The following is a 144,179-nucleotide window of genomic DNA, read 5'->3' on the forward strand; positions in this document are numbered from 1 at the left end:
GAGAACTCTGATATGAAAACTTACACTGTTGGATATAAGAGCAATGCTCCTTATGCCACAGCCATTCTGGTAACATACTGTAATCCATTTATTTTACAGTAATCCATTTATCTTACAGTAATTCATTTATCTTACAGTAATCTATTTATTTTACAGACAGCATTATGAGCAGAGTTTGGGAGTTGAAATGAAACGTCATATCTTCAGATTTGCCCACTGCAGTGATCTGAGGAAAACTGAAAGGTTCAGTCATTTCCACTTCAAGTATTATTTTCAATGACAAGTTGTTGAATTTACCATCTACAGTACATAGAGAACATTACTGAGAGGATAATACTGTACTATACATGGTACCAAAAAATATTTATCAGGGTTTATCTGGTGACTAATGACTAAGGAAATACCACATTTTAGGGGGATTGCATGCTTGAGAGAAAATCATAGTCATCCTGATGGAACCGTCGCCAAGAAGCCTCATGGCCAACTATTCAAACTATTCAGTTTTGATTTTGCTGGGCAGCAGAAGATATAAAAAGAGCTTTGAAAAAAGATGGCGCACTCCGCTGGAACGGATCATGGACCATACCAGGGCTTGACACAGCGGAGAGAAACACCTGCTTGAGTTTAACCAGGTTCAATAACTCATATTTATTGTAGTGGTTGCATTTTGCTTTTCACAATTTAGACAAAAATCAAATAAGGTCATAGATGACTTGTAAATGGACTAGTTTGCTTTGATGAGTCAATTCGTGTCCATGTAAAACTCTGTGAACTTGAAAACCAAAGTGGCACTTTATACAATCTCTATGTACTATCTGCTTGAAATTACAAACTGATGGAGTTTCTAAATGATTAGCATATTGTCACAAACACAAATAAAAAAAATTGAAGGTTACTTCATACAGTAATGCCATCTGTGAAAAGATGTATATCTGTTAGCTCTCGATTATGATATTTTATATCAACATTTCCAAATTGTTAATACATTTAGCATGTTTTAAGCCTATCAGCCCCAATAATCTGTAATATTCATGCTCCATTTTATCTCTCCAAAGTAAAATAAAGATCTGGTGTGTGTTCTTGGAAGGCTATGCTATATTCTGGTCTCCCATGCTGGTGTATAAAGAGCTGGAAGCTATTTCTGGCTGCTGTATATAGATAGCTAATTTAGAACACATGGTGACAGAAGGGGAGCAATCGTGAAAGACCCTACACAAAAGCATTCATCTTGGAGGATGTGTGAATTATGTTCTGCATTATGGGATTTTGTTTACAAAAACACTACCACTGTTTTCAGCCTAGAAACAAGGACAGAAACATGGCATGGAATACTTTGCTCTTCCCTGTAATTACTGAAGACACAAAATACACAAAATCACTATAGCCCTATCCAATTACTTATAAGTTATAAGATGCTGAACAACTCCAGGACCATCTCAATCAGAACAACCTATTTGAGAAGTTCAAGTCAGGTTTCCGTCTGGCCCACAGCACTGAAACAGCCCTACTCAGCCCTACTCAGGATCACCAATGAGTGGCTGATGCTGTCTCCTGATCCTGCTGGACTTGAGAGCAGTTTTTAACACTCTCAACCACCTTATCCTCCTGGAATGCCTCCGGGACACCATCGGACTGTCTGGACCAGCCCTTTGCTTGTTCAACTCCTACCTCTCATGAGTGAGTAGGTGTCGCTAGGTGGGTCCTGGTCCCAGACCCACCATGTCACCTGCGATGTCCCACAAGGATCTTTTCTTTGACCTATCATGGGTTTGTCCTGTGCATTCTCTCCTTCGGTCGTGTCATCAGCCGGCATTGAAATCTCATTCCACTGCTGTGTTGATGACATCCAGCTGTATGTAAAAACTGCCCCGAGTCCCTCTGATGCATGTGCCCATCTGAAAACCTGCCTTGAGGAGAGGGCATGGATGAAGCAACTCTTTTCAACTGAACAGCAGCAAAATCAAGGCCTTACTTGTTGGCACCCACTACCAGGTTCAGTACTAATAACACACCTCACCATTGTAGGACTGAACATCCCCCCCCCCCCCCCCCCAGTTTCCAATCTGGGTGTAAAGCTTGATTCCTCCCTGACCATTGAAGCCACATCAAAGAACGGTGTAAAGCGTAATTCTATCACCTCAAGAACATTGACAAACTCCGTCCCACTCACCCTTACTCAGTCTGAGCTGAGCTCCTTGGGGAGCTGTGCTCCTTAGGGTCCTTGTCCCGTGTAGCATCAGCTGGGTTCTTTGTGTCAGTTGGCCTGTATTTTATGCACTTTGATATTATTTTGTATAATGAAAAGCTGTCACGCCCTGACCTGAGAGAGCCGTTTTATTTCTCTATTTTGTTAGGTCAGGGTGTGGGGTGGGCATTCTATGTGATGTATTTCTTTGTTTTGGCCGAGTATGGTTCCTAATCAGAGGCAGCTGTCTATCGTCGTCTCTGATTGGGAATAGACTTCGGCAGCCTTTTCCCACCTGTGTTTGTGGGTAGTTGTTTTCTGTTTAGTGATCCTGTACCTGATGGAACTGTTTGGCTTTTCGTTTTTTGTTTCTTTTTGTTTGTATGTTTCATAGTAAATAAAATATGAACACTTACCACGCTGCGCTTTGGTCCACTCCATCAACTTCAGACGACAGCCATTACAAAAGCACTTTACAAATGTAATACATTATTATTAATTATTATTATTAAGTATTATTATTATTATTACTTTATAATAATATGAATTATTATTATTAGGAATAGTATTATTAATAATACGATTCATATGCATTTCTACGTTCACATAAATATTTTAACTTCAATTACATAAACTGTACAATCATCACACAACATTAAAATGTTTTTTACATGTGCCATTAACTTGTAATAATCAAAAGGTGAAAATCTATTATCCTCAATGTACTGTAATTAAAAGGAGAAAATCAATGTCCCTGGTTTTCTGCAGAGCAATAGACTTGAGATGGCATCTTCTGCCTCTGCTTGTGAAAGATCATGAAAGATGCAGTTGCAGCAGGGGACTCCAAAACTTTTTGAAGCCCCATATGGCAGGCACTCTGACAAACCATGAAGGACATACATTATTACCCCTGCTCCTCTCTAACACACACAGACACAATAATGCACACGTGCACTGAGAGAGAGAGGGGGGGGGGGGCAAGAGAGAGACATATACACCTGGCATGTCCTTCATGCTGGTGTCCTAGCACGTCTGAGAACAGTTTAATTAAGTGTCAGTCTGATCATGTTCACATTCAACTGTGTTGAACCTATTTTGGCATGTGAACAAAACCGTTTACCTCTCTGTATTGACGTGTTGAGGTGAATTCAATGTAGCTCTCCCATCACAACAAATAAAGCCTCAAAGAACATTATCTTCAAGTGCGTGTTTTGGTTGTTCACTATCACTATAATCACTCAGCTAACATCAACCATACTGTCCATCACCTGCACATAAAAGAATAAACATGTTAGAAATACCTCTGAAACAAAGTCTATATTTGTAGGTATGGTTATGTACAAATTAGAAAGTGAAACCATTTGGCTAATTCATGTGGTGGTTGTGGATGAGTCTGTAATGCATCATCAGTCAGTCTGCTGCTGCTCAATATCCAGGAGAAATTGGAAAGCACATTATCATATATACAGGTAGAGACCTCCGGAAATTATCGTGTGATGAACAATTCGGTGCAGCAATTTGTGGGCTGTGTCACAGTATTCCACACATGATGTGAATGTCCCAGATAAGCTGCTGATTTTTGTTCAAGCCGTCAAGGCACAAGGTTACAGATGAGAAAGTGTTAATGAATCCTGTTCAATGTGATATGCATTGTGAAATGATGTACTACAGTTGAATAAAATATACTGTAAGAAAGAAGGCTGTGAAAAACTGAAAGAATCTCACACTTATGATCATCCACACACACACACACACACACACACACACACACACACACACACACACACACACACACACACACACACACACACACACACACCTAATTCACAAGAAAGCAACTTTTCCTGCCCTGCAATTGGAGCTGTAAAAATGTCTGTTTTTTTCTTGGTCATTTTTTTGTTCTTTCTCCCCCATACATAATGTCTGCAAAGCTCCCTGACAGACGTTCTGGTTATTTGTCTTAAGCCAAGGCTATTTTGCTCCGGTCCAGAGTAGGAAGGCAATATTAAACCTGACATTCCAAAACATCCTCCCTCATCGCTTTGTGTGTGTGTGTGTGTGTGTGTGTGTGTGTGCATGAGTGTATGCATGAGTGTATGCGTGTGTGTGTGTGTGTGTGTGTGTGTGTGTGTGTGTGTGTGTGTGTGTGTCCGTGCGTGTGACAGAGGGAGAGATAAAAAGAAAGTGACAACCTACAAACCTCATAATACAATGGCTGTTAAGTAGCAGGCTGTTTGGGCGGCAGGTAGTGTTGGGTCAGTAAACAATAGGTTGCTGGTTTGAATCCCTGAGCCGACTATGTGAAAAATCTGTCGATGTGCCCTTGAGCAAGGCACTCATTTGTCCTCTAAGTCGCTCTAGATAAGAGCATCTGCTAAATGACTTAAATGTAAATACTAAGACAACAAATGGGACATTTTTCACACACTGGGACTTTTAACGATGTGTGTATGTGTTCAGTAAATGTGTCAAAGCTTGCTAATCGTAACAAGTTTCCAAGAGCCTCAGGCACCTTAGTGTTAGTGTTTCTGTGGGGAAAACTCCCATGAATAAGCTTTTTGAGGTTTGTTTTACTGCAAGGAGTAAGTGTGGGATATTTAGCTACTGTACATAATTCCTCTCAAACCAATGAGAAATATTTTAATTGATACCAAATGATAGTGTGCAGAGATGAATTGATTGAAATGGTGAGGCTTATTGAGCGGCTTGGCTATGGGGCCTGGGAATGTCAGAGGTTAAGTCTAATTGTCTGCAGATGTAGTCATGATGCAGGGTTCATAAGCTAAAACCAACTGAATGCCCTTGCTTTTTAGTTGCATTTCCATAATCTAACGCTGCAGGTTCTCTATCAGAGAGTTAGTTAGTTGTTTATGAGAATTCTAGAGGGAAACATCTGTGGTTTATTTAGGGTCATTCAAGGTGTATTATCTTCTCAAACACACACACACTCACACATATATCTGGAGGACTGTTTCTCACACATTAGCTAAAGGCTTGAGTAAACCACTACTGTCTTATTTCTCATTGTCTGGCTGACTCACAGAGGAAGCATACTGTTAGGAGTAAATTGCCATTTGTTTAAATATTCTGAATAACATGACAGTCAGCCCTCTTGGCAGCGTTGATTTGATTTCTCAGGATGTGTACTTTATTGTCAGGGGATTTATAATGAACCATTAACACTGTCATTCTACTGTCATCTGCAAAGGACCTCCCATCTGCAATAGCTTTAACACTAGTATTTAAGTTATGAATACAGTACATGGAGATTACTCAGAGCAGAGATGAATGGGATGTGGGACAGACTTGCTTTCTTTTTCCAACATGAATATTTACTTTATCTTCATTTTCAGGCGGAGTGGAGGGTTGCGTATGGCTACTGTTGCTTGATAGAAAACAAATGGTTTCACTGTACATGAAGTGAAAAGACACGTGAAAAAAATATGATATGAATTCCCTGTATACCTTTTTTAACAAACATATACTGTATACCAGTATACACTGAGTCACACTTCATTCAGATAGTCGGATAGATGTAGATGTTCTACAGATGGTCATATTATCAACAAGCTATCTGTTGATAAGCAACTGCTTGCTAGGGTTACGGTTTGGTTTAGAATAAAGGTTAGGGCAAGGGTTAAGCCTAGGCTTAGGGTAAGGGTTAAGTTTAGGGTTAAGGTTAGGGTTAGGGTTAGTAGATAGTTAGTTGAAATGTTACTGCAGGTCACAAACATATACTGTATGCTTTTCACATTGCTATGGTCTTTGATCAGATCGCACCATTATAGCTGTAGCTTTAGCTAGCTGTATTAAGAGTCGTGGAGGCCCCTTGCTCTGGCCCTGGGGTAGAGGCACCATTGAATGGGCAGTGTTCCAGGTCCTAAAGCCATGACTGTGCATGATATTCAAATTACCATTTCCCTCTGCTCTCTCTTAAGATTGTAGGATAACATTGCTTAGCCTTAAACAAATCAACCCGCCTCCCTTCACAAAAAATAACATGTACAACATCGCAGACTAAATGATTCCAGTTCTACTGTAGTTAGCATCCCAAAAGTAGATCCCAAATATAGATAATAACATATTAAAGCCAGAGAACGGATTATTTATCTTTCTGCACAGAGACACTCGAATCAGAAGCAATGATTCAAACCACACGAAAATAAACATCTGAAGTAGGATGGACATGTTTCCACTCATTGTCCAACATACTGTACCCATCTTCTATAGAAACCAAGAAAGAGCTGTGTTTCCTCTTCACTACATATTCCTAAATACAAAGGAAGGTGTCACAATAGACTAAATAGTGTACCTTTTCCATCTAGACTTGAGTGATGGCCATCAGATATGAAGATTGACGTTTATTGAGATGACTCATGTACTGGAGGCAGCTCTGCAGAGTGGTCACTAGCTGGAACAGCCACAAAGTCATAAAATCTGATTTTAAACCTAACTCTAACCTTAACCCTAACCTTAACCACATCGCTAACCCTAATGCCTATCCTTAACCTTAAAATAAATAAAAATACTTAAAAGCACATTTTTGTTTTAATACATTTTTACGATGCATCTGGCCCTTCTAGCGAAAACCGCTAAGTTCTGACTCAACCTGAATCAGATATGGGGGATGTTGCCTTTGTGACAGTGAGTGAGAGTGCTGAAGGTTGGTGGTGTGTTTAGATGGTATTACAGTCTCCTCCGCCCTACCTCTGCCCTTACACTGCCACCGTCTGCACATGGCTCCTAGACTTAGGTCATGACTCGACTCAGATACCGGGGCTGCCGCTTCGCACTTTTCACATGACACAATTGACAGTGATAGAACTGAACTGTACATTATGTATGAGGGTGAGCGGATTTCGGTAACAGTTATGCACTGCTCAGTCTATGAAGCGTTAGACAACCCCTTCAATGGTTGTTTAGGTGTTTGACGATCTTTACTTTACAGCTAAAAAAATAGTAGTTGACATTTTGCATTCAGAGAGTATTCACACCCCTTGACTTTTTATACATTTTGTTGTGATACAGCCTGAATTTAAAATGTATTAACTTGAGATTTTGTGTCACTGGCCTACACACAATACCTCATAATGTCAAAGTGGAATTATGTTTTTAGAAATGTTTACAAATGAATACAATACTAAAAGCTTAAATTTTGGAGTCAATAAGTATTCAACCCCTTTGTTATGGCAAGCCTAAATAGGAGTAGAAATGTGCTTAACAAGTCACATATTAAATTGCATGGACTCACTATGTTTCCAATAATAGTGTTTAACATGATTTTTGAATGACTACCTCATCTCTGTACCCCACACACAATTATCTTTAAGGTTCCTCAGTTGAGCAATGAATTTCAAACACAGATTCAACCACAAACACCAGGGAGGTTTTCCAATGCCTTGCAAAGAAGGGCACCTATTGGTAGATGGGTAAACATTATACAAATATTGACATTGAATATCCCTTTGAGCATGGTGAAGTTATTAATTACACGTTGGTGGTGTAGCAATACACCCAGTCAATACAAAGATACAAGCGTCCTTTGTAACTCAGTTGACGGGGAGGAAGGAAACCGCTCAGGGATTTCACCATGAGGCCAATGGTGAATTTAAAACAGTTACAGATTTGAATGGTTGTGATAGGAGAAAACTGAGGATGGACACAACAACATTGTAGTTACTCCACAATACTAACCTAAATCACAGAGTGAAAATAAGGAAGCCTGTACATAATACAAATACTACCAGAACATGCAACCTGTTTGCAATAAGACTCTAAAGTAAAACTGCAAGAAATGTGGCAAAGAAATTTACTTTATGCTTTGAAATAGAAAGTGTTATGTTTGAGACAAATCCAACACAACTTAGCACTGAGTACCATTCTTCATATTCTCAAGCATGGAGATAGTGGCATCATGGTCCTGTGTGGCTCAGTTGGTAGAGCATAGTGCTTGCAACGCCAGGGTTGTGGGTTCAATTCCCATGGGGGACCAGTGTATAAAAATGTAGGCACCCACTACTGTAAGCTACTCTAGATAAAAGTGTCTGCTAAATGACTAAAATGTCATGGGAGTATTTGTCATTGACAAGGACTGGAGAGTTTTCTTGGATAAAAACAACAGAATAAAGCTAAGCACAGGCAAAATCCTAGAGGAAAACCTGGCTCAGTCTCCTTTCCAACAGACTGTTAGACAAATTCACCTTTCAGCAGGACAATAACCTGAAACACAAGGCCAAATATACACTGGAGTTGCTTACCAAGATGACTTTGAGTGGCCTAGTTACAGTTTTGACTTAAATCGGCTTGAAAATCTATGGCAAGACTTGAAAATGGCTGTCTAGTAATGATTAACAACCAACTTGACAGAGCTTGAATAATTTCTAAAAGAATAATGCGGAAATACTGAACAATCCAGGTGTGCAAATTCCTTAGATACTTACTCAGGAAGACTAACAACTGCCAAAGGTGATTCTAACATGTATTGACTCAGGGGTTGCTGTATTTCTGTATTTAATTTTCAATAAATACATGTTTTTCCTTTCTCGTTATGGGGTATTGTGTGTAGATTGGGCCTTCCTGTGGCTCAGTTGGTAGAGCATGGTGTTTGCAACGCCAGCATGGTGTGTGCAACGCCAGGGTTGTGGGTTCGATTCCCACGAGGGGCCAGTACAAAAAAAAATGCATGAAATGTATGCATTCACTACTGTAAGTCGCTCTGGATAAGAGTGTCTGCTAAATGACAAAAATGTAGATTGGTGAGAAAGATATAGATTTAATCAATTTTGAATTCAGGTTGTAAGTGGAATCATTTAAGGGGTGTGAATACTTTCTGAAGGCACTGTAAACACATTTAGCCCCCCCCCCCCCAAAAAAAAAGATAGGCATATTTTACAACGATGTTACCATATGATTTGACTCACAGTAACAAAAATAATTCAATAAGTAGGCCAACAGTGAAACATGGAGAATCATGAAACTAGCACTTTGAATCATTTATCATGTGCAATTCGAGATGATGGGACAGGGATTGGAGCACATGTTTGTCCTCAAAAGCATGAAATATGTATTTTTAGAATGTCCCGTCATGATGTAAAGTAATCTAATAGACAAAACTATTAAACCATCAGAATGTTTTATTTCCTTTGCGTATTCAGTATCGGCTGTGTTTTGGCTTGTATTGATATGCTGTTGGAATTTCAGGGTTCCCATGTCCACCAACAAGGTAATAGTGTAAAACAAACCACAACCTGTCTTCATCTCCACACTTATAAAAACAATCCGATGGCTGTTCCAAAGACATATATCAGCCAGCCAGCCTGTCATGTACTGTACCCAGTTATCAGATGGCCGGAGGAGATGCGTGTAGCCAGCAAAGGTTTGAAACTGGCAGAAAAATGTAATGCTGTCAGTCATGAGGTACATGCGTTATCATTTCCAAGGTTATAGGAAAATGAGCTGACTCACCTTAATATATTTAGCAGTTTAATCTGCAACACCATGTGAATCTTTAACATGAGCATCTCCTGTGTTGGTTAGTATTCACCCCATGCAGTGACAGAGTGTGTGTTAGGATCCAGTCCAGTGCATTACCTAGAATGTGGATTGGTCTGTTGAGGCTTCCAGGGGAAGCAGTGGAGCCTCAGATTTGTTTGCAATTGTTTATCTCACCTGTAATGTGACTGGATTCACATTATTTCTCAGTAAATTACAGTAACTACACTCATTATGGCATCCTGAACCTGTGTATCTTGGATATCTGTATATCACAAGTATCCAGCACATTAAAAGGTTATATCAACACCTGCAATTTATTGATGTATTAAATTATTTAAATGTTGGTTAAACAGGAATTAAAGGACAGTAACGCTAAAATGGTTTATACATCTCAAAGTATAATATTCTGGGGGTAAATTAGACTCATTTCTTAGTGATAACGCCATCAGTAAATGTCATTATTTTATTAAACCAGAAATTATGAATCATTACTGCATCAAATCAAGCGTGGTTTATACAACACATTTCAGACATGGAATGCAATATGCTTTACAGGAAAAAACATTGAAAAAACTATTAAAATAAAAGCTGAAATATTAACTACACAACAAACATAAGATTGAAAACAAAAGAATGACACAAACTAAACAACTAAAAAGCACCCTAAGGAAAAGAAAAGCTAAAAATGTGTTTTAAGAGCTCTTTTAAATATGTCCACAGTTTCAGCCCCTCTCAGGTTTTCTGGCAGGCTACTCCAGAGGCTTGGGGTATAATAATTAAAGCCTGCCTCTCCATGCCTCTTGGTCCTAGGCTTTGGGATAGTTAAAAGGCCAGTGCCAGAGGATCTGAGGGACCTACTGGGTGCATAACTTAAAAGCATCTCTGACATGTATTGGGGTGCACAATCGTGGATTGATTCAAAAACCAATAGAAGAATCTTAAAATGAATTCTAAAACTCACAGGTATCCAGGGCAGAGACCTTACACACCGGTGTAATGTGTGCTCTCCGTCTGGTCTTGGTCAGTACGCGTGCTGCAACATTCTGTATGTTTTGCAGTTGACCAATGGTTTCTTGGTTAGACCAGACAGGAGAGCATTACAGTAGTCAAGCCTGCTTGTAATAAAAGCATGGATGAATCTCTCTGTATCAGCCTGAGAGAGAAATGGCCGCACCTTGGCAATGTTCCTGTTAAGGTCTGGGTGTAGCTGGTGCAGAGGAGTCAGGCGCAGGACAGCAGAGATGAGTAATAAAATGTCCAGAGGGGGCGGAGGAACCTCCCGCACCTCAGACTCCTGGAGTGGACCAGCCACCACCGGCCTGAGGAAAGACACATGGAACGAGGGGTTAATACGGTAATCTGGGGGAAGCTGTAACCTGTAGCAAACCTCGTTCAGTCTCCTCAGGACTTTGAATGGCCCCACAAACCATGGGCCCAGCTTCCGGCAGGGCAGGTTTTGGGTCGAGAGCCAGACCCGGTCACCCAGTGTGAACACCGGGTCCTCACTGCAGTGGCGATCGGCCCGTTGCAGGTGCACATGAGCGGCGTCCCAGGTCTCCTCTGAGCGCTTAAACCATTCATCCACCGCAGGAGCCTCGATCTGGCTCTGATGCCAAGGTGCCAGAACATTTACATTTACATTTACGTAATTAACAGACGCTTTTTTCCAGAGCGACTTACAAATTGGTGCATTCACCTTATGATATCCAGTGGAACAACCACTTTACAATAGTACATCTATATCTTTTTTTTGGGGGGGGGGGGTTAGAAGGATTACTTTATCTTATCCCAGGTATTCCTTAAAGAGGTGGGGTTTCAGGTGTCTCCGGAAGGTGGTGATTGACTCTGCTGTCCTGGCGTCGTGAGGGAGCTTGTTCCACCATTGGGGTGCCAGAGCAGCGAACAGTTTTGACTGGGCTGAGCGGGAACTGTGCTTCCGCAGAGGTAGGGGGGCCAGCAGGCCAGAGGTGGATGAACGCAGTGCCCTTGTTTGGGTGTATGGCCTGATCAGAACCTGAAGTTACGGAGGTACCGTTCCCCTCACAGCTCCGTAGGCAAGCACCATGGTCTTGTAGCAGATGCGAGCTTCAACTGGAAGCCAGTGGAGTGTGCGGAGGAGCGGGGTGACGTGAGAGAACTTGGGAAGGTTGAACACCAGACGGGCTGCGGCGTTCTGGATGAGTTGTAGGGGTTTAATGGCACAGGCAGGGAGCCCCGCCAACAGCGAGTTGCAGTAATCCAGACGGGAGATGACAAGTGCCTGGATTAGGACCTGTGCCGCTTCCTGTGTAAGGCAGGGTCGTACTCTGCGAATGTTGTAGAGCAAGAACCTACAGGATCGGGTCACCGCCTTGATGTTAGCGGAGAATGACAGGGTGTTGTCCAGGGTCACGCCAAGGCTCTTAGCACTCTGGGAGGAGGACACAATGGAGTTGTCAACCGTGATGGCGAGGTCATGGAACGGGCAGTCCTTCCCCGGGAGGAAGAGCAGCTCCGTCTTGCCGAGGTTCAGCTTGAGGTGGTGATCCGTCATCCACACTGATATGTCTGCCAGACATGCAGTGATGTGATTCACCACCTGGTTATCAGAAGGGGGAAAGGAGAAGATTAATTGTGTGTCGACAGCATAGCAATGATAGGAGAGACCATGTGAGGATATGACAGAGCCAAGTGACTTGGTGTATAGCGAGAATAGGAGAGGGCCTAGAACTGAGCCCTGGGCGACACCAGTGGTGAGAGCACGTGGTGCGGAGACGGATTCTCGCCACGCCACCTGGTAGGAGTGACCTGTCAGGTAGGACGCAATCCAAGAGTGAGCCGCGCTGGAGATGCCCAACTCGGAGAGGGTGGAGAGGAGGATCTGATGGTTCACAGTATCAAAGGCAGCAGATAGGTCTAGAAGGATGAGAGCAGAGGAGGGAGAGTTAGCTTTAGCAGTGCGGAGAGCCTCCGTGACACAGAGAAGAGCAGTCTCAGTTGAATGACCAGTCTTGAAACCTGACTGATTTGGATCAAGAAGGTCATTCTGAGAGAGATAGCAAGAGAGCTGGCCAAGGACGGCACGCTCAAGAGTTTTGTAGAGAAAAGAAAGAAGGGATACTGGTCTGTAGTTGTTGACATCGGAGGGATCGAGTGTCGGTTTTTTGAGAAGGGGTGCAACTCTCGCTCTCTTGAAGACGGAAGGAACGTAGCCAGCGGTCAAGGATGAGTTGATGAGCGAGGTGAGGTAAGGGAGAAGGTCTCTGGAAATGGTCTGGAGAAGAGAGGAGGGGATAGGGTCAAGCGGCCAGGTTGCTGGGCGGCCGGCCGTCACAAGATTTCATCTGGAGAGAGAGGGGAGAAAGAGGTCAAAGCATAGGGTAGGGCAATGTGAGCAGGACCAGCGGTGTCGTTTGACTTAACAAACGAGGATCGGATGTCGTCAACCTTCTTTTCAAAATGGTTGACGAAGTCATCCGCAGAGAGGGAGGAGGGGGGAGGAGGATTCAGGAGGGAGGAGAAGGTGGCAAAGAGCTTCCTAGGGTTAGAGGCAGATGCTTGGAATTTAGAGTGGTAGAAAGTGGCTTTAGCAGCAGAAACAGAGGAAGAAAATGTAGAGAGGAGGGAGTGAAAAGATGCCAGGTCCGCAGGGAGGCTAGTGTTCCTCCATTTCCGCTCGGCTGCCCGGAGCCCTGTTCTGTGAGCTCACAATGAGTCGTCAAGCCACGGAGCAGGAGGGGAGGACCGAGCCAGCCAGGAGGATAGGGGACATAGAGAGTCAAAGGATGCAGAAAGGGAGGAGAGGAGGGTTGAGGAGGCAGAATCAGGAGATTGGTTGGAGAAGGACTGAGCAGAGGGAAGAGATGATAGGATGGAAGAGGACAGAGTAGCAGGAGAGAGAGAGCGAAGGTTGCGACGGCTCAATACCATCTGAGTAGGGGCAGAGTGAGTAGTGTTGGAGGAGAGCGAGAGGGAAAAGGATACAAGGTAGTGTTCGGAGACTTGGAGGGGAGTTGCAGTGAGATTAGTAGAAGAACAGCATCTAGTAAAGATGAGGTCAAGCGTATTGCCTGCCTTGTGAGTAGGGGGGGACGGTGAGAGGGCGAGGTCAAAAGAGGAGAGGAGTGGAAAGAAGGAGGCAGAGAGAAATGAGTCAAAGATAGACGTAGGGAGGTTAACCTCTATGGGCTAGGTGGACGCGTCCCACCTACTCAACAGCCAGTTGAATCCTGTGGCGCGTTATTCAAATCCTTAGATATGCTATTACTTCAATTTTTCAAAAATATGACTATTTTACACCATTTTAAAGATAAGACTCTCGTTAATCTAACCACACTGTCCGATTTCAAAAAGGCTTTACAACGAAAGCAAAACATTAGATTATGTCAGCAGATTACCGAGCCAGAAATAATCAGACACCCATTTTTCAAGCTAGCATATAATGTCACATAAACCCAAACCACAGCTAAATGTAGCACTAACCTTCGATGATCTTCATCAGATGACAACCCTAGGACATTATGTTATACAATACATGCATGTTTTGTTCAATCAAGTTCATATTTATATCAAAAACCAGCTTTTTACATTAGCATGTGACTAGCATGTGACTAGCATTCCCACCGAACACTGCCGGTGAATTTACTAAATTACTCACGATAAACGTTCACAAAAAGCATAACAATTATTTTAAGAATTATAGATACAGAACTCCTCTATGCACTCGATATGTCCGATTTTAAAATAGCTTTTCGGTGAAAGCACATTTTGCAATATTCTCAGTAGATAGCCCGGCATCACAGGGCTAGCTATTTAGACACCCAGCAGGTTTAGCACTCATCAAAGTCAGATTTACTATAAGAAAAATGTTCTTACCTTTGTTGTCTTCGTCAGAATGCACTCCCAGGACTTCTACTTCAATAACAAATGTTGGTTTGGTCCAAAATAATCCATCGTTATATCCAAACAGCGGCGTTTTGTTCGTGCGTTCTAGACACTATCCTAAAGGCTAAATAAGGGTGACGAGCATGGCGCAATTCGTGACAAAAGAATTCTAAATATTCCATTACCGTACTTCGAAGCATGTCAACCGCTGTTTAAAATCCATTTTTATGCCATTTTTCTCATAAAAAATCGATAATATTCCGACCGGGAATCTGCGTTTAGATAAACAGACAAAGGAAAAGAAACCATTCGGTCGAAGCGGGCACGCGCCTAAGCCCATAGTACTCTGAGTGGCCACTTGCCAAAAGCGATAAAGTCTTTCAGCCAGAGCCTGCCTCGATATCGTTCAACGTTTTCCCGGGCTCTGTGACCCTATGGAAGACGTAGGAAGTGTCACGTTATTGCACAGATCCTGAGTCTTCAATAAAAAGAGCCAAGATGAAACACTACTTCTCAGACAGGCCACTTCCTGCTTGAAATCTTCTCAGGTTTTGGCCTGCCATAGGAGTTCTGTTATACTCACAGACACCATTCAAACAGTTTTAGAAACTTTAGGGTGTTTTCTATCCAAAGCCAATAATTATATGCATATTCTAGTTACTGGGCAGGAGTAGTAACCAGATTAAATCGGGTACGTTTTTTATCCAGCCGTGCAAATACTGCGCCCTATCCCCAACAGGTTAAAGTCACCCAGAACCGTGAGGGGTGAGCCATCCTCAGGAAAGGAACTTATCAAGGCGTCAAGCTCATTGATGAACTCTCCAAGGGAACCTGGAGGGCGATAAATGATAAGGATGTTAAGCTTGAATGGGCAGAACCGGCTGATACCCCAATACGCACTGGAAGGGAGAGAGGTTAGCGGAGGAGTGGCAGAGCGAGTTTTGGGGCCATCTCTGCCCAGGGGATGAACGCCGCCCACTCCCCCGGCCGGTCCTGGCAATAAGACTGCAGAAACCTACCCACATCCAGGTTTACTCTCTCCACCTGCCCGTTACTCTCGGGGTGAAAGCCCAAGGTAAGGCTAACCGAGACCCCCAGACGTTCCATGAACGCCCTCCATACCCTTGACGTGAGCTGGGGACCTCGATCAGACACTATATCCTCAGGCACTCCGTAGTGCCAGAAGACATGTGTAAACAGGGCCTCCGCAGTCTGTAGGGCCGTAGGGAGACCGGGCAAAGGAAGGAGACGGCAGGACTTAGAGAACCAATCCACAACAACCAGGATCGTGGTGTTACCCTGTGAGGGAGGAAGCTCCGTGAGGAAATCCACCGATAGGTGTGACCACGGCCGTTGTGGAACGGGTAAGGGCTGTAACTTCCCTCTGGGCAAGTGCCTAGGGGCCTTGCACTGGGTGCACACCGAGCAGGAGGAAACATAAACCCTCACGTCCTTGGCCAAGGTGGACCACCAGTACTTCCCACTAAGACAACGCACCGTCCGATCGATGCCAGGATGACCAGAGGAGGGTAACGTGTGGGCCAAATAGATAAAACGGTCGCGGACAGCAGACAGAACGTACAGACACCCAGCTGGACACTGGGGAGGAGTGGGCTCTGTACGTAACGCCCGCTCGATGTCCGCGTCCAGCTCCCACACCACCGGTGCCACCAGGCAAGAGGCCAGAAGTATGGGAGTGTGATCCATGGACCGCTCCTCTGTGTCATATATCCGGGACAGTGCGTCTGCCTTAGCATTCTGGGAACCTGGTCTGTAGGACAGGGTGAAAACAAAACGGGTAAAGAACATGGCACACCTTGCCTGGCGAGGGTTCAGTCTCCTCGCCGCCCGGATGTACTCCAGATTGCGGTGGTCAGTCCAGATGAGAAAAGGGTGTTTAGCCCCCTCAAGCCAATGTCTCCACACCTTCAAAGCCTTGACAACAACCAACAGCTCCCGGTCCCCCACATCATAGTTTCGCTCCGCCGGGCTGAGCTTCTTCGAAAAGAAAGCACAGGGGCGGAGATTGGTGGTGTACCCGAGCGCTGAGAGAGCTCGGCTCCTATCCCAGCCTCGGACACATCCACCTCCACTATGAACGCCAAAGAGGAATCCGGATGAGCCAGCACGGGAGCTGAGGTAAACAGAGCCTTCAGGTGACCAAAATCCCTGTCCGCCTCAGCCAACCACTGCAGTCACACCGGTCCCCCCTTCAGCAGTGAAGTAATGGGAGCCACTACCTGACTAAAGCCCCGGACAAACCTCCGGTAGTAGTTGGCAAACCCTAGAAACCGCTGCACTTCCTTTACCGTGGTGGGAGTCAGCCAATTACGCACGGCTGAAATGCAGTCACTCTCCATCGCCACCCCTGAAGTGGAAATGCGGTACCCTAGGAAGGAGACGGACTGTTGGAAGAACAGACATTTCTCAGCCTTGACGTACAGGTCATGCTCCAACAGTCGACCAAGCACCCTGCGCACCAGGGACACATGCTCGGCACGTGTAGCGGAGTATATCAGAATGTCGTCGTTATACACCACCACACCCTGCCCGTGCAGGTCCCGGAAAATCTCATCTACGAATGCCTGGAAGACTGATGGAGCATTCATCAACCCGTACGGCATGACGAGGTATTCATAGTGCCCTGAGGTGGTACTAAATGCCATCTTCCACTCGTCCCCCTCCCGGATACGCACCAGGTTGTAAGCGCTCCTGAGATCCAATTTTGTGAAGAAGCGCGCCCCGTGCATTGACTCTATCGCACTGGCTATGAGAGGCAGCAGGTAGCTGTACCTCACAGTGATTTGGTTGATACCTCGATAGTCATTGTACGGGTGCAGACCTCCATCCTTCTTCTTCACAAAAAAGAAACTCGAAGAGGCAGGTGAAGTGGAGGGCCAAATGTACCCCTGCCCCAGGGATTCGGAGACATATGTTTCCATAGCCGCCGTTTCCTCCTGTGACAGGGGATACACATGACTCCTGGGAAGTGCTGTGTCTACCAGGAGATTTATCGCACAATCCCCCCGTCGATGGGGTGGTAATTGAGTCCCCTTCTTCTTACAGAAGGCGAGAGCCAAATCGGCATATTCAGAGGGGATGCGCACGGTGGAGACCTGGTCTGGACTTTCCACCGTAGTAGCACCGACGGAAACCCCTAAACACCTCCCCGAGCACTTTCGTGACCACCCCTTGAGAGCCCTCTGTTGCCACGAAATAGTGGGGTCATGACAGGCCAACCAGGGTATGCCCAGGACCACAGGAAACGCAATCAATAGGGAAAAAACAAATTCTCTCCCTGTGACCCTCCTGCGTAACCATGCCCAGTGGAGCGGTGGCCTCCCTAATTAGCCCTGACCCTAATGGTCGACTATCTAGGGCGTGCACAGGTAAGGGCATATCCACAGGAACAATGGGGATCCCTAAACTATGGGCAAATGCTCTGTCAATAAATTTCCCAGCTGCGCCTGAATCTACGAGCGCCTTATGCTGGGAATGCGGGGAAAACTCAGGAAAATGTATAAACAAAAACATCTGAGCAACAGGGGGCTCTGAGTGAGCTTGGTGCCGATTCACCTGGGATGACACGAGAGTGCCCTGCCTGCTGTCTCGACTTCCAGAGGAACCTCCCCAGCACCAACCAGCAGTGTGCCCTCTGTGGCCACAGATGGTACAGGGAACGGCCCCTCCTCCAGTCGCCCTAAGCGTAGCATCTCCCAGCTCCATGGGCGTCGGAGTGGTGGTGCTGGGGGATGGAACTGACAGCTCCCAATCCAGACGTCCGCGGGTAGCCAGCAGGTTATCCAGCCGGATGGACAGGTCCACCAGCTGATCAAACGTCAGAGTGGTATCCCTGCAGACCAACTCCCGACGGACGTCCTTGCGCAGACTGCACTGGTAGTGATCGATCAGGGCCCTGTCTTTCCATCCCGCGCTGGTGGCCAGGGTCCGGAAGTCCAAGGCGAACTCCTGTGCGCTCCTCGTCCCCTGCCTCAAGTGGAACACACGATCACCCGCCTGAGGGTGGTCGAAAACTGCCCGAAAGCGACGGGTGAACTCCGCGTAATGGTCCAACACCGCTTCTCCTTCCCACCATACGGCGTTGGCCCACTCCAGGGCTTTCCCTAAGAGACAGGAGACGAGGGCGGACACGCTGTCACGTCCCGAAGGAGCCGGGTGTTCGGTCGCCAGGTAGAGTTCCAGCTGGAGTAGGAACCCCTGGCATCCGGCAGCTGTCCCATCATACTCCGTCGGGAGCACGAGCCGAATCCCACTGTGACCGGGTGAAGGAGGGGTGAACGGTGGTGGCTGCTGGACGCGCTCCTCGACCGCCAAAGGGGGGTTGTCTGCTCCTGCTGACTCCATTTTGTGGTGCGTGTTTCTGTTAAGGTCTGGGTGTGGCTGGTGCAGAGGAGTAAGGCGCAGGACATCAGAGATTAGTAATTAAAGTAACTTTACTCAAAATTACCAAATACATGTAGTAATACCAAGCCCACACAAAAGGACCGAAATACATAAAACAAACACGCACAAAAACCATGGGGAAAACAGAGGGTTACATTATGAACATGTAATTGGGGAATTGAAACCAGGTGTTTAAAACAAAGACAAAACAAATGGAAAATGAAAGTGGATCGGCGATGGCTAGAAGGCCAGTGACGTCGACCGCCGAACGCTGCCTGAACAAGGAGAGGGACCGTCTTCGGCGGAAGTCGTGACAGTTTCTCAGGTGGTAAAAAAACTATTTTGTTCACATTCCTAAAGTGTGATTCGAAATTTAGTTCAGAATTTAAAATAACACCTAGGTTTTTTACCTGGTGTTTTGTTTTTATTGCCCATTAATTAAATGTGCGGCTAGATTCTCTCACTGTGCTTTGGCTCCAACAATAAGTCTTGTCTTGATTTAGCTGGAGGAAGTTGTGAGCCATTGTCACAACTCATACCGAAGGTGGCTCCCCTTCCTGCTCAGGTGGCGCTCGGCGGTCGTCGTCACCGGCCTACTAGCTGCCACTGATTCCCTTTTCCCCCTTTCCGTTTATTGTGGGCACATGTTTTTGATTGGGCTGATTAGCTGGGCTATTTTAGCCAGTAGGCCCGCCTGCTCTGTGTGCGGGATTATTATTCTGTGTGTTGCTTATTGTACACGATCATTTGTGTTTTTGGTGCTAGTGCGTGTTTGCGCCAACTATTTTCTGTCCCCTGTGTTTGGGGCACTTTGGTTTTGTGTGCGCTCTGGATCGCTGTTGGGGTGGCTTGTGTTCCCCGTTGTGTTCATTAAAAAAACACTACCCAGTATTCTCTGCTTCCTGCGCCTGACTCCTCACCCACTACACCCAAGCCTTACAGCCATCCAAGTATTTAAATCACTAATTCAGTCTAATAATTTATCCGTGGAGGAAAAATCATCTGGTGACACAGAAATGTAAAGCTGTGTATCGTCTGCGTAGCAGTGAAAATCAATGTTGTGCTTTCTGATTACGCTTCCAAGGTTATGTCACGACTTCCGCTGAAGTCGGTTCCTCTCCTTGTTCGGGCGGCGTTCAGCGGTCGACGTCACCAGTCTTCTAGGCATCGCCGATCCACCTTTCATTTTCCATTTGTTTTGTCTTGTTTTCCCACACACCAGGTTTACATTTCCCTCATTACTTGTTGTGTATGGAACCCTCTGTTCCCCCCATGTCTGTGTGTGAAATTGTTTGTTGTAAGTGCATGTGCACATTTTGACTGGTGCGCGACGGGTTTTGTACCCATATTTTGTATTTCTGGATGCCGTTGGTTTTGATAATTAAACTGCTCCGGTTATTACCCAGTTCTGCTCTCCTGCGTCTGACTTCCCTGCCACCAGTTACGCACCCCAGTTACACCAGTTACGCACAGGGTAACATATATGAACTGAACAGTAACAGACCCAAAATCCAACCTTGTTGAACGCCACATGTGATATGTATTTTCTCTTGAGTTATGTTCACCAAAGGTGACAAAAAACTCTTGACCGGTTAAATAAGTCCTAAACCATTTTAGAACTGGACCGGAGAGGCCAACCCACCTCTCCAGTCTGCCCAGAAGGACATTATGGTCAACAATGTCGAATGCAGCAGTTAAATCAGAGAGCAGTTTGGCATCTGTGTTGCCTCTGAGATAATTTATCACTTTAACTAAGGCTGTCTGCGCTGGGCACGAAAACCAGATTGGAATTTTTCTAAAATACAGTTAGCAAAATAATTTAGCAGTTTGAACACCAATTTCTCCAGAATTTTGCTGGAGAATGTAAGGTTGGAGAATGGCTGAAAATTTCTAAAAGCTTAAGAATCCAAATTACTTTTCTTCAGAAGGGGTTTCACCAAAGCAGTTTAGTGCAGTGGGGAAAGTGCCTGTGAACAGGGAGTGATTATAGCATGCACTTCTTCAGATACACAACTAAATATTGTTTTGAGTAAGGTGATGGGTACAGGATTGAGAAGGCAGGTAGAAGGCTTAAATTGTGATGTCACTTTCCGGAGCATGTCTGTGTCAACCAGGGAAAATAAATCCATCATGCCTTTGCATGGTAGCTAGGGCACATATCATCAAACTTCTCATGACGTCTTACTTTACTGACACCCAGCCTAACGTTGGTTATCTTATCTCTGAAATATGCCGCAAACTCATCACATTTAGAGGTGGAGGAAAGTTAACAGGTTTGCTGGGGTAGGATTTATCAGGCCATCAATGGTCGAAAAGAGCACTCTCTAATTATTCTGATTAATAGTGATCAAGAGAGCCCCTCTGGCATTTCTAATTGTGTAGGAGTGTGCGTTAAGACCACCCCTACACTCTTTAAAAAAGGGTTCAAAAAGGGTTATTCGGGTGTCCCTATAGGATAACCCTTTTTGGTTTCAGGTAAAACTATTTTGGGTTCCATGTACAACCCTCTGTGAAAAGGGTTCTACCTGGTAACCAAAATGGTTCTACTTGGAACCAAAAGGGTTCCACCTGGAACCAAAGATGGATCTTCAAAGGGTTCTCCTATGGGGACAGCCGAAGAACCCATTTAGGTTCTAGATATAACCTTTTTTTCTAAGAGTGTAACATACAGATCACTGAGTGATGTCATGAGGGGGTGAAGGTCGAGAGTTGGCCCTTTTCATGTCACAGGAAGTGGTTATTTTTCGTTCCAGTCGCAGCACAAACATTCATGATATGTATGAGAATTCACAGTGATGGGAAGATCAAACACTCCGTCATACAGGAGAGAGAGGGGAACTACTTTTCCTCATGACATTAAAGTGTACTTCAGAGTGTCTGCAACATAAACTTTCCCCAGAAAAGTAATTTCACTGTGAATTTGAGCACCAGTATGACAGCACAAGCCAGATAATCAGAATTTGTGGGCAGAGTGTTATCTCTGCAGGCAGTGTCAGGAAATTTACTGCTGAAAACATTCAGTGGTAATACATTTGTTGCTTATGGTCATTCCTAAAAGAGTGTTTCTTCCTCCTTACTGACCAGATCTCTGTCTCTCCACTTTAATCTTTGATGAGAAAATCAAGCCAAAGAGAGAAATGTCCTCCACACTCTATATTACAGACAGGATGAGATACAATCATGAATGCGTGGCTTGCAATGTGAAAAGTTGAAGGAGAACTGTGTATGAAAGTAATACTGTCTAGATGAGTATCATTAAAGCTCTTATGATGTTAAAATAGTCAATGACTTCTACCGTCTCCTCCATGATGTTAGTTGGGTTTAAACCGTTACTTATTGATTGTTCCATATTTATATATATTTATATATATACACTACCGTTCAAAAGTTTGGGGTCACTTCGAAATGTCCTTGTTTTTGAAAGAAAAGCAGATTTTTTTTGTCCATTAAAATAACATAAAATTGATCAGAAATACAATGTAGACATTGTTAATGTTAAAAATGACTATTGTAGCTGGAAACGGCTGATTTTTTTTATGGAATATCTACATAGGCGTACAGAGGCCCATTATGAGCAACCATCACTCCTGTCTTCCAATGGCACATTGTGTTAGCTAATCAGTGTATCATTTTAAAAGGCTAATTGATCATTAGAAAACCATTTTGCAATTACGTTAGCACAGCTGAAAAATGTTGTTCTGATTAAAGACGCAATAAAACTGGCCTTCTTTAGACTAGTTGAGTATCTGGAGCATCAGGATTTGTGGGTTCGATTACAGGCTCAAAATGGCAAGAAACAAAGAGCTTTCTTCTGAAACTCATCAGTCTATTCTTGTTCTGAGAAATGAAGGCTATGCCATGCAAGAAACTGAAGATCTCATACAAAGCTGTGTACTACTCCCTTCACAGAACAGCGCAAACTGGCTCTAACCAGAATAGAAAGAGGAGTGGGAGGCCCGGTGCACAACTGGGCAAGAGAACAAGTACATTAGAGTGTCTAGTTTGAGAAACAGACGCCTCAAAAGCCCGCAAAACACCAGTCTCAACGTCAACAGTGAAGAGGCGACTCCGGGATGCTGGCCTTCTAGGCAGAGTTGCAAAGAAAAAGCCATATCTCAGACTGGCCAATAAAAAGAAAAGATTAAGAAGGGCAAAAGAACATAGACACTGGACAGAGGAAGATTGGAAAAAAGTGTTATGGACAGACAAATCTAAGTTTGAGGTGTTCAGATCACAAAGAAGAACATTTGTGAGATGCAGAAAAAATGTAAAGATGCTGGAGGAGTGCTTGATGCCATCTTTCAAGCATGGTGGAGGCAATGTGATGGTCTGGGATGCTTTGGTGGTGGTAAAGGGGGAGATTTGTACAGGGACTTCAAGGGATCTTGAAGAAGGAAGGCTATCACTTCATTTTGCAACACCATACCCTGTGGACGGCGCTTATTTGGAGCCAATTTCCTCCTACAACAGGACAATGACCAAAAGCACAGTTCCAAACTATGCAAGAATTATTTAAGGAAGAAGCAGTCAGCTGGTATTCTGTCTATAATGGAGTGGCCAGCTTGACCGTAAGGTATGTAAGAAGTGCCCATCAAGCCAATCCAACTTGTGGGAGGTGCTTCAGGAAGCATGGGGTGAAATCTCTTCAGATTACCTCAACAAATTGACAACTAGAGTGCCAAAGGTCTGCAAGGCTGTAATTGCAGCAAATGGAGGATTCTTAGACGGAAGCAAAGTTTGAAGGACACAATTATTATTTCAATTAAAAATCATTATTTATAACCTTGTCAACCTCTTGACTATATTTCCAAATCATTTTGCAACTAATTTCATGTATATTTTCATGGAAAACACTGACATTTCTAAGTGACCCCAAACTTTTGAACGGTAGTGTATAAATACAGTTGAAGTCGGAAGTTTACATACACCTTAGCCAAATGCATTTAAACTCAGTTTTTCACAATTCCTGACATTTATTCTGAGTACAAATTCCCTGTCTAAGGTCAGTTAGGATCACCACTTTATTTTAAGAATGTGAAATGTCAGAATAATAGTACAGAGAATGATTTATTTCAGCACATTCCCAGTGGGCCAGAAGTTTACATTCACTCAATTAGTATTTGGTAGCATTGCCTTTAAATTGTTGAACTTGGGTCAAATGTTTCAGGTAGCCTTCCACAAGCTTCCCACAATAAGTTGGGTGAATTTTGGCCCGTTCCTCCTGACAGAGCTGGTGTAACTGAGTCAGGTTTGTAGGCCTCCTTGCTCGCACATGCATTTTCAGTTCTGCCCACAAATTTTCTATAGGATTGAGGTCAGGGCTTTGTGATGGCCACTCCAATACCGTGACTTTGTTGTCCTTAAGCCATTTTGCCACAACTTTGGAAGTATGCTTGGGGTCATTGTCCATTTGGAAGACCCATTTGCGACCAAGCTTTAACTTCCTGACTGATGTCTTGAGATGTTGCTTCAATATATCCACATAATTTTCACCCCTCATGATGCCATCTATTTTGTGAAGTGCACCAGTCCCTCCTGCAGCAAAGCACCCCACAACATGATGCTGCCACCCCCGTGCTTTATGGTTGGGATGGTGATCTTCGGCTTGCAAGCCTCCCCCTTTTTCCTCCAAAACATAATGATGGTCATTATGGCCAAACAGTTCTATTTTTGTTTCATCAGACGAGAGAACATTTCTCCAAAAAGTACAATCTTTGTCCCCATGTGCAGTTGCAAACCATAGTCTGGCTTTTTTATGGCGGTTTTGGAGCAGTGGCTTCTTCCTTGCTGAGCGGCCTTTCAGGTTATGTCGATATAGGACTCGTTTTACTGTGGATATAGATACGTTTGTACCTGTTTCCTCCAGCATCTTCACAAGGTCCTTTGCTGTTGTTCTGGGATTGATTTGCACCTTTCGCACCAAAGTACGTTCATCTCTAGGAGACAGAACGCGTCTCCTTCCTGAGCGGTATGACAGCTGTGTGGTCCCATGGTGTTTATACTTGCGTACTATTGTTTGTACAGATGAACGTGGTACCTTCAGGCCTTTGGAAATTGCTCCCAAGGATGAACCAGACTCGTGGAGGTCTACAAATCTTTTTCTGAGGTCTTGGCTGATTCATTTAGATTTTCCCACGATGTCAAGCAAAGAGGCACTGGGTTTGAAGGTAGGCCTTGATATACATCCACAGGTACACCTCCTATTGACTCAAATGATGTCAGTTAGCCTATCAGAAGGTTCTAAAGCCATGACATCATTTTCTGGAATTTTCCAAGCTGTTTAAAGGCACAGTCAACTTAGTGTATGTAAACTTCTGACCCACTGGAATTGTGATTCAGTGAATTATAAGTGAAATAATCTGTCTGTCAACAATTGTTGGAAAAAGTACTTGTGTCATGCACAAACCGACTGGTGGTCATGCACAAAACGAGTTTTAATGACTCCAACCTAAGTGTATGTAAACTTTCGACTTCAACTGTATATATTTAAGCAATAAGGCACGTGGGGGTGTGGTATATGGCCAATATACCACGGCTAAAGGCTGTTCTTAGGCACAACGCATTATTTCTATTATAAACTGGTTACCAATGTAATTAGAGCAGTAAAAATACATGTTTTGTCATACCTGTGGTATATCACAGCTGTCAGCCAATCAGCATTCAGGGTTCGAACCACCCAGTTTCTATTTATATAAATATATAAATAAAAAATTCCGATTGGATCATATTGTTGGTCTTCCTGTGAATCCCTTGGTTGTTGTCTTGTTGAGTCTTTAAAAAATATATATATTTTTTAACTTCATTTAAGTAGGCAAGTCAGTTAAGTTCAAATTCTTGTTCTGTGGCAGAACGACAGATTTTTACCTTGTCAGCTTGGGGATTCGATCTTGCAACTTTTCGGTTACAAGTCCAACGCTCTAACCACTAGGTTACCTGCTGCCTAGTGTAAGTAAAAGCAGACCAGATTCTCTCAAACGCTAGATAATACATGGCCCTCCTGAGATGTGGCCCTCCTGGATGTGTTTTATAAAAGCATAGATCTTTTTATTCTAATTCTCATATTGAAGTGAGGGGTCATGAGTGGTGGAACCCTTTCTCTAATGGGAAGTCTGCTGCCTTACCAGATTACATGGCCCAGCACCACTCTCTAGCTCTGCTGTTCTGTTCCTAGATAAACAAATTAAAGTGGCAGGAAAGAGCGGAAAGTTTCCAAGTTATCAGCGTTAGCATTCACTTTTCACTTGAAGGGGTTGCATGAAACGATTTGTCCCACCAGTTTTTTCACTCCTTAAAGCGCTAAAAGTATATATTTTTATATTCATGACAAGATATTCGCTGACAGTGGCTCTTATGAAAATTTTGAGACGCCAAAGAAATATGTGCTGAATTTTCACAAACTGAGTGTTAGAAAGAGTTGAGGATGAAATATGTTTTGGGGGGTGCCTTTGCTGACAACCAGTACCCCTGGTACTGTTTAAGAGGCAATTCAATGCCTCGTACAAACATCTAGCAAACCCTATGAGAGGCAGGATACTATACAATTCAGGTCATATTGTGAAAAGGGAGGAGAAACACTTTTTATATTTTTCATTCCAATTAATACTATCAAATACTTGTGTTTGATTGGATTTTCATTTGAAGTGATTGTGTTTTAGATTAAAATAATGAGCAATATCTAAATAAATGATCACCTTGGATAATTTTTTTAAATGCTACCGTATACAGTTGAAATAATTGTTGTGGAAACTGAGGACTTCAGGGAGCTAATAAGGATCACCACAACAACACATGATTTGTTAATTTGGATCAATCTGCAGTTTGGTTGTCAAAAAGCCAGGATTTCAAATGACAGGATGCCTCAGCAGCATAGCTATACATACAGTAGTTAGAGACCATCATGCAAATACACGTTCATTACAAGACCGCCTGTACTAGCTCCAGCCACGAGAACAACATTTGCTCATTTCATGTGTGCTATGCGCTGAAGCTCAGAACAAATGGATAGCATCAACGAAGCAGTCACTGGAGAGGAAATGTACAATAAAACTCTCTCTTTCACTTTCTGTCTCTCTCTCATCGGCCCTGCGATCTGTGCTGGCTGGAATTGTGTGGAGTACCAGCGTTAGCCTACGTATGCCGGCCAAAGTTCAAAAAGGTTGGAGTAATAGAGAGGACAGTGTTTCGCTGTCACAGGTGCGTGATCTTTTAAATCACCAACATGATGTCTACAAGCAATTGTAACTGCAACAGGAAAATAGCTTCAAGAGCTTTGTCCAAATACTGGTGGACTTAACTAACAAAAGAATGGACGATCTGAACAGAAAAGGCCAAGACCTTAGTAACAGTTTGCAGTTCTCCAAGGGAAAGGTGGATGTCATGAAAGAGACTAGCAGCAAGATGGCAATAAACTGTAAGTCTACATGAGATGACAATAGCACTGTCTGTGAATCATTATTAGAGATGACTTGTAAAACAGACTAGAGTTCCACTGCATTTTTTCATTGTTCCCTTCTAAAAGCATCAGCATGCTTCAGTTCGGCTGGCGGCTAGCCGAGGTCGGCTAGGCGAACATAATGAGTGTTCTCAAATACTCCCTTTAAAGATCTTCACTTGAAAGATGAGAAAAAAGCGGCAATAGTACTGTTTAGTCTAGTAGTACTGAGATGCCGTAGCATAGTCAGAATTAATCTAAAATAACTCAAGAACTCTGACATTAATTTTGACATTTCTGCTGAGGAGATCTTAGTCGCTCAATTTTACATCTAACTAAGATGTTTGATGGAGTATTTCTCAATAACAAAATTGCACAAAAATCAGTCTCTCACTGACAACAAAGGCTTTATTGAAGAATCCCTACAGCTGACCAATCACAGGCGAAGGAGCGTAGACTTCGGCTCCCAAACTTTGGCTGGCCTAGAGTAAAAAATATGCGCCCGAACAGCCGAAAAAAACTCTTACCAAAGTAAAAAAAACTAACAAAAACTAACAAAATGTTGTCATAATATATGCATAAACACTTCCGAACTGTTTCAACTGGGATGCAAGCGAACGCCTTAATCAGGGACTGATTTAGGCCTGGAACACCAGGCGGGTGCAATTAATTATCAGGTAGAATGCAACACCAGCAGGCTCTGGACCCCGTAGGGTAAGAGTTGAATACCCCTGATCTATAGGGACAATCCAGGAGGAATAACATAATTGTGGATGGCATACCAGAGTCTCCAAATGAGACCTTATGACGGAGAAGTCCTTCACTGGCCGCAGGTAGCATTTGGTAAGATAACACACCCGCACACACATACTCATCACCTCTCCCTGCTCCGTTCAAGTTCACCTAGCAATCTCAGTTCATACATTGCACACATTATTCTAACCTCTCTTCAGTAACAGTTTGGTATGGTATAAAGCAGTGGTTCCCAAACTTTTTAGTCCCGTACCCGGGCAAACATTCAACCTCCAGCTGCGTACCCCCTCTAGCACCAGGGTTAGAGCACTCTCAAATGTTGTTTTTTGCCATCATTGTAAGCCTGGCACACACACTATACAATACATTTATTAAACATAAGAATGAGTGTGAGTTTTTGTCACAACCCGGCTCGTGGGAAGTGACAAAGAGCTCTTATAGGACCAGGGCAGAAATAATAATATAATAATAATCAATAATTTTGCTCTTTATTTAACCATCTTACATATAAAACCTTATTTGTTCATCGACAATTGTGAATAACACAGCACAGGTTAATGAGAAGGGTGTGCTTGAAAGGATGCACATAACTCTGCAATGTTGGGTTGTATTTGAGAGTCTCAGTCTTAAATAATTTTCCACACACAGTCTGTGCCTGTATTTAGTTTTCATGCTAGTGAGGGCCGAGAATCCACTCTCACATAGGTATGTGGTTGCAAAGGGCACCAGTGTCTTAACAGCACGATTTGCCAAGGCAGGATACTCTGAGCGCAGCTCAATCCAGAAATCTGGCAGTAGCTTCTGATTAAATTCAATTTTCACAAAACAGCTTGTTGTAATTTCGATGAAGCTCTCTTGTTCAGATATTGGTAAGTGGACTGGAGGCAGGGAATGAAAGGGATAATGAATCCAGTTGTTTGTGTCATCCGTTTTGGGAAAGTACCTGCGTAATTGCGCACTCAACTCACTCAGGTGCTTCGCTATATCACATTTGACATTGTCCGTAAACTTGAGCTCATTTGCACACAAAAAACATACAATGATGGAAAGACCTGTGTGTTGTCCTTGTTAATGCAGACAGTAAAGAGCTCCAACTTCTTAATCGTAGCCTCAATTTTGTCCCGCACAATGAATATAGTTGTGAAGAGTCCCTGTAATCCTAGATTCAGGGCATCACCCAGATAGGCCAGTCGTGTGAGAATCTCATCATCATGCAAGCTGTCAGACAAGTGAAAATTATGGTCAGTAAAGAAAACTTTAAGCTCGTCTCTCAATTTTAAAAAAACGTGTCAATACTTTTCCCCTTGATAACCAGCGCACTTCTGTATGTTGTTAAAGCATTACATGATCTCTGCCCATATCATTGCATAGTGCAGAAAATACACGAGAGTTCAGGGGCCTTGCTTTAACAAAGTTAACCATTTTCACTGTAGTGTCCAAAATGTCTTTCAAGCTGTCAGGCATTCCCTTGGCAGCAAGAGCCTCTTTGTGGATGCTGCAACGTACGCAAGTGGCGTCGGGAGCAACCGCTTGCACGCGCGTTACCACTCCACTATGTCTCCCTGTCATGGCTTTTGTGCCATCAGTACAGATACCAACATGAGCAGCAGCTACATATGGCTACATACGGACCGTTAGTGGAATTCCCGTGAGAGAGTAATGGTTAATGTGATTGTATGTTAATTATTTGACTAGGCTACCTGTATTTGACATTGTGTTGTTATTTCACTGAACACTAGATGGTTTAATTGTCATTTTTGGCAGTGAAACGAGGCTACTCAGGCGAGAAAGAAACCTCACCCAAATGTATAGCCCCGTTGGAAAATATAAATGGACTGTTTTATACATTTTTTAAATGTGAATCACATTTTTATTTGGTGTAACCCGAAGGCATTGCTTGTACCCCAGTTGGGGAATACCTGGTATAAAGAATACGCATACAAGCTTTGATGTTTAATTTAGTGATGTTTATTGTACTTATCAATGTTTTGGATGAGCGCTCTGTTTGTTTGTTTCTGTTCCCCTCTCTCCGTCTCTGTAGCTTCCGGGTATGCTGGAATCGGGCTGGCTTTGTAGTGCCTGTCCCCAATTGTGAGTTCATTGTCCACCCTCCCTCCCAAAAGCCCGAGAGTCAAGCTTCCGGGTCAGTAGCTTCAGCCCAACATCACATATACACACAAAAATACACCAACTGACACTCACAAGCACCTGATTGACTGACTCTATTACTGTAGCTAAACAATGTTTTTATTTTATTTATTCATTTTATATTAGGTCTATCTCAGATAAGCTACCCAGGAAAGGGCTAAGAATAAACCATATTAATATATGTAACCTTATAAATATGCTTCATGAAATCAATAACTTGCTAACATCGGATAACATTCATATACTGGCCATTTCTAAACTCATTTAGATAATTCCTTTGATAATACAGCAGTAGCAATTCAAGGATATAACATCTTCAGAAAAGACAGGAATGCCCATGGGGGAGGTGTTGCGGCATACAGCGCCTTCAAAAAGTATTCACAACCCTTGACTTTTTTAACATTTTGTGCTACAGCCTGAATTTAAAATGGATTAAATATAAACTGTGTGTCACTTGCCTACAAACAATACCCCATTTTGTCAAAGTGGAATTATATTTTTAGAAATTTTTTGAAATTGATAAAAAAATGAAAAACTGAATGTCAGATGATAAGAAACATGTTTTGAAATGAGTCATTAGCTAGCTAACAGTTTACTGAAAAGCTAGCTAACTAGCTGTTTAGCTGGCTAGCACACCCACAAACTCGTTTTAAACATATTAACCAGCTAGCTAGCACATTATCTTGTCTAACTACTAAATGAGTTGCAAGCCAGCTAAATGTGATGCCAAATAACAATATATAATGTCTTCTACAGTGGGACTTGAGCTGCGACATGCAAAATGAACATGGTGCTGCGCTGAAAACCCCCAAAAACATTTAGGGTGATTTTCTCTAAACAGCTCATCAGGGAGACTTCCATTGTAACTAGCTTGCTGAGCTCAATTGTAAGAGTTAATACACAAATTATACATCATTTTGAAGCTAGGAATCTCCTCTTTGCAGTAGTGTATATGACTTCAAATGTGTTTAGGGGTCAATGTGACTGATTATGATAGAGAAAGTCACAAATGATTTGCCACTGGTCTTACACAAAGCTAGAATGACTATGTATCGGATGACTCCACAATCTACATGTCAGCACCCAAAGCCAGTGAGTTCACTGAAATTCTAAATCAGGGAGTTACAGTCAGTATCAGAATGGGTGATTAATAATAAACTGGTCTAAAACTAAACGCATTGTATACTCAGCAAAAAAATAAATGTCCCTTTTTCAGGACCCTGTCTTTCAAAGATAACTCGTAAAAATCCAAATAACTTCACAGATCTTTATTGTAAATGGTTTAAACATTGTTCCCCATGCTTGATCAATGAACCATAAACAATGAATGAACATGCACCTGTGGAACACAGGTTAAGACACTAACAGCTTACAGATGGACAGCTGATTGTCCTCACAGTGGCAGACCACGTGTAACAACACCTGCACAGGATCGGTACATCCGAACATCACACCTGCGGGACAGGTACAGGATGGCAACAATAACTGCCCGAGTTACACCAGGAACGCACAATCCCTCCATCAGTGCTCACACTGTCCGCAATAGGCTGAGAGAGGCTGGACTGAGGGCTTGTAGGCCTGTTGTAAGGCAGGTCCTCACCAGACATCACCGGCAACAACGTCGCATATGGGCACAAACCCACCGTCGCCTATGGGCACAAACCCAATGTCGCTGGACCAGACAAGACTGGAAAAAAGTGTTCTTCACTGACGAGTCGCGGTTTTGTCTCACCAGGGGTGATGGTCAGATTCGCGTTTATCGTCGAAGGAATGAGCGTTACACTGAGGCCTGTACTCTGGAGTGGGATCGATTTGGAGGTGGAGGGTCCTTCATGGTCTGGGGCGGTGTGTCCAGACTCACATTAAGCATCTCCAATCCAAAGTTTAATCTAGAATCGGCTTCCTATTTCGCAACAAAGCCTCCTTCACTCATGCTGCCAAACATACCCTCGTAAAACTGACTATCCTACCGATCCTTAACTTCGGCGATGTCATTTACAAAATAGCCTCCAACACTCTACTCAGCTAATTGGATACAGTCTATCACAGTGCCATACGTTTTGTCACCAAAGCCCCATATACTACCCACCACTGCGACCTGTATGCTCTCGTTGGCTGGTCCTCGCTACATACTCGTCGCCAAACCCACTGGCTCCAGGTCATCTGTAAGTCTTTGCTAGGTAAAGCTCCGCCTTATCTCAGCTCACTGGTCACCATAGCAACACCCACCCGTAGCACGCTCTCCAGCAGGTATATTTCACTGGTCATCCCCAAAGCCAACATCTCCTTTGGCCGCCTTTCCCTCCAGTTCTCTGCTGCCAATGACTGGAACGAATTGCAAAAATCAATGAAGTTGGAGACATATCTCCCTCACTAACTTTAAGCACCAGCTGTCAGAACAGCTTACCAATCACTGCAGCTGTACACAGCCCATCTGTAAATAGCCCATCCATCCAACTACCTACCTCATCCCCATATTTTGTTTTTCTGCTCTTTTGCACACCAGTATTTCTACTTGGACATCCTCATCTGCACATATATCACTCCAGTGTAAATGACTAAATTGTAATTGCATTGCCACTAATGGCCTATTTATTGCCTTACCTCCCTCATTTGCACACACTGTATACAGATCTTTCTATTGTGTTATTGACTGTACGTTTGTTTATCCCATGTCTAACTCTGTTGTTGTTTCTGTCGCACTGCTTTGCTTTATCTTGGCCAGGTCGCAGTTGTAAATGAGAACTTGTTCTCAACTGGCCTACCTGGTTAAATAAAGGTGAAATAAAAATAAAATAAAAACAGCATCATCGGACTGAGCTTGTTGTCAATGCAGGCAATATCAATGCTGTTTGTTACAGGGAAGACATCCTTCTCCCTCATGTGGTACCCTTCCTGCAGGCTCATCCTGACATGACCCTCCAGCATGACAATGCCACCAGCCATACTGCTCGTTCTGTGCGTGATTTCCTGCAAGACAGGAATGTCAGTGTTCTACCATGGCCAGCAAAGAGCCCGGATCTCAATAACCATTGAGCACATCTGGGACCTGTTGGATTGGAGGGTGAGGGCTAGGGTCATCCCCCAGAAATGTCTGGGAACTTGCAGGTGCCTTGGTGGAAGAGTGGGGTAACATCTCGCAGCAAGAACTGGCAAATCTGGTGCAGTCCATGAGGAGGAGATGCACTGCAGTACTTAATGCAGATACTGACTGTTACTTTGATTGGTTCCTTTCTAGGTTTCTTCCTAGGTTTTTGGCCTTTCTAGGGAGTTTTTCCTAGGGAGTTTTTCCTAGCCACTGTGCTTCTTTCACATGCATTGCTTGCTGTTTGGGGTTTTAGGCTGGGTTTCTGTACAGCACTTTGAGATATCAGCTGATGTACGAAGGGCTATATAAATACATTTGATTTGATTTGATTCCCAGGGGGTCAGAAGTTTACATACACTCAATTAGTATTTGGTAGCATTGCCTTTAAATTGTTTAACTTGGGTCAAACATTTCGGGTAGCCTTCCACCAGCATCCCACAATAATTTGGGTGAATTTTGGCCTGTTCCTCCTGACAGAGCTGGAGTGCTGGAGAGTCAGGTTTGTAGGCCTCCTTGCTCACACACGCTTTTTCAGTTCTGCCCACAAATTCTCTATAGGATTGAGGTCAGGGCTTTGTGATGGCCACTCCAATACCTTGACTTTGTTGTCCTTAAGCCATTTTGCCACAACTTTGGAAGTATGCTTGGGGTCATTGTCCATTTGGAAGACCCATTTGCGACCAAGCTTTAACTTCCTGACTGATGTCTTGAGATGTTGCTTCAATATATCCACATAATTTTCACCCCTCATGATGCCATCTATTTTGTGAAGTGCACCAGTCCCTCCTGCAGCAAAGCACCCCACAACATGATGCTGCCACCCCCATGCTTCATGTTGGGATGGTGTTCTTCGGCTTGCAAGCCTCCCCCTTTTTCCTCCAAAACATAATGATGGTCATTATGGCCAAACAGTTCTATTTTTGTTTCATCAGACCAGAGAACATTTCTCCAAAAAGTACAATCTTTGTCCCCATGTGCAGTTGCAAACCGTAGTCTGGCTTTTTTATGGCGGTTTTGGAGCAGTGGCTTCTTCCTTGCTGAGCTGCCTTTCAGGTTATGTTGATATAGGACTCGTTTTACTGTGGATATAGATACTTTTGTACCCCTTTCCTCCAGCATCTTCACAAGGTCCTTTGCTGTTGTTCTGGAATTGATTTGCACTTTTCGCACCAAAGTACGTTCATCTCTAGGAGACAGAACGCGTCTCTTTCCTGAGCGGTATGACGGCTGCGTGGTCCCATAGTGTTTATACTTGCTTACTGTTGTTTGTACAGATGAACGTGGTACCTTCAGGGATTTGGAAATTGCTCCCAAGGATGAACCAGACTGGTGGAGGTCCACCATTTTGTTTTGGAGGTCTTGGCTGATTTCTTTAGATTTTCCCATGATGTCAAGCAAAGAGGCACTGATTTTGAAGGTAGGCCTTGAAATACATCCACAGGTACACCTCCAATTGATTCAAATTATGTCAATTAGCCTATCAGAAGCTTCTAAAGCCATGACATAATTTTCTGGAATTTTCCAAGCTGTTTAAAGGCACAGTCAACTTAGTGTATGTAAACTTCTGACCCACTGGAATTGTGATACATTATAAGTGAAGTTATCTGTCTGTCAAAAATTGTTGGAAAAAGTACTTGTGTCATGCACAAAGTAGATGTCCTAATCGACTGGCCAAAACTATAGTTTGTTAACAAGAAATTTGTGGAGTGGTTGAAAAATTAGTTTTAATGACTCCAACGTAAGTGTATGTCAACTTCCGACTTCAACTGTATGTCTGTTATTAAAAGATTTTCTGAGTTTTTTTACACAAAAATCAACTGTACTAGTTGTTCATGCTCTGATCTTGTCCCATCTTGATTACTGTCCTGTAATACGGTCAAGTGTAGCAAAGAAAGACCTCGCAAAGCTACAGCTGGCTCAAAACAGAGCAGCACGCCTTGCCCTTAACTGCACATACAGAGCTAACATAAACAACATGCATGCCAGTCTTTCCTGGTTGAGGGTTGAAGAGAGATTAATTGCTTCTGATTTACTTTTTATGAGAAGTATTACTGTAATGAAAATTCCAGATTGTCTGGAATACATATCCCACAAGACATGCCACCAGGGGTCTCTTCACAGTCCCCAAGTCTAAAACGAATTCATGGCAACGCACAGTATTATACAGAGCCACAATCGCACGGAATTCCCTTCCACCTCCAATTACTCACACAAACAGCAAAGTTACCTTAAAAAAAGATCCAACAACATCTCATGGAACAGCGGGGACTGTGAGGCAACACACACACTAACACACACCATTTTTTGTTGTTTTATTGTTTGTATATAATTATTTATTTTCATATTGTTTGTTTATCACGGTATTTAAAGTCTGTGTTACTGCCCTTGTCTAACAGTGTATCAGTGTTTAATTACTTGTCATGTTTTGTGTTTTTTTGTGGACCGCAGGAAGAATAGATGCTGCCTCTACAAAAGCTAATGGGAATCCAAATAAACAAACAAACTCTCTCTGGGCTTAGTGGCAGATGAGCATATCTTCCCCCAGGCCGTTGCCTATATTGCATTACTCTCAGATAGAGGTTGGGAATCTAATTCCATGCATGCCTTCCAAGTGCCACTCCATGGTTGCAAGATGTCTGGAGTATCTCTCAGAGAATATCCTGAGTTTTTGAATCCCTGGCACAAGGTAAATGATATGTCATATGTGCTTCATATTGGACCCAGTCAAGTATGTACTTAATGTTTTGCATATTAAAGAGGAGAGAAACAGAGGATCGGTGAATCCAGCAGCACTCTCTAAGCCATCTATTTAAAACATAGGCTTCAGATGGAACACCTGTCTTACAGAGACAGATCAAAGTTTTGGATGTAAAATAATGATAAACAACATTTATTTTGTTCAGCTAAGAAATGTGGCTGTTGAAATATATACACTGCATGTACAAAATATTAGGAACACCTTCCTAATATTGAGTTGCACCCCCTTTTTCCCTCAGAACAGCTTCAATTCATCAGGGCATGGACTACAAAGTGTCTAAAGCGTTCCACAGGGATGCTGGCCCATGTTGACTCCAATGCTTCCCACAGTTGTGTCAAGTTGGCTGGATGTCCGGTGGGAGATGGACCATTTTTGATACACACAGGAAACTGTTGAGCGTGAAATACCCAGCAGCATTGCAGTTCTTGACACATTCAAACCGGTGCGCCTGGCACCTACTACCATACCTCGTTCAAAAGCACTTAAATCTTTTGTCTTTCCCACTCACCCTCTGAAAGGCACACATACACAATCCATGTCTCAAGGCTTAAAGAAATCCTTCTTTAACATATCTCCTCCTCTTCATCTACACTGATTGAAGTGTATTTAACAGGGATCATAGCTTTCACCTCGTCAGTCTGTCAGTTGCTCCTAATGTTTTGTACACACACAGTGGTGCCTTGCGTAAGACACACATTCTACTGTGCAGGGTCAATGCACCATATGTTATAGATTTTTTTATAAAAGACGACACGAGATAAATCCATAGGAAAAATTTATTTATCAATATGCAATATCAGGATTTCAAACTTGGCTCATGGAATTTCCATTCCATAGTAACTGGTTATGTTGAACATGGGTGGAAGCTGCGTGTGAACGAAAGGCGAAATATATGAACATGGAGCAGACGCAAAAAAACTAATTCACTGGGATTGCATACATGTACATTGAAAATAATACTGAATCATGAACAGAAATAAAACAATGATAATAATGACTTACTGAGGGCAGGGAAAGTGAGCAACCGGTCACACTGAACAAGCCATTACTGTTTAAACTGTATTGATCAGGAAAACCAAACCAAATAATGTAGATATTTTCCTTCTTACTCTAATAGTATGGAGATGTTTTAAGTTCACACTTCAGCTATCAGGTTGCTAAGCACTGCTGTAATATTTTTGAACTATGCGAGTGACCTGGCCACCATACACAGCACAGCAGAGGTGGGCTGAATTTGGCTGTGTGGCTGATAGCTGAGGAAATGTCTGGGGCTTGAGCTGCTTTCTCATTAGAGAGAGCCAGAGATAATATCGTGATAATCTGCAGAGGTCAAGAGAGCGTGTCCATTTCACCTTGAGGGGTGTCGAAAGACTGAGATAGAGCCATGTATGTTGGCCTTATTTATTTCCCAAAGTCGCAAGCTCAGCAGACCTCCTCCAAGCACAATGCTTCTTCTTCACCTTGGACTCTCACAACTAGAGATGGAATTACTGTATCCTTGGTCAGTGAGACCATACAGAGAGTTTAGGGAAACTTGTACAGAAAGATGCCTGGAATAATGTATTGCTCATCTGACTATTTCTAATCAGCATGGGTACATTATTTTTTACCTTTGGAGCATTGTATTATACTCAGACTCATCTTGATCAAAACATCAAGGCATCAAGTATTTACTTGGTTGCTCACCATACCCTGTTTTTAAAGTTCACTAACAGATCCATCGATTTCAAGATGTGACTGTGTCACAGAGAAAATCTATAAAATGTATAGGAGAGTATCTGGCCCTTCTCTAGACTCCCAATCCAGTCCCCCACCCACCCACAAACAGTCTGTGACAGCAAGAATGAAACTGAGGGGAAATAATGTTTCTCATGTTGTATGTATGTGGTGAACAACAATACCATTTTCTTCTTTCCTTGCAAGGCCTGGCACTTAAAACACCCGCTCTAAGAGATTTGTGTCTATAAAAAAATCAAGATTTATACAAAATGTCTTTCCAGAAACACACCTATTTACAAAATTCTGCATAAAAAAAAAACACATTTTACGTTCATAAATGGGTCTCTATTAAATGTAACTTTAAAATGGTACTTTTTCACATATTTACATTATTTTAGGCCACTGTACTACCAAAAATAAAAAGAAAAAACAAACAATAAACAAGCAGTAAAGGGACATCACATGTTACTTCTAGGACTACAGGGTATTGTGTTACTGTAAATAATTGAAGATCACACAGTGGTGTACACATTATCCTTAAACATTGTGAAGATGAGCATTGTGTAATAAACTATACCTTTACCCAATGACAAACAACACACGACAATAAAACAATGCTTGTTCAATATCTAAAGAATTAGGATTCTGTTTGTCACCAGTTTGTCATTGACTTAATTTGAACTTTATTCTTAACACTTTATGATAAAACTTAGTTACAGTATAATTCAGTTCAAAACAAACAAAATATGTTTAAAAAATGTCAAATCATGGTTAGAGTCATATTTGCATATGTTGTAGACATAATTTATTTCTGTAATGTAAGTGATAATGTACAAGACACCGGGAAGGCAAAAGTAAACTTTGAGGCTATTTTTGAGCGAAACAATGTTAATTTATCCAAATAAATCCAGATTGAAAAAAATATAATGTTTCAAAAGAACAGTCAATCTGCTCTAACCCTCAAAGCAAACAAATATGTCAGTCTACAGTCACGTCCATCTAAATATAATAATAGTGAATCTGCTCTCTTATCTGAAACAATGCCAACAAACTGGTGGCACATGTCCTGCTCTCGTTGATAAACTTCTTAATAACTTAAAATAATCTCAATGTTATCAACATGAAAAGTATGCCAGAGTAATTCTACTGTAAATACATGACAGTATCTATCTTGTTTCAAAATAAACACACACGACTAGACTATGGGACCCACTTAAGTACATGGAGATAAGATATTGAAACAGAAAACATGTGTGATGATTCATGTTGAAAACGATTTGGTACCAGTGTAATCTTGCCTGGTCTTTGAGGATGCCAGGTGATAGGAATGGTAAGTCATTAGTCCTCCTCCTGAAGACACCAGAGATGTTTTAGCGCCATCCCGTTGCGGTTGTAACAAGGGTAAAACTCTTTAGGAATTAAAAAAGCCTTTTTGTGAGTAGGAACAGTTTAAGATAAATATGTACTGTATTGCAATTACGTTTGTACAACAATTTGTAATGTAGCAGAATCATTACTTACTTTAAGTGTCCACTCTGTACCTCTCTTGTCTGTGCTGTTTTTTTTTTTAAAAGGTTTGGTTTTCCCATCATCGCAAGGCTGAGGAGAATAGGGACTGGAGCTGGTTTCCAAACTCTTTCCATTGTCCTAAAACAAGCTTTTATGGAGATGCACAGCACGTTGGAAATTACCTGCATCCCTTCTCATTCTGAGCACACGACTGATCCAGGCACCATGCCTAAGTGGCTATGAATGAATTCAGACTCAAACATGAATGTGGCAAACAATAAAACCATCCTTAGCTACATCCCTAGAATTCCACTGTCTCCGGGCGCAGAACTATCACTACAAATGTCATACCGTTAGGTGAACGCAAATCATTCCCTCCGAAGTCATCCAATTCTTCTGAGAGCACGGCCTTTAGGTGGGAGCAAAAGGCTCTGCTCCTTTGATAACATCTTAATTGCTTCCACACCTTTTTCTGCTCAAACAAATTTGATCTTGTTATTCTTTTTCACAAAGGGGAAAACTTGGAGTGAAAACCCTCGAGGCCGCTCAGACACAGAAGTGACCTGTCATTTTGAAACATAACCTTTTCGTTTTCTTTAAATTTATTTCAGTCATGATGACCTCTCACCGCAATTGAGTATGAGCTATTTGTTTTTCATTAATTCACATCCAGGGTGAGACATGTTCATTGCTAGTTTTTTCCCACCACAGTTGCATACCTGACTTTGCCTGTTCGGACACGCTTAAAGAAGTATAACAGGAGACACGTACTGGGACCTACATATGTAAGTGTTTTTTTTTATATAAACAGAAAGAGTGGACAACCTCAAAATAGCCATTAATGACACCGATCCTGCTACATGTGACAAAGTATCAGTAAAGGATACATGAAAAATATTAATATTTACCATAATATAGTATGTATTAACTAGATATTCAGTAGAAATATTAATATTTACCATAATATAGCATGTATTAAGTAGATATTCAGTAGAAAAGAAACAAAATGTTGAAGGAGCAGACACTGGTGAAAAGGAAGCTACTGTAGGTGACAGATAAAAAACAATAGCGCAGGTAAAACACATTGTTGTGAAAGGGAAGTGTATTTTGCTGTCATCACACTGTGCCTTTTTCTGTCTCTGAGCAAACCATGGAGGCTTCATTACAGGAATGGAGCCCATGAGTGACAGCCCTATTGCAGGGTCCTTTGTTTGTGTAGTATACCCTGTTTGCAACTCGTCTCCATTGTCAGAGTGAAGGCTTCTCTACGCCATAGGCTTTACCATCTTACAGTCTTCTCAGACACACAGTATAGCAAAACTTGGGTGAATTAAAATTTCTAGCTTGAAGCAGGAAGAGAAGACTACACAAACCCTCCAAAACCTGCCTTTGGCCTATCCGGAAACATAAAACATGTTTTCAACTACTGTGTCCAGGACAACCTTCTTTCATTTTTGTTCTTGTGTCACTATTTTGAACATCAAAAGTGTCTTTCAACATCAGACGGACAAGGTAGTAAAAGGTAGGCCAGAATTCTCCCCTACAGCAAGCATCCTAGACATAGTCATTGCCTTAGACCTTGTAGTAGATGTTGGCTGGGCTTTGCGCTGGCATCTCCTGGACTATATAAACCGGATGGCCGTATTCCCCGCTCACCTTCTCGTAATGGGGGCAGTAGTTGTTTTCTGTAGTCCGTAGCGGGATGATGATGTCACTGGGTTCAGAGCCGGCGTTCCCAGAGCACTTGGGGCTGGCCAGCGTGCTGAGTGACAGAGCGGTGGTCCGCTGCTGGGTGTGCTTGCGGTTCCTCTTCTTCAGCTTGATCAGCAGGACGATGAGGATGATGATGATCAGGAGGAAGATGACGCATCCCGCCCCGATGACTGCAAACAGCGCTGGCTTGGAGGCAAAGAAACCCTCCGCTGAGTTGGACGAGTCTGACTTGTTGTCCTGGTTCATGGTGTCTGTTGATGGGAGAAAAAAGGAATCAGTTAGCAGCAGGGAAAGAACGAGCGGTGGTCTGCTTGGCAGACTGTCAGACAAAGCTGTACTGTTGCTGATCATGATAGAGGTGCAACCCTGCGAGTGTGCAAATGAGTTCTCAAAGAGAAAAAAGGCTTCTTCCATTATTTCTCTGAATTGAGTGTGTAACTAGGGGCTTCCTGACTGTGTGGCCTTTGTGAGCATGTGGGGGTGTCAGTTTTAGACAGATGATAGCTCATTTCTTCTTGGCATGCATCTTGAGAGCGAGGGGAGGATTAAACTGTGTATGTTTAGCCATATGTTATAACTCCACATGAGGGGGTAAAGGAAGAGAAACTGTTTAAATGTATATTACCGGCTTGAGGGAAAAGAAAACACCAGTCTCTCATTAGACACAGAGGATGAGGACTGAGTCCAATTAGAGTGGCATGCCTATTTCCTGTGTGGTCCTGAAGCCTCCCTCCCTAACCCTCCCTCCCCTTCTTCACTATTTATACTCCACTGCATCCCAGCTCAGCCTGCCTGGAAGCACAGTTTCCACCGCTGTCTGTCTGCCTGGGAGCATAGCTTCCACTGCTGCCTGTCTTTCTGGGAGCATAGCTTCCACTGCTGCCTGTCTGTCTGGGAGCATAGCTTCCACTGCTGCCTGTCTGTCTGGGAGCACTGCTGCCTGGCTGCCTGGGAGCATAGCTTCCACTGCTGCCTGCCTGCCTGGGAGCACAGCTTTGAGGGCTGCCTGCCTGCCTGGGGGCATCGCTTCCACTGCTGACTGCCTGCCCAATGCTGCTGCCGCACTGTCAAACCGGAGGCTGCTAGCTACAGTGCCTTGCAAAAGTATTCATCCCCCTTGCCGTTTTTCCTATTTTGTTGCATTACAACCTGTAATTTAAATGGATTTTTATTTGGATTTCATGTAATGGACATACACAAAATAGTCCAAATTGGTGAAGTGAAATGAAACATTTTTAAAACTTAAAGTGGTGCGCGCATATGTATTCACTCTCTTTGCTATGAAGCCCCTAAATAAGATCTGGTGCAACCAATTACCTTCAGAAGTCATATAATTAGTTAAATAAAGTCCACCTGTGTGCAATCTAAGTGTCACATGATCTCAGTATATATACAGACCTGTTCCGAAAAGCCCCAGAGTCTGCAACACCACTAAGCAAGGGGCACCACCAAGCAAGCGGAACCATGAAGACCAAGAAGCTCTCCAAACAGGTCAGAGACAAAGTTGTGGAGAAGTACAGATCAGGGTTAGGTTATAAAAAAATATCTGAAACTTTGAACATCCCACAGAGCACCATTAAATCCATTATTAAAAAATGGAAAGAATATGGCACGACAACAAACCTGCCAAGAGAGGGCCGCCCACCAAAACTCACGGACCAGGCAAGGAGGGCATTAATCAGAAAGGCAACAAAGAGACCAAAGATAACCCTGAAGGAGCTGCAAAGCTCCACAGCGGAGATTGGAGTATCTGTCCATACGACCACTTTAAGCCTACACGCCACAGAGCTGGGCTTTACGGAAGAGTGACCAAAAAAAAGCCATTGTTTAAAGAAAAAAATAATCAAACACGTTTGGTGTTCGCCAAAAGGCATGTGGGAGACTCCACAAACATATGGAAGAAGGTACTCTGGTCAGATGAGACAAAAATGTTGCTTTTTGTCCATCAAGGAAAATGCTATGTCTGGCACAAACCCAACACCTCTCATCACCCCGAGAATAACCATCCCCACAATGAAGCATGGTGATGGCAGCATCATGCTGTGGGGATGTTTTAAAAAAAAAAATAATCGGCATGGAATGAGAAACTGGTCAGAAATGAAGGAATAATGGATGGCGCTAAATACAGGGAAATTCTTGAGGGAAACCTGTTTCAGTCTTCCAGAGATTATTCACCTTCCAGCAGGACAATGACCCTAAGCATACTGATAAAGCAACACTTGAGTGGTTTAAGGGGAAACATTTAAATGTCTTGGAATGGCCTAGTCAAAGCCCAGACCTCAATCCAATTGAGAATCTGTGGTATGACTTAAAGATTGCTGTACACCAGAGGAACCCATCCAACTTGAAGGAGTTGGAGCAGTTTTGCCTTGAAGAATGGGCAAAAATCCCAGTGGCTAGATTTGCCAAGCTTATAGAAACATACCCCAAGAGACTTGCAGCTGTAATTGCTGCAAAAGGTGGCTCTACAAAGTATTGACTTGGGGGGGGGGGGGGGGGTAGTTATGCACGCTCAAGTTTTCAGATTTTTTGGTTTATTTCTTGTTTGTTTCACAAAAAAATATGTTGCATCTTCAAAGTGGTAGGCATGTTGTGGAAATCGAATGATACAAACCCCCCAAAATAATCCATTTTAATTCCAGGTTGTAAGGCAACAAAATAGGAAAAATGCCAAGGGGGGTGAATACTTGCGTAAGCCACTGTACGTTTACACTGGGGATGGAGGGATGGATTCCACAGTGAACCAAATCTCAGCTCTTATTATTTGTTCATTTATTTTGCAGGGTAAGATGACCTTGATGAAAGAGGAAGGAAATCCCATTTCAAAGTTGGGAGATGGAAAACAACAGACTATTGATCGTACATGAGACCATAGAGCCCAATGTGTGTGTTGAAGGCAATGGAAGTCTGTCAGTCCCCACTGCTTTTATTTTCCTGCTTGTCAAAAATATGTTGAGTGAACAAAAGACTTGTTTGTTCTCGCTCACATTAATGAAGACCACCTGCCAGTTAATAAGAGGACGTTATTGTGACACGGAACATTGGCTTTCCTCAAGATCGTCTGAATGATTATGAAACACTAGAATTATTCAAATTACTTCTGGGTGAACAAATTTTCACATTTGCACCTAACTGTAGGCCCATGCCAACACTTCAGAATGTTCTGAATAATTTATAGAAATCTATTCTGGCTATCTCTCTACCCAGTTTAATTTAGATGTTGAGCATGAATGACTGTACAGAACGTGTTATTTATCATGTGTTTTCCTCATTCTACGGAGACCGCTTCTGCTTCCAAAGAGCTTAATAGCTCAGGAAAAATGTGCATACAAATTAAAGAGGTTTAACCTCTTTGTATTACAGAGAAAACAACATTTTACATTTATATCGATTGAATGATTGGCAGAAGGAAGCAGTTTCCCTTGTTAAAAGCATTTTTCTGAATGCTTAATCCCCTCCTGTACTCCCTGTTCACCCACGACTGTGTGGCCGCACACGACTCCAACACCATCCTTAAGTTTGCTGATGACCAGATGGTGGTAGGCCTGATCACCGACGACGATGAGACAGCCTATAGGGAGGAAGTCAGTTACCTGGCAGTGTGGTGCCAGGACAACCACCTCTCCCTCAACGTTAGCAGGGCAAAGGAGCTGATCGTGGACTACAGGAAATGGAGATCAGAGCACGCCCCCATCCACATCAACGGGGCTGTAGTGGAGCGGGTCGAGAGCTTCAAGTTCCTCAGTGTCCACATCATTAAGGAATTAACATGGTCAACACTCACCAACACAGTCGTGAAGAAGGCATGACAACGCCTCTACCCCCTCAGGAGGCTGAAAATATTTGGCATGGGCCCTCAGATCCTCAAAAAGGTATACAGCTACACCATTAAGAGCATCTTGACTGGCTGCATCACCGCTTGGTATGGCAACTGTTTGGCATCTGACCACAAGGCGCTAAAGAGGGTGGTGCAGACGGCCCAGTACATCACTAGGGCCGAGCTCCCTGCCATCCAGGACCTCAATACCAGGTGGTGTCAGAGGAAGGCCCGGAAAATTGTCAAAGACCCAAGCCACCCAAGCCATAGACTGTTCACTCTGCTACAGCACGGCAAGCGGTACCGGAGCGCCAAGTCTGGAACCAAAAGGCTCCTGAACAGCTTCTACCCCCAAGCCATAAGACTGCTGAACATTTAATCAAATGGCCACCGGACTATTACATTGCAAAAAAGGGTCACTGACTCTCTTACACTGAATCTATGCACAATCACTGGACTCACACACTCAGACATTATTACACTGACACTCCAACACACACTACATATGCTCACACCCACACACACGCACACTGACGCCACACACAATTTCACATGCTTCACATACACTGCTGCTACTCTGATTATTATCTATCCTGATTGCCTAGTCACTTTTACCCCTACCTACTGTACATATTACCTCAACTACTTCGTACCCCTGCACATTGACTCGGTACAGGTACTCCTTGTATAAAGCCTCGTTATTTATTATGTTACTATTTCTTACTTTTTAACTGTGCATTGTTGGGAAAGGGCTCGTAAGCATTTCATGGTAAAGTCTACCCCTTTTAACACGGGTCGTATAAAGGGGACCAAGGCGCAGCATGTAGAGTGCTCATATTTTATTAATGATAACACTTAAACAGAAAATAACAAAAATGACAGCCAACAGTTCCGTCAGGTAACTAACATACAAAACGGAAAACAACTACTCACAAAACCCCATAGACAAACCCCAACTTAAATATGATCTCCAATTAGAGACAACACGAACCAGCTGCCTCTAATTGGAGATCATCAAAACTCAACCTAGAACTAGAAAAACAAGAACAAAACATAGAAACAAAAAACATAGACTGCCCACCCATATCACACCCTGACCTAAATAAACAGAAAAACACAGCTCTCCTAGGTCAGAGCGTGACAGTACCCCCCCCCCCCCCAAAGGTGCGGACTCCCAGCCGCAAACCTGAACCTATTGGGGAGGGTCCGGGTGGGCATCCATACTTGGCGGTGGCTCTGGTTCCGGGCGTAGAGCCCCCACCGCCCGCTGATCCCCCCGCTTCTGTGTGTCCGGAGGAACCAGACCGTGGATCATCGCCGGTGGCTTTAGACCGCCAACCGCCGTTGAAGACTCCGGGCTGCAGACCGCCGTTGAAGACTCCGGGCAGGGGAGCGTCGCTGGAGGCTCCGGGCAGGGGAGCGTCGCTGGAGGCTCCGGACTGAGGAGCGTCGCTGGAGGCTCCGGACTGAGGAGCGTCGCTGGAGGCTCCGGACTGAGGAGTGTCGCTGGAGGCTCCGGACTGGGAAGCGTCATTATCGGTTCCGGACTAGTGACCGCTGCTGCTGGCTCCATGCCATGGATCATCTCTACAGGTTCCGCGCCATGGATCATCACAGGAGGCTTCTTACCAAGGATGATCTCTACAGGTGCCGGGCCATGGATTATTCCTACAGGCTTCGTGCCAGGGTTTATCCCTACAGGCTCCGGACCATGTATAACCCCTTCAGGCTTTTTGCCAAGGATTATTTCAACAGGCTCCAGGCCATGGATCATCACTAGAGGCTTCGTGCCATGGATCATCTCTATAGGCTTCGCACCATCGCTTATCACTGGAGGCTTAGATCGTGGAGCTGAAACAGGTCTCACCGGACTAGGAAGACGCACTGAGGACCGAGTGCTCAATGCAGGCACCGGCCATACTGGGCTATGGAGGCGAACTGGAGGGAGAGTGCGAGGAGCAGGCCCAGAACGTACTGGATTATGGAGGCGCACTGGAGGGAGAGCGTGATAGGCAGGCACATGCTCACCACAATAAGCATGGGGAGTTGGCTCAGGTCTCAGTCCTGGCCCAGCCAAACTACCTGTGTGCCCCCCCAAAAAAATGTTTTGGGGCTGCCTCTCGTTCTTCCCCGGTAGGCTCCGATACCTCTCTATTACTTGGCCCCAAGTCCAGTTTCTCCTTTCCGTCCACTCCTTGTGTGACCAGGTGTCCATTTCTGCCTGGGCACGCCGCTTGATCCAATCATGGTGGGTAGTTCTGTAACACGGGTCGTATAAAGGGGACCAAGGCGCGGCGTGTAGAGTGCTCATATTTTATTAATGATAATACTTAAACAGAAAATAACAAAAACGACAGCCAACAGTTCCGTCAGGTAACTAACATACAAAACGGAAAACAACTACTCACAAAACTCCATAGACAAACCCCAACTTAAATATGATCTCCAATTAGAGACAACACGAACCAGCTGCCTCTAATTGGAGATCATCAAAACTCAACCTAGAACTACAAAAACAAGAACAAAACATAGAAACAAAAAACATAGACTGCCCACCCATATCACACCCTGACCTAAATAAACAGAAAAACAGCTCTCCTAGGTCAGAGCGTGACACACCTGTTGTATGTGGTGCATGTGACAAATAAAATTGGATTGGATTTACCTATGATATCTGTGCTCCTCTGTCAAAGCAGGGCGATGCTTCAACACAACAAAGGCAAAGCATTGTAACGAATATCTCACAGTATCTTTTAACTTTATAGCAGAGGGATAAACCTCCCAAAAGTATCCCTAAATGTTTAAATGACGAAGTATTTGTAAGTTGAAACGTATCATTTTGGTTCTGTTGGCAGCTCTGACAATAAACCCATGCATATTTTGTCTGCTGTCCTGATTGGCTTTGGATCAGTTGTGTGCGTTTGGCCGCGTTCAGCTGTGGAGCTGTGCAGACAGGCATGATAAACCATCGACCTTTATTACATTCCTCTTCACCCGAGGTATGAGAGCTCTCGGGTAAGTCAGACTCAACAGGTTGTTATGGCGGCGCTCTTCTTCCTTCTATGCAGTTAAAGGAATAGGACAGAAACAAAAGTTCAAAGAAACACACATCAAGAAAAATGTCTGCCAAACCTTCACATTGAAAGAAAACCGCACTGTGGGAGACTTGGCAACTGTCCATGACGAGAGGGAAGGCCACTTTTTCCAGAACATCTGATTTTATTTTGTCCTGCAGCAGAGCCAGAACCCTTGGGCCCAAATGACTTTCTAAACCTATATAAACTTCAGCATTTTCTGCTTCCCCGTAAAAAAATACCATTCTGGTGACTGAAACCCTAGCAAAATAAATACAAATGGATCTATCCAATGCGCAGAAATCCTGCTCTTTATCTGTGGCTAGATCTCAGCCTAACAGCTAGGATTTTAATTTTTCATTGCCACACTTGAGCACCGTGTCTATCCACATTACTACTCAGCATAATTAAAAAAGTGGATCAGTGTAACTTTCTCAAACCAAAAGGGAAAAATATAATGTGTGTGTGTGTGTGTGTGTGTGTGTGTGTGTGTGTATGTATCCACAAACATTGTAAACAAACAAAATATTTGACCAACTGGGGACATTTTGTTAGTCCCCACAAGGTCAAATGCTATTTCTAGTGGGTTTAGGGTTAAGGTTAGAATTAGGGTTAGGTGCTAGGGTTAGGTTAAAGGTTAGGGTTAAGGTTAGGGTTAAGGTTAGGGGTTAGGGAAAATAGGATTTTGAATGGGACTGAATTGGGTTTCCCCACAAGCTTAGTTATACAATACTGTGTGTGTGTGTGTGTGTGTGTGTGTGTGTGTGTGTGTGTGTGTGTGTGTGTGTGTGTGTGTGTGTGTGGCGGATGTGGGGGAGCATTGTACAGAGAACAATGGTTTCACAGAGTGGGATACAGTATTGGAAGCAAAACCATGACCTTTTGGCATTGAAGGTTACAGTCAAATCTTGAACACTGATAATAAGGACTAGAGCACAAAACCGGGAAACAGGGGTCATACTGTGGCAAATACTCCTTTTCCCACAAGTCTGAGCATCCTCACCTTTGTTGCCCGACTCCACGGCCCCACCACTGCCCCCCTTCTTATTTGGTTTGGTGGTTGTCTCCTTCACAACGTTTTCCTCTTGGCTGGGCTTCTCTGTTATCACTGGGTCCGGTACAACTGTGTTCGGGTCTGCAATTTGGACGAAGAACGTTAACAAAGTTAGATTCCAATGTGAATATTGTAAATGCTGTTGGTCCTTTTAGTATCATTTTCCAATAAAGATTTGAAATGGGGTGTGGAATGGGAGCCATAGTAATCAGTTCCTTTGACCCCAATTTTATGTCCTAATTAAAGCCAATGAATATAAAGTCTGAGGCATGCATGACAGTGTCTGCTATAACCTGCCAAATGAAGCTATAAAAAAGGCATTAGTCATTTTTTGCGGTAACACTTCACTTGACATATAGCGTCATAACACGTTATGACACGATCATAACCATGTCATAATATGTCATAACAGCTGACAACCTGTTATAATATGGTCATAACACTGTCACGACACATATTTAGACCTGTTGTGACATACAGTATATTGTGTTATTTTATGGCTGGTTATGACGCCTACATAAGAGTATCAAAACCCCAAAAACCTACCACACAAGGCAAAATATTCCATTACACCATAGCCTACGTGTCAACTGTATGTTTGTTTGTTTTTTATTGACCATATTAAATTATTATATTAATTGCACACATATTGATGTCAGACACGCACCTACCCCAATGCTCTGTTGCTGATGACTGGGATGAATGCAGGAGCAGATTTCAGGAGCAGGACAAGACACCCTCTTTTTGACTGATATAACGGCATGCACGTGATAGGCCTATCTGGCTTATATGATTATGATGGTCATAATGCTTCTTGAAAGTGTCATAAAGTGTATTTTCTTAGTCCAAGTGAAGTGACACAGGATGGTCATAATGTTTCTTGACAGTGTCATAAAGTGTATTTTCTTAGTCCAAATAAAGTGACAAAGGATGGTCATAATGCTTTATGAGAGTGTCATATTTTCTATAAGTTATTTAAAATATGATGGAAAAAAACATGACTGTAAAGAATTCATTACAAACAAAGGATTTTATAAACAAACTTTCAAACAAAAGGAAACTTCTTAGCAGGGAAAACAATTATCTGAATAAATCATTTGAATAAATGTAGGTGTCATAACCAGCCATAAAATAATGTAATATACTGTATGTCACAACAGGTGTAAATATGGGTTATGACCATATTATGACATGTTATGTCAAGTTATGTCAGCTGTTGTGACATATTATGACATGGTTATGAGCGGTGTCAAGTAAAGTGTTACCCTTTTTGCATTGTTCCCCTGAGTGCCATCAATGTAAAAGCATAATGAGAGTAGTCTGAATACTCTGGCATTAAGGGAGATTCCATCGACTGGAAAATCATTAAAGTGTACATCAGAGGCTGGTGGTAGGAGTTAAAGGAGGACAGGCTCATTGTAATGGCTGAAATGGAATACATGGAACAGAGTCAATCCAATAAATAGAACAGAGTTTCCATATGCTTGATGTGTTTGATACCATTCCATTTATTCCATTCTAGTCTTTACAATCAGACTTTACTCCTCCCACCAGCATTCCTCTGGTGTACATATGCTGTTTTACTGCCCCTCCTCCCAAGAGAACTATGTGATCTTGGAATTATTTTACTTTAATAGTTTGTAGAAAATATTCTAAACTAAATCAAGGAAACAAGTAGCACTTAAATGTCCAATTGTTCTATTGTTAGAATGGCATTTTTAAGAGCCCTGATGGAGGTCTAGCAGGGCCTAAAATAGTGTATAAGAGATCATACAAAATATTTTGCCGTGACTCATGTGGATGATGTTAAAAATATTTGTTAGTCTGATGTGATTAATAAGGAGCATCCAGACGCTGCACTTGATGCATTTATGAAATTGCTTCTTCCAATTATTGATAAACATGCACCTTTTAAGAAACTGACTGTTAGAACTGTTAAGGCTGCATAGATTGATGAGGAATTGAAAAACTGTATGGTTGAAATAGATGGGGCAAAAGGAGTGACTAATAAGTCTGGCTGCACACCTGACTGACTGACTTACTGCAAATTGAGAAATTATGTGACTAAACTCAACAAAAAGAAGAAACTGTATTGTGAAGCCAAGATCAATGATATAAAGAATTATGCAAAAAAACTTGATTACTTTAAATGAAATTATGGGCAGAAAGAAATTTAATTCCATCTTTCATCGAATCAGATGTCTTATTCATCACAAAACCATTTGATGTTGCTAATTATTTTAATGATTACTTAATTGGCAGACGTGGGAAAACTTAGTCAGGAAATGCCAACAACAAACTGTGAGCCATCGTACTCATGCATTAAAAAAATACAAAATAATGAAAGAAAAGCATTTCAAGTTTAAATTTTGTAAAGTTAGTGTGGGAGAGGTGGGAAAATTATTGTTATCTAATCAATAATGACAAACCTACTGGCATTGACAATTTATATGGAAAGCTACAAAGGAAGGTAGCTGACTCTAAAGCCACTCCTATCTGTCATATCTTTAATCTGAGCCTAGAGGAAAGTCTTTGTCCTCAAGCCTGGAGGGAAACGAAAGTCATTCCACTACCCAAGTGGTAAAGTGGTAAAGCGGCCTTTACTGGTTCTAACAGCAGACCTATCAGCTTACTGCCAGATCTTGGCAAACTGTTGGGAAAAAATGGTGTTTGACCAAGTACAATGCTATTTCTCTGTAAATAAATGAACAACAGACTTTCAGCATGCTTATAAAAAAGGGCACTCAACATGTACTGCACTGACACAAATGACTCATGATTAGTTGAAAGAAATGAATAAGAAGAAGATTGTGGGAGCTGTACTGTTAGATTTCAGTGTAGCCTTTGATATTATCCTGTTGGGGCTAGCGGGCAGTATTTTCACGGCTGGATAAAAAAACGTACCCGATTTAATCTGGTTACTAATCCTACCCAGTAACTAGAATATGCATATACTTATTATATATGGATAGAAAACACCCTAAAGTTTCTAAAACTGTTTGAATGGTGTCTGTGAGTATAACAGAACTCATTTGGCAGGCAAAACCCTGAGACATTTTCTGACAGGAAGTGGATACCTGATGTGTTGAATTACCTTTAAGCCTATGCCATTGAAACACACAGGGGTTGATTAATGTTTTGGCACTTCCTATTGCTTCCACTAGATGTCACCAGCCTTTACAAAGTGTTTTGAGTCTTTTACTGTGAGATCTGACCGAACAAGAGCCATGGAACGGTGATGGCCGATTAGACTCTGGCGCGCGAGTTCATGTTGGGTACCCTCGTTCCAATACGTTATAAAAGAGAATGCATTCGTCCACCTTGAATATTATTCATGTTCTGGTTAAAAAAGGCACTAATGATTTATGCTATACAACGTTTGACATGTTTGAACGAACGTAAATATATTTTTTCCCCTCGTTCATGACGAGAAGTCCGGCTGGCTTAGATCATGTGCTAACAACACGGATCTTTTTGGATATAAATGATGAGCTTTTTTGAACAAAACTACATTCGTTATGGACCTGGGATTCCGGGAAGTGACATCTGATGAAGAGAATCAAAGGTAATGGATTATTTACATAGTATTTTCGATTTTAGATCTCTCCAACATGGCCGTTTGTATAGCAAAGCATATTTTTCTGGGCGCAGTGCTCAGATTATTGCAAAGTGTGATTTCCCAGTAAGGTTATTTTTAAATCTGGCAAGTTGATTGCGTTCAAGAGATGTAAATCTATAATTCTTTACATGACAATATAATATTTTACCAATGTTTTCTAATTTTAATTATTTAATTTGTGGTGCTGACTTGACTGCCGGTTATTGGAGGGAAACGATTTCCTCAACATCAATGCCATAGTAAAACGCTGTTTTTGGATATAAATATGAACTTGATAGAACTAAAAATGCATGCATTGTCTAACATAATGTCCTAGGAGTGTCATCTGATGGAGATTGTAAAAGGTTAGTGCATCATTTTAGCTGGTTTTATGGTTTGGTGACGCCTGTCTTTGAATTGACAAAACATTACACACAGCTATTGTCAATGTACTCTCCTAACATAATCTAACTTTATGCTTTCGCCGTAAAACCTTTTTGAAATCGGACAACGTGGTTAGATTAAGGAGATGTTTATCTTTCAAAGGGTGTAAGATAGTTGTATGTTTGAAAAATTTGAATTTTGACATTTATTTGGTTTCAAATTTGCCGCTCTTGAAATGCACCTGCTGTTGATAGGGTGCACCACGGGTGGGACGCTAGCGTCCCACATAGCCCCAAGAAGTTATTGATCATAACCTGTTGTTGAGAACTTTTGTGTTATGGCTTTTCAAATTTTCAAATCGGAGGGCCTCTGGCAGTCTCTATGGGGGTACCACAGGGTTCAATTCTTGGGCCAACTCTTTTCTCTGTATACATAAATGATGTCGCTCTTGCTGCTGGTGAATCTCTGATCCACCTCTACGCAGACGACACCATTCTGTACACTTCTGGCCCTTCTTTGGACACTGTGTTAACAACCCTCCAGACGAGCTTCAATGCCATTCAACTCTCCTTCCGTGGTCTCTAACTGCTCCTAAACACAAGTAAAACTAAATGCATGCTCTTCAACCGATCGCTGCCTGCACCTGCCCGCCTGTCCAGCATCACTTCTCTGGACGGTTCTAACTTAGAATTTGTGGACAACTACAAATACCTAGGTGTCTGGTTAGACTGTAAACTCTCCTTCCAGACTCACATCAATCATCTCCAATCCAAAGTGAAATCTCGAATTGGCTTCCTATTTCGCAACAAAGCATCCTTCACTCATGCTGCCAAACATACCCTCGTAAAACTGACCATCCTACCAATCCTCGACTTCGGCGATGTCATTTACAAAATAGCTTCCAATACCCTACTCAACAAGCTGGATGCAGTCTATCACAGTGCCATCCGTTTTGTCACCAAAGCCCCATATACTACCCACCACTGCGACCTGTACGCTCTCGTTGGCTGGCCTTCGCTTCATAATCGTCGCCAAACACATTGGCTCCAGGTCATCTACAAGACCCTGCTAGGTAAAGTCCCCCCTTATCTCCGCTCACTGGTCACCATAGCAGCACCCACCTGTAGCACGCGCTCCAGCAGGTATATCTCTCTGGTCACCCCTAAAGCCAACTCCTCCTTTGGTCGTCTCTCCTTCCAGTTCTCTGCTGCCAATGACTGGAACGAACTACAAAAATCTCTGAAACTGGAAACACTTATCTCCCTCACTAGCTTTAAGCACCAGCTGTCAGAGCAGCTCACAGATCACTGCACCTGTACATAGCCCATCTATAATTTAGCCCAAACTACTACCTCTTCCCCTACTGTATTTATTTATTTTATTTATTTTGCTCCTTTGCACCATATTATTTATATTTTATCTCTGAACTTTCTTCAAACTACAAATCTACCATTCCAGTGTTTTTCTTGCTATACTTTATTTACTTTGCCACCATGGCATTTTTTAGCCTTTACCTCCCTTATCTCACATCATTTGCTCACATTGTATATAGTCTTATTTTTTTTCTACTGCATCATTGATTGTATGTTGTTTTACTCCATGTGTAACTCTGTGTTTTTGTATGTTGTCGAACTGCTTTGCTTTATCTTGGCCAGGTCGCAATTGTAAATGAGAACTTGTTCTCAACTTGCCTACCTGGTTAAATAAAGGTGAAATAAATAAATAAATTTAAAAAAAACTGCCATATTGTGGATTCAGAGCTATCTATCTAATAGAACTCAGTGGGTTTTCTTTAATGGAAGCTTCTCCAATGTCAAACATGTAATGTGTGGTGTACCGCAGGGCAGCTCTGTAGGCCCTCTACTATTTTTTGAACAAGTTGAGGAGACTAAATTACTTGGTGTTACCTTAGATTGTAAACTGTCATGGTCGAAACATATAGATTCAATGGTTGTCAAGGTGGGGAGAGGTTTGTCCATAATAAAGAGATCCTCTGCTTTTTTGACACCACACTCAACAAAGCAAGTCCTGCAGGGCTAATATTAAATACTATGCATGCCAGTCTCTCTTGGCTAAAAGTTGAGGAAAGACTGACTGCGTCACTTCTTGTTTTTATAGAAACATTAATGTGTTGGAAATTCCAAATTGTTTGCATAGTCAACTTACATACAGCACTGACACACACACTTACCCCGCCAGACATGCCACCAGGGTTATTTTCACATTCTCCAGGTCCATAACAAATTCAAGGAAACGTACAGTACTATACAGAGCCATGAGTGCATGGAACTTCCTTCCATCTTATATAGCACAAGTGAAAAGCAAACCTGGTTTCAAAAAACAAATATAGCAACACCTCATGGCACAACGCCTCTGCCCCATGTGGCCTACTTGTTGTGTGTATGTACCAACATGTATGTGTAATTGATAGATGCACACACACACACTACATGTTCTAGTTTTCAAATGTATGTAAAGTCTTTTGTCTCTAATGTCTTTTTCGTTATGTGTCGGACGCCAGTAAGACTAACTGTCACCATTGGTGTCGGCTAATGGGGATCGTAATAAATTTAAACATAAAAAAGTATATTTAAATGCAAGGTGTTCACATTTATTTAACTAGGCAAGTCAGTTAAGAACAAATTCTTATTTACAATTATATCTTTTTTTAAATTTAACTAGGCAAGTCTACCGGGGAACAGTGGGTTAACCGCCTTGTTCAGGGGCAGAATGACAGATTTTTACCTTGTCAGCTCGGGGATTCGATCCAGCAATCTTTCCGTTACTGGCCCAACGCTCTAACCACTAGGCTACTTGCCGCCCCAAAATGGTGTGGCACCATATCTCCACCCCCAAAACAATATCACACATCTTAACATGACAGCCTGTTTAAAAAATACATTTTACATCCATAGCTATAAATATGACCAGAACGTTGTGTGCCTCTTTGGATGTTAACACAATATTTATAAAGGCATACTGATATTCATTTAAACAGCTCATTTTAAACCAGTTCATATTGCTGTGTGCTATGTCCTCAACTGGTTTTGCCTTGGGACCCAACTTGAACCAGGTTGTCTCAGTCGCAATCCAATATTTGTATCACCATTTTTTTCCCTAAAATGTAATCTGGAAAACTATTTTTTATACTATATTGATAGTAAATGTACCAATTATATGACAAGGGAACAACAGTCCCTACTTTTTCATTGTCAATAATTCCATTTTGCCCATATTCTTGATGAAGAATGTTAAGCCCTCTGGCTTGAGACCACAAAAATCAACCAAATCTGCGAAATAGCGCTGCTAATAACTATATTGAAAATACTGTGATTGAAGAAAAATAGTTCAGAGGTTAAATTATTAACAAATATAGGTTCATTATAATTTCTACACACTTTCTACCTGGTTTTAGTCGCTACCCATTCAAAACCTAATTTGGGTCGATACCCACCAGTTGAGAATCACTGATCGAAATGGCACCCTCAGTTTTCTCAGTCTGATTACAGTTAAGAGAACTATTGTGCCAGAAGCATTGGTGGTGTGATGTCTGCTACTGCTGGTTCTGAATGTGCAGCACAACATATGGGGCTGTCAACAACAACTGAAGAATCTCCACCCCCAAAACAATATCACACATCTTAAAATGACAGCCTGTTTAAAAAATTAATTTCACATCCATAGCTATAAATATCAAAGTGGTCAATTCAGCAGTTTCAAACATCGACAGGCCTTGCTCTTGCTCATTATACTAACATTGTAAAAGCTTTGGTTAGAGATGAGAGAGAGGCCATCAAAGCCATCAGCCTCCATTTAAACTAACCAGCATACAGTGCCACACCATCTAATTTCATGGGTTAATTGTCATCTGATAATTACATAAAATTCCATGTTCACACACAAATCAATAAATTGCAGTAATACAAGAGTGGCTCAGTATGAGGAAGTGCATCAGCTGATTCTGACACAGTCTGTTGTTACATGGAAAAGTCTAAACGGGATCCTTGGGACGTCCCAACTCTGAAGTCATCCCATTGAAGTTGACATTACAAATGGTTAAGGTAAGGGTTAAAGTTAGGGTTAAGTAAGATATATGGTTAGGGTTAAGGTTAGGTTTAGGGTAGGGACGTCTCAAGGATTCCGGATAGCACTAACTGTCGTTACATATTCAGATATTAGTCATATAATCTTCTCCAATCATTGACATTTTGGTTGAAAAATGCATTTTGTTAGAGACAAAGTTCTCTCCATGAAAAATATATGCGTACCATTATTTTTACCAAGGGATTAGTACCGTGCTGTATATCGTCTTCTAATAATATGTTGTGTTGTTTTGTTCATTGTTTTGTGTGTTGTTTACAATCTTACTTTAGTGACCGTTGTCCTGGATGAGTCAGTGTAATAAAAACAAAGGAACGATACTATTTCCTCATTACTTCATTGTATGTGATTTGTTTCTCTGTGTCCACATTATTTGTGGCAAGAGAGTTTCTATGACTCACTGGTTGAAAATAAGACCCGATCCTTCAGCAAACACACAGCTGAATGTACTATGACCTAGCGTCAGTAACGTCATTGCTCCAAACCATAGAAAAATAAACTGTTGCATTCCAACCGTAACAGCCTGCACAAGACAGCAATGTTAATGACATAGCCTATATAATCGTTTGACTGTTTCCTAGCTCCTATCATAGTGGTTACCGTGTATTAAACACAGCTTTACGCAAACAAGTCTTGAGAAAGACAAAAGGAATGTCAAGCCAATGATGATAATTGTTATCTCAAGTCAGCTATAAAAATAATCCCCAGCCTATGCGGTAACAGCCCATATGTGTAGAATCAGAGTCTTATCGGCCGACCCTCTCTTTATGGTTTGTTTGTTTTGGATGTGACGGGGACTAGGGCAGGGTTTTAGACCGACCTTGACACTCCTAGCTTGACGCCAGACCCAGATGAGTGGGCCAATATACCAGTGAGGGGTTAAGGAGAGGGAGAGTGCATGTGATGATTGATGGTATCTATATGGAGACCTCCGTTTTTTTTCCAATGGTCTCATCTGTTTTACACAGCTGATAGTGCATGCGGTATATGTCTTTAATCCTTCATCACATTGATTTCTGCTGAAATGGTTTGTGTTGGCCTCGTAATCCACTGTCAGTGTAGTAATTTATTGAGACAAATGCATATACATGTTGCACAGAGTTATTTATAAAAGCTAGTGGGGGCATGCCATGGCAGATTAGACAACCTACATCACATCAATGTAGAATGCCTGGGAACTCTTGCCCCACTTATCTCAATGCATTGACATTCTGTTAAGGAGCACTCGGAGGCTGCTGCCTCATTTGGATAACAATGTCAACACTTATTTGAGTTTGTGACACTGTGTGAGAGACGAGGTTTAAATATGTTAAAGAGAGTGACAGTGTGTGAGAAACCTGGACACTTCAGGCAAAGCAATCTCATTCATGTTAGACCGACAGGCTGTCTAAGTAATAGGACAACAGGTAGCCTGTAACATGCTCTCTGAGAATGTCCTGAATATTTTCCACAGCTTTCATTTTCTCATTGTGTGAGTGTTCTTTTGGTATGTGTGAGAAAGTGTTCAGTGTGTCTCTGTCTGTATTTGCACAAGAGCTTTTCTTTTTTTTCATCTTTCCCTTCTCAAAAAAGAAAAGTAAAGAATGGAGTGACATGTGATGTCTGAGGCCCTTATTTTATGAGAGATGAAGTCACTAGATGACTCTCCACACACTGTGAGTAGCGGAGTGGAGTATCCCACTGTAAAAACCAATGCCTGGTTGTCTGGCTATATGAACAATAGTTCATGAAATGCTCCTCGTAATGACATTCCCCGTACAAAGCTTTCATTATCACTCATCCATAGTTATATCCTGCCTGGCTCTATTGTGACTGCCTTTTACTGTTTTTCTGGTGTTCCAGCCAGTCCACAGAGACGCTTACTTACCCTGGCCCACTTTCATGACGATCTTCATAGAGAGGGTGTTGCAGACCCCTCCTTCCCTGTTCTCCAGGCCCTCCAGGGTCCCATTGGAAGTGGCTGTGATGAGAGACAGGAAACAGCATTGGAACATAAATAATAATTACAGACACTCAGAATTAATGTACGGCTTGATTGTTCATTCATGAAGGGATCTCTATAAATCTATATATATGGCTATATCACCGCACACTGATGGATGCAATTATTTAATAGATAATTCAGAAAACTACACAATGGTTGCTGTCCATGCCTCATAAGATATCATCTAACCACTTGTGCTGAGAAAACACTTTTCTAACCCCATAATGTAGATACAGGTATAAACCTGTTGATGCTTACAACAGGTTTTCATCTTTTAACTGCACACTGGTAATGTCCGCTCGGGTTGTAGTTTGAGCACCACATAAATACAAGGCTCTTTATACATTCTTCTTGTGGGCGCTGTGTATATCTGTACACGAGGAAGGAAATGGATGATGAAAATGGATGATGAAAAGCCCTTGAGTGGGCTCTCCTCTTACTAAGACATGGCTGTGATAGTAATCTGATCCCAGGGGAATGTGGTGCTTTCAAAACACTGCTGAAATCATACATGTGGAGAGAGGAAGGTGTACACACTGCACAGTCCAACATTTTTATGTGTGGTAATCACATTTTTACCCACCTTCCCCCCTGACTCTCTACCCCTCCTCTTCAAAGCTTAAAGAGGTTTTTGTTCTTTCCTTTTTGCTGAAGAAATGTACCAAACATTTGGCAAGGCAAGTTATGCCAGAAGCAATTATGGCGAGCTGCAAATGCCAGGGGCTTAGCTTTCTCTTTCGGCATGCCCTGTAATTAGAGACTGGGTGGCACAGTGGCCTGCAGCCCTTATCTCTGAGGGGCTTTCCTTCAAATCAATACCCACTGAGGGGAGCTGAGGAGGCCAGGGGAAAGGGGAAGCCAATAGGGTCTCTGTCTCCCTGTGTTGCTCCTGTCAGCTCTGCTTCCCAAGGACTTAAGTCACAGAAACGGGGCGCAATTGGAACTCTCTAGTCTAAGTTGGGACAGAAAAGACCAAGGAGTGTGAATATGGATCGGGTTCTGGATAATTCTCTCAGCCCATAGATACAAGGGGGCGGTTTCCATGCCAGTGAAAGCCGGTGCCCCGCCCTGCCCCGTTTGATTCTTTTCAGACCTGCTCCGTGGGTATTTTCACCTCCAGAAACCTCCGCTTTTTTCTCCATCTGCTCCATTCTCCTCCTCACAAGGCACTAAAGGAACGGCCACCTTATTAGCTGGTCCAGATTCCCCCCTCATTAAGAGTCATGAATGAGTTGCCATGTAGGAGAGTGTTTGACTAATAAGGTCCCTCTCCAGGAGAATCAAAGCCCCTCTCAGTGAAGCCCAGTCACAATGGCGGTGGGCCGGTGAGAATGGGGCATGTGGCGCTGCTCCAGCAGAGGTATCCCACCACACCACTGGCTCAAATCACCAACTGCTCAACAACACAGAATGGGAGGCCTGTGAACCCGATTTCTCTCTTTCTTTCCCACATTTAGTTTTTCATTCTTCAAGGATGCAATTAGAAGACAGAGGACAAACCAAACTGGGTTCATTACAAACATTTTGGATTAGCAAATCATTCTTATGGCGTAGCCAGATAGAACAAAAGGAGAATGAGTTATTTTGTTTTACAGGCAAAGTTTAAAAGGAGCTTACATTGACGCCAATGTACTAATGAGACCCTGAATATATTGGCAGAAACATTATAATGGAAACTGATTCATTAAGGTATGGAGCTTGAGAGGTATAGTGAGAAGACAATCTCATTGACTATTGGCCCATGCAGGGATTAAACGTGGAACCTAGCCTTATCAATCTACAAGCCTTGACCTTAGCTGATTACATTACCTGCCCGTCTCCTTCACATTTCATGCTCTATCATGCAGGGTAATATCTGTTACTCTCTTTCACTACTACTACCAATTGAGACCTCTCCATCAACCGAGAGAGGCCCCAGCAAACTAATGTTGGCTTTAAATAAAAGTGACAAGCTAACCTTGAATGGTTTGATGGAGCAAGGGAAGAAAAACCCTAGACAATTCATTAGTATTTTCTGATTGCATTGACCACGAAGTAAACTCAGCATGTTTCTTAGAAACCAACTGTTTCAGACATCCTATAGTTGTCCTGTATTCCACAAATAGAACCCTTCACTTGATAGATCAACTTTTAAATAAGGTTCAATGGGAATTCTGTCATCGAACATGTGGGATTGTCTTATTAGGTTTAGAGCACTCATGAAGTGAGAACGGATGCGTTAAAAACAGGAGCAATCAATAGCTTACAGCACTTAACCCGAAGAACAAATTGTGTTTTAGTTTACAGAATGGATCCTTAACACTCTGTTAGTGGAAGGTTGAGGCGGTGAGTGGAAGAGAGCCCTGCTGCCTTGAATGATGTCACAACTATTAAGATGCATAGGCCTGGGAGAGGTGCCAGGCTCCGACCGAGTCATCATGCACAGTGTGAGCATGCCACCATGCCCGCGAGAAGTAGGGCAGAGAGACAGACAACTCTATCCAACAAGGCCTCCAAATATGGCCCACTCTGCTGCCCATCAAAGAAACACTGTTAGATTCTAGGAAAGGAAATCACAGCATCACTGAGGAAGGATAAGGGAATTATATAACATGCATTGCAAGTTGTCTGCTATTGTTGCAAACACTGTATACTGTTGTTCACCATTGCGATGAGGAAACAATTAGTTGGTTCAAGGACTGTCAAGGCCAACCTTTGAACTGGGAAAACATCATTTAACACAGGATATGAAGCAGGGTGTGGGGACGAGGTCATCAGTAGTCCCATCTCTTCCACAGCTGCTGAAACTGACTTCTGTTTTCAAGTGAACTAGGGGGTCACGTTTCACAACTTATGGGGCTCTGAGATGTTGGAAAGATATCTGTCTTGCAACAACACCGGTCTCTATCATTCACCTTCAACAAAGCTACTGCACTCGTGCAATGAAACAGAGTCTGGAAAAATAGTAATAAAATAAAAATTCAAGGACAATACTCAAACTCTTCCGTTTTGGGGGTACTAGGAAAATGTAGTCGTTTGTCCCTAACTGTATTGTAGTGTACCAAAAACATATTGAGGACATCTTGAAATGAACAGATTAGTTTAGGGACTGGGGACACGTCTTGCCTGACAGCCTGTAGACAAAAAGTTCCCTTCTTAACCAATAGATCAATGATTTAAGTTTATAAAAACACCTCTTCTCTGTTATCTGTAACATTACTAAACTATTGGTATTTTACCACCTCAAATTATCAGGACAAATGTTTATTTATATGCAAAGAATGTGGATCAAATAGTGCATAGTCCAGATCTGAGAATTATTTTAATTCTACTATTATAGCTTGTTCAATTCCATTGAGTGAGCTAATGCAAGAGTACAAAAAAGACAGAAAAACCTTTGGTTAGTGAAACTGAAAATAGCATTTGTATTGTATCAGAATGTAAATGTATGTTTATATGACTGAGATGGGACTCTTCGTTAATATATGTTGCTGAAGATAAAAATTAGTTAGGAAAGGGTGGGGTAAACTGAGCAATTTTTTTACATTCAGCATCACTCCGTCAAGGGAAATATTGAATAATTTGGCGAGAGAAAAAAATATCCAAATATATTTCAGGATGTTGTGTATCCCTTGAAATAATCAGAATTCATGTAAATATTACACTTTTGAAAACAAAGCTTGTCCAAAAAAATGTGGTCTCTTGGCACAACTTACCCTGAGTTAAGCCACCTACAAATGTCTGCACTGAATGAAATATTACCACCACCTTTTAAAAACCATGTCTATCTTTATTTCCCGAACGCAGATCAACACAATCACATTTGCATAGTTAATTGTTGAATCAATTTCACTAATGAATTATCATTTACACACTGTGTCCCTTCTTCTTTTGTCTTAGTATGTCTCTATTTTGAGAAAAAAAATAACCTTTTCCTTGACAATAATTATTACTCTCCTCTGACTGAGCATTTTTTCCCCGTTGTCACTTTCACCACTAGAGGGCGATCTGTCAATTTCTCGGGTTCTGTACTCCTGAAGTTGTTGACTGTTTTTGTGATCGCCAGGTACTGTAGCTAGCAGTTCTCTGCTGTTAGCAACCAATGGCTACCAGTTTCTTACTGGCGATAACAGATAAGGATATTTGATGAAGTATCTCTACTTAAACTAACTGAAAATTGATAGTTTATTCCCGTTATATTGTTTTACATTTTGATCTCCATGATCATGAAGCCTTGGAGTGAGATACTGTTAAAATGTGAAATGGATAAGTTTTATTTTTATTTTTTGGTTGATACAGTAGAAGTGCCATGTTTTCTTTATTTTCTCTGCATTCCATTGTTTTCAACGTTGTACTGTCAGAAGGCCTAGTCTAAACCTTTCTGAACAGTGGCAGATCTATTTTGATCGCAATCATTTTTGTTGAGTCATTACTGAATTTTTTTATGTAACAAATCAAACATTAAACCTCGTAAACAATTAATGGTAATTCACAGTAACTTCGTAACCAATTAATTTAGACGCAGCGTTTATTTGAAAGAGATGTTTATTTGCTGAAATGTGTGCCGTTGCCCAGCTATTAAAAGTGACAGGCGTCTATTTGAGACTGCGTTTAATTGTTTTACGGTATATTAGGCCACACAGCTACAAGGATGCACTTTCATGCTAGGTTTAGGACCTCATATTGAAGCTTATAGAGACCCCAACTGATGTATAACACAATCTTAAAATGATCTACTTTGGTTTAGATAGAAGCATCATGAAACCTCTACCACAACAACTTGGTGAAATCAGTTTTTTGGACCCAACTTCCTCACCACTTTTTCCATGTGGTGTCTTTCTTCACAGACTCAATGAAATGATGACCTCTTCCCCACTCTCCCTACTGTATAGCTACCACAAGATAAGGACACAAATTATAAAAAATACCCTTCCGTTTGAATCATAGCATGGTTGTTTGGCTCCTTACCACTGGGGGAGGGAAGCAACTGGCATTAGCACATCATTAATTTGCCAAGAATATGCTCTATATGCTTTAGTATGTTGCTCCGAGGTAGGCTTCTGTCATGACTTTAAAATAAATGGTGTGCCGTTCTAGGTTTTTTCCTTTAGCACCTCTAATTAACTCCAACATGTTTCCTCTTGAATTATGGTTCTGTCTTCGCTCCGAGGACAAAAAGTCCCTGACAAGCATGCATCATCTAGCAGGCTATCATACAGTACTTGTATGCAACTGCAACAGCACGGATACTGTGCTGCTTGTTTAAACGTAAGCCAATCTGAAGGGAGACTTGTTTACTCATTGTAAGACTGTGGGTGAGGTTATGAGGCAAGACAGTTTGTTATACGGTTGGCATTCTCTGTGGTTTATCCTCATTTAGCCAACAAACAACATACTGAGATATCTCTCCAAGCTTAACTGTCATTTCAGTTTGTATGGATGTTCCTCTGAGTGCAGCCAATACCACATCACCACATATACACCAACGCACGTAATCTTTAGAAGCAAACACGATACGTCCAAAAATGGATCTTCTATGTGTACTTAGATCAAATAACAAAGACACCCTCCAAAAACAAAAAATCATGCAATCCATTTTGAATTCTCAATGTGCTCTGTAGCATGCTTCTTTAAAATGCATAGACAGGCACCTGTACAAGGTCCTGTACAAGTGTTCACTGAGCAAGAACATGTACTCATGCATGCATGAATCAACATGTGGCATACAAGGTCCATCTGTACTGAAATTATTATACATTTGCAAAAATGTCAAAAATTCCTCAATAAACAATGTTTTATTACATATTAATTTAGGGGTATTACAGAACTCTCCTGTATACAGGACCACATGCCCATAATGTTTAGGCCACAGCTTCTGTATTATTTCCTGTAACTTACTGTAACTACTAGTGGCATCTTTGCCCCAAACACCATCTGAGATGTTTGAGCTCTGCCCCATCTGACAAACAGTTAATCTGTTCCAGTGGTGACAAGACCTTCACTGACCCACCGCTTTAAAACCTTGGGACAAACGGCCAGGAAAGGCACAGAGAACACAAAGCAAGCAAACAGTGCAAAGCACCTTTAAAAAGCCTTGATGAGTGATAGGCTTAGGGGATAGAATGGGTCAACTCCCAGATGAGCACTGACAACTGTGTTCCAAGGACTACGCCAGGCAGCCACCCTGACAGAAACTGGAGTGGGATTCAGCATTCTGAGACAAGGACACGGCTACTCTGACCCACATCATACAGACACACAGGGGATACTGGAAACATTAACAGCTAGCTACTCTGTCCATACAGAAAAACATATGAAAATCTGGAAAAGTAAGAAACTGTGGTATGTTATGCAGATTATAATTATAATTATATGCTTGTGAAATGTTGAGAACATTTTGGACTCACTCTATCTTTAGGGAGAAGCTTGGTTTTGGCCATGTTTACGGTCAGTAAGATATTAAGATGCTAAAGATTTGGGTTAGGACTGGAAGCAGTTATTTTTGGGCTTCAATGGAGAGTGGCTAAGGCCTAAGGCTGTCCCATCAGATCAGGCACAGTTGACCAGCCTGCTGCCAAATTAAGCTGAGGGTCTGGAGGGGAGATTTCAGCGCTGTTGCGAGATTACAGCACACTCAGCTCCGCCAATGATATTAAGGACGACCTTTAAATCCCGGGTGCCAGCTGCACCATGGGAGCTGGGAGTCCCAGACCAGGAAGGGGGAGGAGGGGGGAGATCAGCTCTGCCGCCGCCACCGTCTCCCTGCCTCACATCAGAATGCGACCACAGGCTCACTACTAGACATCAGAACCAAAGCAGGGCTTTGAAAGAAATTAAGGGAGACACATTTTTTATTTCTCCCGCTGAACCTGTCAGCAGGATCTGTGAGGGTCCCCATGGCTGCTAAGAAGGCTGTAGGTGGATACAGGGCGCCTGAGAGGGTGCCTGTGTTTGAACAGACATTTAATTGTGGGTTATGAGTGTTGTCTTTCAAGCACATCCGGGAGAGACATGTGCTCAATATTTCCACAACAAGTCTCTGTATGGCTATAAACACTCCAGCAAGGTAGCAATAATGAAAATCCCTCAGATGTGTCTTTTTTCATTTTGACAGCAGTCAAGTGTAAATTGAAAAGTCAACATTTACTTCGGTTCCATGTGACTTCATTTATGTATTGGGTTGGTTGTCTGAGCTTGACAGGGACCAGGGAATGACTAGTTTTGCCCAAATCCACAGTTTAACGGGCATAGCTGTAATTACACACAGAGCACAGATCAAAGCTGTAACCCATGTTTAAAGATGATGCACAGGCACTGTAATTGTTTACCGTTGGTGAGGCAGCGTTTTTGACAGAAATAGTGAGTTGGAGAGACCCCAAAAGACTTGTTCTGGGTAACTCTCTACCACTGTTCACTGAAACCCAAACTCTTGTGCTGCAGTGACAGAGGAGACGATGCCTCGAAGGCTCTTCCTGCAAACTGGGATTATTTGATTTCGCTCGAAGGAAACTACAGAGATAATATTCAAGCCTTCAAGAGACACCAGAAGGGATTCATTTGAAAACTACTGAAAACAAACATTTGATACTGCTGAATACAGCTTTCAAAGATCCTTTATTCTCAAGGTCATACTAAAATAGGGATTTTACAAGGTTTACAATGGTTGAGAGGGGATGTCATTTTTCATTCTTGTCCAAACTGATTCACGTAGAGTGGGATCAAATAGAATGGGATCAAAACAGTTTCAGAACGCAATTAAAACAGAAATCGTGGCGCGAAAAGTAGAACGTAATGGCAACATATTTATTTAACCTATTATTTTCTGTGCACATATTTATCTTTATGCTGCATACTTCCAAACATGACGAAATCCCTCAAATGAAACAAAAGATTTTCTTTAAGTAGGCAGAATTTAGGTATACGCAAGAACCTTTGACTTAGGTTGTGTTCTCTAGGGACAAAGTTAGATCTTTCTTTCTTTTCTTTTCCTACAGAAATCTTGGCGCAATGTAGAGATGGAAATTGCATATTACTTGAATGGTGTAGCCTCACATATCGCTTTTCTTCCAGTAGAGAGAAGCCTGCCAGCATTCTAACACTGGAACTGAAGTGCTTTAGCGTCTATTCACTCCCTCTCCAATACGCAGATGTGATATTTAGTGTACTGTGGGACTTTGTAGCTAATTTGGTAGAGCATTGCTAGAGCACTGCACTTGTAACGCCAGGGTTGTGAGTTTGATTCCCGGGACAAATGTTATATATATAAATGTATGCTTGCATAACTGTAAGTAGCTTTGGATAAAAGCATCTGTTAAATGCCTTATATTATACCGCCAGATGGACTTCACACTCTCTGAACTCTTTTTCCATGGGACAACTCAAATATGGGGACAACCCCCATCCTACTGTATATACAGCATAATTGTAGTGCCATGCCTCACCACATCACATCCTATGAACATACTGCAGTTCATCTTCAGTATAACAGGTGAGACAAACATAAAAAAGACTTCAGATTTGTGTACCTTTATGGTACACCTATATAAAACTTTGTACTACCTCAGTCTAGAACACCTACAATATTTCATCACACACACAAACACACACACACACACACATACATTTGTTTTACTATCCTTATGGAGACCAAACGATTGATTCCCATTTAAAATCCTATTTTCCATAACCCCTAACCTAAACCCTAGCCCCAAACCTAAGCCTAATTCTAACCCCAACACTAAACCTAACCCCTAAGCCTAAAATATCATTTTTCCTTGTGGGGACTTGTCCGGATTTTCCTTGTTTTACTATCCTTGTGATGATTTCAGGGATATCCATGTGAATTAAATAAAGGTTCAATAAAATAAATAAAATAAACAAATTCTGGTAGCCAACAAGGATAGTAAAACCCCCCAAAAACACACTGCTATCCACCGATATATGGGTTCTTCAAACATTTGTGTCCTCACTCCTCCTCAACTACTGTGCTGCAGAGTGTTTGTCATTTGATATTTGAACTCAAGCATTGTCTATGATAGGAAACACATAAAAGTGTCATGCGGTCCCCCACCCAGCAGGAGGTTCATTGAACCAATAGACTCCACTAATTTCCATCGACAAATCACAGCCTCCCAGGACTGTGGTCCTGACTATATCCTTATCTTTTATTTATGTTAAAGTGATGGATGTTTAAATGAGAAAAATGGCATCTTAACTTGCTCCCTGTAAAGTCGCACAATCCATTCTGTACAGGATTGACAGCCCTGGGACTAAACAGCCCTCTACAATCCAATAGATGTCAGGAGCATTTATGGATCAGTGCAAATGGTGCAATGAGATAGCAGTGGGACAAACCTTATCAGACCCTTATATACTGGACAAGATGGAGCTGCTCCCAAACTGGTATAAGGAATACATGGGGTAGAACTTAGGACATATTACATAGTTTGGTGGTGTGTATATGTACTTGGTTGTGCTTGTTGGGTGGGCGTGATAGATATGTTTTGTTTCTATCATTGGGCTTCTCTACTTTTCTTGATGTTTTCTATTTCTAATAAAAACAAATTGTCTTTTAAAGGACAAAGTACTTACCACACAAGAGACACTGTAAAAGCAGCTCAACGTGTATTCCCACAGCAGTCTGTACCAGGTCTCTGGACGCAGAAGTACCACTTAATATTGATTGTCTAACTGTGTGGGTGGTATACAAGCCACTCCCTATCATACAGCCTGAGAAGCCAGGAAACCTGACATGGCTGGTTTTCCAACACACAGAACACACAAGGAAATTCATGATGAAGCATATTTTCACAATTATCTCATAGTTATTCTTGTCTGAGTGACTCTGAGGTCTGAGTAAACATATCTCAAATATCTTCTCCAAGGACACACTATCATCTACTCTACAGGGATATCTAACACTTTGAATTACTGTTCCAAGAGAGACTCCAGTATATTATGATAACATCAACAGAAACTTCAACTTAAGACGTTTTACTGATATAAATGGTATACAAAACAAATCATGAGTCTTAGCACCATGTCGTTTTTTAAATATTTCAGTAAAACTGTTTTCTAAACAACTTGAGAAGTAAATTCATAGAATGAAAGGTGGAATGCCCACTGAGTGTTTGCTTACAGTTTTCTCAGATGTAATGAGAAAGGAAGACAACATTAATATTTGTAAGGATCTGTGGAGAGGTGTTGGACATTTTCAAATTGAGAGCGACTAGCAATATCCATGTTAGCACATCTATTTGTTTTAGAGCATCAATAGAGAGTTTGCTGAGACATCAAAGACTGGGAGGAAGGCTAGTTTTTTGCTTCCACACTCTATTGTTGCTCATAAACAAAGACAAATGACAGTAGATTGGGGCGTGCCTGGTTTTCCTCAATGTGCTCCCTGTCTATGATGGATCTGACAGCACCAGCACTGACCTTTTCATAGTGCCCTTCTGATTTCATCGATTGATGGTTAAAGTCAACAGTGACTTGTGAAACCCTGAAATACTTTCCACAACAACCGATTCTTTGGCCAGGACTGAGATGGATGGTTTAAAAAGAGGAATTTCACATCCAGCTAGAAATCCCATTAGCAGCAACACTTTTCTCTGATTATGATTGCGCTCATTTATCTTAATGATATATAAGTGAACACAACTACTGCAGTCATTTTCAAATTTCAGATCGTAATGGACTATTATTCAAAATTACATTGTTCCAAAATAGTGAACTGTAGCCTACCATTTATAATCGCGGTGCGTGTTCTAAGGCTTCTCCAAGCAATTTTATTTAAATGTTTTAAAAAATATATCCAGGATTTTTGGACAGTTTGTTGGAACTCTGCAAGCTTGATCTTACACTGTGAGCTTTCTGAAAGAGCATTGACTTAATACTCTCTCTCCTCAGCTCCCTAAAAGCAGGAATTGGTGTTAAATTAGCCTTAGTTTCAGCTGTGTATGCACAGGGAGCAGGGGGCGCACTCATTACCCTACATAACACGCATCATCACTACGTCCCATCATGCCTCACTCTATGGCCCCCAAAGGCCAAGGTGACTACCTTAGGGACATCGCTATGGCAACAGGTAGAGGATCTGATCCATGTGGAGGCGCAGATGGTTCAGTGTTCTGAAGAAGCAGAGACTGACCAATAACTGAAACAACAGCTACTCTCTGAAGAAGCAAAGGTCAACTTTAATCATCTCCACAGCTCCACACAGGAATCTCATAAAAAGCTAAACAAAGCTAGTTCATTCTCATCTTCACCCCTTCACAAGTGAAAGGAGAGAAGAGGGTAAAAGTCTTTCTCTAAAACAGAACTGCTCTACAGACGAGTAATGTCGAAAGTAGTTTGCTGATTGGGCCCCTTTTAAGAAATTCAAGCTTTCAATGAGGTCAGTTCATAAAAAAACAAAAATAAAATGATCTAAGATTGGATGTATACCATGAAAGCAGAGGCTTCTGGAAACAAAAGGAAAGCTTGGCTTATGATCTAGACAGCGCCTATGTTTGCAATTAGATAAAATCGATAAATCGAAAGCATATGCTTTGTTGGAACTCCAAAGCCTGAGATCAAATGTGTTGTCTGGAGAGCGAATGACAAATATGCTTCTTCTAACCAAAACGCCCATTACATTCACATCAAGAGAGTAAACAAGTCAAGAACAGGGAAGTGGATAAACCAAAAAAATGCAGATCCGGTAGATATACGTTGCTATTTAACACACAGGATCACACTATTTTATGGGACAACTGACTCCTTTACATTTCATGTGACTGACAACTCTATGACTGATTTCTATTTTCAGTTTAAAAAAAGGTTATTCACTGCACACTGCTTCTGTCTGATATAACTCAAGCCTTTGACACTGTGGGTCACACAGAGATTTAGGAGTTTAGTTACAACCTCACATCATTTGAATAAACATCTGAATAGGATGTTCTCAACACTATAATAGCGACCACTATGGAAAGCCCCTTGGTTCCCAAACTTGACCCCTCTCACATGGCAGCCACTGTAAAAGAAAATGAACCCGGTAATTCTCATTCTTCATCTGTGGCATATGAAAAATGTTGGCTCGGGCCAGCTCCAAAAGCTGTGGCTGCATAGCGGTACATCAAAGCCAGGGTTATGTCCTCAAAATCAGAATCATCTGTTCTTTATTCCAAAGTGACCGGCTATTCAACTTCCTTATGCATCCCGGTCAGCTTCGGAAGGGCTCTGATCTCACCCTCAAGGTGCAGTCTAGGCCTGCGATAACTATCAATAAATAATCAGAGGCTCTTTTAGAATAAACCAGGCCCTAGATAATTAAACCCTCAGCAAAAGTCCTACACTCCAGCGCCATTGTTGTGACATGTGCAACACATACACTTAGGCCTTACATTTTTCATTACGCCTACATTTGGACCTATTCCTGATTTTTTTTTAAACATTAGGAGTATCCAGGGACCAGTTGAACTAGTGATAAAAAGAGAACCTTTCAAATGTAAATTTCCTGTTCTTCATTTTTCAGTCTTTTCCAGCTTTTTAATACTTCTCTAGAGAGCATGACATTAATGTTTCCAGGATCATGCTTTTCACATTATCTTCTCTCAGACAATACCAGTCCCTTTTTTTCTCTTTTATTTTTTGTCACATTTACGCCTTTCAAAAGTCAAGGGAAAGCCAATTTCATTTGATGCCAAATGACAGTAATTACACTGTATAAGACATGACAATTAACTCCCAAGTTTCGCAAGGAGACATGCATATTCTCCCATGGCCTACAGCCCGCACTGCATACATATGAAGAATATTGGCCCAGTTGTGTATCTCTCGTTGCATCTTGGCCCGTGTGCGATGAGAGACTGTCACTTTAAGGTCTTAAACAGACTGGTAGACGGTGGAGATGTCATGGTGTGTCAGAGATAAGATGGAGCGCAGCAGATGACATCATTCCTGGGGCTGGGCTGAAGATTAGAGTCAGCTGTCTGAGGGAGCCTCCATGACAAATCTCCCCCTTCCCCTCCTGCATCCACAGTGCTCAGGGGGGAATAGTGCTATATCTGGCCCAATTACACTGTGATTCCCTCTACCTCAGTGACAAGGCTCATGCGGCTCTCTGGCTGCTTCCTGACTAAACTGCTATGAAGGACACCTCCAGAGGGGGTTTACGCCAGGAATGGAAGACCAAGAGGAATCAGGACAATAGACATGAGGCAACATTGGGAATATATGATCGGTGCAGTCTGTCATAAAAATGGAGTAATGCCTGAGCAGCTGTTTTGCTATGTTTGTGTTTCACATCCATTTAAATTCCTAGAGGAAGGCTTTTGAGTCAAGCTCAGTTAGCGAGCTGGACCAGTAACAGAGACCAGTTAACTGGATACACAAGTAACATGGGCCTTGTGATAGAAACCAGTTCACCAAGCAGCAAGCCACTGAGTCAAATTAACAAGAGACTAGTCAGCCTGTTGAACCAATGACTAAGCATCAGTGATTTCCTGCTTGAATAGCTCATTTCTGTCTTATTTTTCTTGATTGATAGATTTTTTGTGTGTAACGCATTCTAATGTTGCGAGTACTATAATCAAGGTTCCCAGTGAGTGTAACATTTTAGAGAAGTTATGTCAGCGATAGATGACGCTAGCGTAATATGATGAAAGAGTTTAATTGTAATCGGGCCCAGGATTGAAGGTCTTCAAAGCTACTGTGAATTCTACAGACACAGAGCTTTATGAACTGAATCGAGAAGAGGCAGATTATGGGAGAAGCAAATGCACTACACATGGTGTGAGAGCCATGGAAGTAACAGGTCCAGAAAGACGCTGCCTCAGAAGGCTTTGTTGTGTTTTTCTGGAACAGCAGGGGCCATATCAAATGACTCGGGAGACATAAAGGGGATAACTAGTCACATTTTAATGTTAAAAATCATTCAAATGGTTTGTTTGCTTGAAATTGTACTCATTATATTTATGTAATTGTTCAAATCTATGGTTCTCTGAGGAGCTTCAAGCATTTCTTTCACAATACCTCTCTTGTAAGTGTACTATTGTGCATAAGGCCTTGTTTTTATTATCTTGTAACATCTCCCTACTCAGCTTTTCTTGCACACATGTCCTCTTCTGCCCCTACAATGCACTGGATGGAAATTCAGGCTGTGGTGCCAATCAGCTCAGTTTCCAGAGACATTTAGTAGATTATGGCCATGTCCTGCCAACAGCCCACCATCCCACCCAGTACACACACACTCTCCCACTTACACACACAATTACATATGCACACACGTACGCTTGCAGACTCACGTACTATATGTGCACATCCCCACACACACAAACAACACCACGCACATCTCGCTCTCTTTCTCAAACCCACTCATGGGCCTCCAATCCCCCACCCCAACTGGAGTGGCAGCTGTCACAATGCGTCACCATCAGCCGTGGCGGGTAACAGGGAATCAATCAGTGTGCAGATTAGAAAATAGGTTCTCCCAACAAAAAACCTCCATAGACATATACATTGTTCAAAGTAGGGGATGTGTTGTCTTTTGAAAATAGCATGAGATGATTAGCATGGAAGAACTCCATGCTAAAATGGATTTTTGTTTGGGGGATTGTTTTTTTCTATCTGGAAGTATAATCACTTCAGTATGTCTGTTTCTTTCTACTGCAGCCCTGTGGTCTGGCCGACTGGCCCTGCTGCCAAATGGTGGTCAGGCTGGAGTTGACATCAGTGGGTTATCACTGACACCCCTCCTGCTGAGACTCGCTGACCCTCTGCACAGGGGCAAACAGGGAAAGACCCACCACCACAGGGGGGGGGGGGGGGGGGGGGAGGTGGTGACCACCACAGGCCCATACAGATCATGTCGTATGTTTACTGTGGGGATGAACTATGTGGTGCAGCCAGTGCAAGAACTGACTCCCAACGCATGGCATATGAGAAAGCTATACCAGTGTGCATACAGTCAACAAAGATAATCCTCTTCATGTCCATATACACAATGTGAGGGAACTATACCAAAGAGTATATCTTTTAATTCTGAGGTGAGAGTGAGATAAAAACGTTTATGCTAGCCTCCTCCGTGTGCTGCATCCCCCCCCCCCCCCCCCCCATCATCACTGGAGCAAATTAGAGGCATTATCTCAGGTCTAATGATGTTTACAGAGGAGTATAAAACAATGTGATGAAGCATTATGGCTACTCTGCCACAGAGCAATAACAAGTATGTCATACAGCAACAGTTATTCTGAGCGACAGAGAGTTAAAGTACACACAGAGCTGGAGCAGCTGGGTCACATTGCCTTGAGACATTTATATAAAAGTGCCAAGGAAGTTTAATCTTATCAGCAGAGTGATACCTAATAGAAAAATCGTTATCCCAGAGTTAGATTGAGACGTTTTGGCATACCAATTGAATATAGTGTATGATGAATCTGTTCTGTCTGAGGACTTTTCATGGTCAGCTGTTTTGAGTCAAAGGAAACAAAGATCTGACCTCAATAGGGAAACTCTTCAAGGTACTTTATTTTCCCTAACGTCATAAGAACTACTTGGGCCCATAAAACAGCTTTATATGCCCTTGGTACAGTCTAAATGTAACCCCTAAGATATCTCACAATTTTCTGGTGAAAGAAAATGCAGATATTTTTCACATTTTTGACTCAATGGTATTTGACGGTATTTTATGTTTTTAAATAATACAAGTTTTCAATATGCATTATGACTAGTAAATTACCCTAGGGTGTCAACAAATACATTATAAGTGATTTCAAATGGGGCTTTCTCTATTCTGACTGTTCTATACTGTTCAATCCAACTTAATTTTCATAATTTTCATAAATGTCAGCATTTCCTGCACTTTTGTTATCATTTCCAAACGGTGCCACGCAGGGCTGCATGATGGCAAGCTATCGTAACTTGTCATTTATACTTGAATAACTTAAAAAAAAAAAAAATGTATTCATATATACTTTTATTTGTTTATATATGTGTCCATATTGTCCGTGAGTTTGTAGTAGATAGGCTATTTTCTCTTTAACCATATGGTCTAATTAATGAAAAAAAGCATCTAATCAACAACAGGATTATTTTCTATTAACTCTTCCAAATATTTACTTTTCTTCATAACTGCCACCAGTTTGATGCCAAAACATTGACAAATAATACATACTGACATAGTAAAATAAATAAAAGTGTGTAAACAAAAGGAATGCTGAAACCCTTATATTAAACACTAATTGTATTCACTAAATAGATGGTTTATATTTAGGATCATTTTTACAGCTTTGTCATTAAATATTTTGTCATTCCCCAAACATTTTTTATCATCTTACTTAATTATTTTATATATTTTACATGTGATAAGGCCACACAGAGGACCAGAGATAATTAGACAACTGTGATAATCTGAAGCACCCAAAAGGCCACTAGATGTCTTGTTATAGATTACATAAAATCCTTCAAAGTAGCAAAATTCTGGTAGTGTACTGATAACTTCGAAAGTTTCCAGTAATATATCCTCCCTTTGTAACCCTAGTTGGAATGTAGTGAGCCGCACCTTGAATACACTGAGTGTGTTTACATGCACACTAATAATTCAATATTAGGGGCGGCAGCGTAGCCTAGTGGTTAGAGCGTTGGACTAGTAACCGAAAGGTTGCAAGATTTAATCCCCGAGCTGACAAGGGACAAATCTATCGTTCTGCCCCTGAACAAGGCAGTTAACCCACTGTTCCTAGGCCGTCATTGAAAATAGGAATTTGTTCTTAACTGACTTGCCTAGTTAAATACCTTTAAAATAAATTAAACTGATTATACTAGTAGGTAAAGTATCAAAAAAGTAATGTAAACAGCTCTGTGGACCTTCATTATATTTTATCAGGGAATATCATTATATTCATTATATTTTATCAGGGAGTCATACTGAGACCAAGGTTTATTTCACATATGAGCGCTGAATTACATAAACTACAGAAGATTCTACAGAAGAAATGACAGAACACATTCTTCAGTAATAAGGTCCTCAATCAACTTTCTGAATTGCCCTAGAGGCACCAGAGCATCACATTTAAGAACATTTTGAAGATTGGTCAACAAATAAGGTGCAAGAAAACTAAAAGCTGATTTACCTAACTCAGTAGAGACCAAAGGAATTTCCAGAGTTAGCCATCCCTGAGACCGAGCTTTTTAAATGAAAACATGGCAACCAACGTGACATCAAAGAGGGACAACCAACTTTCTGCTAGAGAATGCGGTGATGAGTACTAAAATTGTCTCCCGTAATAAAGCGCAATGTGCTATGCTAAACTGCATCTAACGGCTTTAATGAAGTGGCAGCTGTGTTCATATACAGTAGATGATGTTGTCATAGTCTAGGAACGTAAACGGAATGATCTGCTTTCTACTATTTACCGACAGGCAGAACATATTTCTATAGAAGCACATTTTTTTTGTCAGCTTCTTAACTAACTCATCAATATGCTTTTTTAAAGACAGGTTTTCATCTATCCAGATGCCCAGATATTTGTAAGCAGGGACACGATCAATATGGACACCATCCGAAGTACATATGCTTAACGCATCATACTTATATTTACATATACTTAGGTTTACCTGCATTCAGTAGTAATTTCAGGTCAATAAAGTTTTTCTGTAATACAATTATCTTAATCGGTGTAAGGTCAAACTCAAAGTAAGCACTCGCCAATTAAAACACCTGGTTTTCTGAGCAATCTTTCAAATTATTAGGACGTGTAAAAAGCTTAAATCGGCGTTTGTCACGGTTGTTGTCGGTGAATGAGGACCAAAACGCAGCAGGTACGTGAATGCTCATCTTGATTTTTAATTATCTTCAAAAATGAACATACAAAATAACAAAAACGAAAAAACGAACAACTAACAAACAGTCTGGCAAAGCAAAGCTCAACACAGAACAATTCCCCACAACCCCAAAGACAAACACACACACCTATTTAGGACTTCCAATCAAAGGCAACTATACACACCTGCCTTCAATTGGAAGTCCCAATCATCAACCCAACATTTAACAAACACAAACATGCCACGTCCTGACCAAAACTAAACCACTAGCTCCATCTGCTGGTCAGGACGTGACAGTACCCCCCCCCCCGGAATGCACCTAAAAAAGAAAAACAAGAAAATCCCCAATACCCCAACAAAAACCCAACAAACAATAACCCCTAAACCATAAGGGAGGGAAGGGAGGGTGGCTGCCGTCAACGACGGCACTGTGCTACACCCTCCCTCCCCAACCCACCTATCCTGGAGGTGGCTCAGGTGCAGGCCGTTCCAGGCTGTCGGGACAGTCTGGCAACTCGGGACGGTCGGGACAGTCTGGCAACTCGGGACGGTCGGGGCAGTCTGGCAACTCGGGACGGTCGGGGCAGTCTGGCAACTCGGGACGGTCGGGGCAGTCTGGCAACTCGGGACGGTCGGGGCAGTCTGGCAACTCGGGACGGTCGAGGCAGTCTGGCAACTCGGGACGGTCGGGGCAGTCTGGCCACTCCGGCAGGTCGGGGCAGTCTGGCCACTCCGGCAGGTCGGGGCAGCCTGGCCACTCCGGCAGGTCGGGGCAGCCTGGCCACTCCGGCAGGTCGGGGCAGCCTGGCCACTCCGGCAGGTCGGGGCAGCCTGGCCACTCCGGCAGGTCGGGGCAGCCTGGCCACTCCGGCAGGTCGGGGCAGCCTGGCCACTCCGGCAGGTCGGGGCAGCCTGGCCACTCCGGCAGGTCGGGGCAGCCTGGCCACTCCGGCAGTTCAGCGCAGTCTGGCCACTCCGGCAGTTCAGCGCAGTCTGGCCACTCCGGCAGTTCAGCGCAGTCTGACCTCTCTGGCGACTGTTGACTGGCGGGCAGCTCTGACGACTGTTGACTGGCGGGCAGCTCTGACGACTGTTGACTGGCGGGCAGCTCTGACGACTGTTGACTGGCGGGCAGCTCTGACGACTGTTGACTGGCGGGCAGCTCTGACGACTGTTGACTGGCGGGCAGCTCTGACGACTGTTGACTGGCGGGCAGCTCTGGTGACGACTGTTGACTGGCGGGCAGCTCTGGTGACGACTGTTGACTGGCGGGCAGCTCTGGTGACGACTGTTGACTGGCGGGCAGCTCTGGTGACGACTGTTGACTGGCGGGCAGCTCTGATGACGACTGTTGACTGGCGGGCAGCTCTGATGACGACTGTTGACTGGCGGGCAGCTCTTGCCCCGTCAAACAGCCCTTGTGCCCCCCCCTAAAAAATTCTTGGGGGTGCCTCTCGGTCTCCCTTACCTCGCCAGCCTTCTTCCGCTGCTTGGTCCTTTGTTGGTGGGGAATTCTGTCACGGTTGTTGTCGGTGAATGAGGACCAAAACGCAGCAGGTACGTGAATGCTCATCTTGATTTTTAATTATCTTCAAAAATGAACATACAAAATAACAAAAACGAAAAAACGAACAACTAACAAACAGTCTGGCAAAGCAAAGCTCAACACAGAACAATTCCCCACAACCCCAAAGACAAACACACACACCTATATAGGACTTCCAATCAAAGGCAACTATACACACCTGCCTTCAATTGGAAGTCCCAATCATCAACCCAACATTTAACAAACACAAACATGCCACGTCCTGACCAAAACTAAACCACTAGCTCCATCTACTGGTCAGGACGTGACAGCGTTCCAGTGGTGTATTTGATCGGCGCATGTGCAAGCACCGGTAGTGCAAAACTCTCTCTCATGCGCAAGTGAAGTGGGTTCGGATAAACTGAAAGTGAACATTTTAGAAATAGTTATCCAAACACAAAATCAAATAGGCTTTGCAAAAATAACATGGTCACTGTGATAGAAGGTTTATTTTGATTGCTGAGTCCCATCAGGCAGCCTGATTCAGATATGTCCATGTAAACAGGATTATTAGGAAAATCGTTCTTCTCGCAAAGCATGCAAACATTTTAAACGAAACATTATATTAGTCTGACTATTCACAAGAATCATATTATTGTGTGCATGTAACCGGGCTCATTGTTGTTTGACATAACAAATTAATACGGAGGAATTATTGATATGGTAACAACCAATATTGTTGGCCAGTGTTTCCAGGTGACACTAATTAGATGTTACATTAGACGTTTTCTTACCTCATGTAGATAGCTAACATATACATGCTTCACCTATTCCTCTCTGATTTAGAAGATACTGCCACAGATAGAACAACGAGACAGCTTTTTCGGTCTCGTGTATAAATGTGAAGCATCTGGTTGGCGTTTCCACTCACTACCAAACTAGGTGATGAGAGGAAGCCCAGTGGCCCTTAGTGGGAGAAGATGGAGCGAGATGGATTTTGGCCGACAGTCTTCTAATTTTCTCATCGATGAAACATTTGATCTCTATACAGTTTTCTGTTTCCAAAACTTTAATCCGTAACAAACAGAGTGGACTGCGTTTTTGTACACTTTACCCTTTGCCAAAGTTTACAAAAACGGTGTTGTTTAGAAGGAGTGCAAGGGCAAATTGAGTTATTGCACACGCGTACTTCACAGAGTAGTCATGGGTTGTTCATGAACGAGTCGGCTCTATGAGCCATGCTCTTGTAGGTGAGTGTTGGGAGCCGGCTCGCATATCAGAAGAGCCAAATATATTTATAAAAATAGTTAAAAAATTAAGATCTGAATAATCAAAAGATTTAAATGAATAGAATTAACTAATTCAAAGAACAAAAAAAATATTATAATAGTATAGGCCTAAATGCTCAAGCGCACACATTCGTTCTGACTGTCTGCTCAGACTAACAGCCTCACCTGTTGTTCCTGTCAATCAGACACGCAGTGTCAACCAATGAACCAAAGATGCGTGAGGGAGGGCCGAGCTAACTCGCTCAGTCACACACTTAGCAGCCGAGGAGAGAGAGGAAGGACAGCTGTGAAAACAACAGCTGGAAAATGAGTCGGAAGCACAGTAGCATTTCGATGCATTTTAATAATGTAGACAATGTTAGAGCACAGTGTAGAATTTGCCAAAACAAAATCTCATATAAAGCCGGTTCTACGCACAACCTACACCGGCATATGTGAACTGTGCACCCAACTGTGAAGCTAGCTGTAGCGGAGCTTCGAGAAACTAGCGGGCCTGCTAGTGATCGTGGTGGAGCCAGCACCTCCACACGTGGAGATGTATCCACTCAGTCAAGTAGGCCTATTCCGTGACCCACAGCTACGCAGTCTTCTATGGACCAGTTTATGCCAAGGTCTATGTCTGTAGCAAAACAAGGCCAAATTGATATTGCATTGGCTAAAATGATTGCCACCGATTTCCAGACAATTTCGATCGTGGAGGACAGAGGTTTTAGAATTTATAGCAATAGTCTAAATCCAATGTACATAATTCCAAGCAGGAAAAGCCATTCAAAATCACTTATTCCACAACTGTACGAGAGCACACAGGTTTCAGTGCGGGAAAGAGTCCAAAAAGTTGCAGTTTGCCTTACTACTGACTGCTGGACATCAAGGGTAACCACTTCTTACATGTCGGTTACATGTCACTTCATTGAAGATTTTTCGATGTCTAGCTGTCTTCTGGACTGCTTTAAGTTCAGCGACAGACACACCTCAGAGAACTTGGCAGAGGAACTGTTGAGAGTGGCCAGAGAATGCAAGTAGATGGAAAAGTGTTCTGTTGTGTTAGCGACAATGCAGCTAACATAACCAAAGCCATGAACATTTTAAAATGGACCCATCATCCATGTCTTGCCTACACAATCAACCTGATTGTAAGAGATGCTCTGAAGGTGATGAAGCCCACTGTGGACAAAGTGAAAGCAGCTGTGGAATACTTCCACAGGAGCACAGTATGTGCTGAAAATCTGAAGTCTACACAACGCCAAATGGGGATGCCTGAGCTGAGGCCTAAACAATGGACAACAGTGGAATTCAGCATTTTATATGTTGAAGCGGTTTCTTGAGTCAAAGGATGCCATCATCTCTACCCTGGACATTGTCAATCCACCTGTTGATGCTCTGACCCAAGAGGAATGGGAGGTGGTGGAGGAGGTGTGCAGAGTCCTGGAACCCTTTGAGCAGGTCACTGTGGAGATCAGTGGAGAGGTACAGTAAGCAGCTATTTCTACATCATTATTTAATCATATTATTATATGTGTATATGAGCAGTAGATGAGAATGTAGTATCAGTAGACAAAACCTGAACTAATAAGTTACTGTTCGCTCTTTTCAGCTATGTGACAGCCTCAAAAATGATACTCCTATGTAAGGGTCTGCAGCGAATCACAGCCAGCCGCCAGAGAGAAGCAAATGTAACCACAGGACATGTGACAGAGTTGATGGACACCCTATCTTCATCAATGGACAGAACGTTCCACAGAATGGAATATAATCACGTGCTATCAGAAACCGCTGCACTTGACCCCAGGTTTAAGAAGTTACCCTTCAGTGATGCCAGAGCGATTGATGAGGCTCTTCAAAGAATAACCTCCGCAGCAGGGAGGGACAGCCCTAGCAGTCAGCTGGCTAAGGCACCTGGGCAACAGGAAGAAGAGGGATCAGATGTAGCAGAAGCACCAGCAGTAGTGCCACAAGCGTCTGCTGTTTGGATGCTGTTTGACGAGAGAGCAACTGGGGATGCAGCACGTAGGAATTCCTCAGCAGATGCCATAATGGAGGTCTGATCCTATTTGGAGGAGCCCCTCCAAAGATCTGCAGATCCTCTGAGCTGGTGGAAGAACAAGGCCTCTGTCTACCCATGGCTTACTAAAGTCATGACAGGGAGACTCTGCATAGTGGCTCTGGTCTATCTTGGGTTAGTTATACAAAACTTTGATACCGTTGCACAAACAACATACTTATCTATAGTATGCATACACTATTACTGGTACCATGCTGTATTAGATAGCTATGTTTGCTCTGACTCTTACTACATTTAGCAAGCTAGCTAGCCAGCTTACTAGCGGCTAACAAGATTTATTTGAGCCACACCTTGCTATGAAAAGACAAACTAGCAGACAGTAATTTGCAGACAGTAAGATACACTAACTAATAGTGTAATAGTGGAAAGCAGCGTGTCACCAACATCTTGTTGAATCTATCTGACCATGCAGACTGCAGAATGATCAGCAAGAAAGTGGTTTTGACTCCGTGGTCGAGCAACTGCTCTCCTTGAGTGACAGGGAGCAGGGCTTGGTGTGGGAAGTGGCATGCACCAGGATAGAGAGAAAGACAATTCAAGTAGAAAACGAAGTAAACTATAAAAACGGACATTACACACACCTTTGCGTTTCAAATGTAACAAACCAAACATTGAAATACTGTTAAGAGGGTAAAGTAAAGACCGAGTTTTGAAAACCCTGGATTAGATCATCAAAGACAAAGTCAGTCAGATCTCAGAGAGATATTCTCACAGACAGCAGCACTCTTGGCAATGGAAGTTGTGCGTTTTATCAAACCTCACTTTGATTTATGAAGAAACAAGTGAATCAGCAGTGTAGAGTGCACTGTGCCTTGCCCTTCATCTTCATCACTAATCCACCAATACTCAGAGAGCTGCAGAGTTCACTAATTAAACAAGTGCTTGAGCTCATTTCCCCTTTAACAAGAGTCACTGTTTATCAAATGATGTCAAAAGAATACCGGATACCTTATCCAACGTTCTGTACGTGTGTGGCTGGGACTGCTCTTACACATTCAGTGTGCACACATGTTTTGATAAATGTGGCCCATTTACTCCTGCAACCACATCATAAACTGTTCTTTTTGGAACAGAACTAAAGAACATGAGGAAAATATACAGACGACTTTCAAGGATAATCAGAAATGTAATCAGTTTGTGGCAAAGACACAATATGTTTGCTTTCCTATTGGAGAAGTATCAAAGCTGGAAGCGCTTTTTCATGCTTCACCAGTCATTCAGTGTGTTTTTATGGGCCATCCACATTGGGTTGAAGACCAGTTATCAGTGAGACTGGACATTATGGTGTCATTGATGTTCTGATGCTAGATCTGTGAGAGGATAGGACAATAGCAGAGCTCCTTCCCCAGCCAGCCACCAGAGATGATCTAAAGACATAACATGTGGATCAAAGGGTTAAAGAAAAGAAGCCTTGGGCCTGTGGACCTGTGGAGTCGGGTGAAGTCGATTATGTGCTGGTGTTAGGGTGTCAGAGCCAATGGGCTCGGCTCAGCGATGTGTAACAGAACAAATCAGGCCTGCTTGACTGGAGCTGACCCCTCTGCCAGAGTTTAAGTGTTATTGCAACTGACCGGATCTGACAGAAACGATTTCGCCTCAGAAAATTCAGAGACCCCTCTGCGCTTAGAGTCGCGCTGAGCAGGGAGAACTAGGCTAGTAGTGGCTGCACTTAAAAACAACGGGTCAAAAGATACTCAAGGACGCTCAGGCATTCCCGACCAAGGACTACCTGTTAAGATTTTCATTCAACATACATTATAGTCAGATGACCTTAAGAAAATGTTCATGTTGTGCTGAGGGAGTTTAATGTGAACTGTAACGATTTCAGGCTCAGCAGAAGGATAATCAATTCAGTTGTACTAGACAGGTCTCTTTCAGATCACAGCAAATATTTCAGAAGCCTTGTATTCCAAGAAAAAGAGCCAGTATCTATATGTGGCGTACTAAGGAACGTTAAAAGGATACTTCAGGATTTTAGCAATGAAGCCCTTTATCTACTTCTCCGGAGTCAGATGAACTCATGGATACCATTTTTATGTCTCTGCATCCAGTATGAAGGAAGTTAGAGGTAGTTTTGCAAGCCAATGCTAACTAGTGTTAGCGTAATAGCTGGAAGTCTATGGCATCTACTAGCCTATTAGCAGTTACCATAGACTTCCAGTCATTGCGCTAACACTAGTTAGAAATTGAGCTAACTCTAGTTAGCAACTTCCTTCAAACTGCACGCAGAGACATACAAATGGTATCCCACGACTCACGAGTTCATCTTACTCTGGGGAAGTAGATAAAGGGCTTCATTGCCAAAATCATGAAGTATCCCTTTAAGCCCATGGAAAATACAACTGTTTGATCTTATCGCCGCACTGCAATACCCGTTTCTAAATGATAGATTAAGGAAAAGCCTTGTGAATTGTTTGCAATTCTATTCCATGTCGTGGCTGTATTAAACTATGAATAATCTAGGAACAATCGTGTTGTAATTTCTAAGCATCAATACAAAGTTTATAGATGGTATAAAATAAGATGCATCGGTGTGGTTAAATACCAGATACTCACATGTGATGTAGTAATTGATGTTCTTTTTGAACTCCAGGCCCATGTAGTTTGGACTGAACTCCTGAAACTTGATGGTGAATTTGATGTCCTTCTCAGGCTTGTTGCAGTTGACCAACACATTGGGGTCCATGACTGTGCTGCATTGGTCTGCCTGCTCCTTCTTCACCAGGTATAGTTTGTAAAACTCATACGGCCGCCCCATGTCTGCCTTTGGGCAGATAATGTCCAGCTTGTCTCCTATCTCTGGATACATCACCAAGCCCTTCCCATACTGAAATCTGAAACAGACAAAATATGACAGAGAAAGGTAAGAATATCAAATACTCTAATAACAGCAATACATATAAAGGTCTGGACATACATCACATTCATTGCATAACAGTGTTTTATAACTATAAAATGTGATTCTTCTCTACCCAATACACTAGTGTTGTCCGTGTCTGGCTGGCAGTTGCTTGAGCAACAGTGACTAATTTAAAGTAAATTGTTTGTTATTTTACTTCACTTAAAGCCGGTGCAAAACAAATCATGAGTGAATTAATTGTAAGGAACAGGTTAAGGGAAGCGGGGGCGGGTGTTTACAACGCTACATAAACATGGCCGACCGTCGAGGACAGCTTTGGGACATGCTTTTACATCTGGGGTTGATAACATCAAACACACAGATAACAACCGAGAGCCCAAGCTGTTATAATGTAAACACTTGCATTCATTTACATTAATGCCATTGATTTAAAACACTGTAAACAAAGCAGACATCCCCTATCTTTACCTCAGCAAACATACAGCACAATACCAGGGCAGATGTCAATAGGAAATCAGTATGACAGAGGGCTGCCCGGGCCCTGATTGAGCTTAATCTGCACCAAGTGAGGAGAGAGTACAGATAAACACAAAGCGCTGATGGACAGATGGCATGCATGCCTTATCTAGATGCTCCACACCTTATCTTTCACAAATTCATTTTGATATCTTCTCTCTCTAACTCAAAGCAACAGGCCCTGCTGAATTCTATTTGAGGATTTAGACCTGCTGATTGCCTTTGATGCATCATACTTCTCAAGTGGTTTCTTTTGCTTTTTTTGATAAGAACCCTTAGGTCTGCTGACATGCTTAATCCAAAATGAGAGAAGAGCTGATGTTGTCAGTTTTTGATCTGGTCCTGTAGAAGTCAAACAAATCGGTATTGTGATGAATGTGTTTTTGTTCAGCTTAAAGTCCAAACAACCTTGTCCTAGTTACCAGAGAGATGCTGCTCAGTTTGATGATGATGATGTGTTTGGTTGCGATGGAGACGGAAATGTACAACTTGATCCTTATTTACATTTCATTTACATACACACTGTTCCTAACCACTTTCAACATGGTTTAATAGACAAGAAAACAGCTTTCATGACTCATTTATCTTAAGGTCCTGGTGGATAGAAGGAGGCCGGCTAATTCTCCCAACACTAAAATTAATCAACAGTAAGCAATGTCTGTCTGTATGTCAGTCAGTCTGCCTGTCTGTGGGAAACCTTAGTAACTAAGGTATGCTAGTATGATATCTTAGACAAAAGTATGTGCCCTGATTCCACTATGTCAATCCGTCATGGCTCGTTTAGTATCCAGTTTGCAACGACCCTGTCTCTCTACTTGCTGTATTCACTCACTAGTAATTAGTCTCTCCTTCTCTCATTCTTTCGTTCTTTCGTCCCTTCGTCATGACGTTCTATGTAGTATTACAGATCTTTGCCATGCATGATGGGACTCATGATTTATAAAATAAAAAGGGTCCCTTGCGTTCGCTAACAGCTTAGGAGATGTGATGATGCATTATTATTCCCTATATACTGAAGCGGAACTGTACGACAGCATACTATTACTGTACATAAAGACGAAGCAGAGTGCACAGCCTGGAGTGAGCACAGCTTGCCTGGCCCTGCGGTTAGATTGGTGTTGTCTTTGTCTCTCAGACACTGGGTCCTCTGTTTGGCTTCCCAAACCTGTTTGATTTGCCCTTATCCCCAGGCTTCTTCAGAGACTGATCAGGTGTCTGGCTTTAGTTTCCGTATTGTCTCCAAAGTGTTTCTGAGCCAATGGAAATGCATTCTTCAAAGTGTGTATATAATGTAGCTCTGTTAGCAAACTTTCTCAAACTAACACTCAATCCTCCACAAAGCAGCAATGCTCTCTCTGTTATAATCCTCTGTATTTACGGTCATGGGATCCTCAGAGGATAAGGTAAACGGCCAGGGGCCAGCATCTAGTAATGCACCTAACAAAGGATTCACTGCATTTGAGGTAGCTGCCGACTAGCAGTATATAAAAAATAAAAAAAACTGTATTTTAAACTAAAGTGAGCAACACTTACTGTCTCATTCTGTTGTCTCTCAGTAGCCCCCTCTTCAGTTCACAGTTATGGTCTGACACAAGCACCTCAAAATGGAGTACATCAATAGAACAATATGACAAAAGCCATGTTAGGTATTTCTCTATAAACTGTGTCAGAGCAACTTGTGTTGATGGTTGCCTGCCGTACCCTGCGTGGTCCAACAAGAATAGAGAATAATACACCTACAAAAACACAACCCTGACTAAATGCACAACAACAATAATCGAGTAGCTATAGATGTCAGAGAAGGATATAAGACAAGGATACCTTAAAAACCACACAATAGTCTGCTGCTCCTTTGTGCTGATTAGGATGTCTCAGGTTTTGTAAAGCTTTGACTGCCTATTACTACTCCATCTACCAATTCCATCTACCAATTACTACTCCATCTACCAAAGGGATGCCTAAACAGATCCTCCATTCCCTTTGTGCTGATCAAACAGGACTGCTGCTCTGAAGAGCTAAGAAGCAAAGCAAAGACAGTGTTCAAATTCCAGACTGAACACTGGAAATTACAGGTCATCTTCACGATTAGGGTTTTGAGCTCTGAATATCCTCCCACCACTTTCCATAGGAAATGTGGTTTAAAGAGTGACAATTTGACATGGCAGGCAAGAGTTTTTTCGTTTTCATCACTATTATTTTCAGGGACAGAAATCAGCAGACACAGTGGGGTATTATGTGAGTTTTAAAGCGTAATGAATATTAATGAGATTAATTAGCATATTCATCAGGGGTGCTAAATGATTGCCATTTTATTCAGTTTGCCATCTTACAAATCCTTTCAATGGTCATTTTTCATCAGAGAAAGAATTGTATTATTACTGCTTTCTCCACGGTCAGTCGGGTTTTAAAGTGATGTTACATGCAGCTAGCACACCAAGATCTTTTTGTAATACATAAACATTCAGTTTAGGATGCATGGTGATCCTCTAATAAAATGCATTATATATCATATGGTTACAAGCATGTCCGAATCACCACAACTCATTGTTACAAGTAACCTGCATTTACATAATAAACAATCACAGACAATAGTGGGAGAAAACAGTTAGTGGTCAGTCCTTTACTGGATAGTGAGACAATGACAGCGAGCACAATAACTAGCAAGTATAACATCTGCAACTATTGACTGGCAATTCAATTTTCAGGGTCTTCCAGGGCAGGGACAAATAGCAATATTGCACTGAGTGCATTTGTGAAAACAGATTTTAAAAAATAACAGTGGATTTGATTTCAATATTGAGCTAATCCTCCATAACCATGTTGCCTCATCTCCTGCCATAAGTTGCCACCCTGGGCCTGACAGGCCTGATGCTGCCTCCACTCCTTGGCCCCTGGGATACTGTTTAACATAATTAGGTACCAGGCCAACACCTTATCTCAGCCTCACATGCTAAATAAAATTCACTGGGGTCCAACAGAGACACAGTCCCAAAGACATATTGTGACTGCTGCTCTCAATCTCAAGACACAGCCCCTCAAAGTCTATAATCTAGTAATCATTAGAAAAACACCCTTTTAAGCTGTGGGGAATGATTACTTATAGATAAGGGGCCGCCGGATTAATTCAGCTTCTGTTATCGTTTTACAGCATTGTTATCTTAATGTTTCATCATTATAAAAACATTGAGTGAGTGATAAACCAAATTAACCAACCTTTAAGGCCTTATTTTGCAAGAAAAACATTAAATGAAGACAATATTTTATTCAAATCTTAAATTGATGGTATAGGAGTCAACATACTTACATTAAAATCAGCTTCCTAAGGTTACAACCTCTGGCGGACATTTGGCTCCATTATACCAGGAAACTAACGTGGTCAAACACTGAATCAGAGACATTCATTCAGCCTGTCAATGAAGACATCAACTTCTGTGAACCGTCACTGATGCAAGTTTTTGCTTGAACAAACCAAGTAGGCATAAAAATTTAATAAAATGCAAATGTCCCAGTATCTTTCCCACTACTAGGAAAACGACAATGAAATATGTGTCAAATATACCAGGTGCACGGGGACAAGCTCAAGCAATATGGGAAAACTTGAAGAAGCGAACTCATCTCCATTGTCTGCGCTGCTCATTATCAACTGTGAAAGACTGAAAAAATAGCCCTCCTTTGTTCTTCACTCATTTGGGCCTCCTACACACTTAAGAGCCTGGGCAGCTCCTTTCAGGCTTTGGAGGAGACAAGGCCTCATTCTCTCGCCAATCGGATTTACAAGATGCACCAGTCGGGCATAAACAAGTTTCCATAGAAACGTTATGATTTCTGTGCAATTTTTCCCTCTTCCTCTCTCTTTCCCGCATTCTCTCCCTCCACCCATCATCTCTGATTAAAAATGATTACATAGTCTACAGGGAGAGGAGAGCAAATATTTTCTAATCTTATTCAAAATGAAGGTAAATACTTTTTTCTGTGAATAAAACTAAAGTCCATTTATTCAACGCCAGGAAAATAATATAAAGTGTACGTTTTAATTTGCATTGTAGTCACACACAATTATTTTCAGTTGCATTTGTTATTGATTATATTTATTAATCAACAGCACTGTAATTCATGTGATTGAATGGAACTCCCCCATCCCCACTTATAGAGTGAGCTCAGAATCGCCCCTCCCCAAGGCGTGCTCAGACGAACGATAAACTTCACAGTGCATCATTATCACAGCGTTCTGCTTTCCTCATTTTAACATTACGCACATGACTTAAAACTCTCTCACACACACACACACACACACACACACACACACACACACACACACACACACACACACACACACACACACACACACACACACACACACACACACACACACACACACACACACACACACACACACACACACACACACACACACACACACACACACACACACAAACACACACACACACACACACACACAAACACACAGACATTTTTAAACAACTGAACACAGACTTAAGACTGGCTTGAATGCAACCAATTAAAGAGCTGCTATACGTAGTCCATGCAAATGAAGGTTATTCATTCACATGCTCTCACAATGCTACTGAGATCTTCACACAGCCAAGGGGGGAAAAGATCTCTCATGAGTGGCATGGCCACACTCTCCCCACCCCACCTCCCCTTCACACATTCCAAGGGGGAATTCAAGCACATGACTTGGCAGACCCTTCCATCCCACAATGCCCCGTTGCTGGAGGATTTAGGCTATCCAATGGAATATCAGAGAGGGGCGCAACTAGTCTGGGACTCTAAAGCCGTCACCATTCATACAACTCCATCAATAGGCCTCAGGCTAGCTAGAGGGCAGGATACACTCTAAACATTCAAACGTGCACGTTGAATACTTAGTTATTTAACATTTACAATTATCAGTCAATTCCAGTTGAAGACAAAATTGACTAATGCAAACTTGCTCATCATTTTTTTGCAGTTGAAGGATCTTGGGCTCTTTGAATAATATCTGTTGTTTATTTCACCAGAAGTAGTTTTCCTGTGGTCCTAGTTTTTAAGGTTGGATAAAAATGGAGATTGGCAGGTATTATTTTCCTTCAAGCCTGCAAATCATTAACTAACAGAAAAACGTATTCTTGCTTTGACAATAATTTGAGGGTAAGGTAACCGCAACCCAAACAAGCTGTTATGCAGTGAGAGAAGAAAAATAAATGCCTCAAAAAGAAAATCAACATGCTCTAAACATTGCATCCGATCTTTAAAACTTTTCCTACAAGTCTGTGATTGTGTTAAAATACAACATTTTATATTTTACAATATGATATGGATGTTGCATCCCTGTCTAAAAGACAGACAACTGCAGCTGAAACTGTTGGTACTGGTCAATAAAATATTACTGTAGCGTTATTAAACGATTGCCATATTGTACACATTTTTATTTGTATTTTTTCAAATCAGGTTGATTGTGTTTGAACTTCATATAATTGCCAAAAATAACATAACTTTTTTGTATCTTTAACAGCAAATACACATTAACACGGGTACATTTACATCCATTAATGTGGTACAGTATAAAAAAGACCTGTGATACCGTTCACACCAAACCAATTCTTTGGTTAATGTTGCTCAAATACAGACTGGTCATTGTTTAGTGAGTTCAGTGTGGAAAAATGGCTTTTGTGTCAATGGGCTACAGTCTGGTTTACAGAGGCGCTCAAGGCACGTGCGTCACAGTGGTCTGCTGTAAGTATCATAGCAATTTCAACGTACCAATACATTTTACCTTCAACCCGGCTTTGAAAAGCAAATGGCCAGTTAGTGTCTGGTAGTATGTAGGCAGAGGATCAGGCACACTTAAACAGTTAGAAGGGTGTTAATGTGTTATCTTAAAGTTGCATTACCCTCACAGAAATGTTCAATTACATATCGAAGGAGAAACGGCAACTCGGCGAGCCCAGGGGCAACAGCGACAGATGCCCCCTACAGGTAGAGAGAAATAATCACCCTCCTTACTAAATCCATTACATCTGCTTTGCTTTGACATCTATTTTGGTCTCCAGTGCATGGAGCTGCCTGAGATTACCAGGGATACAGTAATTGGCAACATGGCTGTGACTCCTCCAGATCAAGAGCCCAGTTTGGAGTATATCAGTTCTCAGTTCTCGTGGGCTGGAGACTGCAGCCCAGGGCTGGCTGTGTGAATGATCTCATTATCCCAATTACCATCAAACAGGCTGAGGATTCTGTGGCAGTATGAAGAGTTGTGTCACTGTGACTTGGGTTTGGTTCACTGTAGCAGCATTTTACTACATATCGAAAAGTGACCAATGGCTTAACCTAATAATTCACTGGATAATTATTAGTCACATCATAGAAGTGCACTGCAGACTGTAGTTGAATACAGAGAAATATATCAGTGTGTAAGCACTGTGTAGGAGACTAATAAACTTGCAGAAAACACTAGCTATAGGGAATCAGCCACAGAAGCAGTAAAGTACTGTATCTGCAGCATGACTAATTTAGACACTCCCTTTTCAACTGAACATTTTCCACACATCCTTCCTGCTGCCTGTATGACTAAATATGTCTCAGCCTACGCTGTAAAATACCAACAAGATTGTTAAATTATGAATTCCGCCTAGGAATGAGGGTGAGATTCATCACAAAAAAATGTACCACCGTAAAAATGCAACTTGGCAAGCGAAGCCAGCATGAGCATCAATGGACTGTTGGGGCCTACATCTGAGTGTTGGCAACTCTTAACTATGCCACTTTGACCACAAAGACCTCATACTGAACATTTTGTTTGAAAATTGTTTGCTGAGATGTGAAAATAATGAACCTACACTCCTCAATTTAGATGTACAAATTTGTACCATAAATCAATCAAATATAGGTCCATTCTAAGTTGGCTGGAGACAGAGACATACCAGGGTCACTGTGGTTCTGAGAGACACGTTTACAGTCCTGGATGAAGCCCAACCCCAGATGGACTCTGATCAGCTGAGGAAACCCACTACAGACCCAGGGGGCTAGTGGCAGCCCAGCCAGCCCAGCCGACCAGGCCTGATCTGAACGGTGGCCAAAACACACCGAGTGATAGAAGAGCACTCCGTACCAGGAGGTCCTCAGGGAAGGATGCTCCTTAAATGGGTTTAATTTGGGCGTCTGCCTCTGACTGTAATACTGTATGTGCTTCTAATGAGGATATATCAGTGTGGCCTCATGGAGATGGGGATGACATGAGACATTCTGTGATATAAGGTTCAGAGGAAAGCAGGCTATTACCTGGGATTGGAGATAAAGGTGTGGATGGAGGGTGTAAATTAAGACTAGTGCTACATTTATCTGACATCCCCTGCTACTCGATAAGAGGTGGAGTTTTTCAGTTCAGTATCAAACGGGCTTTAACAACATTTCTCTGTAATGTGTTTCTGAGGCAGGTGCCCTGAAGAACATACCACATATATATTTGGCTGCATGGCACATGGAAAAAAAATTTATCACAAATTTACCAGAGGAAATACTAGCTAGCACTTGTTATGGACAGAAATTTGAATCAGGGGCATATAAGAAATGTTCAACCACTCAGTGTTCATTGTTTGGGTTTATCTGTGATATCAAAGAGGGCAAAACGAAAGACAACCTAATTTTTTCACTATACTCCTACAATGGCTGCCATTCATCAGAAATGCTCAAATAAAACCGCCATAAAGATGTTCTGATTGTGTCTCTTCTGCTGTTACATCCCTTCAAGGCCACTAGGAAAAAGCTAATTGAAAAAGAAAACGATACCAATCAATGGTACATATAAGCAGTGGTGGAAAAAGTACCCAAATATCATACCTCAATAGAAAATGACTCAAGTAAAAGTGAAAGTCACCCAGTAAAATACTACTTGAGTAAAAGTCTGAAAGTATTTGGTTTTAAATATACTTAAGTATCAAAAGTAAATGTAATTGCTAAAATATACTTAAGTATCAAAAATAAGTATAAAAAATAAGTATGAAAAATACAATTAAATCATTTCAAATTGCTTATATTAAGCAAACCAGACGGCAAAATGTTCTTGTTTTTCCTTTTATTTAAGGGGCACACTCCAACATCATTTACAAAGAGAGCATGTGTTCAGTGAGTCCACCAGATCAGAGACAGTAGGGATGACCAGGTTTATTCTCTTGATAAGTGCATGAATTGGACCATTTTCCTGTCCTGCTAAGCATTCAAAATGTAACAAGTACTTTTGGATGTCAGGGAAGATATATGGAGCAAAAAGTACATTATTTTCTTTAGGAATGTAGTGAAGTAAAAGTAGTCAAAAATATAAATAGTGAAGTACAGATACCAAAAAAAAATCTACTTAAGTAGTACTTTCAAGTATTTTTACTTAAGTACTTTACACCACTGCATATAAGAGACAAAACTTGTGTTTTTCTTTTACTAAACTTCTTTTTAAAAGTTGCCTCCTCAACACTGCTTTCAGCTCATGTGTTCTCTGCTTCTTTCCCAGTTTTGCCTTGGTTTGGGGAAGATAATTAGCTACTTCGACTCCAGCAAGGCAGCATACTTTGTCTTGCTCACACCCGGCAGCACAGAAGCAAGTCCTTGCCGGTAATAAGTCTAAAGAACACATATGACCTTAGGACAGTTCCCATATGCAAAAGCATGGCAACAGTAGTTCAGGACAAAACCTGACAGGGAGACAAGATTTATGATCCAACTGAACAAACTATGGGAGGTATAATGGTTTTTATTTATTCTCTACCCCCTTGTAACAGTGTTCAATATTTATCGTCCTTTGTTAGGAAATGAACCATCACAACTATTGTTCAAGACTCAATTGGACAAGCGGAGCATTCCTGGGGCAGGTTCCCCAGATACGTCCATGACTTCTGCCCACATTCCCATCGCTTTGGTTAGGAAGAAAGAATGCCACAGGTCAGAGGAATGAGACGATGAGGCTGGCTCCTTCCATCCCCCTATAGCGTTGACATGGAATGCGTGATTGGCAGCTCTCTTTATGTTTCTGACTGGGGGGGAAAGTCTCTCAATAATACAATCTGACTCTAACCGGCCCACTGGCAACAGGTTACTTACTCCTATAACCTTGAGACTCATAAGAACATTTTCCAAATGATTTTGAGCTAATACATTAGCAATGTACATACTCCTTTAAGCTGCATTTGTCAACAAATAATATTATTCATGGTATTTCTCAATGCTATACTCTATATTTCCTATCTGCAAAGAAGAGCGAATCAACTAGTCTCGCTCGAGGGGAAAACAAACCTTGCAGTGAACGCAGAATATTGGACACTGACATTCTCAGGCAGAATTTGATGTGATTGAGGGTGATCTGAATTCAGCGGGAATTCCCATAGACTGTACTGTTACAGAAAGGACTTAATGAGGATCTGGCACCGCAATGGTGTTGCTGATCAGGTTACACACTGAGAACTGATTACCCTCTGCCCAACAACCAGCAAATAAACAGGTTTTACTCAGCAAATTGGAAGAATGCATAACCTGAGTAGCCTAAGTGACCCATGTCAATAATTGTAATATAACTTCCATTAACGTGAATAAAAAGAACTGGCCAAAACGAGTCCTTTGCCTCTTGGATTTAAAACAGACAGAAAATGTGATTAGTTGATTCGCTCAGTGGGCTGCATTGGCATGAATAGTGTCTTCTATCCTACAAGAGGAATCACTAGCACTAATTCACCATTACAGTAGACAGAACTAATTAATTTGGCAGTAAGAGCTGATATCGAAGCTGCCGTCTCCATGCTAACCCTATGTAGACAAGTAAGAATGTAACTAGTCTGTCTAGCTAACACCTCTCCCAGGAAAAAAGCCTTGTATGCTCACAAAATACCTGGCTGAGAGCAAGTTCAAACATCTATGACACAACAACCATTTCATTGTCAAGACTTGTCCCAGGAGCATAGTAAGACTGCATTAATCAAAAACAGATCATTTTCTAGAGGAGCATTACACCACTTCACACGTTGAGCCCTGCACAACCGAGAAGTCATTTCTAATGGGTTTAACCAAAACCCACTAAACGCACACATAAATCAAAATAAGTGCATGTCTTGGCCTGACCAGATTTGCATCTGACTGCCCCCTACTCCCTTTTATTAACTACCACACCAAAGAGACTCCTTTCAGAGTCAAGTCGGGATGAGAGAAGAACATGGGGTAATAGTAGGCGAGGGGAACAAAAAGGATCAAATGACAGCCTGTCATTGGGAAAGACAACTCAATCTCATTTGTTTAATTGAGAGTAGCACAATGTAACAATTCCACTGCTGGTGATCACAGTCAACTTACATATGTATTTCTGATTAGAGGGCATAGTCTGTGATGTATTATATCAACATATCACACCACAGGTCTGTCTTGAAAAACCTGTTGACCGCAACAATGTCGGTTAACAAGAGAGATAGAGCCAGCCCCATCTATATAAATGCAAATAGAATCTCCACCCAACACATTTTGGGGGGTTTTACCTTTATTTAACTAGGCAAGTCAGTTAAGAAAAAATCATTATTTTCAATGACAGCCTAGGAACAATGGGTTAACAGCGTTGTTCAGGGGCAGAACAACTGATTTTACCTTGTCAGCTCAGGGATTTGATCTTGCAACCTTTCGGTTACTAGTCCAACGCTCTAACCACTAGGCTACCTGCCACTCTAACATGATGGGAACCTTCTGTTTACTGTCAATAGGAAACAAGGATAAAACAACTTATTGAACTTTGACCTTTTCAACACTTTGTATGATTCCTTGTCATGCTGGTTGGAAACAAGTTAGGCCCCAAAGCAATAAAATACACTTGCCGTCTATTTGCCTATTAGCAGTGATATAGGAGGAACTTTACAGAAACAGCCGACCACAGAACAACGCTAAATAAGGGTGAATAATCTCAATATTAACAACTCACTCAAAGGAAAGGTCAACCAGTAAACTAAAATATACACTGAGTGTACAAAACATTAAGAACATGTTCTTTCCATGACATAGACTGACCAGGTGGATCCAGGTGAAAGCTATGATCCTTTATTGATGTCACTTGTTAACCACCCAAAGGACATCCAGACAGCTTGACACAACTGTGAGAAGAATTAGAGTCAACATGGGCCAGCATCCCTGTGGAATGCCCTTGACACCTTGTAGAGTCCATGCCCCGACGAATTGAGGCTCTTCTGAAGGCAAAAGGGGGGTGCCACTCAACATTAGGAAGGTGTTCCTAATGTTTTGTACACTCAGTGTAGGTTAAAACTAGACTAGACATACAGACTATTTGTATGGAACATACTAAACTTGCTGCTGCTGCATCATTTCATTTAAATAGCTAATTGCAAAAAGGCAAATCTCTCTTTTGTGAAACCAGAGTTTCAACAACAGTTGACAGGAGCAACAAGAAACAGGAGAAATCCAAACAAAGCTGTTGTGATAAGGTTGGAACAGGTCTGTTTTAGTGCCTGCGGCGTGTATTACAGCTCTGGTCTGACAGACAGAAAGACGACAGTCCAGTTATTCAGTTTTTGTTTCAGTAGGGTTATTTCCTTTTTAATTATAGTCTTCTCAAGACACCATTTGGTTTTGCTTTTGAGGAACAGCTGGCTAATAGCTTAAGACAGCAGGGGGAAAGACACGCTATTAGGGAAGCTATATTATCACCAAGCTATATTACTACCATCTGCAACAGATACTGGCCCTTAATCTCACTGAGTTTGGCCACACTGACACCGGAGCCTCCCTCTACCCAACAAGTCTTCCCTTTTGTGGAGACAGCTGCAACCTTGCCTCGCAATGTGACTGTGGACACGCACTGTTCATCTAGCACTTGACTAGAACACAGATACAAAGTGGTTGATGTGCTTGAGCAGACACGATGCTAAATGGAGAAGACCACCACAGCCATATTGTCCAATCACAGCAAGTTTCCTCTTTGGCAACTTTTTCTTCCCAGGAAAAAAAAGTCTTAATGGAATATTGCATAAGACTAGTTCATTCTCTTTATTGGGATTTAGAAATGAAACTATTCTAACCATGTGATATTTTCTACATTTGATTCTTGATGACTTGATTCTTCCCTGGTTCTGTTTTCTTCCCACAGAGAATAAGAAATACATTAAAAATCCTGAATAGACTTTCTGGGTGCTAAGCCAGGCTATTTTTCAAACCTCACTCTGAGGGGATAAATGCTGACACACTATAATAACACTTGTCACGCAGCTGGCAACCTTAATGCCAACACAATGCACCAGAGGACTGCTGTTTTCAGAGCTTCCTCCTACCTCTTCTTTCAGCAGATTATTCAGACCGACTAAATTTGGGAACACTGGAATCATCGGAATCGAGCACAGCAGCTCCCCTGATATGTCAGAGAGAAGTCTAATGCTTGGATATTGTTGCCTGTATTAAATAACTATTAGGATTTGGGTATTGCATGTTGGATGCTTTAGTATGGCAGATGTTGAGCTGAAGGAGCTGTTTGAAGTGTCAAGTGCTCCAACTCCCCCCTCCCATCGAGCTCCTTGCCTTAGATTTACAATACATCTGTTAGTTTACATAATCACGTTTAATTTCCCCTACTGCTACGTATGGGCACCAGCCAGCACTCATGACAAATGCTCCAAGACGAATTGCTTTAAGACAGTTTTAGTGTGGAGAAAATTCAAACTCAAATATTAGGTTAAATCAGTCACTGGAGTATACATTTCATTACATAGAATCTAAACTCAGTAAATCAGTGTCCCACTATTCCTATAACAGTGGCTGTCAAGCGATCAAGTTCCAGCCAATCCAGTCACATGATAACAATGACCACCCTATTGAAAAAATTGCTTGAAAAATCTGAATCAAAACATTTGTCTCTTATTACGGTTTTAGTAGAGGCATTACTGAGGCAAGATGATAACAGGTGCATATATTTTTATGCTATTATGAAAAACACGCTTCAGAGATGCATAGCCTGGGGTTTCTCAGTCCTATTTTACTTCAGAGTGCCTTTAAAGTTTTTAAGCTGCCAGATCCATAAAGGCCATTCCGGTGGGAGGAAGCGGTGGCTTATGTCACAGCCTCATCATCAGTCAGAGCCTCAGCGGGGTGACCTGCGGCCACACTGTAACCTCACTGCAGGCAGACAATGGCCCAGTCCCCCGGAGGAGTACCTGGTCTCCAAACAATGTCATTTATTTTAATGTGAAAGGCCACACTGGGAGGAATTTCAATTTCGACTTCATTGTCCTCTTTTCTCGCTGAAACTTTAACCTGACAGCTCACCGCCTCTTTTCAAAACAAATGCTTTTGTCTGCAGGATTAATCCTCTATTGGTATGCCTGCATTGTCTTCAATATTCTCCATATCCCTGACTGTCAGGTAAAATAATTACATCAGGGTCATAAAAAGAGAAAATGTGCATGAAATCTGTGACTATCTGACTTAATCCATCAAACCAGCAATCAAAACAATTCATTAATAGACCTAAAATCCCACTTGCTTTAAGCCGCTGTGGATTTAACTGCAGACTAACAGAATCTTTATAAAGCTCAAAACTATTCTCAGAATCTCTAAACAGAAAAATATGTATTTTTATATTTACAAATAAATCCACATGGTAAAAAGTTATATACACTACAAATGATCTACTATGGGCTGTCTATAGTTTGCCTAAACTCAGTCAGAAATGGGAGAAAAGGGGGTTGTTTATTCCCCTCTGTGTATGTGCAGATTCCTTAGCAGCCTCCTGTAAAGAGCGGGAGAGAATGCTTCCCGGCGTGGGGCTTTTGAGCTGGCCTCTCCAGCTGCCAGGGCACTCGGCGGTTTGAGGGTCCGCCAATCCTTGGGAGCTGTGCCGTTAACAGCGTGACTTTTAATCCACCCCCCTCCTCCGCCCAAACTCTGTGCAGTGGACTAGGGAATCCTTTCATGCTGGTCATTCACATAGCAACGCCTCGAGAGGGCCTTCAAGGAGCCCCAGTAGAATGGGTTAAAGGTGGCATGGAGAAAGCCCTGGTTTACAGACACATTGGATCACTAGCCTTCATAGAGCTGGACGGCCAGACAAAGGAGAGAGGAAAACCTCAAGGCGGCTCCCATCTGACGTGCACCCTCAGAGAGGGAGAAGAATTCATGTTCATGAAATTTGAAAGGTGGCTGTTATCTATTTGTCACAGTCAGGGTCTATATGGTTATAATCACTCTGTCTGTGTTATGCCATTTCTGCTGTGTGATTTCTTTCATGATGCACGGTACAAATTAAAGGGTCTGTTTCATAATTAATAATAAAATGTATTCTAGCAAAGAGTCCATCTGGCGCAGTGACACACTTACGGAAGACTCGGCCTATCAGGCTCACGGCATCAGCCATTTAGTTAAATCTATTCTGAAACGCAAGTTCTAATGGGCTTTGGAATGGCTGTCACATCCATCCGTTCCAGAGCCAGGAACTAGATTTGGAATGCAGAGAGACACATGGGTTTCCCTACTGCTGTCCTCTCCATGAAGAAGATCAAACCACTCGCTTCCCTGTTTGGGATCCTGCTCAATACATAGGTGTAACTAATGGATTCAGATCCGATCAGAGTCTCTCTGTGTGTGTGTGTGTGTGAGGATATAACAACATTGATTTTAAGATACAAGATAATACAAGAAGAGACATAGCATGTCTATACATGACCGCACCTTTAGCCGTCCTTACCATTAAAACAAAACGATTCAAAACAACTTTTAAGAAACTACTATTAACACAGACCACCATAAGTAAAATAAGTTCTGCTACAAACTGTGAATACAAAAACTATTATATTGTTGAAGCCCTCAAAAACAAAGAGCACTATGTTAGGGGAATCATATGCATTTGTGGAAAGCAATATCTGTTTCCAAATCTCACAGTTGGTTGGGGCGATGTGTGTGCCGAGTTCCAAGGTGAGAGTGTTTGGTGGAATACCCTTTGTGTGATCTGTGCCTCTGATATCTAACATCTGTTCTTCTCCCCTTGTGCTACACAATCCCCATTCTGTACAGTAACCTCTCCGCCATTTTTGTGCAAGAATGAGCTAGGCATGTAGAACTGACACCCCCCAACCGCATTATCCCAAGCCCTTGATTGTTTAGTGGAGTTAAATGAATGTTGTAGTTAACTTAGGAATGGTCATGGATCGAGTGTGCCAAACAATGCCGTTCTTGTGGCGCTCAACAATGACTCAGCCTACTCTGCCAATAAATATGAACTCAATGGTTTTCAGTCAACTGTATGTAACGGCTGTGACGAGAGATGGAAAAACACATGCATCCATTTTCTCATGCAACTTTATACAAAATGTCGGTAATGAAAATATAACCTTTCCGAACCACACACCAGTGGCTATTTTATATAATTTTCTATAGGACTACCACTAATGTACTACGCTTCTGAATGTGCCTTTCAAATATATCCAGAAACTTGAAATAACTGATCTCTGCTTCTCAGCTTCCTTTGTCTACATATGAGCGCCTTTGTAATGGTAACTGCTTTGGGGTCCAATCTAATGACACATGTTCAACAATCAGACAACATTAATTATTAGTTGCCCCTTACCCCTTAAGCATTTGGTATCTTTCATTGCATTGGAGAGCTCAGTATTTCATTTAGAGGGCTGTGAATCCATGAGTCAGTGCTAAGGAACTTTACATCCAGACTGTCAACAGATTCATAAAAGGTCCTGCACATACTAGTCGTCACATGAAAACAATTGTAACAGCTAGAAAATACATATGTTACTGCAAGAGATTTGGGTCATGCATTTGGGTGGAAAGCTCACTCCCCAGAGTAGCCCTGAGAAAACATGCTGTAAAACATTCCCCTGAATATTCCCTTTTCATGTATTGATTTAAATAAGTAACGAAAAGGGAAAGGCCACTTAGACTGACCTTATCAGTCAGCTACAGAGCACTCAGATAGGAGAATGTGGCCCACATGAGAATGGAGAAACATCGATGTTTTCATAGACATAAGATGAGGTAACAGTTCTCAAGTCTTCATCTCAAAATGTCTAATCTCTTGTGGACAGAAAACATACACACAAATGGACATGAACCTTCTTATGATGGGATAAAGGTTAGCCACTTTGGTCAGGGAGTTGGTCAATCATGGTTTTCCAGTTATGTGATAAGATATTATGTAAAATAATTAATTGTAATAATTTATCTGCACTGTATGTTTGTTAGCCAGACAGAGGAATGGTTCCATTTTTTTTTTAAATTAAATTTGCAATATGCAACTTTTTGGGCAACCTGACTAAAGTCATATAGAAATGTGAGTTATAGATCTGTCATTCTCATTGTGTCACGTTCCTCGTATTCTCCCTCATCGGAAGATATGTCGAAATCACTCGATGACCAATACGCAGCAGGTTGACTGTTCCACATCATATTTATTTTAGATGGAAACGACAAAACAAAATAAACACGCAGAGGAGAAAGGTGACAGTTTTCACAGGTGAAACGAAACACAGTGCAAAATTACAATTACCCACAAAAATCAAACAAACACACCCCACTATATGGGACTCTCAATCAAAGGCAGATAGACAACACCTGCCTTCAACTGAGAGTCCCAACCCCAATTAACCAAACAAACATACACTCACTAAACTCCACATAGAAATACCTAACCTAGAACCTACCCCAACACTCACAACCCCACTATACCATAACCACACATAACTGCCACGTCCTGACCAAATATAATACAAAAAAACCTAAGTATATGGTCAGGACGTGACACATTGAAAGCAAGTCTAAGAAGCGGTGGATCTGTCCTATGTGCGCTATTTCTATGCTTCCTGTTCTTAAAGATGCACTATGTAGAAATAGCTCATCCATCTCCTGGTTGCTAAAATTCTTATAGTTCACCAAATTTCAGTTTATGTGACAAAACAAGCAAATATACTGTGGAGAATCATTGTATCATCTAAACCGCTGTAAAATATATTTTCCATAACCCAAAATATTGTATTTTCAGCTGTTTGAAGCTGGTGTACAAAACCGAAAGCAAAAGATGCAAAAACTAAACTTGAAAACAGGAAGCATAAAAATAGCGCATATGGAACTGATCTAACATTTGTAGACTTGCTTTCAATGAGAATGACATATATATATATATAATACGTCACATTTCTATGTACATTTTGTCAGCTCTCCCAAAAAATTACATATTGAAGCTTTAAGTTTAGTTTTTAGGTCTTTTACTTTTGGTTTTGTACACCAGCTGAAAATACAATATTTTGGGTTATGGAAAATATATTTCACAGCGGTTTAGATGGCACAATAATTCTCTACACTATACTTGCTTGTTTTGTCACATAAACTGAAATTAGGTAACTATTAGAATTTTTGCAACCAGGAAATGGCCGAGCGATTTCTGCATAGTGCACCTTTAACTGCCAATATTACATTCAAACAATAGTCCCAATCGGTATTAAATAGAATGCCCGCCTGTTGGGAAAACAACCTGTGGTTACCTAGGTTACCTCATTAGCTCACAGCAAAAACGTGACCCTTTTCAAACACAATTTTCTTGTTGTCTTCTTGTTTTAGTCAATTACAAAAGTACAACATGTCTAAAGATTACTTTTCAACATTGCCTGTTCTCACTACTTAGAAAAACATAATATTGTAGGGCTTCCCTCATGCCCCTATTCATGACGATGGTAGGAGCCGAGTGAGTTAGCTAGCTACCGACCAGAACATTAAGCTAGCCAAGCCCTACAACACAAACAAATTGACTATACAGCTAGAAATAGTGAGTGGCGTTATAAATGGACTATACTAAACAAGATACATGTCTTACCTGTGATGGAATGTTTTCCACACACATAGTAACGTGTAGCCAGCCTACTTGGACACCGATTCCCCACATTTCCCACTCTACAAAGGCGAATAGCGTGAAGCCACAGGGCTCATCTCGCATGCTCTATTTTTTCCTACATAGGAGCATTGCGATCCATAGGTCGGGATTTTTGACCTGGTTACATGTACATTGAACAACACATCAACATTTCAGCATGTTTTGTTATTTCTGTATAACTAAAAACCTACAACGAAGTTCTCTCTTTTACAATGGGGGTGAATGGGAAGGAATGTTGTTTTCCCCAATTTGTGAGCGTGGTCGAGGGAATTCCTTCTTATGACGTGAATATTGACTCGGCGTATAATGGTTTTCATTTTCACCTTATTCTGGAACTTTGAAGGTTTATGACATAGCCCCTCTAGTAATTTCATAGGATCTCTATGACCGTAGATCTATAATGATACAACGGGATGCGTGAGATGAGCAGCATTAGTTCCAGGTTGGGTTTTTCTTCACTGGTTATTCGGACAAATCACAATTTAGCAGGTGTTATCATCTTTCTATTTCGGAAAGGTTGGAGTCATTAAAACTCATTTTCAACCACTCCACAAATTTCTTCTAAACAAACTATACTTTTGGTAAGTCGGTTAGGACATCTACTTTGTGCATGACACAAGTACTTTTTCCAACAATTGTTGACAGACAGATTATTTCACTGTATCACAATTCCAGTGGGTCAGAAGTTTACATACACTAAGTTGATTGTGCCTTTAAACAGCTTGGAAAATTCCAGAAAATGATGTCATGGCTTTAGAAGCTTCTGATAGGCTAATTGACATAATTTGAGTCAATAGGTGTACATGTGGATGTATTTCAAGGCCTACCTTCAAACTCAATACCTCTTTGTGTAACAGTATAGCTTCTGTCCCTCTCCTCGCCCCTACCTGTGCTCAAACCAGGGACCCTCTGCACACATCAACAACTGCCTCCCACGACACATCGTTACCCATCGCCCCACAATAGCCATGGCCCTTGTGTAACAGTGTAGGTTACGTCCCTCTCTTCGCCCCAACCTGGGCTCAAACCAGGGACCCTTGCACACATCAACAACTGACACCCCACGAAGCATCGTTACCCATCGCGCCACAAAAGCCGCGGCACTTGCAACGCAAGGGGAAACCTTACTTCAAGTCTCAGAGCGAGTGACGTCACTGATTGAAACGCTATTAGCGCGCACCACCACTAACTAACTAGCCATTTCACATCGGTTACACTTGCAGAGCAAGGGGAACAACTACTTCAAGGTCTCAGAGCGAGTGAAGTCACGATTGACATACTATTAGCGCGCACCCCGCTAACCATTTCACATCAATTACACTCACCCCCCTTTTGACCTCCTCCTTTTCCGCAGCAACCAGTGATCCGGGTCAACAGCATCAATGTAACAGTTTAGTTTCCGTCCCTCTCCTCGCCCCTACCTGGGCTTGAACCAGGGACCCTCGGCACACATAAACAAGAGCTACCCTCGAAGCATCGTTACCCATCGCTCCACAAAAGCCACGGCCCTTGCAGAGCAAGGGGAAGAACTACTTCAAGGTCTCAGAGCAAGTGACATCTCTGATTGAAATGCTATTAGCGCGCAGCCCGCTAATTAGCTAGCCATTTCACATCGGTTACATTTGCTTGACATCATGGGAAAATCTAAAGAAATCAGCCAAGACCACAGAAAAAAATTATAGACCTCCACAAGTCTGGTTCTTCCTTGGGAGCAATTTCCAAATGCCTGAAGGTACCACGTTCATCTGTACAAACAACAGTATGCAAGTATAAACACCATGGGACCACGCAGCCGGCATACCGCTCAGGAAAGGGACGCATTCTGTCTCCTGGAGATGAACGTACCTTGGTGCGAAAAGTGCAAATCAATCCCAGAACAACAGCAGAGAACCTTGTGAAGATGCTGGAGGAAACAGGTACAAAAGTATCTATATCCACAGTAAAACGAGCCCTATATCGACAACCTGAAAGGCAGCTCAGCAAGGAAGAATCCACTACTCCAAAACCGCCATAAAGAAAGCCAGCCAACGGTTTGCAACTGCACATGGGGACAAAGATCGTACTTTTTGGAGAAATGTCCTTTGGTCTGATGGAACAAAATAGAACTGTTTGGCCATAATGACCATCGTTATGTTTGGAGGAAAAGGGGGGAGGCTTGCAAGCCGAAGAACACCATCCCAACATGAAGCACGGGGGTGGCAGCATCATGTTGTGGGGGTGCTTTGCTGCAGGAGGGACTGGTGCACTTCACAAAATAGATGGCATCATGAGGTAGGAAAATTACGTGGATATATTGAAGCAACACCTCAAGACATCAGTCAGGAAGTTAAAGCTTGGTCGCAAATGGATCTTCCAAATGGACAATGACCCCAAGCATACTTCCAAAGTTGTGGCAAAATGGCTTAAGGACAACAAAGTCAAGGTATTGGAGTGGCCATCGCAAAGCCCTGACCTCAATCCTATAGAGAATTTGTGGGCAGAACTGAAAAAGCGTGTGCCAGCAGGAGGCCTACAAACCTGACTCAGTTACACCAGCTCTGTCAGGAGGAATGGGCCTAAATTCACCCAACATATTGTGGGAAGCTTGTGGAAGGCTACCCGAAACGTTTGACCAAAGTTAAACAATTTAAAGGCAATGCTACCAAATACTAATTGAGTGTATGTAAACTTCTGACCCACTGGGAATGTGATGAAAGAAATAAAAGCTGAAATAAATCATTCTCTGTACTATTATTCTGACATTTCACATTCTTAAAATAAAGTGGTGATCCTAACTGACCCAAGACAGGGAATTTGTACTAAATGTCAGGAATTGTGAAAAACGGAGTTTAAATGTATTTGGCTAAGGTGTATGTAAACTTCCGACTTCAAATGTATGTACCCAGAACTTAATCGAGTATCTAACCAATTACGCAAGACTTTAGTTCTGAGTTAACCAAGATAATAAAATGTCTAAAACTATGCCTTGTATATCTCACAATGGTATGTACGTACAATGACCTTCCTCGGGTGCTCAGTTGATCAGAATCAAGCCATTAATGGCTGAAAAAGGTAGACTCAGACAACTGTCTGGAATAGTAGCTCCACTACTTTCTAAAAGTGGAATATTAGAGTGCCTAATGACACAATGACTGCTTTTACGTTCCTTTCATTTTTGTGCTAAGCCGTCCTGAGGTGGCTCTAAATCTCTCCTCTTTGTGATGGGGTCTGGGTTTCTGTGAAACGTTATCAGAACCAGCATGAAGGGATGAGGGCAGGAAGAGAACAAAACCACTCCTGTGACACTTCTCAAAGGAATCTCTTTCTTGTGTAAACTACGGCTGAAACCTAGGGAGCAGGGGCATGGGTGGGTTTATTAAAGGCTGGAGGGTTGGCACAGCCTATTTAAACAGTGACAGAGTTAATCTCTAGACTGTCACTTTTAATCACAGGCGCATTGATCATGATGGCACAGTCAGGCAAAGCTTGAGCTACTCCACTTGGCTCTAATGTATTAAACACACAGGACACTCGATATCTTTTCCATTTATCATACGCTGCTGAATCTCCCGACCAAGCTATATCCGTAAATGTCTATATGTGACTTTGTGAGAATAATTAAAACACAAATCAAATGCAATGTTTTCTCCCATTTTACAACATCACGTCGAACTGTTGACATAACCATAGACCAGTCACTGAAGACAGATAGTCTCTCGTATTGGTCTTCACAGTGTGTGATTTCAGAGGTTTCACTCCCTAATTGATAACTTTAATAATACATTAACTGGATAGTTAAAACATTAACCTTTGGTGTCTCCTTTCTCTTTTTGACTTGTTTTTGACTGAGGATTTATTATGGGGTTAGTTAAATTACCTAGTTAGAGGGTCTGATTTCAAGATAGCGCACTGAGCACAGACGAAAATAATACTCCCTGGCTTTAAAAGGCAAAGATAATTTCTGAATCATTGACTACAGTATAATTATGGTATGAAGTGCACAATCAAATGGAATGATACTGCGTTCAAACTTTTTTCTTCTTAACAGCCAGTCTCCTGTTGTCCTATCATAACCTCCGTGAGGAGACCTTAACAATATTATGAAACTATTATTGTTAGTGTGTAAATGCAAGTTGTCTAAAAGCTTTCCATTGCCTATATTTCACATGCGCCAATGGTTAAAAACAGCAAATCTAGTCTCTTGAAGACATACAGTAGGACTAACTGGCCACCACCTGCTTGGCTCTATCTGACACATAACCCATAATCTTGGGAAATACAGGACAGGATTACATTGCTATTGTTCTCACAAGGGAGAGAGATGGCAGGGTGAATTTATGAGGTCTAGCAGTGATGGGTCTCAAAAGCAGAACAGCATCCTACATGTAGTACAGGGACTATCGTATGTATTCACCCCCCTTGGATTTATTCACATTTTATTGAGTTACAAAGTTACAAAATCAATGATCACATCTATACTGACCACATCTACAAAATATATAGACAAGCTGACATGGTACGTCTATGGAATAGACTGATAAATATGCCAGAACACAGAATCACAAAAAAAATCTGGACTGGGACCTTACTCATAACTATCCATGGGCTAGAGAATTATCTATTTATTGTGAAACTGAAATGGAGTTTCACCAAAAATATGGTAATTTCAGGAACATATTTCCATGTGGTGTTAACCAAATCAAGGACAAGCGTTTTCTGATCCAAAAGGAAAATTGGGCAGCTGATATTTGGTTTAAACCTAAACTTAGAACGTACACTCTCATCAAAGAGAACTACATCACTGAACCATATGTCCACCTGAACCTAACAAAAAGCCAAAGGTCAGTTAGCGCACAACTCAGATCCGGCACCCTCCCTCTGGTTATAAAGACGTGTAAATTTAACAGAGTGCCTGAAGATAATTTTTAGAACATGCCTACTGTGTGATCTTGAAGAAATCGAAAATCAATTTAGTGTTTTATAGCCCTCTGTATGACGATCTGAGACATGTTCTTTTTTTGTATATATAAAAAATGTGGCGATAACCCTGAAGTATTCTGCTTATGGGACGAGCAGAGGCTTGAATTTTGTTTCAGACAGGGCGTGTTTGAGATTGCTCAGATTGTTCACAATGCCTGGAGGAGAAGGAGAAATGCACTGTTTGTGTAGTGTGGCTAGATGGTAGCTGTACTGGCCATGATTATTGTATGCATATAATTTGTAAAATGTTATTTTGTTTTGAGTACAAGAAAAATGGTACTGTGTTTAGTAGTGTCTTGTAAGCCCATGTGGGCTGGGCACCAGTAGGTATATGACACTTAAATAAATCATATCAATCACTCAATCAACAATAACAAAAAAGATCTACACACAATACTATGTAATGGCAGTGGAAGATTAAGATTAATGAAAAATAAAACACTAACATATCTTGACTAGATAAGTATTCACCCCTGTGAGTCTTATTAGATAAGTCTATTAAAAATATTTTCCCATAATTGTTTTCAAAATTCTTCAAGTTCGGTCAAGGTGTTAGGGATCATGGCTAGACAGCCATTTTCAAGCCTTGCCATCGATTTTCAAGCAGATTAAAGTCATAACTGCAATTTGGACACTCAGGAACATTCACTGTCTTCCAGGTAAACAACTCCAGTGTAGATTTGACCATGTGTTGTAGATTATTGTCCTGCTGAAAAGTGAACTCCTCTCCCAGTGTCTGCTGTAAAGCAGATTAAAGCAGGTTTTCCTCTAGGATTTTGTCTGTGCTTAGCTCTAGCTTTTTATCCTGAAAACCTCCCCAGTCATTGCCGCTGTCAAGCATACCCATGCCATGATGCAGCCACCACCATGCTTGAAAATAAGGAGGCAGTTTCTCAGTGACGTCAGGTGTTGGATTCGCCCCAAACATAAGGCCAAAAAGTGTACTCCTTTGCAGTGTATTTCTGCAGTATTGCTTTAGTGCCTTGCTGCATACATATGCATGTTTTGGATTCTGTTTATTTTTATTCTTCTTTTTACTCTGTCATTTAGGTCATTATTGTGGAGTCACTGCAATGTTGTTGGTCCATCCTCAGTTTTCTCCCATCACAGCCATTGAACTCATTTCTAAAATAATAGCCTCATGGTGACATCCCTGAGCAGTTTTCTACCTGTCCTGCGGCTCAGTTCAGAAGGACGACTGTATCTTTGATGTGTCTGGTTGGTTTAATACATAATCCACAGCCCAGTTATTAACTTGACCATGCTTAAAGAGATACTCAATGTCTGATTTGTTGTTACCCATCTACTAATCACTGCCCTTCTTTATGAGGCTTTCAAAAAGTTTGGTCTTTGTAGTTGAATCTGTGCTTGAAACTCAATACTCGACTGAGGGATATTACAGATGCTGTATGTTTGGGAGACAGAATAAGGGGTAGTCATTAAAAAAATCATGTAAACCGCTATTATTTCACACAGAGTGAGTCCAAATAACTTATTATGTGATTTGTTACTCATTAATTAATTTAGGCTTGCCTAAACAAAGGGGGTAAATACTTACGCAATGACTACATTTTAGCTATTGAATTTGCATTCATTTGTAAAAATGTGTAGAATTCTTTTCACTTTGACATTATGGAGCATGTTGTGTAGATCAATGACAAAAAAAAGCCCAATTAAATCTATTTCAATCCCACTTTGTAATGCAACAAAATATGAAAAACATGTATGATAACCACTGTCAATCTAGGTGACAAACTACTATATTCTTTCTCAATGTTTGTGTGGGATATCAGTGAGCCCAACATGGAAATTGCTACAACACACTACATTTTAAGATGACAAATATGACATGAAGTATTTTTTCTACGGCTAGAACAAGATGCTCATATAACAAAATAAAGAAAGGTTTGTCATAATATATTTGATTGTACTTTGAACAAAATATTCTCCCTCTTTTTCATGGTAGATCTACAATATAGTAAATGCAGGTAAACCTATCTTAAGTTGCTAGTGAGCTCACTTCTCAGAGGAATTTAGAGAAATGTCCTTTGTTAATGAAAGACAGATTTTCAATTACCTACTCATTTCATTCCCTCCTGAGAAATTAGAAAGAAACAGGTTTGTTCAATATCAATAAATCCAATTACCAACTATATCCCCTTCTTTCTCTTAGGTAGAAAAAATTGTATTGGAAAATATTATCTATGCTTATCCATCCCTCTTGTAAAAAAGAAATAAAAAAATACTCCTACAGTAATATCACAGAAAAAAATACAAATCTACTGGTTGTAATAGTAAATATTTGTAAATATATGCCTGAAATTGAATTTGGAATACCTTTATCGATTGTGGATTTGAACATATAAATTAGAAGTCTGCAAGAAACAACTTTTCCAAAATGTTAACAATATCTTAAAATGTTGGCTTGTGATCAAAGAACAACTGCATTTATATGCATTAATCTTTGTATTGTGTCTAGTGTTTACACTCTTACGCATTCTGTGAAGTTCCCTGGTCTACCACAAGCTGTTCCTCATGTACCCAATCACTAGATCTGCTTTTCAATGCTGTACGAGTTTGATCTCTGTATCACAGTAGGCCTATCTACGTGTTAGAGTGTGACTTCATGTGATTACATGAATGGAGTGCTTTTCTTAAGTGTATAGCTGTAAAATTAGTGTGGGCTATCTACGCCAGTGGTCTGGTACTGGGGAGGAATCAGCAGACAGTGTATCTGAAGTGCGTATGACTCGATGTGGTGGGCCGGCTACATCATTTTAATAAGGGAAAATAATAAAGAGTGGAGAAGGGAATAGTAGCAACCCTAAAGCTTTCCTCACTCGTAGAGTCTGTTACTCTGAACAAGTAACAGAAATACTGAGTGCCAAAATAAAAGTCCCAACATACAGTACGTCTCAGCTAAGTTTAGTGTTGATCCATCAATACTGGCTATGTGTCCTATTTGAAACTGTATGCAGACAATTTGAGTCAACATTGACAGAGACGTCAAGTATCGTATTGAGAAAAAATTGGAAATCACAGAATCTTAAATTATATTTAACATGTAATAAGAAGTGCTGTCGAACATGCACAACTAACAGACAAAAAATTGTATACCAGGGGCCTTTGCGTAAATGTGTCTTAAAAAAATTGGTGAGTCGATCTGCCTGGAATTACTGTGGAAAGCCCTGTAAGCTGCTTTACAGAGTGATTTGCCAGCGCTTGCATGGGGGTAGTGTTATTCCATATGTCCGAGTTAGACATCTATTGAGCCTATTTCTGGGCCATCACCTCGAGTCATAAAATCATTACAGTCAACAAGAACTCAAACAATGTTTATTTAGCGTCCCTGAAAAGACTTGCTTTGGCCTGTTTTGTTATAAGGCAATATTAAACACTTGAGACAATGTCTTCTTCGAAATACATTACTTATGTTGACATTTTGTGTGATCTATGATCATTTGAGAACTGAAGTTTGAGTTTACATCCACACTGAACACACAATGAAACTCATCCGAACTAATTTGTTTGACATACAATGTCTTGATACAAAATGGCTGCTACATTCCAATTCAAAACCCACAGGTGCAGTTGGAGCAAACTTAGTCTGCACCAATTCAGCAAAATAAACAAAATAAACGTGACTCAGCTCTGAATAAAATGAACAGTTTTAGTTTATACATTGGAAAGAAAATATATCTATTATGTTTTGAAGTTAGCTTCTCTGGAGGTGCAATCATCAATATTTTTTGTGTGAATTCAATTTATAACATATCAATTAACTTATTTTGATGCCTGTATGAACATCATCAAGTCTTCATGTCCTCATGGGCCAATAGATCTGTAATCAGCTTTTAAGTGGCTGGCTGCACTCTGGACGACCTAGCTACCAGCATTGTAGGCAAAGCAAAGCAATACCACTCGGTGGATAAGTAAACAAACATTAACTTACTTGAGAAAACAGCCACCAACTGTTGTAAAACAAAACAGCCCGTTTTTTAACAACTGCTCAATGGCAATTAAAGACTTGTCTCTGTCAGCACTTTTACGTTGTTCCGTGTCGTGACTTATTTTAAACTGTGCACTGTTGAGTGAACAAGGCCAGGACTAGGCCACTTCACTTGACTCCATCCATGGCTGGTGTTTAAATCCTGAATACCGATGCCCTCAGTTATTGCTTTCAAGAATAATAGAGATGTGTTCTCAATATTTCAGCTTTTTAAGTTAATTATAAAAAGGTGTGATTCACCTTATCAGCTTAATTGGATGCTTGGATAATATATATATATATATATATATATATTTGTAAATATATGCAAGATACATCACTCTCTGCTACCTTGTGGTACCACTTAAATTTGTTCCCTTATATTACTTTAATCTTTACTGATTGAAGAGATTTTGCCCAAGGGTTATATATATACACACACACACACATACATATATATATATATATATATATATATATATATATATATATATATATATATATATATATATATATATATATATATATATAACCCTTGGGAGAAATCTCTTCAATCAGTAAAGATTAAAGTAATATAAGGGAACAAATTTAAGTGGTACCACAAGGTAGCAGAGAGTGATGTATCTTGCATATATTTAAAAAATAAATAAATAATTATATTATCCAAGCATCCAATTAAGCTGATATTGTTATTGTTATTTTATACACTATAACATTATTAAAGACAGACAGGCCTCAACTGCCAGAAACTACCTATAGAATCTATTGGAGACTCGGTTTTGCAGGATTAGAAATTATTCCAGGAATAACTTGGATTGAAATACATATGAAACATATAGATGTTTGATATGTCTTCATCTAGGTCAAATAACAAAATACCACAAAAGGCTTATATATTGTAAAAATCCCTGTTACGCTCTGAGGACTGAAGTATGTTGAGTGGGGATGTTATATTAGGCAATGTATCTATCCTCAAAGCCAGAAAGATATGGATTAAACTTGGAAAACACATTTATAAATGTGTCAATCCATCCAGAGGAGAGCACCTGAAAACACACACACACACACACACACACACACACACACACACACACACACACACACTCACACACACACACACCAGGAGCAGTTGCTGCCGCTCACTTGATTATAGAGACCACTCTTCTGCAGTAGAGATGTAGGCTTCCCTAACAGTAAATGATGGGGCCTGAATGATTCTAGGTGAATTTGGCACCTCATAAATGTTGGTTGGAAGTTGAATAATGACATTATTGAATCCTATCTAAATAACGAACATAGCTTGAATGAAATACATTTACCATAACATCAAGAAATCCATGAATGACTCACTAGGCAGAACTGAACTATGCTTATTATTGATGGTTTAAAATACGGCCTTTATGATGTATAGGCTATCAAACCATGTCTGGCTTTCCCCATGATTCCACTTCATATTGTTTTACAGTAGGCCTATGCTTTTCCATTCAACACGGTGTGAGGCATCAGAGCCAGCACATTACAGAGCCCTGAATGTCATTCAGCGCAAATAGTAGTTGGAAACATGTCCAGGCGCCTATGCATATGTGTTGACCATTAGCATCTTTACACATGCTAATAGAATAGCATGAGCGCTGTGTTGTATTCAATGCATGGTAATACAGATATAGGCTATATGTCTAATATATCCTAGATTTGCACATTGAACACTTACTTGGGGTTTTGTGAGTTCCAAACCACCGATTCCAACGTTTTGGCCACGGGCAACAGCGACCTGCACAAGACTGTCAAAAACCAAAGGTAGTACTTCCAATTGGAACCCGAGCCTGCCATTTCCACGTTTATTCAGTCAGGCAAATTAATCAACGGCGCGATGAAATCATAAAACAAAAATGGATACAGTGTAAAGCTTGCACAATTCTAGATCCCATTCGCTAGTGTCGCATGTAGATCATGCGTAAAATCACGTTTAAAATGACAAATGATAACCATCACTGAATAGATATCATGAAATCCTGTTTCCTCTGTTCCGTGCAGGCTATGCAAGCAGAACAAGAGTATATTGCAGGTAAAACAATGTTCTGGATTCTTTATCTCATCACCTTACCAGTGTCGAATAGATTTGTAAGGTATGCGTACGTTTAAACTCCTTGATATAACAAGTTTCAAAATGTCACTGGTCAGAAAATAATGTTGAGTCGGTTAACAAGTGGAGTCTTCGCCCGCGAACCCCGTGCGCTGGAGTGCGTTTTACAGTTGTTGATGCACATTTAACAATCCGATACTGTAAATGTGACCCCTTTGTCCTTGCTTCAGGGAAGATCTCTGGCACGTCTGTTTTCTTATACTCTTCTTTGTATGGTGAACCCGTTGTCTATAGATAAGTCAATTTCATTGTATCGTCTATAATAACGCTCTAACAGAAAACATTTTGCGTATCTCCAAAATAGCCTACTCCATATGTGTAGTAGCAGACTCCAAAACACTCGCGATAAAATGCGCAAAATCCTTATTTCAGGTGGAAGTTAATCTCCCGTGCATTGAAATTCCAATCCACTTGAGATGTTACAGTCTGCCTGTATATTGAAGACACCAACTCATGTTCGAAGTCCGTTCTGAACTGCTTCATCCAAAGTGCATGAATCACGACATTGATAGGCTACGGGTGAATAATCCAGTTTAGAATCTATAAAAAAAAAAGAAAACAGCTGGGAAATAAAGTGAAATCTTGTGCCTATTTAACTTGAACTCGCAATGAGTTTTTCGAGTGATAGTTCCAGCGTACAGTGCACACTCCAAACTGGCATACGATACTCCTTCGCACACACTGCTGCGTACGTAAAGCAACGCTTGGATAGCCCTGACCTCCCAACCAATCAAGGCAGCTTGGCGGAGTCCTCTCATTATTCAGTTGTTCATCATTCCCTTGACCGAAGGGACTCGGCATAGTACAGTCTGGGCCTTTTACAGTCAATACATGGCAATTAAGAGATACTTATCATTTTCAACATATGTGCGGACTATTTTGTATAAATATGCGTTGATTAGACATGGTGAATATGTTGGCCTGCACCGGGAATGTCTCCACAATCAACAGAGGTAATACATTTTGCCTTTATAAGGTTTAATATAGCAGCGTATGATACATTTATTATAGGATGTTGCTCACTACATGGACTACTTATAAGGTGTTTGATATAGTCAAAAACATATATTTTTGATGAGTCTCACATTAATTAAAAATGGTAGTCTGTGACTCTTGTAGGTCTAATATGGCTCGTATTACTATTGACAATGTTGCCCTCTATCGGAATGGGTGGAAACGTTGTGGGAAAACAGAAAGCATTATCACGAGTGGATCTTGCTGCATTATTCTTATTTTATTATTTTCTATTCTAGGCTATTATCTTCTATCCTAAAACGTTTCTCTGCCAGTAATATATGTGATGCATTTGAAGTCAAATGATGTATATTATCAAAGTTATGTCAGCCCATTGCAAAGCCGTTATTGGTCAGGCTTGCTCTTACAAATCAAAAATCAAATGTTATTAGTCACAAGCGCCGAATACAACAGCTTTAGACCATACAGTGAAATGCTTACTTACAAGCCTCTAACCAACAATGAAGTTTAAAATAAATACATAAAATACGGATAAGAATAAGAAATAAAAGTAACAAGTAATTAAAGAGCAAAACAATGTTTGTAAGTTTGTTGCCTTTTAGGAACTCGTTATTGATTAACATCTCGATATGGTTCAAATGTAAACTATTTCTTCTTATATCTAATTTCAACACAAGCCTGAACACTCAGAACAAAAAGCAATACTAATGGATGTCTTTTGCACACCATCATTTATGACGGAGAGAAAAAAATGCATTAAATATAGGCTATTATGGAGATAAACATGAATAGAAATATACTGATAATTTCCTGCTTTAAATCAAATCACAGGTAAAACTATCTTCCTTTGGCCTTTGGCCTTCCTTGGTCCCTTGGGATCTCTTCATGAACGTGCCAATCTAGGGGTGGACTGGGACCTAAAATGTCCCTGGCATTTCTAACACACAGGCCCGTTTTTCCCTTGAGGCCGCTACACCTGCCCATTTCTTTCCTTGAGGCCCCCATACCAGCCCATATCTTTCCTTAAGGCCCCCATTATTAGGCAGATAATTATAATTTTGTGCTAAAAACCCAAGTTAGACAGGCCCACTGGGCTAAAAATGTACCAGCCGAAATGCCAGATGGCCAATCCACTCCTGCTTGAATGGCAGAAAAGTGCTGAAATATTTCTGTATATAGCCAAGCGTAATATAGAAAAATAAATAAATGTATCTCCTTTTCCCTTTGCCTCTTAACCAAAGCTACCTAGTAAGATTGTGCTTATACACCAAAAAACTAACTAATACAAAAAATTGTGAGTAAAAGCACAGCTGTTTTCATAGTTGTGTTTCATGCCATGGTTGGCGTTCAATGCATCTCTGCAAAGTCAGGAATATGTGACCTTTTCATATTGCTGTGGCTTCATCCAAGGAAGGTCTCTAAAAATAGCTCCTCGCTCTAAACTAGATGTTTGATTTATTTGTGACCTACTTAGGATAGACACATAATAGCAACTTTACATTGCAGTTTGCTTATTTGATCTAACCTGATATCATATTGTGACAGTAGACTATGTAGAATATTCTCTAACCTCCTTAACTAAGCATGTATGTCAACATTTGTAATAAGGGAGGAAAATACAAAAAGGTCTTCATTTGAATATGAAACTCATTGAAAATACCATTCAGGCATATAGTGAAATGCTCAGGGGATCCAGTGGTAAAACGGAGTAGCAATGGAGGATGGGCATGTGGCCAGAGGGTGTGCAGGTTTAATTCCCAGGTGTAGACACTGCTGTTTTGCCCTTGAGAAAGGCACGGCTTCACTGAATATAATCAGCTGTATAATTCTGTGTCAAGTGGAAAATGTGGAGTTACTCTCAGATTGCAATTGCCATCACATAACCAGACACATATTGTAAATTATTGTTTGTATGCTGATCAGTTCAAGCCATTTTTGCCATCCAGCAAGAGGTTGACGGATACAGCGGACAGCACTGGCAACATGGAATGGAATGTCCGTAAATTAGTTTGCTGCTAAAGGATGGACTATTTACAGTTACTAAGAAGCCATTTTTAGACAGTCCTATCGTACAGCTGACTGTTTAGACTGACGGTTCCAAATCCATATCCAATGAAAGGCAGCCACTGTGACTAGATATTTTCATTTAGATTATTCTTGGCTGTAGATTTCCCCTTCATTTTTGCTGGTTATCGATGCACAGCCAAAATGACCTCAACAACTGGCTGAGGTGGTAGATGAATACTGTAATAAATGGTCTAATAGAAAACATAGTTTCTGAGCATTTTAACCATTTGTGTGGCAATCCTGTACCTGCTGGTGTCATACTGTGCCCTTTCTGTAAAGGTACTGTATGACATCGGCATCACATTCTTACATTCCCCTAAAAAGCCCCTTACAATGCTGCCTCGCTGTACCAATTTAGACTATGAAAAAAGTGTTGTTGATGTTAGAAAGGATAGTGTGTGAATTAGCTTTATCTATAATTCAGTAACTATTTAAAGTTGCTGTGGAAAGGAATAAAAAAATATAGCCTTTTTCTCTCACCATATCAGCAGATGGTGTATTGATTATGAAATGATTGCATATGTTTGGCCTCATAACTCAGTTATGAAACTGAATGGCTCCCACTTGGTTTTAGAATGTGGCGGTGAGTCTACTGGAAAGATATCACAAGTTGTTGTTTTCCCTCAGAATGTGAGCCAGTGAGTTTAGTCAAAACACAAACCTGTCCAAATATAAGCAGTGACCGCATTTGCAAAACACTCAGAGAGAGGGAGAGAGGGAGAGAGAGAGCTAAAGCAACATCACACAGGTGACTTATGGCCCTGATGTTAGCAGCTCTTTAGAGACGCTGAAAGCCATGGATGTGCCTCTGATGTCATTAGAGAACTCTCCTACTGGAAATTAGCCTTTGGTGCAGTCAACTCTGATGAATAATTTATGATACAATCTACAACTTAGATAACTGAAAGAGAATGCAGAGATATAATTTGTGTCTACAGCTTTCATTTAGTTTTAATTCATTGAGTGGTTTTGTGTCTATCCAAATTAATAAGGGGTTCTATCTGGGAAAAGATATGATTCCAAAGAGCAATCATAAACCACATTACACAAGAAGAGCACATAACTCGGTGTGTGTCTGAGCAAAGGAAAGAGGGGTATTGTTTTGGATAGGAGTTTAAGTGAGTAAAACTAAAGGGCTTACTGCAGTGTGTCGTTCCAGCTTAGGGCCTGTGTAATTATAGGGTCTAAAATGTGTCATCAATTATTTATAAAACTGTAAGAATTAGCAATTTGCTTGTCATCCAATATTTAAAATGTTGCTTCAAAGGGAGCCATTGTGTCCCACTAATGCTTGGCTTTCAGGAAGATTGAACAATACCACGACATCGGCATTATAGAATCAATGACAGGATGTTTTAATGGGATTTTTATGGAACTAGAGGCACAATTATGGTTGCTTTTGTGTTTATCTGCTATGACAGTAAAGGCGAGCACTCCTCTCAAGGAGAGAGCTTATTGCTGAATATGCATAACCCACAATAGGAGAGAGAACAAGAGGACCCCCTCCCTCCTGAGTGCTCTCAGGGCTGTGAGAATGGAACAATAATAACTTAAGAAAGCTTCATTTAAACTACTCTCCAGAAACTACTCTGCCTTGAAATATCATAAATCAGCCATGGCTAGATGAGACAGGGGAAACGGCTATCGACTCACAGGAGAGAATAAGTCAATTTAATTAAGACTGTTGAGAAATATTGTGAGAAATATGAGAAATATTGTGTTTTTCTAGTCCATAAGGGCAGGTTTCCTCTAACCTTTTGTAAAGCAATTTTCTTGCCGTTTTGACTTGCCTCAGCAGAGGTTTGATTTTCCCACTAAAATAAAGTTGCAGGAGTTGATAATATGATTATATCTTGGTCACACACTTCTAGGAATGTATTTAGATGATTCTTTGAGATTCTCCGTCATTGCGTTCAGCTACCTTGACGTGGTCTGACTCTGATCTCTGATTAACACTTATCATTTCATGATATGCCAGACACATTCTGTGGGGATTCAGCAAGCTTGTAAAAACCTCCAATAAAAAGCAGCTGCTCCTGGTGCAGCTGCTGCGTGAGGCATGTGGACATGTGGATCGCTGCAACCTGGTCTCAGAGCATTTCGTATTATTCTGTATGTAAATACGAGACACTACATTTAGTATGATATGTAACATTTGGTATGGTATGTATTAATTTGTGGATGTCCATCACCCATTTCATATGATATTTTACGAATTACAATTTGTATTATATGTTACGAATTGGCAAAACGTACAATATGTTATGAATTTGCCAAACGCACAATATGTTACGAATTTGCAGGTGGCTAATGTTAGCTAGGCTAGGGATTAGAGTTAGGGGTTAAGGTTAGGGTTACATTTAGGAGTTAGGTTAACCTGTTAGGGCTAGGGGGCAGCATTGACACGGCTGGATAAAAAACATACCCGATTTAATCTGGTTACCACTCCTACTCAGTAACTAGAATATGCATATACTTATTACATATGGATAGAAAACACCCTAAATTTTCTAAAACTGTTTGAATGGTGTCTGTGAGTATAACAGAACTCAAATGGCAGGTCAAAACCTGAGAGATTCCTTTACAGGAAGTGGCCTGTCTGACCATTTCTGGAACTTCTTTGCCATCTCTATCATTTACTAAGGATCTCTGCTCTAACGTGACACTTCCCACGTCGTCCATAGGCTCTCATAGCCCGGGAAAAAAGAGAATGTCGTCATTCCAGCCCCAGGCTGAAACACATTATCGCCTTTCTCAAGTGGCCCATCAAGAGACACTAGCTTATGCGCGTGACCCCGACCGCCCCCGCCTTTGGGATTTTTTCCTCTGTTTGCCGAAAAGGAGATTCCCTGTCGGAATTTTACCGCTTTTCTACGAGAAAAATGACGTAAAAATTGATTTTAAACAGCGGTTGACATGCTTCGACGTACGGCAATTGAATACTTTGAATTTTATTGTCAGGAATTGCGCCAAGCGCGCGACACTTCTTTACTATTTCGGATAGTGTCTGGAACGCACGAACAAAACGCCGCTATTCGGATATAACGATGGATTATTTTGGACCAAACCAACATTTGTTATTGAAGTAGACGTCCTGGGTGTGCATTCTGACGAAGACAACAAAAGGTAATGACATTTTTATAATAGTAAATATGATTATGGTGAGTGCTAAACTTGCCGGATGTCTAAATAGCGAGCCCGTGATGCCTGGGCTATATACTTAGAATATTGCAAAATGTGCTTTCACCAAAAAGCTATTTTAAAATCGGACATATCGAGTGCATAGAGGAGGTCTGTATCTATAATTCTTAAAATAATTGTTATGCTTTTTGTGAACGTTTATCGTGAGTAATTTAGTAAAATGTTAGCGAATTCCCCGTAAGTTTGCGGGGGGTATGCTAGTTCTGAACGTCACATGCTAATGTAAAAAGCTGGTTTTTGATATAAATATGAACTTGATTGAACAAAACATGCATGTATTGTATAACATAATGTCCTAGGGTTGTCATCTGATGAAGATCATCAAAGGTGAGTGCTGCATTTAGCTGTCTTCTGGGTTTTGGTGACATTATATGCTGGCTTGAAAAATGGGTGTCTGATTATTTCTGGCTTGGTACTCTGCTGACATAATCTAATGTTTTGCTTTCGTTGTAAAGCCTTTTTGAAATCGGACAGTGTGGTTAGATTAACGAGAGTCTTATCTTTAAATGGCTGTAAAATAGTCATATGTTTGAGAAATTGAAGTAATAGGATTTTGAAGATTTTGAAAATCGCGCCACAGGCTGGCAGTGGATGTTACGTAGGTGGGACGAATTCGTCCCGCCGGTCCCATAGAGGTTAAAGGGTTAAGGTTAGGGTTGGGGAAGGGTTAGCTAAAAGTGTTAAGGTTAGGGTTAGGGGAATGGTTAGCTAACATGCAAAGTAGTTGCTAATTAGCTGAAATGCACAAGTTGGCCATGGTTAGATTCAAACTCGCAACCTTTGGGTTGCTAGACGTTTGCGTTATACACCCACCCATCCACCCCACTTTCGTTTTTGCCTTAAGTAACCATCTGTCTTGAGTAACAACACCAAACGTAACATATCATACTAATTTGAATGTCTCGTATTTACCTTTACTATGTTACGTCTAGTCTATGAGACCAGGCTGGTAGATCGCATGACCCTCATGAATTTCATATGCAGTACATAGGCAACAGTACAGTATGATTTCTATGGGAAAGCGGTAAAGCTGATGGAATGTCAGACAAGGGCATGTGAGCATGGACAGCACTTTTCTCTACCACAAAAAAAAAGCAACACAAACAATGCCACGTATAGCATAGTGCTGACCAAAGTCGATTTAAAAGTTTAACACTTAAAATGAACTAATCGGTGCCTTCATACTTGTCATGCATACAGAAACTGATCAGCCACAGCAATACAGACTAGGTTACATCAGGTTATGTTTGTATCAAACCCATAATGCGGTTTCGTAGCCTCATGTCCCAGAATGTGCACTATAATCGGCAGTGGATTAGATTGCACATTAGCTAGTTAGAGAATTATCCACTCAACATGGCTTAATTTTTACCTAACACTCTTTATCATGAGACCAAGAGCTAAGAAACAATCAAGGTACATCAAGTTATTTTTTTCTGAATACATTAACACTCTCCTTATTAACAGACTTGCCCTGACATGAATATCTCTCAGATATATAGTCATTCTATCAGTTGAATATCTCAATCTGTTGCTTGTAGCTTTCACATTATCTCTTCCTAGCTAAACTAAACTAGCTATTAGTCTCAATGCATTGTTGCTTCAACTTCTCGATTGATTCAAATTCTGAGTTTCAATCTCTTTGTTTATTTCAATTTCAAATCTCACATGGATGTAGCGTCTTTTCTCAGACAAGTACAGTATCTCAAATGAGTTCAGTGTATCCTTAAAGCACCACATGTCTTCAAGACCTTTTGACAGACTTGCAGAACATAACAGGCATTCAGACCATGGCTCATGTGATTCAGTGTGAGCTGTTGGGTGGTGGTTTAAAAATAAAGAATAAGAGGAAGCTCTCTGTCATTTATCTTCACCTTGCAGGCCCTTACATCAGTTTGCCTTCCGTATGTCTAATTGTGAGCCCACGACCCCTGCGCTGGTGTGCCGGTGTGTAACAATGCTTTCAAGTTTCCTCCCTGATTAGACATTTCCCCGCTTGTGTTGAGGTTGGGCATGGTCCAACAGGGCAAAAGCCATCCAACAATTCAGACCTAAAATAGCAAATTGTGGTATACAGTTGAAGTCAGAAGTTTACATCCACTTAGGTTGGAGTCATTAAAACTCGTTTTTCAACCACTCCACACATTTCTTGTTAACAAACTATAGTTTTGTCAAGTCGGTTAGGACATCTACTTTGTGCATGACACAAGTAATTTTTACAACACTTGTTGACAGATCATTTCAATTAAAATTCACTGTATCACAATTCCAGTGGGTCAGAAGTTTACATACACTAAATTGACTGTGCATTTAAACAGCTTGGAAAATTCCAGAAAATGATGGCATGGCTTTAGAAGCTTCTGATAGGCTAATTGACATAATTTGAGTCAGTTGGAGGTGTACCTGTGGATGTATTTCAAGGCCTACCTTCAAACTCAGTGCCTCTTCGCTTGACATCATGGGAAAATCAAAAGAAATAAGCCAAGACCTCAGAAAACAATTTATAGACCTCCACAAGTCTGGTTCATCCTTGGGAGCAATTTCCAAACGCCTGAAGGTACCACGTTCATCTGTACAAACAATAGTACGCAAGTATAAACACCATGGGACCACGCAGCCGGCATACCGCTCAGGAAGGAGACATGTTCTGTCTCCTAGAGATTAACTTACTTTGGTGCGAAAGGTGCAAATCAATCCCAGAACAGCAAAGGACCATGTGAAGATGCTGGAGGAAACAGGTACAAAAGTATCTATTTCCACAGTAAAACAAGTCCTATATCGACATAACCTGAAAGGCCGCTCAGCAAGGAAGAAGCCACTGCTCCAAAACCGCCATAAAAAAGCCAGCCTACGGTTTGCAACTGCACAAGGGGACAAAGATTGTACTTTTTGGAGATGTCCTCTGGTCTGATGAAACAAAAATAGAACTGTTTGGCCATAATGACCATCGTTATGTTTGGAGGACAAAGGGGGAAGCTTGCAAGCCGAAGAACACCATCCCAACATGAAGCACGGGGTGGCAGCATCATGTTGTGGGGGTGCTTTGCTGCAGGAGGGACTGGTGCACTTCACAAATTAGATGGCATCATGAGGGGCGAAAATTATGTGAATATATTGAAGCAACATATCAAGACATCAGTCAGGAAGTTAAAGCTTGGTCGCAAATGGATCTTCCAAATGGACAATGACCCCAAGCATACTTCCAAAGTTGTGGCAAAATGGCTTAAGGACAACAAAGTCAAAGTATTGGAGTGGCCATCACAAAGCCCTGACCTCAATCCCATATCAAATTTGTGGGCAGAACTGAAAAGGTGTGTGCGAGCAGGGAGGCCTACAAACCTGACTCAGTTACACCAGCTCTGTCAGGAGGAATGGCCAAAATTCACCCAATTTATTGTGGGAAGCTTGTGGAAGGCTACCCGAAACGTTTGACCCAAATTAAACAATTTAAAAGCAATGCTACCAAATACTAATTGAGTGTATGTAAACTACTGACCCACTGAGAATGTGATAAAAGAAATAAAAGCTGAAAGAAATAATTCTCTCTGATATTATTCTGACATTTCACATTCTTAAAATTAGGTGGTGATTCTAACTGACCTGAAATAGGGAATATTTACTCGGATTAAATGTCAGGAATTGTGGAAAACTGAGTTTAATGTATTTGGCTAAGGTGTATGTAAACTTCTGACTTCAACTGTACATGTAAAGAGATAACTTTTGGGAAAGGGCTAAACCATTGAGCAAGAAGACTTGAGTCGTAAGAGACTCTGTTTAATGAACATGTTTATTCTCTGTGATGTGTTGTTTATTTAATCTGCTACCCAGTAATTATTCCTGGGAATTTACAGTCCATTGAGGCCATTGTCAAGGCCGTGGATCCCATGAAGAATGACTTATTCATAGTTTGTGAAGTGGAAAAACATCAAAGCGCAAGAGCCTTTTGCGTTTAGTGTTAGTTTTTTGGTTTTATTTGATTCAATCAGAATTATGTGTTCCCTGATTGTGAGTTTAAGATAATTTTTTTTTTTTACATAATAGTCCTCAGATTATACATTTAAAAAATGGATCTCTGGTGAAAACTTTGTGTCTGAAAAGTGTACATCTCAGCACTTCAGACTTTGTTTAATGATGGGGAACAGGTCATCTAATATTAATAGACTTCGTAAAGTTGAAATCACTTCTTTCTCAGGACACCTCTCTGGGCTGTGAGGAGGACAGCTTTGGGATGAAGGGTGACACAGGGGTATTCATGGTTAATGGACAAATTTCACACCTCCACCTCTAAGATCTATTTAGATCTTAACCCCTTTCCTCTGCGATTTTTTTGTTGGTTGCGAACATGAATATGAGTCCCCAAAGTCCCAGCAGTGAACGCCCTGAAAAACATCATTCAGAAGGGAGTGCTGAGCACCTTAGCCCCCTCTCCACATGAAGGACTCTTTCTTCCTCTTTCTCTATCACTCTCTTTGTCACTTCAGTCAAACAGAAGTGAGCTGCTGCTGCTGCTGCTGCTATTGGGGAGTTTGAGATGTGTTTCTCATATAGTTGACGGACTGATAGAAAGCACACATCAAATACAAAAAGTACAAGAAAAAAAGTATGAAGTAAAATGTGACTATTTCACCTCATTACACTGTTTCCCAACTCCTTGAGTACCCCAAACAGTACACATTTTTATTGTATCCCCAGACAAGCACACCTGATTCCACTTTTCAGCTAATAATCAAGCCCTTGATGAGTTGAATGAAGCATGTTTGTCCAGGGCTACAACAGAAATGTGTACCGTTGGGGGTACTTGAGGACCGAAGTTAGGAACACTGGCCTAATAGACTGATGCATCAACCTAAGACGATACAGACCCGACTCCACGAAGTACAGAATTAGTTCAGCTGGAGCATCAGTCATGTCAGCTCACGCAGCGAGAGGGACCCTCTACCACGTCTCTCTGCATGTTATATTCCCTGACTTATTTCAGCTCTTGTCCTGGGATCATGCCTCCTTTTTGAAGTGGAGCATGCATTTCCCCTGGGCATGCAGCGGGAGCGCAGCCACAAGCAAATCATTCTTTTCCACTGTGAAATGGGGACTCGGGAAAGAATTAGGATCTTTGTTGTCAGCCCAAGCGGTGGCTGATGGTGATGTGGGACGATGGGGGTCCAGTACAGTATCCAGCCCTTATGTTGATAGATGAGGTTTCACTGTCATATCATCATAGTTATGTAATAGCTCTACAATACAGCATGAAGTGAAAAGGGACTAGACACTGAACACTGGTTTAAAGAGCTTTCCTCAACAAAACAGTATTTGATTTAACGATTAAGAAGTCCATTAGCACTGACATACGAATGTTCAAACAACTAATTGGGTGAAATGTTGCGCTAAATTTGAGTCCCCTGCCAGAATTGTTATTGCTCTCCTTTCAATGACTACCGATTTACACTCTGAGAATTGAAATCAAGGCACTAAGGCCAGCATGTATTCATTGCTCTTAGCAATTCAATGTGCACAAAAAGTGACCAACCTCTATATTGATTTAATGTTGGCAGTCAACACCTCCAATATAGCATGAACAAATCAGAGACAAATTGTATTGCAGAAATGTTTATGCACAATCATTGAACTCTGGCCTCATTTTGTAACCATGAGCGTGAGTTGATGAAGTTGGATAAGCATAGTTCAGGAACAGTCGTCAAGAAAGATTTGTTGGAAGCAGCTGATAGATATTTTAAAAGAAAACAAAAACATACAATGTGATGAATACAGTGTCAAACACTGAGAATGCTAAACAAACAGACAAGGGATATAGCAATATTGAAAGTTTATTTTTTCAATGTTCTCACTGGGTTATTATTAGTGCAATTAGTTATTGTTAGCAATGAACTACAGTATATTTTTACTTGATCGAAGAGGTGACTATGTGTACTTTTCAAGTTTCATTCCCACTAGAAGCAATTGCCTATTTGACCATGTTTACTTATTTTTTTATTTTATTTTTTATTTCACCTTTATTTAAACTGGTAGGCCAGTTGAGAACAAGTTCTCATTTACAACTGCGACCTGGCCAAGATAAAGCAAAGCAGTGCGACAAGAAAACTGAGAGTTACACATAAACAAACGTACAGTCAATAACACAACAGAAAAATATATGTACAGTGTGTGCAAATGTAGAAGACTAGGGAGGTAAGGCAATAAATAAGCCATAGAGGCGAAATAATTGCAATTTAGCATTAACACTGGAGTGATAGATGTGCAGATGATGATGTGCAAGTAGAGATACTGGGGTGCAAAAGAGCAAGAGGGTAAGTAATAATATGGGGATGAGGTAGTTGGGTGTGCTAGTTGAGTGTGACTCTTTTCTTTGCATACATCAATGATGTCGCTCTTGCTGCTGGTGATTTTCTGATCCACCTCTACGCAGACGACACCATTCTGTATACTTCTGGCCCTTCTTTGGACACAGTGTTAACTAACCTCCAGACGAGCTTCAATGCCATACAACACTCCTTCCATGGCCTCCAACTGCTCTTAAATGCAAGAAAAACTAAGTGCATGCTCTTCAGCCAATGGCTGTCCACACCCGCCTGCCCATCACTACTCTGGGCGGTTCTGACTTAGAATATGTGGACAACTACAAATACCTAGGTGTCTGGTTAGACTGTAAACTCTCCTTCCAGACTCACATTAAGCATCTCCAATCCAAAATTAAACGGCTCCAAAATTAAATGAGCTTAAACGGTACAGTGATCGGTAAGCTGCTCTGACAGCTGATGCTTAAAGTTAGAGAGGGAGATATAAGACTCCAGCTTCAGTGATTTTTGCAATTCATTCCAGTCATTGGCAGCAGAGAACTGGAAGGAAAGGCGGCCAAAGGAAGTGTTGGCTTTGGAGATGACCAGTGAAATATAACTGCTGGAGCGCGTGCTACGGGTGAGTGTTGCTATGGTGACCAGTGAGCTGAGATAAGGCGGGGCTTTACCTAGCAAAGACTTATAGATGACCTGGAGCCAGTGGGTTTGGCGACGAATATGAAGCGATGGCCAGCCAACGAGAGCATACAGGTCGCAGTGGTGGGTAGTATATGGGGCTTTGGTGACAAAACGGATGGCACTGTGATAGACTACATCCAGTTTACTGAGTGGAGTGTTGGAGACTATTTTGTAAATGACATCGCCGAAGTCAAGGATCGGTAGGATAGTCAGTTTTATGAGGGTATGTTTGGCAGCATGAGTGAAGGAGGCTTTGTTGTGAAATAGGAAGCCGATTCTAGATTTCATTTTGATTGGAGATGGTTAATGTGAGTCTGGAAGGAGAGTTTACAGTCTAACCAGAAACCTAGGTATTTATAGTTGTAATTAAAAGTTGCTGTTTTTAACCCTTCTATTGAATGGGAAGTGACAAAGTGATTAGTATTTTGTGAGGGTTAAGTGTGAATGGCAGAGTGATTGACAGAGGAGTGCTGACAGTCCAGAGTAGGGGGACTGAGAACTGGAAGGTTAGGGATGTTGACTTTACAGTGCATGAGTGGAGACTGAAGTGTTTAACTGGTGGCAAGGAACCAGAGAGATGGAATGACCCTTTAGTTCAGTGATCATATGTATTTGTATGACAGACTACAAGGAGGAGGTGAGAGCCCTGGTGGAGTGGTGCCAGGAAAATAACCTCTCCCTCAACGTCAACAAAACAAAAGAGCTGATCGTGGACTACGGAGGACAGCAGAGAGTGCACGCCCCAATCAACATCGACGGGGCCGCAGTGGAGAGTGTCAAAAGCTTCAAGTTCCTCGGCGTGCACATCACTGACGACCTGAAATGGCCCCTTCACACAAAGGGCTTGGGGGCACACTCCCTGCCCTCCAAGATATCTACAGCACCTGGTGTCACAGGAAGGCCAAGAAGATCATCAAGGACCTCAGCCACCCAAGCCAAGCCATGTTCACCCAGCTACCATCTAGAAGACGGAGACAGTACAGGTGCATCAATGCTGGGACCGAGAGACTGAGAAACAGCTTCTATCTCCTGGCCATCAGACTGTTAAACAGGCACCACTAGCCAGCCTCCGCTCAGTACCCTGCCCTGAACCTTAGTCACTGTTACTAGCCAGCTACCACCCAATACTCTACCCTGCACTGTAGAGACTGATGCCTTATGTACATAAAGTCATTGAACACTGGTCACTTTAATAATGTTTAGTACTGTTTTACTCACTTTATATGCATATACTGTTTTCTAGTCATGGTTCATCCTATATAACAACTGATGTACAAACTTTTTCTATTCCTATGCTGTCTTTACACACCATTATATATGTGTATGTACACTCAGCGGCCTGTTTATTAGGTACACCCATCTAGTACCAGGTCTAACGTTGGCAGTCAACACCTCCAATATAGCATGAACAAATCTGAGAGAAATTGTATTGCAGACATTTTATGCGCTATCATTGAACTCTGGCCTCATTGTGCAACCATGAGCGTGAACTGATGAAGTTGGATAAGCATAGTTCAGGAACAGTCGTCAAGAAAGATTTGTTGGAAGCAGCTGATAGATATTTTAAAAGAAAACAAAAACATACAATGTGATGAATACAGTGTCAAACACTGAGAATGCTAAACAAACAGACAAGGGATATAGCAATATTGAAAGTTTATTTTTTCAATGTTCTCACTGGGTTATTATTAGTGCAATTAGTTATTGTTAGCAATGAACTACAGTATATTTTTACTTGATTCAAGAGGTGAATATGTGTACTTTTCAAGTTTCATTCCCATGAGAATCAATTGCCTATTTGCCCAATGTAAATAAAAGTTGCTATTTTTAACACTTCTTTTGAATGGGAAGTGACAAAGTGATTAGTATTTTGTGAGGATTAAGTGTAATTGGCAGAGTGATTGACAGAGGAGTGCTGACAGTCCAGAGTAGGGGGACTGAGAACTGGAAGGTTAGGGATGTTGACTTTACAGTGCATGAGTGGAGACTGAAGTGTTTAACTGGTGGCAAGGAACCAGAGAGATGGAATGACCCTTTAGTTCAGTGATCATATGTATTTGTATGACAGACTACAAGGAGGAGGTGAGAGCCCTGGTGGAGTGGTGCCAGGAAAATAACCTCTCCCTCAACGTCAACAAAACGAAGGAACTGATCTTGTACTACAGAAGACAGCAGAGAGAGCACTCCCCCATCAACATCGACAGGGCCGCAGTGGAGAGTGTCAAAAGCTTCAAGTTCCTCGGCGTGCACATCACTGACGACCTGAAATGGCCCCTTCACACAAAGGGCTTGGGGGCACACTCCCTGCCCTCCAGGAGATCTACAGCAGCTGGTGTCACAGAAAGGCCAAGAAGATCATCAATGACCTCAGCCACCCAAGCCAAGACCTGTTCACCCAGCTACCATCTAGAAGGCGGAGACAGTACAGGTGCATCAAAGCTGGGACCGAGAGACTGAGAAGCAGGCTTCTAGCTCCAGGCCATCTGACAGTCACCACTAGCCGGCTTCCAACCAGTACCCTGCCCTAAACCTTAGTCACTGTTACTATTGAATACTCGTCACTTGAATAATGTTTACATACTGTTTTACCCACTTCATATGTATATACTGTATTCTAGTCATAGTTCATCCTATATAAATACTGATGTACACACCTTTTCTATTCATATACTGTCCATACTGTCTATACACCCCATTACGTGTACATACACTGAGTGTAGAAAACATTGCTCTTTCCATGACATAGACTGACCAGGTGAATCCAGCTAAAAGCTATGATCCCTTGTTGATGTCAACTGTTAAATCTACTTCAATCAGGGTAGATGAATGGGGAGGAGACATGTTAAGGAAGGATATTTAAGCTTTGAGACATGGATTGTGTATGTGTGCCATTTAGAGTGTAAATGGGCAAGAAAAAATATTTAAATGTCTTTGAACAGGGTATGGTAGTAGGTGCCAGGGACACCGGTTTGAGTGTGTCAAGAACTGCAACGCTTCTGGGTCTTTCATGCTCAACAGTTTCCGGTGTGTATCAAGAATGGTCCACCACCCAAAGGAAATCCAGCAAACTTGACACAACTGTGGGAAGCATTCTGAGGGCAAAAGGGGGTGTAACTCAATATTAGGAAGATATTAGGAAGGTGTTCCTAATGTTTTGTACACTCAGTGTATATTTATATACATTATATGTATATTTATTTATATTCCGGTCTATGACATTGCTAATTTTGATATTTTTTCTATTTTTATTGCTAGCCAATCCAAAATGAATTTGTTGCGGCAAATTTCTCGCAACTTTGTGGCAAATTTGCTGCAAACTAAATAGTGTGCCACAAAATGTTGCCAGACGTTTGAAAATGTTTTCCACTAGTGGTGAATCTGCGGCAAACCTTTTGCAACAATAATATTTATTGCCACTAGTGGCAAACAGTTCGCTAATTCTCTAAAAATTACATTTTAATCAGTGGCAAACATGTGGCAACAATATTTATTGCCCCTAGTAACAAAATGTACCATTAGCCGTGTCTGGTGAACACATTAGTTCTAAAACCAGTAACCATTGATGACCAATCAGTGGGATTAGAAAAATCTGTTGGAAAATGGAAACCAAGCTATCTAGCTAGCTACCTACAAAAGTTGTCCGGTGAGTGTCTAACTTATTAATTAAGCTTCCTGATGAACTTAACATTTTTTAGCTAATTGATGCCTAGTTAGCATGTTTTTGTTTTATGAGATAGAGTGAAACACATTTTGTTCATACCCATTTCAATCTGTCAGCACCACTGACTGGCTAGCGCTTAGCTAGCTAGCTAACGTTAGCTACATTATCATATTTTTGCACAATTCATAATTGATAACTAGCTAGCAAACTAATGATTTGCCTAAACACTTATATTTTTAGGTGAATACATTGCTGTCTTTTAATACAAATATGCATGTCAATATGCTAGTGTTACTATTCAGTAGCATGTTAGCTAGCACAACAGCTAAGGCAGCAACAATATGAGCTGACTTGACATCAAAGCAAAACTTCACATTTGCAGATGGATACTCTTCCCCTACCCATGGTGTTGGAAGAGGCTGTATAGGGAAGAGGATGCATCAACACGCTGGAAAGATTAACTGCATCAACACCCTCGACTAACCGGTGCCCCCGCACATTGACTCTGTACCGGTACCCCCTGTATATAGCCTCGCTATTGTTATTTTACTGCTGCTCTTTAATTATTTGTTACTATTATTTCTCTTTTTTTTTGGTATTTTTCTTAAAACTGCATTGCTGGTTAAGGGCTTGTAAGTAAGAATTTCACTGTAAGGTTTATTTTGATTTTATGTTTGTGGTGCACTCACTCATAACACATTTTTGAGTGATAAATGAGAGTATATCGTCTTCGAGCTTAATAAGGTAAGCAAATGCTTGTATTCTCATAAATGTAGCCCATATGTACAGTTGTGGCCAAAAGTTTTGAGAATGACACAAATATTAATGTTCACAAAGTTTGCTGCCTCAGTGTCTTTTAATATTTTTGTCAGATGTTACTATGGAATACTGAAGTATAATTACAAGCATTTCATAAGTGTCAAAGGCTTTTATTGACAATTACATGAAGTTGATGCAAAGGGTCAATATTTGCAGTGTTGACCCTTCTTTTTCAAGACCTCTGCAAGACCTCGGCATGCTGTCAATTAACTTCTGGGCCACATCCTGACTGATGGCAGCCCATTCTTGCATATTCCATGCTTGGAGTTTGTCAGAATTTGTGGGGTATTTTTTGTCCACCCACCTCTTGAGGATTGACCACAAGTTCTCAATGGGATTAAGATCTGGGGAGTTTCCTGGCCATGGACGCAAAATATCAATGTTTTGTTCCTTGAGCCACTTAGTTATCACTTTTGCCTTATGGCAAGGTGCTCCATCATGCTGGAAAAGGCATTGTTCGTCACCAAACTGTTCCTGGATGGTTGGGAGAAGTTGCTCTCGGAGGATGTGTTGGTACCATTCTTTATTCATGGCTGTGTTCTTAGGCAGAATTGTGAGTGAGCCAACTCCCTTGGCTGAGAAGCAACCCCACACGCAACCCCACACATGAATGGTCTCAGGATGCTTTACTGTTGGCATGACACAGGACTGATGGTAGCGCTCACCTTGTCTTCTCCGGACAAGCTTTTTTCCGGATGCCCCAAACAATCAGAAAGGGGATTCATCAGAGAAAATGACTTTACCCCAGTCCTCAGCAGTCCAATCCCTGTACCTTTCGCAGAATATCAGTCTGCCCCTGATGTTTTTCTTGACACCAGGCCATCCTCCAAAGGTCTTCGCCTCACTGTGCTTGCAGATGCACTCACACCTGCCTGCTGCCATTCCTGAGCAAGCTCTGTACTGGTGGTGCCCCGATCCCACAGCTGAATCAACTTTAGGAGACAGACCTGGCGCTTGCTGGACTTTCTTGGACACCCTGAAGCCTTCTTCACAACAATTGAACCGCTCTCCTCAAAGTTCTTGATGATCCGATAAATGGTTGATTTAGATGCAGTCGAACTGGCAGCAATATCCTTGCCTGTGAAGCCCTTTTTGGCACGTGTTTCCTTGCAGGTAACCATGGATGACAGAGGAAGAACAATGACTCCAAGCACCACCCTCCTTTTGAAGCTTCCAGTCTGTTATTCGAACTCAATCAGCATGACAGAGTGATCTCCAGCCTTGTCCTCGTCAACACTCACACCTGTGTTAACGAGAGAATCACTGACATGATGTCAGCTGGTCCTTTTGTGGCAGGGCTGAAATGCAGTGGAAATGTTTTTGGGTGATTCAGTTCATTTGCATGGCAAAGAGGGACTTTGCAATGAATTGCAATTAATCTGATCACTCTTCATAACATTCTGGAGTATATGCAAATTGCCGTCATACAAACTGAGGCAGCAGACTTTGTGAAAATTAATATTTGTGTCATTCTCAAAACTTTTGGCCATGACTGTACATTCATTTTTTGTAACAATTAGATATTTCATTGCTTTAAACTAGTAGCTAGCTCATCTTGATCATGTCTTGTTCTCCTCTCTTTCTAGAAGAAATGTGTTACATGCAAAAAGACAGATTGAGGCCTTCAATCAAACTGAGGACAGAGAAGTATGTGTGTATCAGGTCAAGGCTTCTTGCATGCATGGCTTTGAGATGTAAGTTAACAATAATTCATTTTGGAAAAATAATATGAATTGCCATATTAGGCATAATTCAATTTGATGTTGCTTTTCTTCCACCCAAGCCTTATACACCTGAGTCAGGAAGAAGAGACCACTAGTAGACAACTGTCTCTTAATGATGAAATCCCCAGTCTAGATTGAATATCATAATTAGTTAATTAGTTTGAATCAAATGAGTTGAGGCTTGGCTGGAGAAAAATCTTGTATACTGTGGTTCTCTAGGAACAGTTGGCCATACATTTAAAGTTAGATTTAGAAGGCCTAAGTCCCAGTTTATGATAGCTACATCATTCGTTCATATATCATTTATACAAGGCAGAAACATTGTTTCCTTGCTTAAAAATATATAGAATGCCAGTTTCAGTGAGAAGCATAGCAGCATCAAGGCACCTTTGTAACAGCTGACCCTGTTTCTCCAAAGTCATTAGCTAAGCCTGTGTCTACCTTTTAAGATGCCAAAATATAAAATGTTTTCAGTACCCTCATTTTGTTTTTGTTTTATGTATTCTGATTGTTTCAATGAATGCTCTCAACAAGCGTTGGACGAAGGACTTCCACTTCCACATCTCCAAAGTTCACTCAAAAAGGTAATACTTCTGAACTGGGTTTGATTTAGTTTTTGTTGTTTTAATTATTACAATTTTGTTAATTATCTTTTAAACTTTCATTGGTTGAAAGCTATTGCTTAGTTATCACTTGGCTCAGGTAAATTCTGTAGTTGCTCCTTTAAACATCCTACAGTGAACATCCTCATAGTGTTCACATTTCTCTCATGTAAATGTTGTAGCTACATACATTTTTTTAATAAACAATGTATTTGGGAAATATCCAGTATTTGCTCTTTTCTTTATTAGCATGCTGATGATTTCAAGTTGTATTGGATTTATATGTATCTGTTAAGACATTAAATGCATATTGTTTAGTATATGTAGAACATGTATTACATGTTTGGAAAGTATTCAGACCCCTTGACTTTTTCCACATTTTGTTACACTACAGCCTTATTCTAAAATTAATTAAATATAAAAACAATCTCAGCAATCTACACACAATACCCCATAATGACAAAGCAAAACCGTTTTTTTGAGAAACAGTAATACCTTATTTATATAAGTATTCAGACCCACTTCTATGAGACTTGAAATTGAGCTCAGGTGCATCCTGTTTCAATTGACCATCCTTGAGATGTTTCTACAACTTGATTGGGGCCCACCTGTGGTAAATTCAATTGATTGGACATGATTTGGAAAAGCACAGGCCTGTCTACATAAGGTCCCACAGTTTACAGTGCATGTCAGAGCAAAAACCAAGCCATGAGGTCAAAGTAATTGTCCGTAGAGCTCGGACACAGGATTGTGTCGAGGCACAGTGTCACAAACCTCTTCGTCGGAAGATATGTTGAAATCGCTGTCGGACAAAGTGGACCAATATGCAGCGGATTGCGTGCTCATCATAATTTATTTTAAATGAGAACACGAGGAAAAAACAATAAACAAAACTCAGGACAGGAACAGTGTAGCAGGCTAAACAAAAGCAGTGCTAACATACAACTACCCACAAGTGACAAACAAAAACACACACCTACTTATGGGACTCCCAATCAGAGGCAACTAGAAACACCTGCCTCCAGTTGAGAGTCCAGCAACCAAATCTGCACATAGAAAACTTAACCTAGAACCTACTCATACTAAACATACACCACAAAACCCCGGAACACATAAATAACACACCCCTCTAAGCTATACACAAAAAAAAAACACCATACAAAACAAACATACCTCTGCCACGCTATACTGGTCAGGACGTGACACCCAGATCTGGGGAAAGATACCAAAAATAGGCTACAGCAATGAAGGTCCCCAAGAACACAGCACGCCGATACTTATTTCCCTCATTAAAATATAAATCAATTTATAGCATTTTTGACATGCGTTTTTCTGGATTTTTTTGTTGTTATTCTGTCTCTCACTGTTCAAATAAACCTACCAATACAATTATAGACTGATCATTTCTTTGTCAGTGGGCAAACATACAAAATCAGCATGGGATCAAATACTTTTTTCCCTCACTGTAATTCATGGGATTGGAACCAGGTGTGATGGAAGACAAGACAAAACCAAAGGAAAATGAAAAGAGGATCAGCGATGGCTAGAAGGTCAGTGACTTCGACCGCTGAACGCCGCCCGAACAAGGAGAGGGACCAACTTCGTCGGAATTCGTGACAGTACCCCCCCCCTGACGCACGGCTCCAGCAGCGCGTCGACACCGGCCTCGGGGACGACCCGGAGGGCGAGGCGCAGGGCGATCTGGATGAAGACTGTGGACTCCTGCAGCATAGATGGGTCCAACACGTCCCCGACCAGAACCCAGCACCTCTCCTCCGGGCCATACCCCTCCCACTCCAGAAGATACTGAAGGCCCCTCGCCCGGCGCCTCGAATACAGTATGGAGCGAACGGAGTACGCCGGGGCCCCAGAGGGGGCGGAGGAACCTCCCGCACCTCAGACTCCTGGAGCAGGCCAGCCACCACCGGCCTGAGGACACATGGAACAAGGGGTTAATACGGTAATCGGGTGGAAGCTGTAACCTACAACAAACCTCGTTCACTCTCCTCAGGACTTAAATGGCCCCACAAACCGCAGACCCAGCTATCGGCAGGGCAGGTGGAGGCAGACCCTGTCCCCCCACTGTGGTGGCAATCTGCATTCCTCTTTTGGTGCGTCACGGCCTGCTGAAGGTGGACACGGACGGCTTCCCATGTCTCCTCCACGCACCTGAACCAGTCGTCCACCGCAGGAACCTCGGTCTGACCCTGATGCCAAGGCGCCAGAACCAGCTAGTACCCCAGTACGCACGGGAAGGGAGAGAGGTTAGTGGAGGAGTGGCGGAGCGAGTTCTGTGCCATCTCGGCCCAGGGCACGAACGCCGCCCACTCCCCCGGCCCGTCCTGGCAATAGGACCGCAGAAACCTACCCACATCCTGGTTCACTCTCTCCACCTGCCCATTACTCTTCCTAGGTTTTGGCCTTTCTAGGGAGTTTTTCCTAGCCACCGTGCTTCTACACCTGCATTGCTTGCTGTTTGGGGTTTTAGGCTGGGTTTCTGTACAGCACTTTGTGATATCAGCTGATGTAAGAAGGGCTATATAAATAAATTTCATTTGATTACTCTCTGGGTGAAACCCTGAAGTAAGACTGTTCGAGACCCCCAGACGTTCCATAAACGCCTTCCAGACCCTAGAGGTGAACTGGGGACCCCGATCAGACACTATATCCTCAGGCACCCCGTAGTGCCAGAAGACGTGTGTAAACAAGGACTCCGCAGTCTGTAGGGCCGTAGGGAGACCGGGCAGAGGGAGGAGACGACAGCACTTAGAGAAACGATCCACAACGACCAGGATCATGGTGTTACCCTGTGAGAGTGGAAGATCAGTCAGAAAATCCACCGACAGGTGCGACCAAGGCCGCTGTGGAACGGGCAAGGGGTGTAGCTTACCTCTGGGTAGGTGCCTCGGAGTCTTACACTGAACACACACCGAGCAGGAGGAAACATAAACCCTCACGTCCTTAGCCAAGGTAGTACCTCCCGCTCAAACAGCGCACTGTCCGACCGATCCCAGGATGACCAGAGAAGGGTGACGTGTGGGCCCAATAGATCAACCGGTCACGAACAGCAGACGGGACGTACAGACGCCCAGCGGGACACTGGACGGGAGCGGGCTCTGCACGTAACGCCTGCAAAATGTCCATGTCCAGCTCCTCTGTGTCATACAGCCGGGACAATGCGTCTGCCTTAATATTCTGGGAGCCTGGTCTGTAGGAAAGGATAAACACAAAATGGGTGAAAAACATGGCCCACCTTGCCAGGCGAGGGTTCAGTCTCCTCGCTGCCCGGATGTACTCCAGATTGCGGTGGTCAGTCCAGATGAGAAAAGGGTGTCTAGCCCCGTCAAGCCAATGTCTCCACGCCTTCAAGGCCTTGACGACAGCCAACAGCTCCCGGTCCCCCACATCATAGTTTCGCTCCGCCGGGCTGAGCTTCTTCGAGAAGAAGGCACAGGGGCGGAGCTTCGGTGGCGTACCCGAGAGCTGAGAGAGCACAGCTCCTATCCCAGCCTCGGACGCGTCCACCTCCACTATGAACGCCAAAGAGGGATCTGGATGGGCCAGCACGGGAGCCGAGGTAAGCAGAGCCCTCAGGTGACTAAAGGCCCTGCCCGCCTCAGCTGACCACTGCAAGCGTACCAGGCCCCCCTTCAGCAGTGAGGTAATGGGAGCCGCTACCTGACCAAAACCCCAGATAAACCTCCGGTAGTAGTTGGCAAACCCTAAGAACCGCAGCACCTCCTTTACCGTGGTGGGAGTCGGCCAATTACGCATGGCTGAAATGCGGTCACTCTCCATCTCCACCCCTGAGGTGGAAATGTGATACCCTAGGAAGGAGACGGCCTGCTGGAAGAACAGGCATTTCTCAGCCTTTACGTACAGGTCATGCTACAACAGGCAACCAAGCACCCTGCCCACCAGGGACACATGCTCGGCGCGTGTAGCGGAGTATATCAAAATGTCATCAATATACACCATAACACCCTGAAAATCTCGTCAACAAATGCTTGGAAGACTGGCGCATTCATCAACTCGTACGGCATGCGTCACCATGCCCAAAGGAGCGGTGACCTCCCTAATCAACCCTGACCCTAATGGTCAACTATCTAAGGCGTGAACGGGGAAAGGCACAGCCACGGGAACAATGGGGATCCCTAACCTATAGGCTAACGCTCTATCAATACAATTCCCAGCAGAGCCTGAATTGACAAGCGCCTTATGCTGGGAATGCGGGGAAAACTCAGGGAAAGTGATATACACAAACATATGTGCAACAGGGGGCTCTGGGTGAGAATGGTGCTGGCTCACCTGGGGTGACGCCAGAGTGCCCTGCCTGCTGCCTCGATCCCCAGAGGAACCAACCCGGCACCGACCGGCAGTGGGACGTCTGCGGCCACAAATGGTGCACGACCTGGAACCCCCTCCGGTCTCCCTGTGCACCGTCCCTCCCAGCTCCATGGTTATCGGAGAGGGGGTGCGGAAGGATGGAACCACCAGACCCTGATCAGAACGTCCGCGGGTAGCCAGCAGGTTGTCCAGACGGATGGACAAGTCCACCAGCTGGTCGAACGTGAGGGTGGTGTCTCTGCAGGACAACTCCCGACGGATGTCCTCGCGCAGACTGCAGCGGTAATGGTTGATCAGGGGCCCGTCGCTCCATCCCGCGCCGGCAGCCAGGGTCCTAAACTCCAGGGCGAACTCCTGGGTGCTCCTCTTCTCCTGCCTCAGATGGAAGAGGCGCTCACCCGCCAATCTACCCTCAGGCGGGTGGTCGAAGACTGCCCGGAAACGGCGGGTGAACTCCTCAAACTGGTCCAACGCCGCATCTCCCTCTCTCCACACGGCGTTGGCCCACTCCAGGGCTTTCTCGGTGAGGCACGAGACGAGGGCGGACACCCACTCGCGGCCCGATGGAGCCGGGTGGACGGTGGCCAGGTATAGGTCCAGTTGAAGAAGGAACCCCTGGCAGTTCGCAGCCTTTCCGTTGTATTCCTGGGGCAGGGAGAGACGAATCCCATTGGGACCAGGAGGAAGAGGGGCGCTCAGAGGAGACCCCAGTTGTGCTGGTGGAGGCGCTGGAAGAACTCCCTGTCTCTCCCAGTGGTCCATAGTCTGGACAACGCGGTCCATGGCGGTGCCAAGATGGTGGAGCATTGCTGCGTGCTCCCGGACGCGCTCCTCCACCCCTATACCCGGGGTACCTGCTCCTGCTGACTCCATAGTCGGGTCGGTGATTCTGTAAGGGGTGCGTACTGGCAGCAGAGAAGTCAGACGCAGGAGAGCAAAAACTGTGTTTCCAAGCGGCGCAGTTTAATAACAAAAAAAACCCCACCTGACAACAGAACAATCAAATAATGGGTACATAACCCGACGCACACCAGGACAGACGTGCACAAGCACTTACAACAAACAATCACCGACAAGGACATGAGGGGGAACAGAGGGTTAAATACACAACATGTAATTCATGGGATTGGAACCAGGTGTGATGGAAGACAAGACAAAACCAAACGAAAATGAAAAGAGGATCAGCGATGGCTAGAAGGTCGGTGACTTCGACCACCGAACGCCACCCAAACAAGGACACCCTTACAGGAAACCTTCCCTGCAGCTGTGTTAGAAATGACACAGAAACTTGAAAATATCTCACACTACATTCTGCATCCTGTCTTCATCCTCATTTATATGGTCCATCATAAAGTTACCAAGTAATACATACCGCAAGGCCTGGGTTGCTTGTTCTGTATATTGACTACCATAAGGACTTCCTCAATTTAAAGATTTTCCTATTCTTCTTCTTGGTCATGAAAGATGGAGCTCTCGCCTCACTGGGAATTGAGAGGAATTTTTCTCCTGTGAGCGAAAAAAGGCTCCATTGTATGTTGTCCTGCAGAACACACGTTAATGAATTGTAAGTAGCCCTGCTTTTTGTCATTATAACTGGAAAATAACCACTTTAGTCACAGTCAGCTGAGACTTACTCAGTCTAGTTTTGGAATCGTCTACTTTCCATTATGGAATGGCAAACTAATTATAGAAACATTGTTGAAAGTTATACTAGACATACCATATAGGGCAAAACAAATGTCATAAAGCTTAGCTGTTGAAGTTAACTCTTTGCTAGGTGGGCATCCATCTTACTCTGGCACATAGAAAGCGCTTTCAGTACTCTGTAAATTTGAACTTTCCGCAGGGACCAGCAGTCATTTGATACTCTCCTGGCTGTAATGTCAATAAAAGTGTAGGCGAAGCCTTCAGAGCCACTGCATGACTAGGTAGGCAGCCTACTGTATAATCACCACAAACTCCCTGTTGAGTGTCTATATGTCTGAACAGGAACAGTTTGAGAGGCCTCTCTGGCTCTCTCCGCCTGCAGCAACATTTTGTCTATGTTCAAACTGGAACTCCCTCTAGCCTAGCCCATTCTAAGAAAATACCACTGAAGTCTTTTTATAGATGTAGCTTGCCGTTATGTGCCTGCTTCGTGCTTTCTTTGTGAGAATGCAGCGCTCTCCCTGTAGAGGCACAAGAGTTGTAAATATTTATATCAGTAGTGACTCTTTGATATCTCTGTCACTTTAAAGTTATTTTGTTCCATTCAGCATGCATGGTAATAAACTATTTATGTTTTCTGTTGTTTGTTTCACTGACAAATAAACAATTACCACAGGTTATCTGCATGTAGACCATCAAGCACAATGATTCTTCTTCTACTGCATACAGTATGACTTCCAGCCAATGATAGCCAATGTCTTTTCAATGACAGAGTCACAGATCATCATCAAGTGCTTGTGGAGTTGTCTGTAACATTTCTACTAGAACACACTTGGGTGCAGTAACTGTAACTGTCCCTGACCAGTGCAGGTGCTTCAGAAATGCCCCTGGTCTGTAACCTGAACTGACTGACTGTCCCATTTTTTCAGCAGCTGTCACTCAAACAGGACTTGGTTGAGTAATGTGAACCTGTCAGCTCTGCAAACCCTTAAAATCAACCGTCCAAACACTGATGACTTACAGGACAGCGTAGAAGTCACATAGCCTGTAAAAACACTGTCACATTCCTCACTCAACACTCAATCACAATAGTGCAAAGCGGTCTGTAATATGTCAGCACTTGACCCAATACAGAATAGTAACATATGGAAAAAATAATGTACAGCAAAGTATGTTTTGATTGTGTGTTGTTAGGTTTATTTTGGCACTCTTTGTTGTCATAAAGACAAAAATTTTTAAACATGTAACATTTAAATGCTGTAACAACATTTCCTCAACTAGTATCTTTTTAACATACCTTAGACTTAGAGAGACTCCATTCAGCCTCTTCCATGTTTCTAGTATTTACATAAGTTCTGAGAACAGTCTAGAGGGGACTTAGTCTTCATTAACCTACTTCGAAGTTCATTTGGGCATGTATTGACCCACTTCTAAGTGATGGTGATATGAGTAAATGACACTAGACAGACTAGGCCAGAGTCCAAGGTCTGTTAGTAGAGGCGCAGTCTGATAATTGGCTTGCTGGTTGGCTGTATCTGAACTGTAGAGTGATGCTTCCAAGGAGGAACGTTAATGTGCTGAAAAGGAGACCATTTACCAGACACAAGCAAGCAAGAAGCACAATAGAAGTTTGAGAACGAAAAGAATGCTCTCACAGTCATCCATGGAAACATGGCTGAGGGCTTGAATCAGTCTGAAAGATGAAGGGGTGTCCTAACCACTGTGTTCATGTATAGTCTCAATCATGAGAGATATGTTGAGCTTATTCCAGAGCATGAATACAATGATTTAATATGTTGCTCTTTCTCTGAATAACTGCAGGGCAGATGTCACTGAGTCTCCAGACTAGAGCGACCTCTCCCGGCACCCCCTGCTTTTCCCCTCTGCTATCAAAAACCAGGGAGTGGAGTGGTGGAGTGGTGTGGTTCTGCACTCATCAATCATCCTGAGGGGAGTGGAGTGACGGCAGAGGGTGGGGCCACCATTGTCTACACTTGTAATGTCACTGGTAGGACATAGCAAGACCATTATACAGATAAAGACACTTTTATCTTGCCTGGCTGGCCTGGCATGTCCAGAGGTAGGGGAAGGGGGGCTAAAACATTACGTACTGACCGCAAAGTTTCAACTAGAGTCATTACACTCATAAGTTTGGGGTCTAACATTTCTATATCTGCTCTATTCCCTCCTCTCGCTTTACATCATTTATGAGAAGACACAATCGTTTCAGGATTTCTTGCCCTACATTCCAGGTTAATGTTGTAGATTATTTATCTTCATGGACTCAAGCGTGATTCTTAGCACAAAGCACTGTACAGTTGCTTAACAAGGTCCTCCTCAATTTCTGAGAGAACAGCTCATGTATAAGAACAGCAGTATACTTATTTGGAGACATAGAACACATGATACACTCTGTTAACTCTAGATGGATGAGATAAAGTATCTTAAGACAAATTAACAAAGGGCAGGCGGAGAGTGGTCATGCTCCAGGGGGCAGAGAGGAAGAGTCTAATGCGTTCAGTGTTCTGTGTGTGGAGGACAGTGTAATTACCAGGTCTTTATCATCCCTGCATGCAGACACTTGTTTCCCAGGCCTCCCCTACATTTGAGTGCACTGGAGTGCAACAGCATATGGCCAACAACAGCATAAGTGATCTGTAGCTATGTTCAATTAGACCCCTGTCACCACTGGCTCTGGCTCTTGGGAAGAGAGAACGGCCACGTTTGAGTGTGCAGAGCCCACTTCAGTCTCTCATCCATGCTTTATATCTACCGCCTTCACTATCCCAGCTAGCCAAGTGCTGCTGGAGCATATCAATTTTTACAATTTATAGGAACGGACCCATAATTCTCCGTACAATAATGTTATCCAACCAACAGGTTGAGTTTGGCAGAAAATGGGGGTTGAATGTAGGAAAATGGGGAGTGGACGGACGCTGACTTTAGAAATGGAGATAATGTTTCTCTGGGTCATGACACTGTAATGCCTCAGAGCACACCAAGGACGGGTTTCTGTTGGGAGGAAAAAGACAAGGAGAAAGGAGGACTTAGGAGGGACGGGGCGGTCATGCGGAAATTATTGCCTGCAGGATAGCAAAAGTAATTTCATGCAATGAACATTTTCTGACCTTCGAAATCAAATTTATCATCAGCTATTTTTTATGTGAATTAATATGTCTGCAATTTGGATAGCAACCATTTTGAATTACTTGTCACATGCCTGTGCAGTGTGCTAACAAGGAAAAAATGTCCAGTGACAGAAGAGTGTTGCAGACAACCATTTTGGATTACTCATCACATACTGTACCTGTCGGAATCAGAATGAGAATCACCTTTATGGATGTAGGATCTTAATTTGATCACTCTTTTGTTGATGATCATTTTCCTACACGGCAGGAAATATTAACTTGTAGTGTATTTGAGTTTTAAAAAGGTTTCTAAAGTTTGTAATTTCCAGTTGATTTCCAGACTTGATAAGCCCTAACGCAAAATGTATCCCCCCCTACAAAAATGTCCATTAATTATAATCCACATAGTAATTCACATTGGTATTGGTGCTGCTCGCAATAGACAATATACAGACAGAATTACACATAATTTACACATAATCCTTATACAATAAATACAAGTGGATATAATAAACATAGAACAATTACCCATGAAGGAGAGTATGGCAAATTTACAGTTGAGAATATACTGAGATTATACTGAGATATACTGAATATACAATTTAGAATGTACAGGGGAAATGTATACTATTTATTTTGCAATAGGAATGCAGTCAATAGGTGTACAGTAAAAATTCAGTTCAAGTGTGCAGTTCAGTTCAAGTTCAGTTCACACTGTGTATGCTATGACAGAAGATGTGAAACATGGGAGTGTAACAAACAACTATTTTGGATTACTCTTCACATTCCGCTTAAGTGTGCTAACAAGGAAAATATTACTAATGACAGAAGGGAGTGTAGCAGCTTTGAGAAGTACATCATATTTCTCATGGAAATTTAAGTTAATATACTTTTCCCAGAACATGAATTCCACAAATGAA

The 144,179-nt window shown here is 41.9% G+C and overlaps 1 protein-coding gene across 2 annotated transcripts; it reads right to left on the bottom strand.

Moving 5' to 3' along the window:
- Positions 1 to 36,886: 36,886 nt before the first annotated feature.
- Positions 36,887 to 114,791, bottom strand: LOC106567780 (ephrin-B1). Of its 2 annotated transcripts, none has more exons than XM_014137507.3 (5): positions 113,668 to 114,791; positions 84,294 to 84,571; positions 58,961 to 59,053; positions 48,960 to 49,091; positions 36,887 to 41,316 (listed from the first exon to the last, which is right to left on the bottom strand). In XM_014137507.3, the coding sequence occupies exons 1-5, from the start codon at positions 113,784 to 113,786 to the stop codon at positions 40,925 to 40,927; spliced, it is 1,014 nt and encodes a 337-aa protein (XP_013992982.1). In that variant the 5' UTR covers positions 113,787 to 114,791; the 3' UTR covers positions 36,887 to 40,924. The 2 variants fall into 2 exon arrangements, with proteins under 2 accessions (XP_013992982.1, XP_013992983.1); XM_014137508.3 differs by lacking the exon at positions 113,668 to 114,791 and adding an exon at positions 102,953 to 103,051.
- Between the last annotated feature and the right edge of the window lie 29,388 nt (positions 114,792 to 144,179).

The sequence above is a fragment of the Salmo salar genome, chromosome 13 (genome assembly GCF_965601325.2).
Source record: "Salmo salar chromosome 13, fSalSal1, whole genome shotgun sequence".
Taxonomy (NCBI): Eukaryota; Metazoa; Chordata; class Actinopteri; order Salmoniformes; family Salmonidae; genus Salmo; species Salmo salar.

Bases quoted from the DNA above. Each gene is read 5' to 3' on its own strand.
- LOC106567780 (XM_014137507.3), bottom strand. From the start codon at position 113,786: ATGGCAGGCTCGGGTTCCAATTGGAAGTACTACCTTTGGTTTTTGACA. The intron at 84,572-113,667 runs GTAAGTGTTCAA...TGTCTGTTTCAG, and splicing joins TGGAACTCACAAAACCCCAA to ATTTCAGTATGGGAAGGGCT. The intron at 49,092-58,960 runs GTAAGTAAGCGT...TCCAAATTGCAG, and splicing joins CGTCATGAAAGTGGGCCAGG to ACCCGAACACAGTTGTACCG.